Genomic DNA, 144,179 nt, shown 5'->3' with positions numbered 1-144,179 from the left:
CTCTGAATTCAGGATATATTGTGACAATTTATTAATAACGGGCTTATTCAGCCTACCATAATCTACTCACAGCCATAGAACTTTTTTGCTCTTTTTTTTTTTTTTTTAATGCACTTCCATGATGAGAAGGCACAGGGCCATGGAGCTCAGAGAATACACAGTACATCAGTATGTTTTCTGTGTGCACACAAATTATTGATTTCAAAGAGCATAATGTTTCCCTACAGAGTTAAACATCTTGCAGCGTTATTTTATGTCACTTTCTCTGAGCACATTCAAGATATGAAAAAGCCTTCTGTGACCTCTCCTTCTCAGAGTATCCTGGAAAAAAAAAAAAAAAGTTGTCTGGATTGGGGACTTTGGGGATGGTCATTTGGTGGAAACCTAGGAGAGGAGCAGGAATAGTGTCATTTTTCTTTGTTACGCTTTCACTTTCTGACATCTTCTATCCATAAAATGTAGATGGGAATGACCTCTAGTGATTCAGTACCTACAAACCGCCTGAAGTCCTTGGACAGTACTTCATAAAAGTTGGAGCACATCCTAACTATGTCTAGCATTCTCTGCATGAACCCTTTGTTTGGACATAGCAGAAGCTGACTCTTCTTAGAGCCACCGTATCTCTAAGGTGATGATAGGATTCAGTATTTGGGCTTCAAGGAAATGAGCCAATCAATAACTGACATAGGAAATGCTTTTCAGAAAATAACTTGAACATATGGTACCTGAAACCCACTCCTCATTATGGCTACATTGCCTAGTGCTTCTATGTGAAGTACTTCTTTGTTTTGGCCTCCCCAACTCCAAAGGATTAGGATCTCTGAAGCAAATTTGGCAGGTGCGTACTCAGGTGGGACCCAGTAACGGTGTATGTCTGGGGCCTCTCTGACATTTGTGACTTGCCCTGGAGAAGCTCTCCAACACTGAAATATCTCTCATATCATAGATATTTGCATTTGTGCCAGAGGACAATGACCAGCAGTGCCATTAAAAGATGTAAGCAGTATTTATACTGGAACTTAACTCAAGGGCATATAAAACAGTGCCAATATTTCCCTCCTTTCTACTTAAACTAAGCTTTCAATTGTAATCATATATATATATGATTACATATATATATACACATATACATATGTGTGTGTGTGTGTGTATATATACATATATATATATATATATATATATATATGTATTTTTTTCCCCCTGTAGTGACTATCACTATCTTGGGAAGAGCAATTATTATGGCTTCTTCAGTCTCTGAAGTGACTGTATATTCTTTCCTCTTCTTCCTTTGTTACAAAGTTCAGGATGAGGAGCAAGTTACAAATATATATATATACATATATATATACACACACACACACACACATACACACACACACACACATATATATATATATGTGTGTATATATATATATACACACACACATACATATTGCATTTAATGAACACTACAAATGAATCCCTGGCTGAAACAAAATCTCTTCACAGTATGTCTCGGGGTGGGGGGGGGGAAGGAACATAAATGTGATCTCTAAAAAGGCATTCCTCTCCATACACTTTTTAATACTTCTTTCTAAGATCATATCAGGAAGCCAAAATGCCTCTTGTACTCCTCTTTTATTCCAAAAGCAACTTGTCAAATCCTTACCTTTCTATTACGCACTGATCTATTTGTCCAAGGAGACCAGTCTTCCCAGCATTTAGTCCTGAAAGTTTATTAGGGTGAAAAAAAGCAGTGAACCAGTGTTTGTTCAGGTGAAGACTATAAGCAAGTCTTCCATCTTCAGTTCAAAATGTTCATTCTACAGTATGGCCACAGTCCCAAAACATAAGTGAAGATAGCAAAATATCGATCACCACCACATTATAATACATAATGTGGCCAACGACAATATATGATATGTTTGATGTGTTGTTTTCTATTTCCAATGCATAATACAATGCATGACGCAAAGTTGCAGTAAACTCAGTGCATCAACACTGCATTCCCGTCAATCCCTGAGTTGCCTCAGATGATTTGTGTCTCTGATTTTCACTAAATAGGTACATGCCTTAATATACCACTAAAGGGATCTAATCTGCAAAAAGTATAAATATATATACATATGTCTATACATATAATTAATAATCTATGTGTTTAGATCCTATGGCCAGGTATAAAATTAATTCTGTAAACCGCGCATTATCTTAGGCACTGGAATACAGTCAAGAATAAGACAGAGAGAGTAGCCGTCCTCATGGAGTAGATGGTCTAGATGGAATAACTTCATGGGTAATGTGCAAACAGAAGTACTGTGATATATCGGGGGTTTTAACCTAGCCTGTGAGGTTAGGGAAGACTTTCTGGTAAAATGTCATTATGCTGAGATCATAAGGAAAAATAGGCAGTATTAAAGGGAAATTACAGAATTGGGTGGATTGGCTCAAGCTAAACAGAGAATATGGCATAGGCAAAGCACTGAACTCACCTAAGAATGTGTCTTCTTTGAGGCACTGTAAAGGAGTCTAGAACATCTCAGTGTGGAGTCTGGTGACATGGCTCTGAGAAGGAAGTTAAGGCTTCATGTGGAGACCCTTATAAGCTGCATTAAGTGTTTCAGATTCTATAAGAAGAGCAGTGGGAATTCATTGGAAATTTTAAAACAAAACTAACACAACCGAATTTTAATTTGAAAATAATGTTTTGGATCAGAAAGAGTGGGTGTGGGGAAACCAATAGGAGATTATTGCAGGGGTAGGAGCAAAGATGTGGTAACTCATGCTAGCGGCAGTATGCTAAAACAGGATATGGCTTAAAAGACCTTGAAGAGGTGGAATTGTTCGAGTGGATTTGGTGATTGTTAAATGCAATGGGGCACAGAAAAAAGAATCCAAGCTATTTCCAAGATTGAGTAATTACAAGTTATTTAATGAGATAGAGAAACCTGGAGAAGGGGCACATTTGTGAGAAAAATTGATAAACCTGATTTTGGACATTTTGAGCTTGAGGTTATATGAGATGTCCTTTAAGCACATAGAGAATGGAATTAGGGAACCATCTGTTGACAGGCGGTAATTGAGCCTGTGGCCTGGATACATGCATGTGGGTATGGGTTCAAATGTGTGACTATTTGTTTTAGCCCTTCGTGTAGAAGCTGTCAAAGCATGTTTAAATGTGTTTGGGGTAGAACAAATGAAAAAAAGACTTCAGTGTAGAATTGAAAATGAGTAATTTTGTAGCTGAACAATCTTGGGGTTATTTGTAATATCCCATTCATCCTAAGGAGAGTGGTTTCTGATACATAGAAAATTCATAGCAGAGAATTCTTAATCTATTGACTACAGATTGTTATGGTCAATATGGTTGTTTTCTGCATAGCTGTGAAGGGATGAAGCAAGTACGTATTTAAAAGAAATCTGACTTACCTCACTTGCATGAAATAAAAGAGGAAGATTGAGATCTAATGGGGAACACCTGGGAGTGGGAAAAGTTGGACCAGAACGGCTGGGCTCTTTTTGTACAAAGGAGAGAATAGGGATATGATGCTGGCAAAAATCTAAAGAGGCCGAGGAATAGATAATAAGTGTTTTAAATTAGGCCTTCGAGTGAAGTTCTACTCAGTGTTTGACATAAAGCTCTCCTTAATTTCCCATAAAAATTGTTGGTTAAAAAAAATTGTTGATAAAATCATCACTTCTTACCAATACCCTAATACCATTTGATTCTTTGTATTAACTGTAAAGAACCAGCATTCTCTGTCAAAGAGGACTTTGGACCAGTCAATGCACACATCAGCATTTATTATACTAGGTCTTTTATGTGATAGCAGTGAAGACGGAAGTTAGAACACAGGTATAAGGGTGGCTCTGAGTGTAAACCATACCGTTCTATTATAATAGGTGGGGAAATGAGGATGGATCCATAGCGAAGTCACTTTTGGAAATGGTTGAGTGAGGTGAAGTTAATCCCAATTTAAGAATGATGGGGGAAAATTGAAATAATTATTAAAGATGGGCATGTGAGCTTATAGTGAGATATCAACGTAAAATTGCCAAAAACATTGAGAACAGTGAGTGCCAGTCTGCCCTCCTGTGAGATTGTTTCAAAGCCAGGACATAGTGCAGTTGGTTGAATTCCATCTGAAGACTGATGTTGTCCCATAATGATGGGGTGAAAGGACAAGGGGGCCAGGGAACTCACCTACTGATTTGACAATTTTTATTCCTAAGAGCCCAGTCCTCAGAAGAGGACAGTCTTGAGATGTTTCATCTCAAGTATGCTTTAAAATACTGTTTCCATTCTGCAGAACAGCAAATTCTTTTTTTTTTTTTAATAGTAGCTTTCTAGCTCCCATTTTATGTGAAAAAGGTCAAAACCAAACAAGTACAGATGGATCTCTATTAACTTCACATATGACTCATAAGATTTACTCCTTTTATTTTTTCCTGATTTAGTTCATCTAGAGAGGGCTCAAAACACTCCACCCTTATTTACCCAGCATTACCAGTAAAAACATTTGCTTTCCAGCTTCAATTTAAAGAAACCATTTTCCTACTTTATTTTCTGAGGTGGTGGGTGGTAGTTTTGAACTTGGAACAACAATTTGTTCAGACACACATCACTCATCTAAGGGTGTTAACCACAAGAGCTAGTCAATTCCCAAAGAAAACCACAGATTTGGAAACGCTGGCTGTGGGGGGAACCTACACATGCTGCAATATTTTAAGTATTTCTCTACAGGCCTATACAAATGTTGTTACAATAGTAATGCTAACATTTAAATAACAAAGCAAAAACCCAAGTGAACACTCTTTAGAAGAAACCAGTCCAAGAACAATTATATACTTTCTGGCTTTCCCTTTGTCTGTTTAACAGGATGAGTAACAATGTTCTGAAAGCCTGGAAGGAGCACATAAAAATATAAAGCCATCTTAGAAAACACAACCCAGACATGACCCTGCTATAATTGTAAATCCTCATAACAAAGGCAAAAGTTCCTTGTTCTGTTTCTTCCCTCCGGCACCTCACCTTTTATCAAATGACCAAATAGAAATAATGTTTCCACTGTTGCCCATTTGGAAATTGGTAATCTGAAAGTATTTTCATCCACTGCCACCACCGAAAAACAAAGTAAAATTTAAAAATAGATATTCATGGAATGAAAAGATAACATGATTTAAATGGCATTGGTTTCTATAGCCGTCATAGAAAATAACCAAGTTCGTGTTTTTATCATGTGGTCCCAGAGCTTTATTTTGGCATACATGTTCTGAAATGTCTAGCATGTCTATTGTCCTTTGAAGAATCTTTTCTTAACTTAATAACTTACTGTAACAGCAATAAGTATGGTAGTGCTGCCAAGCAGAGAGAAACACTACTGTTTATAATAAGGTTCTTAAAGCAACATCCATAATAGATAAAAATACAAAGTGATATTTAAAAATGTAAATCATCCATCTTCGCAACAGACCAATTAAATCAGAATTTCATGATAGAAGGGTCCAGATATCAGTCTTCAAAAAAAAAAAAAATACCCTAGATCATTCAAATGTGCAGACAGGTTTGAGAACCATTTACACACACCAACAATCTGACAGATACGGTTTCATTTTTGTTTGTTGTTGTTATCTTTGTTGTTATTGCTGATTGGGGTGCAGAGAACTATTGTTGCCTTTTAGACTCTTACCTTTTTTCAATACCATAAGGCCTTATTGGGTGTTTACATATAAAATATACATCATAACCAGTTCGATCAAAACCACTAAATGGCACGCATCAATGTAACTACTTAAAGTATTTAGCTACTAAGAAGTGTGCTTTACCTCATAGATGTGCTTGCCAATTCTTGAATTAGATCAGACTAAATCAAATTAAGTCAAATAAAAAAACAGTGTTATAAAAGAACCTTTATATTATCACAAGAAAAATAAGAGTCAGTTTCCTATCCCAGCTACACTAATATTTATAAAATATTGGTACTGGGGTGGCTGGACACTGGAAAACGTAAGATTTCAACTTCTAAGTTTCAGAGCAGCGATGCTATTTAATATAGAGCTTCAGAGATGAGGTAGCAAGAATGAAAATACCATGGCTTATCCTCCACACACCAACCACCAATTTCTAGCTATGTGACCACAGACATACTGAATCTATGTGACCAAAAACGTACTGAATCTCAGTATCCTCACATGAGAATGTAGTATTGTTATGAGATTAAATTATGTCAAGTATCTGGCACATGGAAAACCATTCTTTGACTTGCTCCCTACCATTTTTTACAGTGAGTGCCTTATCATCTACTGTCTAGTTTCAAAGACAATAGTATTCAAGATCGATCTTGTTTTCAGATAGCCACTGTTATTTTCTCTCTTTTTAAAAGGTTTTATTTATTTATTTGACAGAGAGAGAGAGAGAGCAAGAGAGCACAAACAGGGAGAGCAGCAGAGAGAGAGGGAGAAAAGCAAGCTCCCCTCTGGCCAGAGCTCCATGTGTGGCTAGATCCCAGGACCCTGACCCTGAAGGTGGACATTTAACTGACTGAGCCACCCAGGTGCCCCACTTATTATTTTCTTATATTAGAGGTTAGGTGGCTATGGTTGGTGTGAACATGTATCACTTCTGCATTAGTAGAACAAGAACTTTTCCAAAACAGGGCTTCATAAATAAAACTGAACTCTCCCTCCTTCCCTCCCTCCCTTTCTCTCTCTCTCTCCCTCCCTCCCTCCCTTCCTTCCTCTATCTCTCTCTCTTTTCTGTGAGAATATGGTACACAAATCTAGTAGCAATAGAGCAAACTCTGATTTAGGCTATATGTAAAGATGAAACTGTCAGTACCAAGCCAAGAAAAAACATAAAGCCTTCTGAATAGAATCAAAATGTAAAAGTGACACAGTTCTCTTCTTTTTTGAAACTTTAGTTTTTATCTTGAATATTAGCAATATTACTCATTTTCATATGTAAGAATGACAGATATAAATGTATATTTACGCCAAAGAATAAATTATAAGAGAGATGTATAGGATCCAGCAATTCCACTTCAGGTATTTTTATGAAGAGAAAAAAAAACACCAATTTGAGGAGATATATGTACACCTATTTTATTGCAGCATTATTTACAATGTCCGAGATATGGAAGCAACCTAATTGTCCTTTGATAGACTAATGGCTAAAAAAGATGTGATATATATATATATATCTCTCACATGGTTAAGTCATCATTATGTGTATGTGTGTATATATATATATATATATATATATATATATATATATATATACTGGAACATCATTTAACCATAAAAAGGTATGACATCTTGCCTTTTGTGAAAGTATGGATGGATCCAGAAAGTATTACTCTAAGCCTTACAGAGAAATACTGTTTGATTTCATATGTATGTGGAATCTAAAACAGAACAAATGAACAAACAAAACAAAACAGAGACAGACTCATAAGTATGGGAAATTGTTGGTGACTAGAGGAAGGAGAGACTGGGGGACAGGCAAAATTGGGGAAGTGTATGAAGAGGTCAAGTTTTCAATTATAGAATAAATAAGTCATGGGGGTGTAATGTACAGCACAGGAAATATAGACAGTAATATTGTAATAACTTTGTATGGGGCTAGATGATAACTAGACATCATAGGGATCATCTTGTAATGTGTAAAAACATTAAAACACTGCAATGCACATCTAAAACTAAGAGGATATTATATGTCACTTATCCTTCAATTAAAAAAAAAGGAGAGAAAGAAAGAGATGAAAAGACAAGAAACTGGAAAAGGCAAGGGAATGTAGACTCCCCTAGAGTGTTTCTTTCTGAAGGAAAGCTGCTCTTCTAATCTGGGTTTTCTTTTTACTTTTTATTTTCCTTTCTTTTTTCTTTTTTTTTTTTTTTTAAGATTTATTTATTAATTTTGTTGGGTTCCCCCCAAAATTGGGTACCCCAATAATGGGTCCGTGATTAAAGGAGCGAGACTGAATCAAAGTGAAGGTCAAGCAAAGCTTTATTTTGCCCCAAGCTTCAGGAATCAAACCGATCGTCAAAGAGACCGGTCCGGGCCGCCCCTACAGAGAGGACGACCCCTCCCTGCTTTCCAGACTAACTTTTATAGAGCAAAGGCCATGTGGTTGGGCCTGGCCATGCACAGGTGGCCAATGAGATTGTAACACACAGAAAAAGCTGCACGGTCATGTTAGGTGACCAACTGAATTACAATTTACCCTAGTAGACATTCGATTTAGCCTATCACACCTTGGTTAGGATTGGCGCCAAAAGGCTCCCAAAGGGCAGGGCCCATACTCCTTGGTAGCTAGGAGACAGTATGTGCCCCCACTGATTGAATACCTCTACCTGGCCTGACCCACCCTTGTATTTGGACTTTGTTACCTGGGACTGGTTTCCCGGACTTGCTTTTAAATAAGTTCCCCTGGAATTTATTTAAATTGGGGGGGCGAGGTCAATTTAAGTTTTACAACAAAATGGCAGTTCAGCCGGGGTGGGGCCACTCTGGCTGAATAGGCCCTTATAATTTGACGGAGAGAGACACAGAGAGAGAGGGAACACAAGCAGAGGGAGTGGGAGAGGCAGAGGCAGGCTTCCTGCAGAGCAGGGAGCCCAACCTGGGCCTTGATCCTAGGACCCTGGGATCATGGTCCAACTCAAAGGCAGACACCCAACTAACTAAGCCACACAGGTGCCCTTCACACCTGGATTTTCAAACAGCAAGACCAACTTAGGACTTCTGTCCTCTTGACTATAAGACATAAATTTGTATTGTTTTAAGCTGCCCTATTTGTGGAAATTTGTTGCAATAGCAATAGGAAAATAATACCTGAGGTAACCACATATAAAAATGAGACAGGTGCTTCACTGTAAAGACGCACACGGAATAAAAAGAACAGGTATATCAGCCACCCAACTTTAGCTCATGCCTTGGGATCCAGGAACATGACCAGCCCCCACAGCTTGAACTTAAACTATCTCAAGGACTCCTGAAGGTATTTCAAGAAGCCTCTCCACAATAGTGCGAAAGTGTTATGCTTTATCATTAAAATTGAGTCAGTTCTTTCTTTCTCAGCTTACACCCTTCCTGGAGCTACTATTAAGTCTTCACCTTTTAGTCTGCAAACCTATACTGCACTTCATGGCTTTTGCTTGGTCTTAGCTTCTGTTTACAAATCACTTACCTCACCTCCTTGTGCTTTTGACCTACATGTGTATCTCCTGGTATTTCTGTTTATCTGTCAGTTCTGCTTCTCAAAGCCTGTCCTCGTCTCCACATCTCCAGGTCAATATATGGAGGAAGAGAATAGAAGTGGCCCAGATTGTACTTGGAGCTTCCATTTGAATTCAGCTTTCATATCAAGTCTCTTTATGAATCGCGGCTGGTCAACAGTTACTGGCTTGGCTGGCACGTATGTGACTTTCACTTCACTACATGTACATTTATGCTTCGTTTCTAGAACCTGGTTACCAGAGCTTTGATGTCTAGGACCAGATACTACACTGTATTCAACCCACTACCATATAGCTTGGGGCCCAGATACCGAGGTTTTAATTATTTTGTCAATTGAGTAAGATTGAAAGTATTGCCGTCAATCCCATTAATGAGTGAGAAAATGACAAAATGCATTTCTGCCAATTCTGCTTTTTCTTCAGCGTAAGGTAGATGATGAGTATCACAAACTTCATTCTTGAATATTTTGTCACCATTTTTCATATATATATGTAACATACATAATAAACACATGCATGTGTGTACATGTTAAATATATACATGTTTATAAGTAAATAATTGAAATATACATTTATATGTGTATATAAATGAAAACAGGTTCTATGGGTTATTTATAATGCTTCAAATTGAACAAATATGTATATTTTCACTGACTTCCCAGCTAAAATATCTAATCAGTTAGTGCTTCATTAAGAATTTTAACTTAAGGGGAGCTTGGGTGGCTCAGTCAGTTAAGCATCTGCCTTCGGCTCAGATCATGATTCTGGGGTCCTGGGATCAAGCCCTGTGTTAGGCTCCCTGCTCAACTGGGAGCCTGCTTCTCCCTCTCTCTCTGCTCCCCACCCCCACTCATGCTCTCTTTCTTTCTCTGTCAAATAAATAAAATCTTTAAAAAAATTTAAAAAAGGAATTTTAACTTAAAAGTATCTATGTTATTAGAAGATATGAATTGTATGCATTTTCCTATAGTATACAAGAAATATATCCCTAATTACACATTATTTGTTGGTCATATTTCTTTTAAATTAATGATAATATGTGTAACTTCATAGAAAGTCATGTAACATGATGATATAGTATGGCCATTGATTATTTTTGCTCTATATTTTTACATTCTACTTATGTTCTATAAGGTCCCATTATATGTTGCCTTCCATGTCACTAGATAATAAATGATCATAGTTTCCTGAACAGTGAATATAGCTAGTTTAATTTAATGCTTAAATATGTCTTATTTAAAAAGGAGAAACAGACTCTAGGATAAACTAAGAATTGTACTTTTGCCATGGTAAATTTTGTGAAACACATTGGAGAAAAATAATCTGCTTTACAATAGACATATTTTACATTCATATATAATGAAGCTTAGATTTTGCCTAGCAAATTACATTTTTTGCCAGAAAAGGAGCATGAATTCACATGAAGCACCCATTAAGAATTTCTTATTATGAAGAGTTTTAAATGATAATGTGTTTCTATTATTATTTATCAGGAATGTACCTTTCCTCTTGTAGAGCTCAAATACCAGTACAGAAAAGCATATTTCATAATATTATGCACACATTTAAATTCTTTGTTGGCAGGAAATTCTTCTTGAAAGGGGTTTAAGAACCTTGTTATGCATATTTTCCTTAGTGCTATCATTTAATAAATAATTGATTAATTAGAATATAGAGCATATGAGATGCCCCATTTTTTTAAATGCGTAGAGACTGGAAATAGTTCTCCAGCTTTAAAGTGAACCAGATGGGGCAATAAAGCCCCATAATGCTTCTTTCAAATAAGTAGTAAGTACTGCAGAGAATGAAATCGATAGCATTCTCACTACTGCACACAGAGCATTATTTTTTTAAGCATGATTGGTCCTTATCATGAAGTACCTTCTATCCATTCTTTAAGTAGTAAAAATAAAAATACTATTAAAAAAATCTAAAGAGCAACAAATAGTCTGAAAATAACATATGGAGAGTCACTCTGGAGTTAGTTGTTTTCTTCAAGTCCCCTTTTTACTTCCTTTCACATACTTGACGCAAGGATGAGAAATGGAAAGTGAAAAACTGCAAATGAGTAATAAAGGAAGGCCATACACTTGTTGCAATATCCTCTTGATTACACCCTTCAGCTTCAGTGTTTGTGGAGGCTAACTCATGTTATTTTCACTCATTCTATAATATGCAGGAACCACACACCATGTAAAGTCCGTGTGCCCATGAGTTACAGTGCAGCTTTCCTTAAGGGATGTTATTTTTGTAACCTTTCAGTCACTAACATCTCAAGTGAGTCTCAGTGATATTCGTCTACCTGATGGTTACCAGAGGGTAGGGGCTGAGGGGATGGGCGAAAGGGGAGAAGAGGAGTAGAAGGTACAGACTTCCAGTTATGGAATGAATAAGTCATGGGGTAAAAGATAGAGCCTAGAGAATATAGTAAATGGTATTAGAATGGTGTTTGGTGACAGATGGTAGCCACACTTGTGGTCAGCATAGAATAATCTTTGGAGTTATTGAATCACAGTGTTGTATACCAGAAACTAATGAGACATTGTGTGTCAGCTAAATTTTTAATTTTTAAATTTAAATTTTTAATTTTCAATTAAAAAAAAAAAAGTATTGCTTGAGGTGCCTGGGTGGCTCAGTCAGTTAAGCGTCTGCCTTTGGCTCAGGTCATGATCTCAGGGTCCTGGAATCTAGCCCTACACTGGGCTCTCTACTCAATGGGGAGTCAGCTTCTCCCTGTCTCTCTCTGCTTACCCTGCCTCAAAAAAAATAAAAAATTAAAAAAAAAATTTAAATAAGTATTGTTTGTCTACTCATTCCAGATTTACTACAAAAATTAATACAAAACTAATAACTTCTTGGGCTACATGCCTTACAAAAGAAAATGTGCTGTTTAAATTTAAATGGTATTGTGTTAACTTATGGCAACAACTGGAAATAGAAGAAGAAATGTAAGTCTTTGTGAATGGCATGTTTTGTTTCTCTTGACTAGCCAACTTTCAATCAGCAATAATAATATTTATAGCTGCTAATATTTAATTAGAACTTAGGAACCATGATAGTAAACATTTACATGTATGTTGTCAAAAACTTCTTTAAGTAATTTCATAAAAGAGACCTGAGAAACTAAAGCTGGGAAAACTTTGTGTACATTTATGGCTTTTCAGTGTGATTGGAGCTAGCTGTGTAAGCAAAGACAAGGGATAGCAGAGGTAGAGATACGGTCAGAGAAGTGGCTGCTGCATTGAAAATAGATGGAAGATACAGATGTAGTGAAAAGAAGGGCCATCTGTACCCCAATGTTTATAGCAGCAATGGCCACAGTCGCCAAACTGTGGAAAGAACAAAGATGCCCTTCAGTGGACGAATGGATAAGGAAGATGTGGTCCATATACACTATGGAGTATTATGCCTCCATCAGAAAGGATGAATACCCAACTTTTGTATCAACATGGACGGGACTGGAAGAGATTATGCTGAGTGAGATAAGTCAAGCAGAGTGAGTCAATTATCATATGGTTTCACTTATTTGTGGAGTATGACAAATAACACGAGGACATGGGGAGATGGAGAGGAGAGGGAGTTGAGGGAAATTGGAGGGGGAGATGAACCATGAGAGACTGTGAACTCTGAAAAACAACCTGAGGGTTTTGAAGGGGCGGGGGGTGGGAGGTTGGGGGGAGCCAGGTGGTGGGTATTATGGAGGACACGCATTGCATGGAGCACTGGGTGTGGTGCAAAAACAATGAATTCTGTTACGCTGAAAAGAAAGAAAGAGAAAGAAAGAAAGAAAGAAAGAAAGAAAGAAAAGAAAATAGATGGAAGCAGAACAAGTATGAAAGGAGGGGATAACTGAGAAGCTCTTGCAAGAATCCACGTGAAAGATAATGAGACCTGGAACATGTGGAGTAAAAGCAGGCAGAAATGGGAAATATTTAGAGGCATCTCCTACCAATAATTACTTATAGCTTATATGGAATGTGAAAGAAGAGCCAACACTATTTGTGCTCCCAAATAATTGGATGGATAAAATCGCTTTCACAAAAAGCACAAAATTATCTTTCAGTGGTTGCTCCCTTGTTAGGTTCTAGTCACACTGACCTGCTTTCCTTTTATCCAACAGATAAATCTCTATTTCACTTTGAGGCTTTTGAACCTGCTGTTCCTTTGCCTGAAGCACTCCCCCTTTTCCTTTAGCTAGCTTTTGCACGCCCCTCAGGTGTTAACATGAATATTAACTCCCAAGAGCTATGTTCCCTGACCGCCCGATCTAAAGTAGAACATTCTGTTATCTGTTAACTTGATTACTTTGCCCTATAGTACAGGCATACATCACTTCATTGTGTTTTGCTATATTGAACTTCACAGATACTGTGTTTTTTACAATTTGAAGGTCTACGGCAACCCTGCATTCAGCACCATTTTTCCAAAAGAATTTGTCCACTTCATGTCTCTATGTCCCATTCTGGTAATTCTCATAATACATTAAAATTTTTTCTTGTTATTATATTTGATGTGGAGATCTGTCATCAGTGATCTTAGATGTTACTATTGGAATTGCTTAGGGGCACCACAAAACAGGCTGATACAAGACAGGGAACTTAATCAAGGAATGTTGTATGTGTTCTATTTCCCTATCTCTCTCTCTCTGCTCACACCTCCCTATTCCCTGACACATAATATCAGTGAAATTAGGGCAATTAGGAACCCTACAATGGCCTCTAAGTATTCAAATGAAAGGAAGAGTCTCACTGTCTCCCACTTTAAATCAAAAGCTAGGAATGACTAAGCTTAGCAAAGAAATCATGTTGAAAGCTGAAATAGGCTGAAAGCTAGGCCCTTGCACCAAGCAGTTAGTCAAGCTGTGAGTGCAAAGGAAAAGTTCTTGAAGGAAATTAAATGTTATTCCAGTGAACATACAAATGATAAGAAAGTGAAACAGCCTTATTGTTAGGATGGAGAAAGTCTGAGTGGTCTGGATAGAGGATCCAACCAGCCAGAACATTCCCTTAAGCCAAAGACTGACCCAGAGCAAGGCCCTAACTTTTTTCAACCTGTGAAGGCCGAGGCAGGTGAGGAATCTGCAAAAGAGAAGGTGGAAATTGACAGAGGTTGGCTGATGAGGTGGAAGGAAAGAAGCCATCTCCATAACAAAAAAATTCAAGGTGAAGCGCCCCCCCCGCCCCCGTACTGATGTAGAAGCTGTAACAACTTATGAAATCAGATAATTAAAGAGAGTGGCTACACTAAACCACAGATTTTCAGTGTAGACCAAACAGCCTTATATTGGAAGACAATGCCATCTAGGACTTTCATCTAGGAAGTCAATTCCTGGCTTCAAAGCTTCAAAGGACAGACTGACCCTCTTTTAGAAGCTAGTGGAGTTGACTGTTAAGTTGAAGCTAATGATCATTGACCATTTTGAAAACCCAAGGTCCTTAAGAATTATGCTAAATCTACTTTGCCTGTGCTTTATAAATGGAAAAACAACTGCTCAAAATAAAGATTTATTTCAAAATATGACTGCTTATTGACAATGGACCTGGTCTCCCAAGAGCTCTGTTGGAGATGTATAATAAGATTAATGTAGTTTTCACACCTACTAACACAATATCCTGTGGACCAAGGAATAACTTTGATTTTCAAGTCTTATTAAGAAATACATTTTGTGGGAGCCTGAGTGGCTCAGTTCATTAAGTAACTGGCTTTGGGTCAGATCATGATCCTGGGGTCCTGGGATCAAGTCCCACATTGGGCTCCCTGCTTGACAAGGAGTCTGCTTCTCCTGCTGACCTCTCTCCTCTCATGCTCTCTCTCTCTCTCTCTCTCTCTCTCTCATTTTCTCTCTCTCTTATTCAAATAATATATAAATAAAATATTTTAAAAAAATACATTTTGTAGGGTTATGGCCGCCATAGCCCTACCATAGATAAAGATTCCTCTGATGGAATCTGATAATCTGTACAAAGTCAATTACAAACCTTCTGGAAAGTATTTGCCATTCTAGATGTGATTGAGAACATTCACGATTCATGAGAAGATATCAAAATATCAACATGAACAAGAGTTTGAGAGAAGTTGATTCCAACCTTCATGGGAGACCTAAGGGGTTCGAAACTTCAGTGGAGGAAGTGACTGTAGTTCTGGTGAAGATAGCAAGAGAGCTAGAATTAGAATTGAAGCCTGAAGATGTGACTGAATACCACAATCGCATGAAACATTTTAATGGGTGAAAAGTTACTTCTTATGGATGAATATAGAATGTGGTTTTCTGAGATGGATTTACTGTTGGCAAAGATGCTGTGAGAATTATGAAAATGATAACTATTAAGAATATTAAATAAATTTAGTTGCTAGAGCAGTGACAGGGCTTGACAGGATTGACTCCAATTTTGAAAGCAGTTCTACTGTGGGTAAAATGCTATCAAATAGTTTTCTGTGCTACAGAGAGATCATTCATGAAAGGAAGAGTTAATGGATGTGGCAAACTTTATTGTTATTTTAAGAATTTCTCATAGCCACCCTAGCCTTTAGCAACCACCTGATCAGTCAGTAACCATCATCATCAAGGCAAGATCCTCTATCAGCAGAAAGATTATGACTCAACTGACTAAAAATTCAGAGGATAGATAATATTTTTAAGCAATAAAACATTTTTAAATTAAGATATGTACATTGTTCTTTTAATGTAATGCTATTGCACCCTTAGTGGACTACAGTATACTGTAAACATCACTTTTATATGCACTGGGAAATCAGAAAGTTTCATTTGATTCATTTTATTACAATATTTGCTTTATAACAGTGGTCTGGAACTGAACTGCAATATCCCCAAGATATCCCTGTATATACAGACATATGTACATACACACATATGGGAAAGTATTTGAATATATGAATATATATTATATACACGTATTATATGTATGTGATTATTTTATAAACACATTTGTTTATGATATGTTTATTTATTTGATTTTGGTGTATTCATTCAATTTTATGACCATGAGGATAGGATTTACTTCTGTATTCTTAAAATTTAGCACAGCCCTTTGACCATAGAGTATGTGTATTAATTAATTAATTCAGTTTTGGTGATATCTTGTTTTTCCTTCAGTAACCACCTTCCACTTCATTCTCTATTAAAGATTCTTTATTAAAGCTTAAACTGGTCAGCCATACCATAGTCCCACCATCCTTTTTAAGATGACTCAACAGAACTCTGCTTTGATTTAGTATATTTATAGTCTACCATTTTACTACAGGAGATAATTTTTTTAAAGAATTTATTTATTTTTTGACAGACAGAGAGAGATCACAAGTAGGCAGAGAGGCAGGCAGAGAGAGAGGAAGGGAAGCGGGCTCCCCAGTGAGCAGAGAGCCCAATGTTAAGCTTGATCCCAGAACCCTGGGATCATGACCTGAGCTAAAAAGGCAGAGGCTTTAACCTACTGAGCCACCCAGGCACCCCAAGGAGATAATTTTTTTTCAAAATTTAGATTTAGTGAAATGCCCATGCCAGTTATTAGTTAATTCTATCACCTAAATTTTAAATCTCCCTTTTTTGATGTGACTAAAAGCTTGAACACATTTTCTTCACTCTAGCAAACTGGGTATATATTGGTGAAACACTGGAATGCATAAGTACATCCACAATGCAAATACTTTAAAAGAGTTCAAAGAGCAACTGAATCTTTATTGGTAAAATTGTCTGACTCACCACTAGAGTCATAGTAATTTCTCTCTAAGGCAATCTTGCTGATTAATGCAAGATTAACAGAATCAGGAAGTTCTGTTTAGTTGATTCTCAGGTTCTGCCTCTGAATAAGGAGAAGATTACATCCAATTTCTTTTTATTAGTAACTATTTAATTCTTAATTCTTTTAAAATTGAGGATCATTTCAGATAATGACAATATTCAATGCACGAGAGCATTATTTTCTCTACCTCCTGCACTTCTTCCTACACTAGCCAACTATTGGGAAATCACTGAATTACTGTTAATAATTATGAGGTCTCTTGTGAGCCCAAAATAGGTTATGAAGGAAAGATAAGGGAAGATAAGATAGACTCTTAGTCTGACTTTTAAAACTATATCAATTATTGTATTTAGATACTAATATTAAGGATGATTTATTTCAATAAAAAGCAAAAAGTATTAAAGCGTTGAATAAAAAAGAATAAAGTGCTGAATAAATTAAATAGGACATGGGAGCAGAAAGGATGAATTATAATTAAGGTACATGGAAAACTTCTTTTTTAGCACTGATAATTTTACTTCAAGTTTCCATAGTATGTTCATTTTTTCCTGTATTCAGAGAGAACATATGTGAGAACTAATACAGAAAATTACTGGTACAAATGAGGTGAGCTCCTGCCTAAGGACCAGCACTAGAAAATTCTCTCACTTCATTTTCTTTTAATGAAAGAAAATAATTCCTGTTCTTTTCTTCTCTGGAAACATCGTGTGTTAAGACAGACTCCTTCTTTATTGTTCCAGCACTCATTGAACACATTTGTTCAATTATATCAAACCACATTCCCATCTCTGCAGATAAAAGTTAATAAAATTTATTTGTAACTTGTATTATATAAGGCTCTTAAGTTCACACTCTTGAATAGCTATTTAAGATCACACTCTGTATTGTTAAGTAGATTGGCTAAATACAAAAACAGTCTACAGTTTGGAATTAAAAATCAGTTTGTTTTATTATATTTTCCTGCACAGCTCTCTTTTAGTAAAAGAAAGAAAATTTTATTTTGCTGAAAGGTCTAGGTGTTGGGGTTTAATAGTTAACATATTAATGCTAACAGAAATATAATGTATACTTTCACAATTTTCAATTAATATGGGAAGATATTATTTATGTGTTATCAATTATTTCCATAGAGTAGAAATATAATTTGTGATCACTAATATATAAAATGTTAGCCTAATTGGGGTTTGACAAGTGCAGTAATAGAGATAAATTAATACTATTTGAGAATATGTATTTAACTTAGGATTTTACTGAATCCATCTTTGCACTTCCACAACCTTTGTCTCTGACCTCAGTTTAGAGATATGAATCCTGCTCAGATCTTCTGACTTTGGTTTGGCAACATGTTTCAGACACATAGAAACATGGTCAGGTGAGACACTGGAAGATTTACTACTTCAGCTTCTTCTCCCTTCCCATCCCACATAACCCAGAACATCAACCCTAATGCTCTATCATAAAATCTCTACTGTAAGATCCTTCATAAAAATAAAAACCTATTCAGACACTGTTTGAAATGTTCAAGAAGAAGAGAGCTGACTTCACAGTAAATGCATGACCCACAGTCTTCTGCTGGAAACATATTTTGAAACAACGTACTGCGTGTCAGCATTATCTAAGCACTGCTCTAGCAGGGGCATTCAGATGATGTCTAGACTCTACCTCTCTCTCACCCCACCCTACACTGCAGTGCTCCTCACGAGATAATCAAGGCTGAATTCTGATTGCTACAGTTCTGAGACACTCAGGAATTTCTGGGAGAGCTGTGGGGAACAGGCTTACATTTTCTTCTCCCTTCTGTGCCAGGCATAGAGCAGGTGGTGAATAAGTTATTAAGTAATTCTCACAACGTATCAGAGAGAAAAACGTGAAAAATCTTAATGCAGTCATATCCACATGAGAAAATTTTTTCTAAGTGTTTGTGTTGTTGAGACGAGTGTTTAGGACAACTATAAATAGACGCATTCTGTGATAACGGCTTGTAGAAACCACAGGTCCTGGCTCTCCCATGGTTTACCACACAGAAATGGAATACTTGTTTTCATAACCTCTCTGCTCAGGTCATTCCTGTGAAGAACAAATACAGAAAAGTACATTTTTTACTCAGAATCTACCACTGTCGAGTCTCTATGCAACAAACGTGGAAACAAAGATAACACTATGACTCTACCTTCAAAGAGCTTATAGTTCAGTAGGACTGATAAAAGATGCTCACAGCCAGCTGCAATACAGACAAGATTTCAAGAGATAATGCCTTGTGTAAAAGATACAAAGAAAATGATGATTTCCAACACTCTCTTGTGATGAAAACTATATCTCTGTGGAAATGTAGAACTATGATTATAGAGACATGTATAAGGGACACCCATTTGTAATAAGGTTTTTTTTTTCTTAATTCAAAAAAATGCTTGAAATTTGGTGACAAAAAAGTAGTAGTATTTTTTTTCTTTTATATCACTCTTCTCTATAGATCCAAAAGGAGGTGAAGAATTAATATGTCACTGATATATTCATGAACATATAACACTCAAATTCCTAAGTAATGATTCAGTCTTGACAATTATAAATTTTTAACATATGGATCATTACTGACTTCGTCTTAACTGATATGACACTTTGTTCTATACTTTGTAGCAACATTTGGCATTATGGTTTTATTCAGAATAAATAACTCAAATATCTGACAATGTAATTTGGGAATATCTGTCAGACCAAACCAGAACTGGTCATTAATTTTTCAACATGACAATATTTAGAACTTGTAGTGATGGAGTGCAATATGATTTCTGGAATAATTGAACTTTTCTGTAAATTATATGTTCATATCAAATAGAATATGCTATGTCAGCATGGACAATACTTGATAAGTCTCTTTTTTGTGTAAATATTTTAATTCACACAGTAAAATTTATTAACTATAAGTTTGTGTTGAAACAACACATTTTCCCCATCATCGAATAGCAAATAAGTTTTGATCCTCCTTTAATGAAACAAGATAAAATGGACTCTCTTCTTGGCTCATTTCTGAATATCTCATGGTTCAGTTACTACATATATGACTTTTGATTTACAAATAAATACTTTTATGAATATTGTCAGTCATACATTCTGTCATTTTTTTTTAACAAAGATTCAAAATAGCACATTATTGAAATGAGCAGCAGTAGTGGTTGACAAAAATGACATTAAGGACTCTCAGCTAAACTAGGGGTTGTATCAGGATGATCTAGGGAGATCATTTTAATTAACTAGGCCCCCCACCAACAATGTTCTTTTTTTTATAGACACGTTATTTCATCTCCTTGCTTCAGTCAGCCACTCTTACTAACAGCACATTTTATTACTTAGGTGTGTGGAAGGTCAGGCAAATATTTGAGAACCATTAGATTATAATACATTAAGAAGAATTCCATATTTAGTAAAAACAAGTTACATCTCCTAATGCCATCATATTTAGGCAATTTTCATAGATAATGGAAGTAGACACAGATTGTTTCTATCCCATTCCAAAAACTGATGTAATAGATAAAATGGTTCTCATTATTCATTTTTTGTCTTTGCAGATATGTTGGCTCCTATGAAGGCATATACACTGAAATTATGTTTTAAGAATTACTGTGAACTTGGCCAATTTCAATTATTCGCATTGGGCATATACATAAAAGAGTTTGTGTGAGGTCAAAGACCTTGCATTTTTCATTAACACTGATGCAAATGGTTCATGGCTTATATCTGGAGAAACATTGTTATGAGAGTTGAGTTCAAGGTCTTTGGAACTTGTTTAGTTCTGATTACTGGATCTGCCACTTCTCAGTTAAGCCAGCTCAGGCATTACTTAATTTAATACAGCTAAGTCTCAGTTTATTTAACCACAAACCAGTAATAATAATGGTGCCTATTTCTATGTGAGGATGCAATGAGGGGATTCATGCAAAACATTTAGCTCAGAGTCTGGCACTGGGAAGGAGCCACTAAGTTCTGCTATCGTCATCATCATCATCATCACCTAACAGGCATAGAATAGCACTTTATATTAAAGATACTTAGAAGCAGCTTCCCTTAATGCTTACTATTTCTTTTGATAGTATTTTTTCATTTAAATTTTGTTTGAGTTGTTTGAGTTTTGTTTTGTTTCTTGGTTGATCATTTTCTTAACATATAAAATCTTTAGAGCTATTTTATGAAAGCAATTTGCATTTTTATAAATATTGCAGCTTGCTAAGCCATTTTAGGGGAGCAAAAAATATCAAAATATGTCTAGCTGGAAAAATTCAGCTGAAATGTCTAGAAAGAGTAATTTGTTAATCTTCAAGAGTGAATTTATATTTCCTTCCTTTTGATGAAAACACACATTATGCTGAGTGAAATAACTCAGACAGAGAAAGCCAAATACTGTATAATATCACTTATATGTGGAATCTAAAAAGACAAACTCACAGAAACAGAAAACAGAATGGTTGCCAGAGACTGGAGGTTGTGAGAATGAGGAGAGGTTAGTCAGAGGGTACAAACTTCCAATTATAAGATGAGTAAGTTCTAGGGATCTCAAGTATAGTATGCTGGTTGTAGTTAACAATACTATATCATATACATGAAAGTTGCTAAAAGAATACATCTTAAATGTCCTGACCACACACATACACACACACACACACACACACACACACACACACACACACACACACTCACAAATGGTAGTTATGTGAGATGATAAGAATGTCTTAACTAATTCTGTGGTAAACATTTTACAATACATACTGGTATCAAATCATCACGTTGCATACCTCTTACTTATACTATCTTAATGTCAATTATTTCTCAGTAAAGCTGGGAGAGGGGAGAAATATCCCAAGAGTAATAGAAGTTCTACAGAGAGGAACCACCCACACAGATAGCTCTGTACTCACTTGTTGTGCCACATACAGCTGATAAGATGGAGAAACACTCTGTCACTTAGCTATCCTGCAGTTTGGTCTACCAACAAGGCTAAAGATCCTGTGTTGTGAAGACACAAGGAAGACTTGTGTCTTCAGAACAACAGACAGATAGTTTATTTGTGTCTAAGAGTAATGTTTCAACAAGAGATACCACTTTAGAAATACCGAAATAAGTGCCATATTGTTTTGGGGGCTTATTATTTCAATAAATGTTCTACATTTTTCACCCATTTTTTTTCCATTCAAAGCATCCACTTACACAACACAGTCTCATAAGTGACATTCTACAGGCAGAGGTAGGACATATAGTGTCCCCCCATGTGATTTGTGAGGAAGAATGCTTTTTGAACTGTTCTTAACCCTGAATAGTCTCGTATTTTCTAAATAAGCTTTTCCCACTTTTGTGTATACCCTATCCCCCTTAAAAAAAAAAAAAAAAAGATAATGTAAAAAAAATTGTATAGTGTAAAAGTTACCTCAAAGTTCCTGAAGTAATGGAAATGTTATGTATCTCATTTGAGGTGCTGGCTTTATGGGTTTGTGCATTGGTAAAAATTCACTGAACTACACAAGTAGGATCTTTGCATGTATTCCCCGTATATAAATTTTCATCGGTTAAAAAGAGAGTGATCTATGTTCATGTCTTCTGTTTGCATTTTAAGATAGACTTTTACACTGGTCATTTTTTTGTGTGACATAAATTATATGCCTACTTCTTCTAGCTCAATCAAAAGAGATGAACAATTGAAGCCTAGACTCTGTGGCAATATTCTCACCTATTAGCAGCATATTACCATTGCAAAATGAGATTTACAAGGAAAATTGCAGCGCATAGCTGCAAACAATGGAAAATCATGGCTTCTCAAGGATATCCTCTTTTAGTTATCATGGCTCCAAATATCTTTTATCTTGAGACCAATGTCAGATTTTAATCTGTGAAGATTATCTGGGGTTTGAAGAGACCTAATAAACACCCCTGACCATCCCCAACATTCCTAACACTGAGAAAAAGACAAAAAAAGACAAAATATTAGCTTTTCAAGGCTACCTTGGTGCATACAGTTTGAATGAGAGTCACAAGGACTGACCTCAGTTCAGGCTGGGAAAGGGTGAAGTCTGTAGAGCAAACACCCTAATTAGGTTGTCTGTCTGTCTTACACTGGTTTGAAATGGAGATGGCAGAGGAGATAAAATTCTCAGTGCCTATATCTTTTGATGGAGAGGTCAAACCAAAAAATTCATAATCCTACCTTTTACCCAGCAACCAGACAATTGTCTGTATGTGTGTGAGTAAAAGTAAGTGGTAGAAGAAGAAGAAATAAATGTTCAGGAAGCACTGAAATCAGGAGTGCAGAAGAGGGTCCTTCCCTGTTCCAGAAGGAGATAAAATACATAAGCAGGAAATATGTGAAATCAGGATATGAATTGTAGGCATCGCTGGCTTCAGTCTTGGACCTTATGGAACAAAGATCACTATCATTAGATTTTGGTGATGTGCAAATCCATCAAAAGTGTTCTTTGCAGACTTAGACTTTTAAAATGTTAGTATAATGCCAAATACCAACATGAAAAATTAATGAAATTATAAAGCAATTCGTCCAATAATGTTTGGTTAAAAAGGTCTTTGTCAATCCCTGTATGTTATTTTCCAAACCATTTTCAAGGACACACATGACTATCTGCTGCTGGGCGAAGACAAGGTCAGAAGACTTCTGTATATCTGATAGGATTATTATTACTTGGAGGTAGAAAGGAGTGGATACGGATATCTGTGATGCGGGAGGACACAGAAGCCTGCTTGTAGGTACAACATGGCTGTTGAAGTCTCTAGGCTTCTTGCTGCTTGTCGAAATTTTCCAATGGCTTCTCATTTCACTCCGGGTAAAAACCCAAACACAGCCTGCAGGATCCTGTGTGATAAGGCTTCCCATTACTTCAGGCCTGTCCCTCAGCTTCTTGCCCCCTCACGTCAAGACTGGTTTGGACTTTAGTCGGACTTCTTGCACTTCATCCAGATCCTTACATCACATCCAGGGTCACCTCTCCTCGTGCACAAAGGGGGAGCAATAAAGAGCAGCCTGTTTCATTTTTACATTTTTAAAATATGCAGCCCTCAGGGTACTCATTTGCCACCTACAATTTTGTACTTATAGCCATGTCTGCAATTTTAAAAATCCCAGATATAACATGCAGAACATAAGGAGGAGATGCTTTTTTTCTTTTTTCATTTTAATCATAATTTTTCTGTTCTTCAATTTTCCTCTGCTCTCTATTGAGTTATTTTATTTGCTGCTTGTCTTGAGGTCTCTCTTCCCAGACAGTATCCTTGGGGCCTATTTCCCATGGCTTGCCTCTCTGTATGTTAAATCTCAGAAGCAGGTGTGGAATGCAGGCATCTGAAACACATCATCCACCAGCAAGGTGCAGTGAATACTGAGTGGAGGCCAAGGATGAAGCTGGGGTGGGGTTGGAGCCAGGGCGAAACTGGCTTATGACGCTGAAATGTGGAATAGAAGTCCCAGAGCCAAGAAAAAGAGCCAGATATAAACTTTCCACCATACTAAGGTTTTCATTCCGGGAATAAGAGATATTTATTTTTAAGTCTTAGCGTCATCATTTGCTAGTGGTATAAGACTTGAGAGAAGATTTTACTTCAGCTGTTTTCATCTGGGACTGATAAAACCTACCACAACTGAATCCAGCTGACATCCTCTGAGGTCCCTCCACTCCCACACTATGATCCCAGCCAACTGTCGCCTGTGGTTTTGCAGAAAACTCTCCTGAGTGTGGATGGGACCAGTGACTTGCTTCTAGACAATAGAAGCTGCCAAAGATAGATGATGGATGTCACTCCTGTGGGTATGTTATATTAAATAAAACTCCATCTTGTGAGGACACTTGCTCTAGACTATCCTTGTTGGCTTCAGGTAGTTAAACAGCATGCTGGAAAAGTCAGCATGACTAGGAATTGTGGCAACCTCTAGGAACCACAACAGCCTCCAGAGGGACGACCTCCCACATTTAGCCAAAAACCTAAGTGTGTCTAAAAACAGATTCTTCCCCAGTCAAGCCTCCAGATAAGAGTGCATTTCCAGCTGACCTTCACTGCAGCCTTATGAGACCATGATATTTAGTTATTATAGCATTATGCAAATAGTTTATAACTTTTAAGCAAATAAGGTAGCTAAGCTGGACCCAGACTCCTGACCCACAGAAATTTTAAGATGACAAATTTGTTTTGTTTTAAGCCTCTATGTTTGTGGTACTTTGCTACATAGCGATACTGAATACACCGAATTTTCAAACGCTGGTGGTTTGCCCATAGTAAGACACTAAAGGATGTCATCATGTCAACAGTCCTCTGTGGTTTTTACCAAAGTAAGTCATTTTCCCTACTTTCCCAGCCACATTTTGCCATACTAGGATTGGACAGCTGCTAATTCCTAAACTAGACGATACGACTTTGGTAACCCTTCTTGAAAACTTTGGCAATTAGATTTTCTTTATATAGTTAACACTAAATGCCCTAAATGTCTCACAGATTTTTGGAGGGGTATGACATTTGAGAGCATAAGTGAATGTGTTTACTACAATATGCAATTCTGTCCACATATAAAGTATTAATACTCTATTCTCATAATTTTCAAAATAAGAGGTACCTAAATGTCAAATATAGCCTTCACAATTTATATGAATTTACATTGTGTTGCTTGAGTTGTTATTTCTATGTTAGATGTATTCTTTAAAAATCTTTGGTGATGGATACATTTATATTATTAAACACTTGCTAATAACTGATATTTAAATCAGAATCTTTTTAAAGGGAAGAAACAAAGATAGCATGGGGCCCCTGAATTTGGTGACATATAAATATTTGTTAGTGGCAAAATGAGTGTTTAAAAAGCACTGAGGATATAGAAAAATAAATTTGTAATTCTATTATGGTTAGCCTTGGTAGAAATTCAAAACCCAGTCTTCTTAATAGCAGTCATATAGTATATCTGCTTTATTTAGTGTTTTTAAAAAAACAATTGTTCAGTACTGTCAATTATAGTAGATGACAGGTGTCACTAAGAAAAAGGTGAATGAGACACAACACTTTTCATGAAGTATTTATACCTAAAATAGTAGACATTATATATCCCAAATATATTTCATTCAGCTCTTAATACAATTGTTGTAATCAAACACCACATGTTCCAACTATTACTGAGAGATATTTGAAGGATACTTTGATAGTGTGTTTTAAAACATAACATTGGATAAACATTATTTTTTTAATAAAGAAGGAAGATACATTAACAAATATAGCTGTCACAGTGAAATCTACACTTACTCTCATTAGGAGGTTGAATTCTATCTATTTAAGTTAATAAATTCCCAAAGCCCAGTCCTAAATGATTGAAAAGTTGTCTTTCATAGTTCCATACATTTTTTACTTAGTACTTTGACAACATAAACACTTTTTGTAGCGACCTAAGTGTGTTAAAATATCTGTTGAGGAGGGGCGCCTGGGTGGCTCAGTCAGTTAAGTGTCTGCCTTGCCTCAGGTCATGATCTCAGAGTCCTGGGATCAAGTCCCTCATCTGGCTCCCTACTAACTGGAGAAACTGCTTCTCCCTCTGTCTGCCACTCCCCCTGCTTGGGCTCAGCCTCTCTCTCTCTCTCTCTTTCTCTCTCTATCAAATAAATAAGTAGGATCTTTAAAAAATATATTTGTTGAGGAAATAATGATCTGCTTAAACTAGTAAATGATGTCACAGGAGATTGGCAGGATTGTAACCTGGGAACATAAAGAAAGGGGGCCAACAGAAAAAGAAGAGCAGGAAATGGTTAAATTTTGGTTTGAAGGATAGTCCCCAGTTGAAAAACAGAGAAAGGATGCCAGAAATAGACACAGAAATATAAAAGAATGGTCTATTAAGGGCTGAAATGTACCTTTAATTAAAATATGTTGTCACCTTGTCTATTTGAGAAGGTTCCTCTCAACATTTGTGAATTATGGTACAAATGTTTTACTAATATTCTTACTCTAAGAAACTAATGTCTCTTTCCTTTCACAATAGATCTAGAGTAAAGATCACATACAGATTTTATAAGCAGTGTAAAAACTTCTAGACAAAATTGTTATCTAGTACTTATATAACACCCTAAAACTAGTTATTTAACTTAAGGAGGCATCTTAGTCCAGTTAATGGAGAAGTCATGTACTTTAGACATTTTTCAAAAATATACTTTGTAATGGTAATTTCATACTGAGTTCCTTAAAGGGAGGGTATTGTGTAACAAATACTTGTGGAAGAAAATATATAAAAACCCAAAGAGTTCTCCAATCATTATTAATAAAGTATTGAAGGTGGAGCATGTACATTAATGTCATGGTTAATGTACACATTAACACATTAATGTACACATTAACCATAAAAATTCAATTTTTATGTCTCAAGTTGGTTTCATGATGATGCCTAGATATTTGGTCAAACATTATTCTGAAGGTTTTGTAAAGGAGTATTTTTGAATAGATTACATTTAAATAATTAAATTTTGAGTACAGCAGACTACTTTATAATATGGGTGAGCTTCATCCAATCAGTTGAAGGACTTAAAGGAACAAAGACTGAGCATTCCTAAGCAAGAAGGAATTCTGTCAGTGCATTGCCTTGGGATTCAGGTTGCAGTTCTGCCCTAGATCTCCAACATGCTGGCCTACCCTGGAGGTTTTAGATTTGCACCTTTATAATTATGTGAGCCAATTCCTTAAAATCTTAATATAAATTTTCTCTATGTTTCTGTTTCTCTGGAAAACCCAGACTAATACAACTGTCTCTGTCATAATGAACTTAATCACTCTGAAAAATAAATTCCCCATCCATAAAATAAAAGAACCAGTCTACATGACTTCAAAATTTCTTATAGCCAGACTTCCTATGAACAGTTTAAGGTCATAGTCTCAAAGAATTGTGAGATATGAGATCTCAGATGAGCCACATTCTATTTTCACAGCGTGCTTAGGAGTAAAAGTTATAATTACATACAAATTAAATAATTATGTGTATATACCCTGTTTCTAAGAAAATAAGTTTTGCCCATATATTACCAGTACAAATGGCAAGAGAGAGGAAAAACATCTAGATACACAGAGATTTTTCCCAAAATATTACCAATTTTTTAAATTTTTTATACTGTGTTTTTTTTCATGAATTGACCAGAACAAATAACACTTGGTTATCATTTTAGTTAAGAGTTATTGCTTTGATTGAAATTATGTTTATTTTTAATGGTTATTCCATCTTTGCAATGTTATTTGGCCTTTAAAAGCTAATGATGTATACAGACTTCACATGCATATATCATCAAGAGCATTTACATAAAGACACAAAATAATTTATTTTCTTGATAATCCATCCATGTTGGCAACTATGTTTTTTAAACAGATGGCACTATGATAAATTATCCAATATGTAGAAATCATGGAATGAATCTGGAAACTTAGCACAGATGCTTTTAATGAGATGTTCATGATCACATACCACTTGCACATTCAGAGAATGACAGAGCCTTCTGTTGTGAAAGACATTTATATGGTGAGGTTTCTTTTAGTAACGTTTAGTGATGCTGCTTTGCTTTAAGTGTGCCGTGCTCCCTAGAAAGTAAATACGTTTAGTGGTCCCAAACTTTCAGACACAACATTTCTAGCAGAAATTTTTGATAACAAAGATCAATTTAGAACTTATCCATTCTAATAAAAAGAGTTGAAAATGCTCCGGTTTAAAGGAGTTTGCAAAGTTAGCTTTCCAGATCTCAACACGGTTTTAATTTTTCAACCGTAGTGCTCTCCAGGCTGTCAGGAGAAAAACTTCAATTTGTTATAGGGAGAAAATACTGTTTCGAGTGAAGAATAAAACATTGACATGAAGATATATGAATTATGATGCTATGTTAATTCTCCTTGAAATACAGGTCACAGAATAGCAGCTTAACTGGACCACTCTGGAAAAAATCTTTTATTCCAAAGGCACAGAGGCACTCAACTTGAGTTGTAAAGGACTTTAAGATGATATTAATAGGGAACTAGTGACTTGGAATGTTGAGTGATGATTCCCAAGGAAGGCAGATAAATCACTTGACATAATATGAATACAAATAACTGGCAGAAACACGGATCATAACAATCTATTTCTTGGCCCTTTACTACTGAAATATTTAAGTCTCTAATATTCTAGTACCTGAGTCTCAACTCCAAACACAAATTCTGACTTCCTCTGATTTATATACCAAGAAAAACACATGGATCCTAGCATATTCTAGGCCCTAATTTACTTATATTTACTCTCTGTCTCTGTACCTTTCTTTCTGTGTGTCTCTCTTGTATACATACCACATGTACATACAAAATGCTTTCTAAAAATTCAGTAGAGCAGATATGGAACCATAAGGGACATGAACAAATATTACTAATTATTTTAACTTCATTTTCAACTTGATATTTCTAAATTATACATGAGAAATCCTCATATGTCCACATATTTATCACATTGGCAGTCATTATTGAGTTTTACACCTGGAAACCAATGGTGATGAATCACAAGCTAAATTAGGTGCCACCTGTCTTTCAGTTGTATATTTCTAGACTGAATTAATGACACTTTTAACCTAGGTACACTTGAGAGTTGCTTGAACAATATACAAATTTGATTGATGTACAAAAACATCTACGTCTCTTTAAAAATATATATTTAAATCTTATCGGGGACTTTCCTTGAGACAAATGGCTATAATCAGTGTTAAAACTGGAACTTACAAATTCCACAATATTTTGATCTCTCTTATGTGGATGATAAATTGTCATTTTCCAAATAAGAAGACTATAATAATCTTTTACTGAGTCAATAGAAAAATGGAGGAGCAACTTTTTAATTCCTTGAGTTTATTGTATTTTTCTACATTTTCCTCTCTTTCACTCTTTACTTTTGCTTATTTTTCTTTTGTCAAGGTATTGTGTTTAGGGGTTACAACGAAACAAGAAAACTATCAAGTAATAACCTGGTCAACATTTTCAAAATGCGGTCTGGGGATCCCTAGGTTTCTGGGAGATTTTTTCAGGTGTTCCATAATATCGAACTACATTCATAACACTGAGACTTCATTTGCCTTTTTCACACTCTTTGTCTCATGAGCGTACAGTGGAGTTTTCCAGAGCTACATGGCATGTGATGTCCTAACAGGTTGAATGTGGAAGCAGATGTGAGAATCCTACTGTCTTCTATTGAAACAGACATCAGAAAGATTTTTCAAGAAAGTTATTACTACTCTTCTGACCAAATTGTTTTGCAATCTACAAAGTAGAGTTATTTTGTTTAAAAATGTATTCAAGGGGCGCCTGGGTGACTCAGTGGGTTAAAGCCTCAGCCTTCAGCTCAGGTCATGATCCCAGGGTCCTGGGATCGAGCCCCACATCAGGCTCTCTGCTTGGCAGGGAGCCTGCTTCCTCCTCTCTCTCTGCCTGCCTCTCCGCCTACTTGTGATCTCTGTCTGTCAAATAAATAAATCTTTAAAAAAATAAAAAAATAAAAATGTATTCAAAGGAACATGCAATGGGTTTATTACTATTTTAAATAATATATATTTTAAACATTTCTCTATTTTAAATTCTAATGCTGTAAATATTAATAGATATAACCCACATAAAAAGCTACTTGATCTCTTCAATTATTTTTAGATATATAGAAGAATCTGAAATTCCAAAACTTTGAGAAACTCTACCATAAATGAATCCCCAATACCTGAGATTATTGTCATTTTCCACAAATGTAAAAAACTAAAGAGCCCAGGATGCCCTAGTATATACATCTACCTCTTCCATTAATTTATTCAATTTTTGAAAAATTGAAATTTATAATATTAAAATCGCTGTGCTAAGCACTGAGCCTAGAATGATCGATAGGACCCTATGTCTATCACAGACGGAAACTGTGTCCTGGATTATCATGTTCTTACAACTAAGAGGTATCCTCTTGTGAAATTGCAGCACACATCTGTTTTGAAGCATTATTTACTGACTACTGCTCTTTGCATTTATGTTAATTTTTATGCCTTAGCTATTCCTTATCTTGAATTATAGCAATGAATCAAGGTTACTGCTTCCTACACCTAAGGTCATGTTGCCTTAGTTACAGAAGGTCCAGACCATACCTGAGCTACGCACACTCCCTTGAGAAGCTTTATTATGGAAGGAATAGAAGAAAGAGAAATATCCTCCCATTGTAGGCTTTTGAGAGTTCATTTTAAAGTCAAAGCTTTTGATTTATAAAGGCTGGCCTTTGTTAAAAGAATAGAATATTCTTGAAAAGCAAAAGTGAAGGCACTTAACATAGCAGAATATACTTCTGTCACAACAAGAATTGAAGAGCCAAGAGAAGAAGATATATGACTTGGCCCCAGGAGGATGTAACTTATCCGGCACAGAATGGGGTTTAGGTGACACTGTTATAAAATGAGACTTAATGGAGGCCATGTACGGAGGAGCAAATACAGAATCCTAAGCCTGGCCAGCATGGGTCACACCACCATGATAGAACTACACAGGATTCACACCAATGCTTGAAGCGTATCATTTCCCACTCGAGCACATGCTTCCTGTGTGCTGGACTGAAGAGTCATGTAGGTTATACTTCTCATCAACTTCCTGCAGGTTGCTCATGAATCATCTCAGGGAAGTGATTCTCACTTATGCTGCAATATTTTCAGAGCTCCATCCAACTGACCAACACCATGTTTCAATATTTACTTCCAGACTTCTTGAAAGCCTTTTGAATAACACTAGTGGGTTTATGAAATTAGAATGATATAAAGGGAAAGACCTTAGCTACTACTGTACAATAGAGATGAAAACATTCCGGACCTGTTACTTATGGGGATTTATACTGGCACTACAGAGGCATTACTAGTTCCTGGAGGGGGAAATAGAAGCCTAGTCACTTGAACCCAAGGTCGTGACCCTTGAGGGGAAATAAGATACATGCTAAGGAAGAATCAGGTTATGGGGTGGGGAAGCAGAGGAAGAAATGACAAAGGGAAAAAAAAAAAAGGAAAAGAAAGGAAGGGGATGTGAGGACAAAGGAAGGGAGGGAAGGAGAGGGGAGAGGAGAAGAGGAGAGAGAAGGGAAGGGGAGGGGAAGGAAGGGAAGGGAAGAGAAGGGAGAAGGGGAGACTGGGTGGGTCAACTGGTTAAGCATCTGATTCTCCCAGGGCCTTGGGATCAAGCCCTGGGTGGGCTCCCCGCTCAGCTAGAATCTGCTTCTCTCTCTCCTTCTGCCTGCTACTCCCCCTCCTTGTCTTCTCTCTCTCTCTCTGTCAAATAAATAAAGAAAATCTTAAAAAGAAAAAAAGGAGGGGAAAAAAAGAAAAGAAAAGGAAGGACATAGAAAACAACCTTTAAACTTTATTCTTGGAATTTGAACTTTCAAAATACAGTACCTCTTTTCAGTTGCAGAACACAAATTTTCACAGCTCAATCCCTAGGTGTTTTGGTCTACAGAAAATTTATTCTCGGGACCAAAGAAGTTGGATTTTGTAGGGAAAGATTTGACTCTACAATCAGGCCAAAATGAAAATGTGCTGCTGGTAAGGTGGACACGAAGTCACTCTGGAGATGTCTTGGGAAGTCAGAGAAGAGTCTTGTCGTTATTTAGGATGTGAGGACACCTGCATTCCTCTTGAATCAGATGCAGTTGTGACTCACAACTGGAAAATGATGCATAACTGCTTAAGGAAAGATTTCCCTATGCTGCTGGTATGGCTACTAGTGAAGGAAATGAATATTCTTGGGCCCACTGCAGACCTACTGAATCAGAAACTTTGAGACTAGGTCCCAGGAATTTTCTTCACCAAGCCCTGCAGGTGATTCTGATGCAAATTAAAAATCACTGAAAATCACTGTTCTAGGGTAAGACTAATGTCCTCTAGTGTTCAGATGGAGAAATGGCAAGTGATGGAAAAATCAGGTTGGGCAATACTTAGCTTTCAACTTCTAGTACAAAATGGCATAAGATTAAATGTCTTTTTCAAGGAAACAGTGTTTTACTGGGATAGGATGCAATTAAGGTAATATTTTTGCAAAAAAAAGCAATAGAATTCTATTCCAAATAATCTTCCATATCCACTGATTATGCATTGTATCAGAGGAATTTAAATTCAGCCTAAATAAAGTATTTATTGGTTAATTTTGAGTTTCAAATTAGATATTGTTTTAATCTACCAGAAAATAATCGACTTTGGTGTTATTTTTTGTCTACATTTTAAGACCTCCTTTCCAAATATCAATATAAAATGTAGAGGTCTGAGCATAGCTTTTTGCCAAAACCAAAGTATAGAGAGAGATATATAATATATATATATATATATATATATATATATATAAAAATATATATATATAAAAATATATATATATAACCAGGACAGCTTTACTGTGACTCAGAAAGAAAAATAAATGTGTGTAACAGTAACAGGAATACAAGTATATAGAAGAGAAGGCTTGCCAAGATATTGAGTAGGTCTCTGATAAGGGACCAAAGCCCCCACTTGGGGGGGTGGTGAGGAAAAGATAAAATAGACACAAGATAAGACACAGAGCAAGCTGAAAGCGAAGACCTGGAACCTGGGGCACATTTTAGCCACAGAAAAATAAAAGCAGCAGCTCCACAATTCCTAGGCAGAAGGAAAGCTGGAGATGGTGCCACAGGGATCCAACTCAGAGCTTTCTTGAAGCAGGCAAAGGCTACAGAACTCTTTAGTCACTCTCTGGGCATGCGTCCTTGAGGTAACTCTGAGAACTCCTGACCAGCAAGGTGCCCAAAATCGGAATAGGGAGCAGCAGAATCCGAAACTTTGAGATGGGAGGCTGTGGAGAGCTGAGCAGTCATTGTCAGTGAGTATCATCAGCCTGATGGCCAAAAACCAGGCTAAACCAGGTAGACCTGAGGAGCCATCAGTTCAAGAGTGACTGTCAGGGCCAGGTCAGGCAAGGAGGTGTGTACAGACAATGCTTTCCGCGGAAAATAGAAAGCTTCATTTTGAACTAAGGTATCAAAACAGAAAGGGAGTGAAGAGACTTTTTGAAGGGGGAAATAGACCTGATAGTATTCTTAAACTATTTATGGATGAAATATTTAAAGGAAAGCAACTTCTTTTAAACCAGAAGAGATCAAATTATACTTAATGAGTCAATGTAAGGTCCACTCCTCTGTCAACACCATCAGCAGGAATATATGTCTAAGAGAGCAGAGCTCAGTTACAGGTAATAAAATCTTATCCTCAGAGTTAAAATGTGTAACCAAACACAGAAAGAGTCAGGATTCACGGCTCTTTCTCAATAATCTTCTTAGATCTTCCAAGTAAAGCTTTCCCTGGCTGCAAGTGAGGTATTTTGGTAACATCTCAGATAAATAGATCAATTCTATGCCCAAAGAGGTATTATATTTGCATTTTAGTAAATGCACACTCTTTATCTTGAAAAAAAAAAAAACAGTTATAGGCAATCCATGCATTTTAAAAAACAGCAATTAATTGTATTTGTTGAAGTAGAATTTTCACTATCATACTAATATCTCTTAAAGTAAGTTTAAAAAGCTGCAACGATCAAGAAGTTTCCCAGGAATATTTTTTTTGAAAAATCAATGTGGCTTTTTTATTAAAGCTAAGGTGAGAAAACTGACATGCGTTTTTCAAATATTGGCATCCATTCTAAGTCCATCAGATATAGATAATAACCAAAGTTTGAGTGGAAACAATTCAAGATATGTTTTATAAAATGATGCCAAATATGATAATAAATGCCTCCATAAAAATAAGGCTTACTTATAAAAGACAATCTTTGTGGATAGATAATTCATGCTGAAATGCTTGTGAACTCCAGAATTTTTCAGGCAATACTTCTATTGTCCCTTCTCAGTTTACGTTGTTAACTTATCATCACAAAAAGGTGACTAAGAATGCCTTTGAAGAAGACTGAATAATTTGGGACTTGCAGTCGTGACAATGAAGAGCTTTACTAGGTTATATTATCCTTCTAGATGTGTAGACAAGAGGATTAAGCACTAAAAAAAAAAAAAAAAAAGGTTCCAGGAAAACATGCATGGTTATATAATTTAGATTGTAGCCTTAACCTATAAACAAAAATTTCCAGACATCACACATTGAAAAAATGCAGCCATATATCTACTTAAAGTGCTTCTCCATTCAGGCCTGCAAACATAGCATTGTCTTTGTCGATTTGTCTGTAGTCCGTTCTGGTAGGTGACATTGTTCTTGAGTACTAATCAATTGATGTCTCCGTGCCATCTGGCATTTTGTTGCTAAGCACAGCTGCAACACTGTAAGGTGAAGTGTGAGTGGCAAGAAGCAGGGTTTGTGTTCATCACAATGTCACTGTCCAGACTATGCAGTCAATAAATCCTTGGTATGCCAGGCTTATCCTACCAAGTGAAGAAATGCCTTGGCAATGCATTGCAGAAAATATGATGAAAAGTAATCATTCCAATGAGATTTTGAAGATTTTGCTTTGTATATAGAGTGATCTCTAAGAAAGGATATTGTTCTTTACTTGGGACTGAATATTTAAAACTTATTAACATCTAGATCACTACATAAAAAGATGGTACTGAAAATTCTGAGTTCTTATTACTTAGTTCTAAGTTCTTATTACTTAATTCTAAGTTCTTACCACTTAGTTATGTTTAATATTTCTCATTGACTCCTTTTTATCTATCAGTAGGGGCCTATATTATTTGTTTTTAGGCATCTGAGAGTAAAAGAGAGCATGCAGGGAAAAAGGGCATATACCAGAAGTGTACCAGACACTCCTGTAAGGTAATACAAGTCTGCAATTCGTGGAAATGGGGTTCCATTAAATATTGTAACATTCAAATAAAAACGTCAGTTCTTATCAAAATGTTTTCAAAATAATACTAATGGCTTGTTTTCAGAACATCATAAATAATCAGCTGTTGTTAAGTTTGGGGTGGTGAAATTTTACACAAATCTTCCACAAAGCAATAATAGTAAGGTGTTGATTTCAGTGATAATTACATTGTACCTATACATTCCAGGAAGTTTCTCTTTGCAATTATGTTTCATAATACCATAATCGGCGTTCCTACCACCTCAGGAATATACCTGACTAGTTCCTGAATGTGTTGAATTTGATCTTCCAAATCTCCTATTGCATTCCTTAGACAAAAGACACCCAACTGACCTTCAAATAAATTGCTGCATTGAGTGTATCCAGCTGGAATAGAAGGTGTTCATAAAACACCTCAGGAAAGGTACTGACAAATTCCTGTAGTAGATAACCACCAGGAACAGCTGAAGGTTTCAAAGGTATCCTCCGTGCTAGGAAACATTTCTTATTAAAAAAAAAAAAAAATGTAGTTTCTCTTTCTAACAATGAAACTCTTAGAGAAATAGGCACACTGTACATTTAAACAGTTTTGAGTAAATTGTTGTATATGTTTTATACATTCATTTGTACATTCAAACAACTACCAAATTTTTATACTCTATTTACTGTATGCCCAGGAATTTGCAAGGTGCTCAGAATACAAAGATAAAATTATGTCCGTTTTATTAACTCAAATACAAGAGGGTGCCACAAGAAAATTAACTTAAGAAACTACGTAAATCCAAGCTGATTCCCTCTCCAGGTGGCCTGATCATACCCCTCTTCAGGAAAGTAGCAACTTGGAAGAAAATCTGGCATGCCTGAGGTTCCTGGGGGAGAGGGCATGTCTGTTTCCTCTGGCTGCCTACACTCTCTCCAGTACATTCTGGCTTGATTGTGTCCCCTACTTGCTCTCATGCTGACGTGTCCTCTCCCCCGACCTAGGCCGGAGGCACTGATGAGCAACAGGTTTCTTTAGTCATCAATATGACCTTCCAACCAACAGGAAAAACCATATCCACAGAATCGGCCGTGGTGGATGATTTGGCCATAAGGCTATTAACATGGTGACAGAGGAAGACAAGAGTACTCTTCAAGACATCGAGACCTTCTACAACACCTCCATTGAGGAGATGCCCCTCAGTGTCACTGACCCCATCTGAGGGGATGTTCTGCTACCTAGCCCCACCCAGGGTTCAGTCTGGGAGGCTGAAGAGGAGCAGGAGTGGGGAGGGAAGGGAGCCAAGGGATGGACATCTTGTCATTATTTTTTTTCTTTGAATAAATGTCACTTTTTTTTTTTAAAAGATTTTATTTATTTATTTGACAGACAGATCACAAGTAGGCAGAGAGGCAGGCAGAGGAGAAGGGAGGAAGCAGGCTCCCTGCTGAGCAGAGAGCCCGATGCGGGGCTCCATCCCAGGACGCTGGGATCATGACCTGAGCCGAAGGCAGCGGCTTTAACCCACTGAGCCACCCAGGCGCCCCGTGAATAAATGTCACTTTTTGAGGCAAAAGAAGGAACCTTGAACACTTTAGACCCCCTTTTCTTTGGGGCATTATCTTGCTCCAGGCACCCTCTCTTCTCCCAAAAACATTAATCCATCTTCGTAACCCAGTCAACCTCCAAATCCCCGAGGCTCTCCCCCACCCCAGCTGAACACTTCTGAGGATTCAAGGGGCCATAGTGTCACTCAACCTTATTTGCTGGACCAAATCTGGAGAATCCCTGAGTTAAGTGGCCCAGGGGATTGTCCCCAGGTGGGGGGATCAGGGGAGGAAAAATGGTAGCCATTTTTACATTGTTTTGTATAGTATTTATTGATTCAGGAAACAAAACACAAAATTCTGGAAAAAATGACTTGCAAACTGCCAAAACAAACAAACAAACAAACAAATAACAACAGAAAGAAAGAAAGAAAGAAAGAACGAACGAACGATGGTAAGGTATTTATTCTGAAAACATGCCCTCTCTTTTTTTCTCTAACCACTTACCCTGGCCTGTTCAGATATTTTAACTGAAGTAATTAATGACTACAACATTCACTTCAAAATGACTGTTTATTTGAGTGATATCAAAGGGAAAAGAAAGAGAAAGAGACTAAGTACTCATCCTTCAATTTTTACATCCTTGCTCCAAAAATAATATATTCTTGCGATATGGCCACCCCTCCTCAAGAGCATGGTAACTGCCCTTAATTGTGGTTGTGTTTGCTCCTGTATGTGGACATTGCTACTTCTGGAAATCCTCCATTGACAGGTATTATAAGAGAAGCAGGGCATTTCTCACTTTTGTAAGACCAAGTGTGAAGAGTGGCTCTAATCATTATTGGTAGTACAATTTTATTGTGTTTTGGGAAACAGAGTATGATTAGCAATAAAAATTTTCTGGTTATGTACATTTATAAACTATAAAATATAGCTATGTAACAATATGATAATTTATTACATGCTTTCCATGCATCATTTCATGTGATTTTTCCCAAAATTGAACAAAATAGATAAAACAGAAGTACATAGTCTCCACTGAGGGCTCTTTGAGCCTTTTCTATGCCTAGTGATACAGATTTACATTAACTTTTATGTCCTTAAGTTAAATAATTACTGAATAAAAATAAGTTAGGTATCTCTAATCTATTATGGAAGAATACTTTGTAGGGTTAGAAATAGGTTGCCCTTTATTTTGTTTCTTGGGGTTATGTTTCTTGGGGTTAGCGGCACTAGTTATGTTTTATATCATGTTGATTATTTAAACATGTTGATTATTTAAAAAGAGCCAGACGTTTGATGTCAGAGAAATGACTGCACAGAGAAGAACTAAAGTGCCACCTAATGGGTTTAGGGAAGAAATCAAAGGTAGAACCATTGCTTGGAAGCAGCAAATTAAGTCTTTCATGGCCAAAATAAGCTTCTCCATATTTAAGAATATACTCTGAATAAATTTTCTTTATATGGTCAAATTATTCTGTGAATGTGATCACCAGATATGAACAGACCGAAAAACAATATTAAGATCCAGATGGTACTAGGACATGGTAAGATTAATTATTATTTGTCTGATTATATTTAGTAACTGCAATAATGTCCCAGCGATCCGGCACTTCGCTAAATGTCAGGCTATCTTGGCATCCCATTCGTACTCCAGTTGCACGACAAACGTGAATCTCAGTTGTCTACATTGTGGCTTTTGCCTCTCTTTCTCCCTGCTCTCTCCAAAAATGAGATTTAAGTGCTGGTATTTGAAAAGTCATCCTGAGGTGATAAAAATAAATTTTTGTTTTGTTTTTGTTTTTGTTTCTAAAAAGTAGACAGAAGTATCTGGAAATACTGCAAAGAGGATGAAGGGAAAGAAAAGAAGACACAACAAACTTCTAAGTTGGGGGCGGGTCGGGGGGGAAGCTGAGGAGGGAAGATCCTGAGAATGAAGGCAAGATTCTGCCAGGGAAGGTGTCAGCAGTAGCTCTCTTTTAACTCTTGGTCTCAGAAGTCACTGAATGATTCCAAAATGTACTCTTATAATGATCACAATTATTTTCTATGGAGCTTATTTTTAATTTAAACATGTTACATGCAAATTGGGAACATTTTCAAATTATGGAAATGAAGAAAGCAAAAGGTTACAATTTCCCACCTCAGAAATATAGTAACATAACTGTTTTATTTTATAGACCATAAATCTCTGTCTTTTCCATCTCAGGCCTCACTCTGCATATTTTGCGGCCAGTGTTTCTCTACTACTTATACACACACACACACACACACACACACACAAACGCGCGCGCGCACACACACTCACATACACATTTGCTCCAGAATCATTGCGTAACAACATTCACACACACATTTGTTGCAGAATCATTGAAAAACAATGTTTGTCTGTACTAAAAAACTCAAGGATTCTCAGGAGCAATTCATACCTCACTATAAACATCATCCCTTCCAAAAGTCTTTCTTAGACACACAACTCCACAACATGTGTACTCTTTAAGACAGTTCCCCAAACCACCCCCCTCCTGTTAGCTCTTTCACCTTACCCATCCTAAAATCTACTAGGTCCGCTTCTTCAAACTGCAACTTCTTTTTTTTTTTCTTTTCTTTTTGTTGTCTTTAACTTATTTTGCCATGAAGTTTGTATTATTTTAATAATATCAAATGGGTGGCTTTTCCTCTTTCCAATTCTCTGAACCCGTTAACACAAGCTAAAATCTCATTAGAAAGGTTCAGGGTGGGATTTTTTTTTTTTTAAGATTTTATTTATTTATTTGTCAGAGAGAGGGAGAGCACAAGCAAGCAGAGTGGCAGGCAGAGGCTGAGAGAGAAGCAGGCTCCCTGCTGAGCAAGGAGCTGCAGGCAATGGCTTAACTGACTGAGCCACCCAGGTGTCCCAAGGTGGAATTTTTTAACTGTTATTTAGATTTGACTCTCTGTCTAGTCATATATAAATAATGATTATAGGATTATAGGAACAATAGTTTTGCATTACAGAAAACTAGAAAACAGAGAAGTAAGTATTATATATACTCACTATACAGCAACAACCATTGTTAATATCTTAATGTTTATCTTTTCAAATCTTTGTGTGTGTGTGTTATGTGTACAAACCACAGTGGCATCATATTTTCATAGTGTTCTGTGACCCACTTCTTTTAATCAAGAATTTTCACCACAATTATGTTCATCTAATGTAACACCAATAATTATTCAGATTTTCAAAACTGACCCCCAAAATATCCTTTCTAATATTCGAGAACCCATTGCTAGTCTTCACCACGCACTGCATCTCTTACGTGTTACCCAGTCTTTGTAACTGAATCTTTCTTCAGTTTTGTTGAAATGACCAGGCCCTACATGGAGCATTGGGTGTGGTGCATAAACAATGAGTCTTGGAACACTGAAAATAAATAAATAAATTAATTAATTTAAAAAAAAAAAAAAGAAAAAGAAAAAAGAAAAAAAAAATGGCCAGACCAAAGTGTCCCACTTTTGGGAGTTGCTGGTTACTTTATTGTGATATAGTTTATTTTTTAATTTATTTTCTTTGTTTCATATTAAGTATAAGTCATATCTTAAAGCTTGATGATAAAACATGCAACTTAAAATATTTTAGGTAGACTAGGTATTGTGCTACACCCAGTACTCAACTGACCCCACCATCCATGAGGCTGAATTTGACCCCCCTGCTTAAATTATGAATTTTCTGAATGTATTCTGTGTGGGTTCTCAGGAATATCAAATATCCCCAGTTCTTCATCAGTCGTATATCTAACAATTTTGACATCAATTGTAAATTTTTGCCTGACTCAGTATGTTCATCAGGGTTTGTCAAATTTTTGTTTCTAGCATATTATTCATTCTCCATCTACTGGTGGCCCTTTTTAAAATTAAAATAGTCCCTCAATAGCAGAGCTATTTAGTTGGTGTTCTATTTGTCAGACTGCTGGTCGGACTCACTCATATCTACTGCCAGAGGGTGGGTAGATTTCCATAGATCTTACAGGAGTATTTAGGAATAAAGGATTATGAAGACTGCAAATAATACTGAAATAATGCAGAAAAAAATTATAGACACATATGTGTCTATATACATATATTATTCTATACATACATATGAAGAAAGAGAATGATATTGAAAATGGGTCAAAATAGTAACATGGGAATCTGGGTAAAGGTCTCTGAGAGTTCTTTACATGGTTTTGAAACTTTTCCATATATTTGAAATTATATCTAAGTAAAAATTACATTTCAGAAAACTAATAAACACATGACAATATATAGTTGTGTGGCACCTGAGTGGCTCAGTCAGTTGAGCATCCAGCTCTTGATTTCAGCTCAGGTCATGATCTCAGAGTCCTGGGACTGAGCCCTGTGTCAGGCTCCACACTGAGCAGGGACTTCGCTCAAAGTTCTGTTCCCTCTCCCTCTACCTCTCTCCCCAGTCTCTCTCTCTCTCTCTAAAATAAATAAGTTTTAAAGAAAAGAAAATACATAGTCGATCATATCAAGTAGGCAACTGAATTAAACATACTAATATTGTTTATCATGTGAAATGGGAAAATAATAATCAATTTTCTTCTGAGCATTAGAAAAGAAACATTTTCTTAAATTGCAGTGGAAATATAAATTGATAATATTTTGTGGAGTAGCTGGTCATACAAACTTAGTCATAAAGTGTACATTACTTTTGAACAATTCTGATTTAAGTAATTATCCCATGAAAAATAAGAAATGTATAAAAATATTTATAATTGTTATGTTCATTTTTATATTACTATTCCCCCGATAAATTTAAAGAAATCCACTTTTACAACAAAAATGAATTAATAAAATAATAGTACAACCTTAGAAATGATTAAAATACAGGCAATAAAATTAAGTTGAAGAGAAATATTTGATAATATCAGTTATATGAAAGCCTACTACAAAACACTACATTTAACATTGTTTCCAAATTAGCTTAAATTTAAAGGTGTAATGGCACATGAGTAGATGGGAGGGAAAAGATAAAGGATACATATGATAGGGGGGTAACAATTTCTTGAGGAGCCCAAGCCTGAGACTCTGCCTCCTAGAGTATCTGTGAACTTGCTCAATCAGCCTCATATAGGAAGATAGTTTATTTAATTATTTTTTTAAAATTCTTTATTTAAATTCAATGTAGTTAACATATACTGTATTATTAGTTTCAGAAGTAGAATTTAGTGATTCATCAGTTGCATACAACACCCAGTGCTCATCACATCGAGTCCACTCCTTAATGCCCATCACCCAGTTGCCCACCCCAACCCAGCCATCTCCCCTCCAGCAACCCTTGGTTTGTGTCCTAGAGTTCAGCATCCCTTATGGTTTGTAGGTGGCTAGTTTAGAAGATCCCATTGAAGATCTACTAAAGTCGAAGTCCAGCATGATTTTTTTTAGGAATCAGGATTTTTAAAGAGCCCTTGGTTGATTCTGTGGCATGTTACTGTACAGTTTTTCTGAAAGTAGAACTCTAGGATTAATCAAATGTTGGGCAAGAGTAAATTTAAGCCAATTCAATAAATCAGATTCTAAACAAAGAAGGGTGCTGTTCCTTTTCTCTCTTTCTTCGTGCTTAAAACATAGATTTTTTCTTTCCTTGCTCAAGCACTGTGTGATTTAGTTTCAAAGTGTATTTCCTTATTTTGAATCTCCTGCCTTGCAATTTCCATAAAAATCAGTTTGGTACCACATAACCTTAGAAGCCATGGGTTTTTCTTGATTTTAATTATCTTCTTCAAGTCTAGGGTTCAAGATCCTAACCAGACTGTGGGTTGCATATAAACCTCTCTCCAGAACTCCTTTACACAAAATCCCTGTATGTCCCTTAAATAGCACAGGGCTACTTCAGACTCCCCATCTTTCAGTCTTCCTTAACTCCCAAAGACCTTTGTTGCATCTCTAATCACCTGTGGGCACTTCCATATGAGTTGCCATCAACTCTTTTTTTTTTTTTCTTTTAAGATTTATTTATTTATTTGACACAGAGAGAGAGAAGGTAAGAGAGGGAACACAAGTTGGGGGGAGCGGAGAGGGTAATGGGAGAGGGAGAAGCAGGGTTCCCACCAAGCAGGGAGCCAGATGTGGGGCTCCATCCCAGGACCCTGGGATCATGACCTGACCTGAAGGCAGACGCTTAATGACTAAGCCACCCAGGTACCCCAATTGTTCCCACCGACTCTTAAATAATTTTATTGTTTGCGGCACTAAGCCTACTTCTAAAATCTGTCCAGAAATCCACATTTAAACCCATCACAACATGTATGAATATATAGTCTCTTAGTTCCAGAGACTTTATCAGATTTATTGTGATTCAGAGTTCTCCTTTTTGCCCAAACTGTTGGAAACAGTCCATGGAGGATCTCAGAAGAGATTTTTTTCTTTAAAAAAAAAAAAGAAAAACAAAAAACAAACAAAGAACTAAACATGTAAATGAGTCATATTCAGTTATTCCACATCTAGGAAAATAAATTAAGAAAATAAGCAAAAGTTATTCCTCAGTAAACATGCACAAAAATGTCAATTGTAATAGTGTTTACAAAAAAATATATTAGAAAATACTTTTATTACCTGTATGATTTTGGCAAGTTACTTAAACCCTCTGTGGCTAAATTTCCTCCACTGTAAGATAAGGATAATAATTATACTTATTTAAAAGGTGGTTTTGAGGAGTGCCTGGGTGGCTCAGTGGGTTAAGCCTCTGTTGTCAGCTCAGGTCATGATCTCAAGGTCCTGGGATCAACTTCCCCATTGGGCTCTCTGCTCCGCAGGGAGTCTGCTTCCTCCTCTTTCTCTCTCTGCCTGCCTCTCCGGCTACTTATGATCTCTCTCTGTCAAATAAATAAATAACATCTTTTAAAAAAATGTTGTTTTGAGTTTTAAATGAGTTAATATATTTAAGGTGCTTAGCACAGTGTTTGCAAATAACAGTTTTGATTTAAAACTATTATCATTAAAATAATAAATGGTGCAATAAGTTATGGTATGCTCACTATAATACATCACTCAGTCTTTAAAGTACTTAATAAAAATTAATATGATGAAATGAAATAAAAGCAGGAAACAAATTTATGATACCTATTTGACTGTTGCTATATATAACTCTATAGTTGTATGCATACATTTTTAGAAGGCTAGAATGAAATACAGCAAATGATCTTTTTCATCTCTGTGATATGTAAAATGTAGAAATATACTTTTTATAATCCATATTTTCTTTAGAAAAGGTATTATTCTTGTCAAAAAAAATAACAACATACAGAGGATTAATAAAAGATTAGGGTATTTTATGACATCAATATAAACCTAAGGAAGACTAATGTATAATACAGGATTAGTATTTCCCACTCTTTCAAATCTCCTTGAATGCTGCTATCTAGAAAGAAACAGCCCATGGTAACTAAGTTACTATAAAAGCTTAGAAGCAAAAAGCCAGCCTGATAGGCTAACTGCAAATGAGCAGAGTCAAGACCATAATGGCTGTCTTGTCGGAGCTTCAGCCTATATGCTTGCAAAATCTGAGCAATGTTAATGCTTGTCAAGAGTCTTATGGTATTTTAGCAATGTCACTTTCAAGGCATAGCCGACAGCATCATGATCTTCATCATCCACGGTGTCAAGTAGCAGAATAACACTTTCCTAATCCTGAAACAAGACTCTCAGGGCATTTGACCCACATGATCCGCTGGATATATGTGTAAAAAAAAAAAAAAAATGGTGATGTCACGGAAGTAAAACAGCTGTTATATGTTGAGCCACAAAGAAAGAGACCCTCAAATAAAACAGGAGGAAAAAATTGCACTGAAATAATGCATCAGGTAATGTGACATAGTTGAGAAATCTGAGAAAACAAACTAAAGGGGCAGTCGTAGGTAAAGGTGGCCCACTGAAGCAAAAATGCTGAGTTGAGGAAAAACAGCCAGGTTTTGTAGTCAGTTGATATTGCTAGTCAGCCAATTCAAACATGTGTTAAAAATAAAAATCTGTTGGGACGTCTGGGTGGCTCAGTCGGTTAAGCGGCTGCCTTTGGCTCAGGTCCTGATCCCAGGGTAGGGTCCTGGAATCGAGTCGGACATTGGGCTCCTTGCCCAGCAGAGAGCCTGCTTCTCCCTCTGCCTCTTCCCCTGCTCATGTGCGTAGTCTCTCTCTCTCTCCCTCCTTCTCTGTCAAATAAATAAAATCTTAAAAAAAAATAAAAATCTGCTTATAGCAGATTATTTTATTGTTTAGCTTCCTATTTAATGATGAAAAGGAAATATGTGTATATACGTGATATATTTTACATGGTGGGGAGTTGGTATGAGGAAAATGGAAAATGTTCTGCCAAAATTCACAACCAAAAACATCCCTTGACAACTGCCAGATGTGAGAATAAGCCACTCCAGCACGGAAAAGAGTGCAGCAGAGCTGTGTTAGAGAGAATTTTGACAATTGCATACAAAATCACACTTATTAAACCAATTAACTCTCTTTCATGATTTTTCTTTTTTTTTTTTAAGATTTGCTTATTTTAGAGAGAGAGAACACAAGCAGGAGGGGCAGAGACGAGGGAGAGAGAATCTCAAGCAGACTCCACACCAATGAGTGCAGAACCCCAGGTGGGGTTCCATCTCACGACCCTGAGACCAAGACCTGAGCTGAAAACCAAGTCAGATGCTCAACCAACCACCATCTAGGTGCCCCAGAATGACTACATTTTAGACGAGATCAGGTGTGTTCAGGGTGGTATGGCCGTAGGACAGAATGACTACATTTTAAACAGAAATCCCATCAATTTATAATGCATTGCTTAATTGTCATTATACACCTTTTAAAAAGCCCTCCCTTCTTTAGGTAAACCGTATATTTTATAACTTTCATGTGACTAGGTTGTCTATATGAACTATATTCTAAAGGCATTACAAATCATTGTGATCGGGAGGTTTTTTAATCTCATAAATACCTCCTGAGTAGCAATTTTTGCAGAAAAGATTTTTTTAAAGACCAAAGTGGCTATAAACTTGGAAACAATTGACATGAAATGACATCAGACAGATCTAAATTAAAATTTTGATTCCAACAACTACTGGTGGTGAAATATATAACAAGTATCTTATCTTTATAAGCCTTAGCTCCTTCATCTGAAAAGCATAGTTAATGATATTTAACATATATTTTTGGAATAAAGTAAAATAATTTATGTAACTGTCAACTATAATGACTGGCACAAGATAGTATCAATAACAAATAACAGTTCTTATACTTGCATGTTTGAAATTTTAGCACAGTATTAAAAACAAAAACAGGTTTGCCTACAATTACATGCCTCCTAATTAGTCCATAGTGAGCCAAAAAGTGAGAGATTTAAAAGTGAAAGCTATCATTTGCAAGAGATAAAGAATGTAACTGTGTTGAGAAATCAAGTGTTAAAAGTATTCCTTTTTCATTTTCCCAAATATATATTTCAAGGAAGGTAAGCCTGAAATTTAAAACTACATTCCTGAGAATTCACATTCTTCCTGCTGACAGATGTATCTTTTTAAGAGTTTGAAAATTGTTCACTGTATTTTTTTCTTGACCAGAAAATTGTGGCTTCTCATCACACTTGACTGCCTGTAGGACCTCTGACAGAAAATTACCAATGCTGAGATTTATAGAACTTAAATAAGTATTGGGATACAGGGCTTGGAAGGATATACATAACAGAGACATTCATTCAATTAATGTAACTAATCTTTTGATTTGCATAGCTTTATCTACAGAGTAATTATTTTGTTTCCAATTTTCTCTTTTGCACTCCTTTATAACTACATGAAAGGCACAGGTTGAAGGTACAAAGAATTTCAGTACTAAATTTCTTTAGAACTATGTGTACATCTTTAAATCTTAAAATGAGCACCCCCCCAAAAAATGTATATTCTATAAAAAAGGGAAAAGACCTTAAAAGTTCTGGTAGTATTTAAAAAGGAAAACACATGCATTTTCTGTTCAGTTTCAGCTTCTGTTATTTAAAGAAGCTTCTGTATCTTTTTTTTTTTTTTTTCTTCACTCTGAAATGAACGGCTGCAATCGTAAAGCATGAATCTGGTAATACTTTTGTAAATGAATCACTATTGCATTCATACCATTAGCCTCTGAACAGATGTCAGAAAGTAAAGATTGGCTGCCTCTAGATCAAGTTGCTGCTGCCAACTCTCGCGAGCTTTGTCAGTAACAGTTGATTGTAATGTCAGTGCAGTCCAATTTACAGGCTGGAGCAGCAGCTGCATACTGCTTTTCCCTGAAGTATTACATGATTTCCACTCCTTGCAAACTTTATCATCTTTGTTGCAGTGAGTCAGGTAAGCTGCTCTGAATTTACATGTTCCTGTAGAGACGCAACTTACTGTGAAGCTCATTCTGTAGGAGGATTGTTATCCCTTCACTTGTTTGCTGTGCCCCTTTGGTGCTCTGTGGAAAACAGTTATTGCAAATAGGACAGATGAAGCAAGCAAGCAGACACATGCATAAGATCTGCCTATTATTCAAGGAAAGCAAACTGAGTCCATTTTAACTGCTGAGGAAATAATGAATTTATTCAACTTTGTGTAAAGGACCGTAGCACTTGTGGAATCACTGTGGTGTATGTTCTTAGTGCGCTCCCTAAGGGAAAACATTTTTATGCTGTATTTTACCCTTAAATGCACGATTCAGTGAATCTCTATCTCTCCTGAAAAGAGTAACAAAAGTGGTCTTTGACTAGTCTTACTCTATTTTCTTTTTTCTTTGTTTTTTGTTTGTTTGTTTTGTTTTGTTTTTAAGTGAAATGAAATGAATAGTTCTCTTATTGTCTGGTTTGACAGGATACTTTTCTTAATCAACATTTTGTCATCTGAAACTATCAACTGGCAAAGAATAAAGTCAAAGCTTTTTTATATCTAAAGGAAAATTCTGTTTCCTGACTTGATTTACAAACTTTCCCCCTTGGTTCTAGTTGTCCTCTTTTTTAAAAAAAAAAGTGCATTTAAATTGTAGCAAAATATTGTAAATTTTCTATTATTTCTACTATTATAGAAACAATGAGCAAATACAGATTTTTTAGTCTTGTAAATCTACCTTTACATTGATGGTATCAGTTCTTGTTTAATCAGAGAATTAAGCATTGAGTATAAAATGCATGAATGATTAAAAGTAAACAAATGCAGAATTATTTCATTGTTTATTATTTCTATTTATAATTTATTTTTTTTATTTCAAAAGTAGACCTTCCAAATTTTTATGAACATATTACATAATAATAAACTCAACTAGGAGTTACTAGTCTGTATAATGGCTTGCATAATCTAAACTATCACATACTTATGATAAGTATAATTATATTTCATTTATGTAAATAGTTACTTGTTTAAGGATGAGCATGTGTTTTTAAAGAGTTGCTTTATACTTTAAATGAAAATCTTAAGACTTCTCTGTGAATTTGAAATAACATCACCTTTGAATGACAAAATTGCTCATTGGATTTGCTAAGTTGTTTTGTTTTCCTGATTTGTTGTTGTTTTATTGTTGTTTGCTTTTAATGTCCTGCCTCTTTAACTGTAAGAAAATATTTGAGATCTATTCCACATCTATTCCAGTTTTTAAAATATGAGTTAATAATATCTTAACAAGTCACATCTTGTTTATCAATTTAGTTTCTGCTTTGACTCGTTTTTTGACAATTATTAATAACATATTTTAATTTTATGTTGTATTCATATTAATGCTTTATGCAAAATCTGCTCATTCTTATAAAAACTGAAGGACGTTAGAGAATTATAATTGAATAGATGTCAACCTAACACCAGATTCAACTTTCAAAGAAGACCCAAGATATCTCTCTAATATTAAACTTTTGAATTATTCGCCTGATGAAAAGTTTGTGAATGTTCTTCCTGATTGAGGACAGATAGAGATCTTACGTTTCTCATACCTAATATAGTGTCATCTATCTGTACACATTCTTTTAGTGACTAGTGGGTATCTGAGGGATCCCTGTGGTATAGTCTATTTATAAACAGACTTCCTTAATTCCCCACTTCAGATAGCCTGCAACAAAACAAAGCTTTTTAGGTTTGGCATAAAGGCTTAGTTGTTTAATACATTTCAGAGGAGCTTGTTCTAGATCACATTATCTAGATGACTTTTGTCCCACTATTTTAAGAAGATTTATTTTTATATAGAAATATATATTATAACTTGAAAAAAAAAGGAAAATTACACTCAGAGAAAACTGTTATCATCTTTTAAGAAGTCCTTGGGTGGCCAGTCATTTTGAAAATGTGGCTGATAATCAACTATGGCAAATATATGGCAAGTTAATAGCTCTTTCTTCCAATCATTTCATTACAGCCATGTCTTACAGCATAACATGTATTTCTTAAAATTGATACTACTTTCAAAATTAAATCAAAAATGAAAAAAAGTAATTTTTTACCTTTTTTATTTTCAATGTTATATTGTTAAAAGTTTGAAATATCTCCCAAAAATCACCAGAAGATTTTGATATCCCAGAGCACCTTACAACTTTGGAATACTATAGTCTTCATTATCTTTCAGGCATTTCCTTCTTCCCATGCCCATCATTCATTTTCTCTTGCAATTCCAAACAAAGACTCTTTGTCTTTCTTTCAGAAACTGTAGCAGTAAGTTAAGTGATCTATTTCAGATACTCAGAGGTAGTTTGTATGAAAATTTTCCCATTCTTTATCATGTATTATGTATTCTCAGAGTTTAAATTGTTTATCTAACGTGACATCAACCAACTTGCACCAAAATTTATTGAAAAAAATGTTTTATTTAATGTTTTAATTATTAGTAAAGATTTAGATATATACACTAATCACATTTTCTTAGTCTCCTTTATTCATCTTTTGATTATTTAATCCTGTGGTAACATATACAAAAAATACAGAGCAACCTGTTAGAATGGAGGATACCAGATTATGAAGAGAACAACATAATGCTTGTTTAAATCAGTACTGCAGCTAACTATAAAAATATTACCCTACACTAATAATGTGTATGTGAGCACATGCATACTTTCATATTAAAGTCTAGACTTTATAGTATAGTATATTAATGCTCCAACAGGTAGCATGATGGTGAGCTGGAATTATACTACCATTCTTTCAGTGAACACATGATTACCATGATTTTTTTTTGAATGTTATTAATTACATTATTTGTGAGATAAGGACTCATAGATCATAGTTGAGAAAGCAAGATTATTATTCACATAAATCATACTATACAACATCATCTATTCAGCACAAATATAAATAAAAACATATAAGAATATCAAGCTAGGTGACATATGAATGAGATTATAGACTTTTACATCTTATAGTAGATATGTTTTAAAATATTCAAGGAAAATTATTACATTTATTTAAATATGTACAAAAACAAAATGTTTTGGTAGTATTATACTTGCTGTGCAATAAAATTATTAAACCGTACAACAAACATTTGAAACTTAACAGAGACCAGAAGTTATTAACATTAGGTGTTTGTTTTATAAAGGTAAAATGATATTTATATAAAACCACAAACACACACACAAAAACAGATGATCTTTACCTTAGATTCAGAAGAACATTGCTTGAACTGGGCCACAGGGAGAAATGAATACAACCAGAGATTCTGCAATTAATCTGTTGAAATGCAGTTTAGAATAAACCGGCTTTGTGTTTTAATTCTTATTTTCTTTCCAAAGCAGGTTTTTAAAAAGAAAAAAAAATCCGTTGCAGCACTTTGTTCTCCAAATGTCACCTCCATCCATTTAAAAGGGCTTGGAAATTATCAGAAGGAAAAAAAAAAAATAAGACTGTGATAGGTACGCCTCTAAAACTCCTAAATTGCCAGAAATACAAAATTTCATTAATAAGTTTTAAGTCTATAAGAACCTTTACATTATTGTTACAGTATCATGGAATTATGATATGATATGATATGATTATATTATATTATATCATAATCATAATAGTATAACAAATATTATAATATTATAAATATTATATTATATATCATAATAGTATAGAAATCATAAATATCATAGTAGTATAGAAATAGTATTAAAATATTATAGAGTTCAATAATGTATTTAGTAGTCTTAACACAGATTCAATTGTATCAAAACTGATAACATAATGTCACAATTTGATTTCTTAAAATCTTATTATTTGTATACTTATTATATATAGACATATATACACACACACATATATACACACACATATATAAATACATATATGGACATTGATAGGATTAGATGTAGATATATAGATATATAGATAGAGATAGAAATACCTATAAATACACTAAACAAAATACTATACAATTGATCAGGTTATCCAGATCTTTTGGGGGGACTCAAAAAATACTTGTTGATCAATAACTGTACTATTAGCAGTGGTGAATGAGGTTGATTTAAAATGTGAGAATCCTAACCCTGAAAGAGTTTTCAGAATAATACTTTATTCTCTCTACCTTCTGAGACAATCTAAATTAAAAAAAAAAAAAAAAACACTAATACAAATTCTCAGTGCTCACAGCACTAGCTTCTTAGGCACCTTAGACACATAGACTGTATTTAGAATTACAGTATCAAAAAATAATACAGAAAAAAATTTTGTACATTTATGGACCTTTGTTATTATTGTGTGGATGAGAATCAGTGTTTGTATTTGACTGTTTTAATCAGGTTTTCTTTCAGTTATATAAAGATGTTATTTCTTTTAAATGATATGGGCATTACACTTTTGTGTTCCTCTTTGTCATGTGAAGTTTCAGAATCTGATTTTTAGGTTTTATTAATTTTAAAGAAATTCTGGTGTGCAATATGAATTTTTTTAAAGATAGATTTATTTATTTGAGGAAGAGAGAGCATGCAGAGCACAAGTGGGGAGCAGAAGTAGAAGAAGGGGGAGGGAGAGAAGCAGCCTCCCTACTGAGCTTAGAGCCTCATGCAGCTAGATCTCATGACCCATGAGATCATGACCTGAGCTGAAACCAACTCACTGAGCCACCCAGGTGCTCCACATTATGAATTTTTAAAAAACTTTGATTTCCATAAGCAATCTTTTCATGTCATCAATAAATATTATTCAATAAAATGTCAAATAGTTTTGATTTTGTAAGTCTCAAAGATTCCTTTTTCTTCTTCTCCTCTTTCCAGTAATTCCTTAGCATTAGTCCTCTTAATCTCACTTATTTTGTCCACTATCAAAATGCAAGTAATCTGACCATGTTAACACATGTAGCCTCACGAGTTACATATACTTTGATCAATTAACAAATAACAGATGTGCATTGAGTAATCCCTGCATGTAAAATTCTTTCGAAGTATCTGCTCAAACATTGTATTATCAGCTGCTGGTTCTCTCCATTAACATTGTAATTCAGCTAGAGAAGGCTTTCTTCATTACTCACTTTCAGGGAAATTGTCCGGTATATATCCACAGTTCTCTCTCCCAGTTTTTCCCGTAGTTCTTTACAGTGGCAGCAGATTTGTTAGTATTCACAATTTTTAAGATCGATGACAACAGTTGTATTTTTTTTACTTGATATTCAATGAATAGATTGTCCAAATTCTCTTCTGGATTGTGTAGAGGAAGAAACCAGGAGGCAAAAAGAACCACAGGAGGGACCATGGAAAAAGGAAAAGCCAGTAACAGAAGTCTAAGGACCCTTAAAAGTTCTCAATCTACTTCACAGTGTGTCAAGAGTCAGCTGACCATGAATAGAACTGTACACATTTCAGAGAACACATGAGCTTATATTTTCTCCTCTAACTGAGGTAGAAATGATATCTTCATGAGTTGACTACCGCTTAATGCCACTTTTGGTGGGTCTGTGTATGATTAAAAAAGTATATGTACCCGGGCAAAATTTCCCCTTTAAAGTACTAAATCTTCTTTACAGAGACTTGATAATGAATCTTCCCAAAGTGAAATAATTTGTAATTTTCCATTCCACTTATTCCTGTTCTAAATTGAAAACTGAAATATCTCCAAGCATTTTCTGTGTGTGTGTGTGTGTGTGTGTGTGTGTGTGTTTGTGTGTGTCTGTTTAACAAAACCTTTATAGTAGTAGCAGATTTATTAGTTTTCATAATTGGCAGGATGAATAAGAACTACTGTATTTCAGTTGGTTAACATAAATAAAATATAATACTTGATGCATGAAGCTTTTAAAACTTCCTAATTACCTCTCTTTCAGAAATCAATATGCAGAGCAAGCATACAATCATAAGCATCCGATTTCTCTTGCGGTTTCTTCTGTTTTGGGTGCTTATTGGGAAGTCACACACAGAAGAAGACATCATAATTACCACCAAGAATGGAAAAGTCAGAGGGATCAACTTGCCAGTTCTTGGTGGCGCGGTAACAGCCTTTCTTGGAATTCCCTATGCACAACCACCTCTTGGTAGACTTCGATTCAAAAAGCCACAGTTCTTGACCAAGTGGTCCGATACTTGGAATGCCACAAAGTATGCAAATTCTTGCTATCAGAACACAGATCAGAGTTTCCCAGGTTTCCCTGGATCAGAGATGTGGAACCCAAACACGGATCTCAGTGAGGACTGTTTATATCTGAATGTGTGGGTTCCAACACCTAAACCAAAAAATGCTACTGTAATGATCTGGATCTATGGTGGTGGTTTTCAAACCGGAACATCATCTTTGCCTGTTTATGATGGCAAATTTCTAGCTCGGATTGAAAGAGTTATTGTAGTTTCAATGAATTATAGGGTGGGTGCCCTAGGATTCTTAGCTTTACCAGGAAATCCCGAGGTACCAGGGAACATGGGCTTGTTTGATCAACAGTTGGCACTTCAGTGGGTCCAAAAAAATATAGCAGCCTTTGGTGGAAATCCTAAAAGTGTAACTCTCTTTGGAGAAAGTGCAGGAGCAGGATCAGTTAGCCTTCATTTACTTTCTCCTAGAAGTCAGCCATTGTTTACCAGAGTCATTCTGCAAAGTGGATCCTCTAATGCCCCTTGGGCAGTAATGTCTCCTGATGAAGCCAGGAACAGAACGTTGACCTTAGCTAAATATATTGGTTGCTCTAGAGAAAATGAGACAGAGATAATCAAATGCCTTAGAAACAAAGATCCCCAGGAAGTTCTACTGAATGAAGTCTTGGTTGTCCCCTCTGATCCACTTTTGTCTGTAAACTTTGGTCCAATTGTGGATGGTGATTTTCTCACTGACATGCCAGACACACTACTCCAACTTGGGCAGTTCAAAAAAGCCCAGATCTTGGTGGGTGTTAATAAAAATGAAGGGACAGCATTTTTAGTATACGGTGCTCCAGGTTTCAGCAAAGATAATGACAGTATCATAACTAGAAAAGACTTTCAAGAAGGTTTAAAGATGTATTTTCCAGGAGCGAGTGAATTTGGAAGGGAATCAATCCTTTTTTATTATGTGGACTTGTTAGATGATCAGAGAGCTGAAAAATACCGTGATGCATTGGATGATATTCTTGGGGATTATAATATCATATGCCCTGCCTTGGAGTTCACCAAAAAGTTCTCAGAATTGGGAAATAATGCCTTTTTCTACTATTTTGAACACCGATCCTCCCAACTTCCTTGGCCAGAATGGATGGGAGTGATGCATGGTTACGAAATCGAATTTGTCTTTGGTTTACCTCTGGAAAGAAGAGCTAATTACACAAAAGCTGAGGAAATTTTGAGTAGATCCATAATGAAATACTGGGCAAATTTTGCAAAATATGGGTAAGTGCTGATTTTTATGATTGTTCTTATTTGATTTTATTTGGTTTTTGCTTAGCTTTGCTTGTTGTCTGGTATAGGTGTCATTAAAGGCACATAAATGTTTTAATTATTTACTCTTTTTGGACCATAAGCTACTTTTGGTTTTTATTATATAATGAATTTCAATTTCTTACATTAGGGTGCTTAAAAGAAATCACAAAAAACTTTTATGAAAAATATTTTCTGATTTTATTTCTAAAATACTGCAAAGGACTGTAGTAATATTAGCCAAAGTTTATATGCAAATAGATGTTTACCTTGAAAGCTAAAGTTATCGTGACCATACTTTTTAACCTCAAAGTTTATAGTGTTTCGAGGTTTAGGGAAGTGTAGGAATGTACCTTCTCCTCGTGCTCGTAAGCAGAGTTAGTGGTAACTGCTAGGTGGAAAAACACATTGTCATTCAGGAAAATCAAAGGGCAAAACAGTGTTGGGTTTGGCCCTCAGATTACTTCAAATACAAATGCAGAATTTGGCATTTTATCAATTTTTCCCCTAATAGGTTTATTCAGAGCTTTCAGGTGACCTGTATTGGACAGGAGAAGCTACAAGGGTCTTCAGGTTTAGCTAAACTGCTTTTGGCTTGAGCAACCATATAGCTGACATTAGCTAGTGAGAAGTATGATAGAACATATTTTTTCCTTATATGTTGTAAATATTCTGATATTATGTCCCCAAGAGTCAGAAGAAAATAATCTGTTCAAATATATTTTCTTATTTGTGTCTCTTAAATATACAAATGTATGTGTATAGAAAATAAGGGTTTTTTTGTAACCCCCAAAAGAATTTTATACATTGGGATAATTCATATCAGAGAGAAAAACAAAAGAAATAGAAATTTGAGCATCTATTTTTAAAATACTGTGAGTACTTGCAGGAACTCACAAATTAATAGATGCATTAATCCAATCTGTCATATTATCTTTTATAATTGGGAAGAATGTTGATAGTGATGCTATTGCGTTCTAGTTTTCTCTTCCAACTTCCATCTGAAATTCATTATTTCATGTCACTAAATATATCTTCTACAAAGTTCTTGTATGGTATAATTCTTCTCAAAAATTTCTAATGCTATCCACTGTGTCTAAAGCAAAAATTCTTCTCTCTGTCATTAAAAGACATCTATAATCTTACTGCAACCCATAATCTCCAACAATACCTGGTTTCTTGGTGAGCCAGTTATCTCATGAATGACAAAGATTTCAAGCTTAATATACCTTCCAGTCTTGTTCTTGTTCTGCACCCTGTTTAGAACAGCTACCCCTCTCCTTTTTAATGACATGAGTCCTACTCTTTTTTTAAGGTCCTGAGCACCCACAAGTTTCACCTAGTGTATCTTTAATTCTTAGAGTTGTAATTGCTTCAGACCTCTTTTTCACTCTCAACAGGAGTTACTGACCGTAACTTGTCTTGGTAAGCTTTTTCATTGTATGCTGAGCCTCCCAAACTAGAGACTAGCTTCTGAAAAGAGAAACTGGTTTTACTGGAAACTCATTAAAGTACTCGTGTGAGCATGTGACATATTTATCAAATATTTGGTTGTCAAATCATTGAACAAAAACAGGTTAAGGCTAAAATGAGTAAAAAACATACATATGTTCAAGAGACGTGAGCTATTAGTTGTAGTTGTGCAATATCTTATGACTTCTCCACGTCATTTTCTGCTGAAGAGGGATCATCCATTTCTAGAGAAGCATTAGAGTTATTTACGTCTCATTCTGTTCTCACCCTAAAGGCTATATCCATATTAAATCACTTTATTATGTTTTAAATTCTTTCTTACAATTCTAGAGAGTATTTAAGGAGATATATTTCTTAAAATTATTGATGGCTGTAATTTTTAAAGAACTTTATTTTGCATTGTTGAAATCATCAAGGAATTTATACTTTCTTAAGTTACAATGGAGAATACTGAGAATCAGATGTGGTGAATATCTTGACACACAGCAACAGTTCAAAGAAGAGAATCTTCGATGCTTAATGGAATAGATTGTTGAATCCTAATCTGCTTTCATGATTAGCATAATTCATGGGAGTATGTGAAGGTTAACACATTTCAGTTATAATGATAAATTCATTTAAATGAGATTATAAACCATAAAGATTAAAGTAAACTTTTTAAGGTAGTTTGGCTATCACAAAATGTCATTTTTGTTGAGGAGTTTCTTTACAGTCCATATTTGCACAGTGAAACAGAAATAATAATACTTCATACGTGTTGAGGGTTCACTTATTGGCAAACACAATGTTAATCTCCTGGTATACATTCTTCCTTTAAAGTATACCTAGGAATAAATACAGAAGCTTAGAATGGTTAAGAAAACTCCAATAGAAACAAAGTAGGTAAATGTACAGATTGTAAATCCATCCCCACCTATCTGACTACAAAAGTCACCACAAAAGTTCTAGCTCTGTGGTTTTCAATGCAGGGAGATTAATCCCCTGGCCCCTCCTCACCTTCCCACCTCTAGAAACATTCAGTAATGTCTGGATCTGTGTTTGAGGGCCACATCTGGGAGGGGGAGTTGCAACACTTGCTGCAAAGGAAGACCAAGGATGTTGCTACACTTCCTGCAAAGCACAGAATAGCCCCACAACAAAGAATTATTCATTGCAAATGTTAGTTATCACAAGATGGAGAAACTGTACATTCCTATTTCTTCATATCCCAAAAATAACACATTAAGAAAGTAAAAAAGTAGAACTAGGAGCAGTAATAATTATTCAGAAAAATGAGTTTTCAAGTTCATGGTTCATAAAGTGCTTTAACAAATTCTCCTTCTTAAATAATGTCTAGTATAAATTATATTTTTGTTATAATCAAATTCAAAATAAGGGGTGCCTGGGTGGCTCAGTTGGTTGAGTGTCTGACTCTTGGTCTCAGCTCAGGTCTTGACCTCGGGGTCATTACTTCAAGTCCCCTGTTGGGCTCCATGCTGGGCCGACGTGGAGCCTACCTTAAAAAAAAAATTAAATTCAAAACAATTTTGGTGATTTTTTATTTTGCAAATGGGTCATTTAGTAGACTTGTTATTTAACTCCCAAGTATCTGGATAATTTTTAGATATTTTATTATTGATTTCTAGGTTAGTTCCATTCTAGTAATAGACAATACTCTGTAAGATCTTCCCCTTTGAAATATATTAAAAAAAAAAACAAAACTGCTTTATGACCCATATGATCTGGATGGGTGATTAGTTTATGTGCTCTTCCATTACTTGGTATGGTGTGTTCTGTAAATCAGTTAGTTCACGGTTGTTCAGGTCTTATATTCTCCCTAATATTTTTGCCTACTTGTTTCAAATACTGAGAAAGAGGTATTCACATCTTCAGCTGTCATTGTGGTGTTACTCATTTCTCCATTTAGGTCTGCTAATTTCTTTTAGTATTTTAAATCTATGTTATTAATTTCTGTGCATATTTAGGATGATGTAGTCCTGACTAATTGACCATTCTATCATCACAAAATGTTTCTTTTCATCCCGAAGTTGGCTTTGTCTAATATCAAGATAAAGATGTCAAGTTTTCCATACTTATGTTTCACATTTTGTTCTATCCTTTTATCCCACTTATATTTCTAAGGAAATCTTCCTTACAGTTGAGGTGGTATGATTAATCCATTTGACATTTAATGTGTTTATCGATTTTAAGTATATCATCTTCCTTCTTTTTTTTTTCATCTTCCTTCTTTTAAGTTCATTCTTCCTGTTGCTCCTTTGCAGCTTTTTTTTTTTGCATTAATTGAAAGTCTTTTTTTTCCATTTTATTTTTATATAGACATTTTAATTTGCCTTTAATATTTTTCCTCATGCTTGCTTTAGGGCTAGCAATTATTTCTTTAACTTGTGAAAGTCAATTTACAGTTAAACCAAAACATTCTGCATTTTGTAACTGACATTTCCCACTTTCTTCACAATTCACATTTCCCATTTTCTACCTCACCCTAACTACTTCACAAATGCAAGAAACTAACATTATTTCATGTATTCTCAGTGTTCCTCACCTTGCTGTCATATGTTTAGGCAATGCATAATATAAAATCTCTCTTAAAAAATTATTTGCTTTACACCATCAGTTATATTTAAGTAAATTTATAAAAGAAAAGGAAAAATGGTCTTTTATATTTACCCACAGAATTGCCATTTCTAATGTTCTTTATTCTTACCTGTGGATTCTAGTTTCATCTGGTATCATTCCCTTCATGCTGAGGAACATTCTTAAGGATTTTTCATTGTGTAGGTTGACTAGTTACAAATTCATTAGCTTTCTTTTATCTGAAAATGCCCTTATTTTACCTCCACTGAAGGATATTTTTTAAGAATATAGAGTACTGGGGTGCCTGGGTGGCTCAGTGGGTTAAAGCCTCTGCCTTCGGCTCAGGCCCTGATCTCAGAGTCCTGGGATCGAGCCCCCACATCGGGCTCTCTGCTCCGAGGAGAGCCTGCTTTCTCCTCTCTCTCTGCCTGCCTCTCTGCCTACTTGTGATCTCTGTCTTTCAAATAAATAAATAAAATCTTAAAAAAAAAAAAAGAATATAGAGTACTGAGTTGATTTTTTTTTCTTTTCCATTATCTTCTTGTATCTCTAGTTCTGATGTGAAGTGAGATTTTATTCATATGATTTTCTCCCTGTATGCAATGTCTTTTTTTTTTTTTTCCACGCCTCTGGGTTGATTTTAAAATTTTCTCTTTATCTTGGGTTTTCAATAGTTTGTCCATGATGTTTCCAAGTATAACTTTTTTTTTTTTTTTTTTTGATCTGGAATTCACCAAGACTCTTCTCGTTGATTTTAATGTCACATTTATAGTATTTTGGGTCAGCATTTCATCAAATATTCTTTCTGCCTCCTTCTCATTCTCATCTCCTTTAAAACTCCAACTATACATGTACTAGGTGGTTTAATATTTCACAGGTCACTAAATTTCTATTCCCTTTTCTTCAGTTTTGCTTCTGTTATTCAAATTAAGTATTTTTTATTGATTTCTCCACATGCTCACTGACCATTCCAACCTTCTCCAGTTTGTAGCTGAACCCATCCCATGAGTTTTTTTATTTTGTTTCAGTTTTCAGATAAAAATTTCCTTTTTTAAAAACAATTTCATTTCTTTGCGAAGAGTCCCTCCCTGTCTCCTATTTAAAAATATATTATTTTTTAAGTTCTTGAACTTATTTAAAATAGTTTTAAGGTTTTGTTTGCTCAGCCAATATCTGGTTCATGGATTCAGTTTCTATTTTTCTATTTCTTTGCATGCTTAATAATTTTCAAATTTATAGTGGACTTCATGGATTATATGCAGCAAAAACTCTATTATTTTATCCCTCTCAGAAGAAGTATGCTTGCACTGAAGAATGTTTTCCTTTTTTACCAGGTCATTCGATTAAAAGTTGTGTATACACTGAAGTTTGTATCAAATGTGTAATAGGCACGGTTTTATATTCTGTTGGAGTGGATCCAGGGGAGGTCCAAGATATTTTATAGATCCTCCAACTTGGCAGGAATTAAACTCAAAAGTCAGACTTAAACTCAAAAGTCTGTCTTTAATGAGGGTGTTGGAGGTACTTGGTTTCAGGATCTGTTTGGAAGGGGTAGACTAGGTCTCCTTGTATTCCTTGCTTGTAAGGTTTAGCTTTGCCTCCAGGTGAGTGTAAAGAGGTACTAATGTGATGTAAATGAGGGGTTGACAGCATTTTGATAGTTAGTCACTCTGCAACTTTTCCCATCCCTCTTCTGCTCTCCGCCCTGCAGCCTCTTCTCTCTCTTCTGCCTCTTAGACTCTCACCCTGTACATTATCAGCCCAGGCCTCCGCCAGAAATCTGCAGGGAATCCCTGCAGAGAATTTTAGCCTCACTCCTTCCTTTTTGGAGTTGGGCTCCACAGATCGCAGCTTCTGTATCCAGGGACTCTTATTTCTGTCCCTGACCTCAGTGAAGCTCCTCAACTGCTTAGGCTCACGCTCCCTGCATCTTGGACAAGAAATTCTTCTCATGCAAGTAACCGCAGTAAACACCGGTTCACATTGGAGTTCCCTGCTTTCAAAGAACACAGACTTGTGCTGCCTGTTATCCGGTTCCTGAAACCCCCTGCCTTGTTTTTGTTTGTTTTTGTTGTTTTTGTCCAGTATTATATTTATTTATGGTGAGAAGGTTAATCCAGTTTAAATCACTCCATCGTGGATGAATACAAAAGTCCAAACTCCCCCCATTTGTATTTTAAAGGAATCTTAACCTTTGTATTTCTCTGACTTCTTGGCAAAAATGAGAAAACATTATTCTGTGATAGCACTAAAGTGTATTCAGATGTATCTCTAGTTGTAGTGCTTTAAATTCCTTACAAAACAGAAGCCACAATATCATGTAAACCTTTGCTAATTGTAATTACCACCTATATGTACTTTGGTTGCTCCTACTTTTCCCTCAATCCCATCTTTGAAAATGAATTTAAAACATTACCCAACTCGGGCACCTGGGTGGCTCAGTGGGTTAAACCCTCTGCCTTTGGCTCAGGTCATGATCCCAGGGTTCTGGGATTGAGCCCTGCATTGGGCTCTCTGCTCAGCAGGGAGCCTGCTTCCTCCTCTCTCTCCGCCTGCCTCTCTGCCTACTTGTGATCTCTCTCTGTCAAATAAATAAATAAAATCTTAAAAAACAAAACAAAACAAAACAAAACCTTACCCAATTAGTACACAGGTCCATTGTGCATTACACCCAATACTCTATACTATTATATGTTGAAATATCAATTCACATATATATCCATCAATCATTCATCCAAGCAATAACTTTATTTTTGAGAGAAAGAGAGAGAAAGAGAAACAAAACTAACAAGGGGGGAGGAGGGTCAGAGGGAGAGGGAGAAGCAGACTCTCTGCTCAGCAGGGAGCCTGATGTGGGGCTAGATCCCAGGACCCTGGGATCACAACCTGAGCAGAAGGCAGATGAAGATGTTTAACCGACTGAGCCACCCAGGCGCCCCTAAGCAATAAACTGATGGGCAAGAAATTAAATTAAGCAGAACTTAATGGCATCCATTCAGCACTATCCCAATTATACAGGAAATTGGTGAAATCAAACTTGATTTATCAGAGAGACCAGAGCAGCTAAAGAAAGTAAATAGCCAAAATATAATTAGTAGCATAATGTAAGATAGTGGAGGATCATTATTCTAGGACCCCTCCTGTTGCTTCCCACTGTGTCAGATAATCTTTTGTTTACTGTATCCTCTCCAGGTGCTATGTTCAGAGCTCCTCCAGTGTACAACTTCAAGGGGAGCCATTCACCGCTAAGTTACACAGTCATCCCAATTGTATGTGACAGCCCTTATATATCCAGTGTTCATCTTTCTACAGATCTTATGTTTATATCACCGTAGGCAACTTACTTCAAACTCCCTACTATTTTTCCTTATCTATAAAATGGGGATATAAATAGACCTCCCTTACTGACATATGTAAATGTTACCTTATCATTTATAGAGAATTGCATTCGCCCTTCCAATTAAAAAAAAAATACATATTTTCCTCCTACCAGGCACAAACTACTTCAATCTATTCTTATCTAAGATCATATTTGCCTTCTTCCCCCAAATGTACAGTTGTTTACTTCCCAGCTCCACGGGAATTAATTAATGAAGTTTTCAAACAAATAAAGATAAACTAAAAGTTGAAGCAGCTAACTGGTTTCTGTCTTTTTGGTGATAATCCATTTATTCAGAATTTCTCTGAAGTGGTTAATGTTTCCTGACATATTTTTTTTGCCAGACATAAATGTTATGGCATACTTTTGTCCTGTTTTGATTTCATGACACCAAAAAAATTTGTTAACAAAGTATTTGTAACTTGATTATAGCATATCTGCTGCTACTCTTATGTATTTTGTTTATTTCTAATTTATTCCTTTATACTGGAAAAAACCTTATCACAGATGGAACAATTTAATAAATAGAAACAAAAATATACCACTAAACTTTCAGTCCCATGATTCACTGATCCATTAAAAAAAATAAGAACAGTTCCTGATTTCTGTACTGGGAAGTAGGGGTGATTAAATTAAATGCTAAGCCATAATTTCTTAGTGTATGAGTTTTTTTTTTTTAAATAATTGAGACAATTTAAAAATAGGCATGCTTCAATATACTAAATTGTAATTATAACGATTACAATTTAGAGATTTGTCAGACTTCTAATGCAGTGAACTTTGTTTCTGATTTAAAATATTTGGGATATATATATCTTCATATACACACATGCATTAAGGATTGGGTGCTTCAAACACATTGTTGTAACTTCACTATACTAGTAGGAACACATGCAATAATAATATATTTTGTAATATTTATAATACAAAGTAGATTTAATAATATTAATGTTTAATAGGTATGATTCTATCTCGTTTATTTACATATGACACACGAAATAAAGTGATTGAAAGAACAATTATTTCAACCCCACTTATTTATTTATTTATTTTAATATTTTATTTATTTATTTGGGAGACAGAGATCACAAGTAGGCCGAGAGGCAGGCAGAGAGAGAAAGGAGGAAGCAGGCTCCCCGCTGAGCAGAGAGCCCGATGTAGGACTCGATCCCAGGACCCTGATATCATGACCCAAACCGAAGGCAGAGGCTTTAACCTAATGAGCCACTCACGCGCCCCAACCCCACTTATTTTTTAAGTGAGTGTATTTTCTTTGTGTGTTCTTATTTTTCCTCCTCCTGCAATCATTTTATATTTTCAAAAAATAATAGAAAAACTGAGGAAAGTCAAAGAAAGTGTAAGTAGAGAACCACTGCTTTTTCATTCTAAATCTCTGTAGGAATTAGTATGTGTCCCTATTCATTATGTAAAGTTTGCACAAATCTCTTCACCAAGAAATTAATTTTCAAATTACACTTGAAATTATTTTTGTTGTATGTTTTAACTTAACAAAATAAATATCCTGGGACTTCATTACAACACATTTCTCAATAAGAGTTGCCTTAAATATAGTAAAAGGATAGCAGGTAAAGATTGTGTTAACATGAAAGATACCATTACACTGACAAGGTATAAAGTGTATGGGTTCTATTATTAGAATGAAAAAAATGCCAGAATGATGACATTATCTAACATTTCAGATGAGAAGTGTGTGGTCCATAGAAGAAAAGTGAATTGGAGCTAATAGGTGACAGAACAAAGATTAACTATGACTCTAGACTATTAACTTTCATTTCCTTGTATTATCCGTTCACCAGGCTGCCTTCACCATGATTTATTGAAAGCAGTCATTAAACAGTCTTAGGAAATGCATTTGGTTGCAAACTAATAATTTTAACATGTTAGCATGCTGATACCTGCCTGGTTAATGTTACAAGGGTAAGGGCAGAGAACAGACTAAAATTAGACATCGTGAGATGTAGAGACAAGTTTAAGTTTGTGAAAGGCTGTCATCTGGCCATCTAGTGCAATTATTATCAGGCTTATAATTAGATTTTCTGACAGATAATAGTTCATGTGGTTTCCAGAGTGAAGAAAAAAAATCCTTACCCTCTGATTCTATAATTATTTGTGGTACATTATCATAATTAACCTAACTGAAACATTTTGATGACTTTGCAAAAGGGTCAGAGTTCCAATCCCCTTGGATTTATTTTATTGCTATCATGACAGCATCAGTGTTCTATCACTTCAAATTCTGCCCCCCTCCCGAGGAATTAGATGTGAAATTACTCTGTAAGGAATAAAACAATGAATAGTAGCTGCAGTGTAAAGTACCTTAAGTTTAACAGATTTTTTGTAGGTTAAAAAAAGTATGCATGCAGGGTGCCTGGGTGGCTCAGTCGTTAAGCCTCTGCCTTTAGCTCAGGTCGTGATCCCAGGGTCCTGGGATCAAGCCCCACATCAGGCTCCCTGCTAAGCAAGAAGCCTGCTTCTTCCTCTCCCACTCCCCTTGCTTGTGTTCCTTCTCTTGCCGTGTCTCTCTCTGTCAAATAAATAAATAAAATCTTTAAAATATATATATACACATGCATTAGTGTAACTTATTTGAAAAGGAGGAATTACATTATGGGACAGTTTAATGTGTACATGGGATCACTTGCAAAACCGTTTCAGAGGGCTGCAATATTTTACCATCAGTGACAGTGGTCTGAGAAGAAAATACCAAATCCCTGCCAAGGGTTGCATCTATGAAGATAGCTATAAAACTAAAATACATTTGACTAAATGTTTTGAAATACTTTATCACAGTGAAATAGGGGAGAACTAATGCTTTTATAGTATAAGGGGGTTCATTAAAACATGGAAAATCACATTGACAGGAGCTATTTACTTGGAAATAACAATGTGATTTGTTCTATATGGTTTTCGAAATGTTTTCTGTAATTGGGAAAAAATATAGCATTCAGTGCACTTGTAAATCTGAAGTTCAGTCTGAAATTAGAATTAATCAATTATTATTTTAAAAATCAAAGTCATTATTTCAGTGACATATAAATGCAATACTTCAAAAGACCTGTAAGGTATGAAGTAATATGTCATATTTCACTAAGTAACACAATGCAGTAGCCAAAATGTGAATTTAAATATTTTACTGTATAAAATATGATTTCTCTGACTGTTTCACAATTAGATATAACTAAAATGTGTTTGGTCAGATTTATGAGTTCTAAGAAATTATTCTTGCTTCAATTTTCCTCCTAATCAATAATACTCAAGTGCTAAAAAGCATAACTCCACCCGATTTTTATTTATATGTTAATATTTTACCTAGACTCCTTCCTATTAGCATGATAGATACTATTAACCTGATAGGATAATCTGTAGATTTATTGTAAATGAAATGTCAGTATCAACTTGTCTGCAGACCTCTGTTATATAAAAGCAATTGAGTCTTTATCTTATACAAATTACATTATTTTTGGTGTATCAGTCTCTAAGGATTGCTACCAAAATAATATTTGTTTTTATGACTAGAGTTAAAATATTAGCTACAAAAATATATTTTATCTGGTAAACGATTACAAACCAACAAAATAACCCAATGGCATTACAAGCGTTAGAATTCCCTGCTTGTTTAAAAGCCATAATTCCAATCATGCTTGTACTGGTTTCATAATGTTTCTGGAGGTATGAAAATTAAACATTTTGTAAAAGTCCTTGATATGAGAATCTACATTTTTTAATAGACTATTTGTTAATCACAAGTTAAAACTTTTTGTATGGTTGGGTCATATATTATACAGGGCTGAAGAGAGGGTAAGCAATGTTTGGTAGACAGAATACATACAACTGTTGATTAAGTTCTCTGTCTTAAATGGGCAATCTTTGTGGTGACCAAAAACAGTTACAATAGTAACATCAAAGGTCACTGACCATGGATCACCATAACAAATATAATAAAAATAATGAAAAAAAATTGCCATGTAGTGAGAATTACCAATATGTGACACAAAGACACAGAGTGAGCAAATGCTGTTGGAAAAAAAAATATGCAAATAGCCTTGCTGGAGGCAGGGTTGCTGCAAACCTTCAATTGTAAAAAATGCAGTATTAGTAAAGGGCAACAAAGAGAAGCGCCATAAAACAAGGCATACCTGTACTTTGAAGAAAGATCTCATAGGATTTGCTAACAGACTGGGTGTGGGATGTGAAAGAGTAAGTGATGGCAAAGATGTCCCACAATTTTTGGTCTGAGCCACAAGAAGTGCCATTTTCTGAGATCGGGATGCCTATGTGAGGAGATGGTTGAAATTTTGTAACCCAAAGTGCTATTTCAAATGTTGTAGGTTTAAGGTGTCTATTTTATAGATACTTGGAGCAATAAAATAACAATTCTGACACTGTTGTCCAGAACTCAGGGGAAAGGTTGGGGCTAGAGATATAAATTTGGTATCTAAGGGCATGAGGATGGTATTTAAAGCCACGAGATTGATAGAGGTTGTGGACCGAGCAGATGCCTGAGCACTCCCAGCCTAGAGGTCATGAGGAAAAAGAGCAACCAGCAGAGAGAATGAGTAACCAATGAGTTGGAAAGGCAACTAGGAGAACAAGTTATTTCCCCAAGAGCAAATGAAGAAAACCTTTCAAGGATGGGGTAATTTCATTTCAAAACATATCAAGGAAGGGGTAATGAAAGTATTAAATATAATGAATGGATGTAATGAAAACTACATGAAACAGTACACAAAGGTCTTTGGGTTTGGAAATGTGGAGATTATTGGAGGCAATGACATGGGATTTTTGATGGAATGGTTGGGAACTAAAACTTTAATGGAGATTCCAAAGAGAAAAGGAGAAGAGGAACAGGAAATTTCAGTTTGAATCAATTTTTAGAAGAGGCTTACTCTGAAGTCACGTAGGGAGATCAAATCTGGGAGGCAGGGAAAAGAGAGCAGGAGCCTTTTTGATTGTGTCAACTTAAAATTAAGAGCCAGGATGAGAGGCAAATGAGTATTTATTTGGGATCAAAGAATTGCAATTCGGGTAGCACAGAATCAGGGAGAGACCCAAATAGTGTTTCACTTGCAGGTGAAACCAAGGCAGTTTTATGAGGAAAGAGAAGGGGGTAATTACATCAGTTGAAGGAAAGACAAAGTTTTTCTGTGATTGTTAGCACTGTTTCTACAGGTGTTAAGACGCAGATTACTCCGGGTTATACATTAGTGGACTGCAGATTTTATCTTCAGAAAGTCCACAAATCTCAGTCTTATGACCAGGATATCTGTTTTCCCACTGATTTCTGAAACAACTGCTTAAAGCACTTGCTTTTTTTAGCAAGTACAAAGGTTTGGCCCAGAGCAAACAAAGGCACATAAGGCAGTGTCTCTGCAGTGGCTGCTCAGGCTTTGTTTTAAAGTGGCTCTAGTGATGCAATTTTTTTCACAATTGTTCTTGCTTCCCCCCACCCCCAAGATTGATTGATTGATTGATTTTATTTATTATTTTTGACACACATGGACAAGCAGGGGGAGCAGTGGAAGGAGAGGGAGAAGCAGGTTCCCCGAGGAGCAGAGAGCCCAACGTGGGGCTCGATCCTAAGACCTTGGGATCATGTCCTGAGCCAAAGGCAGATGCTTAACTGACTGAACCACACAGACACCCTTGTTTTTGCTTTTTTGATGGGAGATATTGCAACATGTCTATGTGCTGATGGGACTAATACAGTGAGTGATTAATGTGACTATTTTGGTTTTGTATCAGCATCATAACCATCTACTTAATTGTATTTATTTACTTATTTTCTGTTTTAGAAAACAATGCATCTCCATATAATGCACATTACTTGGCTAGAAGTCAGGCTGTCGGTAACTTGGATATTGCAGAGCACAAATTAAGGGAATCAAGAGTAGGGAATCAAAGGGAAAATAAACAAAACCACCACCCAAGTAATCAGAACATCAAAAAAAAAAAAAAAAAGCTATCCTGAGATATTTCTTTGATATTTATTCCACTGAGAAGGTGGTACTTCATCATTTGGAATCTTTCGGCTTTGTAATGTGCCCCAAATTCTAAAAGAATTATTCGTTTGTTTTTTAAAATGAGAGACAAATCAGAAGCAGTAGTTTTTTGAGAGCTGAGGCAGAAAGCAAGCAAGTTTGCAACAGTCTGAGAGGTCATAGGAACAGCAAGACAAGCAATTAGGGGGAACGTAACCTCTGATACCCTAGCTATGAAGCAGGGAAGCAAGTTCTTCTCTCACAGAGTCCAAGTGTGAATCTCAAGGACAAAGGAGAGTGAGCAGAGCAGAGAGTTTTATTAAGCAAGGGTATAGGAAAAGCTCTCAGGAGTGAGAGGGGTTGACCGGGGTGCCACCTAAGGTTTTTATCTCTGGACTTTTGTTAGAATTTACCAGGAACTTGCCGATGGGTCAGGGATCTGGAACTAGACATGATGCTTATCATTGTGTGAGAGTCTTTCTGTTTTCTGTGACATCTATGATCTATAGATAGGTTTTGCTAGGTCTGGTTAATCTTTATAGTTAACTTCTTCAAGGCCTGATCATTTTTTTGTGGTTGTTTTCTATTTTCTATTTTCTATTTTCTGTAGTTACAATGTAATTATTAGAAAAATATTTGAGCCCTCACAGTTGAGACAGGGCATCTGGTTTTGTTTCCTTGTCTTTATTTTGTTCTGGCTCAGTGTCTGTACCCCTGAAATACCCTCAGAGCCTAGATGGGGTCCCTATTTCTTCCCAACTTGAAGTCCCATCCTTTTCCCATTCAGCTAGTGCCAGTGATAACGTAATACTGACCCTGAGATCAAATAACTTGCTGTGGAGTGCCTTCTAGGTATCCTTTCACACTCAAGGAAATGTTTTGCAATGCTTGTCAGGAAAATTAATTTGTTAACATAAGATGAATGTGGTTATAATTAAAATAATTAAAATAACTGAGGCCTTAAGCATTATTATAAGTAATAATAATTTGGCCTTGCTGTGTGGTCAGAATCTACTTAAGAAAGTACTGAGAAGCCTTTGGATTAACAATTTTAAGCCTAGACTATTGTTTGTATTAATAGCATCAATGAAAATACATTACCTGTTAACATGTGCTGGTGGTCTGCTCAGGACTTCACTTCCATTATGCAACTCTCTAAGGAGGTATGGTGGTCATCAACAGATGGTGTGATAGGGCACTGAAGCTTACAGAGCTCAAGCTGCCCCAGATTCCTACAGGTATTAATGAAAACCTAAGATCTCCAATTTGAATCCTGTGGTCTGATGGGAGAACACAGATACTTCTCTCTTCCCTATACTTCACTTCCTCTCTATTAGAATTTGTGTGTACCACTGGGAAAGGGAAAGAGCAAATAATTGAATCCTTTTTGTCCTTAGTTTCCTCATCTTTAATATGGGGGTGCTAATACCTATCTCCTGGGTTGGCGTGTAAATTAAAAAAAAAAACTTCATGCAAAGTAGCTGACATATTTCCAGACACATACTGCAGGTAGCATTGCCGGATAAAGTACAAGATACCTAGTTAAATGTGAATTTCAGCTAAACAACAAATGATTTTTCTTAGTGTTAAGTATGCCCCATAAATTTGCACAGGGCATACTATATTAAAAGAATTAAATTATGTATTGTTGAGCTAAGCAACAAATTCATATTTAACTGGGAGTTCCGTTTGTTGTTGTTGTCTTGTTTCATTCTTGCTAAATCTGGTAACTCTAACTGCAAGTCAGAGGGCCTACAGAAAGTGTTTTGAGTTTGAGCAGGATTTGGCAAAAGCTGAGAAAGGTCCGTAAAGGGACCATTAAGTCAGTAGGAAAAACAAGGAAATACAGAACATTGTAGTGAGAGCTGGCCCTCACAATTGTATCAGGCCAGCAGGGCCTGGAGAATGGGGCTCTTAAGGAACACCTTCCATTTCTTAAGTCCTGGCTACATTCCTCAAGATTAGCTCTAGGGCTAGACAAGGCTCAGTTTGCAAGTTTAGGATTTAAGTGTCCTGAGCTGAGGTAAGCAAAGATTAACATCAAAAGGACAAAAGTTGATCAAAATATTAACATTACAACAGAAATAAGGTTTTCTTTTCCCTCAGTAAAAATCTCCAAAGCTCTGAATATGCATTTTGAGTTTGTTTTATTGTTTATTTTTTAATCTTTTACTCTCCTTTTCCACCTAAGAAAAGATAACCTCTGGGAAATGAATGTTTCATAAAATAATTCATTTTATTTATGAAAAATTTTTTTGAAAACTTTTTTTTGAAGACTTTTGAATCATATTAATGAACCCTGAAATAAAGAATGAGGGGGAAATAACATAAACCAAAAAAACCCCACACATTATTTGCAGGATTTTCAAGCTAATTCTATTCTATTTATAACACTGGACTTGGCAATCTCAGATTTCATTTTCAAATTATTTGTTACTAAAAATAACAATTTATAATGCTCTGCTTACTTATAAATCTGAGTTATTAGAAATAAATTATTCAGACCTTGTAATTATATAAAGGATTTTATTACAAAGTAAACATTGTAGAAGTCAAAGAAACCTAACACTTATAAAAATGATTAAAATTCAAGGAAGTACAAGTCCTAATCTTGTCATCTCCATCAAATTTGGGTTCAGATATTCTATTACTTAGGCTTATTATAATAGACTATGTGTAAATTAAGACTGGCTTTTTGATCTCTACTGAAATTATTACATGGAGCCACATTGATTGTTTTATACCTTTTCTATTGAATTACATTTCTTTTCTACTATTAGTACAATAGAGATCATTTATATATAATGAATAAATAATGTAACAGTGAGAAAAATTATTACTTTTAAACATTAAATTGAACATCGTCTTTACAATTGGCCTTCCTTATGTTAAGACATTTAAAAAAATTAGCTTAAAACTCACAAATGTATATTTATTGCCAAATGACAAAAACAAAACAATTTAGTAACAAGTTTGATGTCCTTTACTGAAGGGAAAACATTCCATGAGTTGGGGAGTATGTAGTTAGTGCTATCAAACAGTGGAGCATTCTTCCCCAGGGATGTTTGAGCAAGAACAAGTTTTCTAGAACTTTAGAAGCAATGACAAGGAGATGGGACTTTCCTGGCTGGGTTTGCATATCTGACTTTATTTAGGAAGATCAAGAAACGAAAGAAATAAATATAGAGCAAAGAGTTAGCTTGGAATTTGGGGATCAGCTGACTGGATGTTTCAAATGGTCAAGTGGAGTACTTACACGGGCACAAAAATTATCCGAGTTTGTTTTGCTGACTTAGCACCCCAAGCAGAAACAACTCCCATTTGGGGCTTGGAAGTTTATTTCAACACTGTATTTTAACTTTCTTTTCTTCTTCATTTTCTGGACTAGGGTAAGATTTTGTGTAAATAAGTGAATCTAAATGGTAGATCAATTATGGTTTAAACAGAATATGCTCTCAACCAGCTTTTCAATGTGATTAAGTTAAAGATCAATTATCTTTATTTTGTAAAGCAGTATTGACTTTACCAAATATTGGTATACATATTTAAGTTCTCTTATTGTGAACCTATTCTTGATATAATCAGATATCTACAAATGGAAAATAAGATGGAAAGATCAGAATTGATCTTCGATCTTTAGTGATCAGGAACTGAAAATTATTTACTTAATAAGGAAGAAAACCAGAAGAGATAAAAGATTATTATAATAAAACGATCAACACAAATATTTGATAATTCAATACCTAAAAGAATATAAAAATTATTTCAACATCAAAAAGAATCTACCTACAAAGTATCTTTCTCTTATTTATCAACATGCTATAGAGCACTGATTGATCATAATTTTTCAGCTTGTATTGTTTAATTCACAGTAGCTTCTCTTTCTATCATTTTTTGTCCTTATTAAAAATAAAACGTTTTGAACCAAAACCCTTACAAAAATATATGCAGAGGACCCTCACTGAAGCTGAGCATGAAAGTAAACATTTTCCAGCAATTAGAGAATTGTGACAATCTCATGACATTAGGAAGGGCATCTGAACATGTTCAATAACTTGAAATGATAGATAACAGAGAAAGGGGGTTTCAACAAAATCTGAAGGAACTAATGCCAATGTTCAATGCTTTGCAGCATAGTCTGTTCATGACTGGAGTACACATCCCTGTTTAAGAAGACATACCATCTCACACTATTAGAGTGCATGCCTATTCACAGTACTCTCTTTCTTTCTATGAAATATCAGTTAAACATTTTTCATCATGGGAAAATACAACATTAAAGACAGTGTAAATAACTAGTAAACAAATACATATGGAAACATTTATGTAAAATATTTAATTTTCTTTTTATTTCTCTGGTCCTCTAGATTAGTTGAGTTATAAACATAATGCAAGGAATAAATTATAAGGAAATAAAGATATTATAATCCACAAAATTAGAAATGCCTATCCAAACACAGTTTAAAATTTGAACATGCTGTTTATTTGGAACTATAACAGTTTTATGGTTTTCCTGTATCTAGCATGTGAAATAAGTATAACTAGATTATCATGTCAACAAGAGCAAATTAATAACTAAAACTTAAACATAAAATATAAATGGTGATAAATATGTTTGTATTTTAAGATTTGTAATAGAACAACGAAAAAGGAAAGGACTTATGAGATCCAAATTTTATCCACTTACAGATTCATATCTAAGAAATCTTTGGATGAAGATATTATAGTATTTTTTTTCTTCTCAAACTATTTAACTATTCTAAAATTGTAAATTTCAGATGTGGCACCAAAGTATAAAAAATGGATAAAGACCAAAATTATTTATTTATATAAATTTCTGTTTGTTCCTGATAAATTGAGATGGTCGCTCATCTGTTCTTGAAAGTCAGTATTCACAGAGACTTCAGGAGGCAGCCTGAAAATACTCTAACTCTTGAACCAATCTACATTAAAAAAACATCAATAGAGAATGAATGAGAAGGAGAAGAAAGGAAATAAATGAAAAGAAAGGAGGTTTCTAGCTCCTGACTCAGTGCTTTCACATATTAACACACTTACTTTCTATCACAAATTTGCTAAGATGTTATTATCTCTACTGATTAAATGAAGAGGTAAGCTGAGTTAAGTTGGGCAAAGTCAAATGGCTGGACATGATTTGAAATGAGAAACTTAACAGAAGATATTCTGACACCAAAGCCCATTTCTTTCCACTAGATCACTTAACCATCTTGTCATTATAGATTTTACTATTTCAACTATTATTTTCTAATCCCCATTTTGGTCAGTACTTACTCATAATTCCAGGCTGAAACTGGAACTCCATGCACTAGGAAGGTAAAACAAGGGCACCTGGGTGGCACAGTCAGTTAAGCATCTGCCTCTTAGGTCCTGGGATCAAGTCCCAAGTCAGGCTCTACTCAGCAGGCTTCTCCCTCTCCCTCTGTGTGTTTGCTCTTTCTCTCTCACTCGCTCTCACTCTCTCACAAATAAATAAATAAAATCTTTAGGGGCCCCTGGGTGGCTCGGTGGGTTGGGCCGCTGCCTTCGGCTCAGGTTGTGGTCTCGGGGTCCTGGGATTGGGTCCCTCGTCAGGCTCTCTGCTCGGCAGGGAGCCTGCTTCCCTCTCTCTCTCTCTCTCTGCCTGCCTCTGTGCCTACTTGTGATCTCTGTCAAATAAATGAATAAAATCACTAAATAAATAAATAAAATCTTTTTAGAAAAAAAGGAAAAGTAAGGTAAAACAATGGCCATCCATGTACCCTCCCATCTTGCTGAGGAAATGATGTCTAATTTATCAGATTCAATTGTCTTTATTTCAAATATACAAATTAAAATTTTAATGCTTAAAACAGAAATCCAAAAAGGGAATTTTTAAAGAGCAAATCAAATTAATTTCTTTAGCTAGTTGAGGGTTTTTGTTTTGTTTTTGGTAGGTGCAGAGAATTCAGTTATTCCTAAAACATTACCACTGTCTGTTTATGCAAAGACTTCTCTCATGTCAGTTAAATTATTTTATTATTTTTTCACTTGCGCCACATTCTTGAATCGCCCCGTGTCAAGAGCACGCTAAGGTTCACACACAAGTTGTATCTTTCCTTCCATTTTTAAAGGAATTTAATCCATCTTGGGCCCCTGCGGACCTCCTCTAGTTCTGCTCCTCATCAGTGTTGGGGTGCCAGCTTTGTTCAATCATAAAGCCATGTTAATCACAATTGTAAGGCAGGTTCAGGATTGCAAATTCAATGACATTTCACCATGTGATAAAACTTGGCTTTTTACACAGCACACAGAGCAGGACGCAAGACAAACCACACAACCCGCAAGGTAACAGAAAGGTGCAGGAAGTTAACGAACCAAAGACAAAGTCAGTCTGTGGGCGTGCAGTTGAGATAAGGAATCGGTCTCGGTCAGAGTCAGCTCCGGGCACCTACCACTTCTTGTTCAAGCAGTGAAAGACCACAGCTCTGTTCGGGGATCAATGGGGCAGAGCCTTTTGTGGGAGTTGCCTTTTTTAAGTGGTCAGACATAGGGAGGAAAGTCTGAAGAGTCAGACAGTTTGTTGCCAAAATCCTCCGAATTTTAAAGGGATTTAATCAATCATGGGCCCCTGCAGACCTTCTCTGGTTCTGTTCCTCATCAGTTTTGGGGTGTCAGCTAATGTTGGTTCTGGTGATATCTTTTAACTGCTGTACCTTTAACTGCTTGTGTCATTGCTTGACACAGTCTCCTGCCTGACAGGAGAGACTCCATCTTGTTCTCTGCACCCCACATGCTTACACTCTGTTAGGCATGTTTGCACAAGGTGGGGCATCTGTTCATGAATATATAGGTAGATATGTCTTCACTTTTGTTTCAGATTGTTGTCCTTCGGTATTAGATAAAAATTTAGTTAAAAGAATTAGACCTCCACTTCCGTATGCAGAGTCATTTCTTTTCTTTTTTTTAAATTTTATTTATTTATTTGACAGACAGAGATCACAAGTAGGCAGAGAGAGAGAGAGGAGAGGAAGCAGGCTCCCCGCTGAGTGGAATGCCCGATGTGGGGCTTGATCCCAGGACCTGGAGATCATGACCTGAGCCGAAGGCAGAGGCTTAACCCACTGAGCCACCCAGGTGCCCCTGCAGAGTCATTTCTCATTTCACCTTTTCTGTGGGGATTGTAACTGCATATTAAATGGAGATCTAAATTTTTCAACTTTAGATTCATTTGCAGTTTGGATCTTCCACTTTTGAGCAAGATCGTTTCATTTCCTGAGTTGCTATATTCTATTAATTAACATTTAACCTTGCTGCAAAAACCAAAAAAAAAATTTTTTAAATAATGATTTATGGTATCTATTTTAGTTATCAGTTGCGTAGCTTTAGTTTATCATCTCTATGAAATAAAAATGTCAATTTAACTTATGACTCTTAAGTAAAATGTTTTGTTTTTCAAAAAAAGGGGTACTCACTCACTGCATGTTTTAATGCATTAACCCTGAGTTAAATGTTTCTTTTCTTCCAAAAGTTTCCCCTTACTTTTATCTTCTGATCTTGCCACAGTCTGTCCTTTGAGATAAGAGCTCCACACCAGTTCTTTTAATGGTATACTAAAGAACAAAACTTTTTAAAAGAGATAAAAAGAATAACAGCTTGCTTCAAATACTGTTGAAGAAACCAATACCTAACAACTTACTGTTAATTTCAAGTAGAGGAACTTGATTCTTTGACTGGCCACCCCGGCAGAGCTGATGACACCATGCACCTCTACTCCCAGTGTTTAGTGGTATTTGTCCCACTTGCACAGCCTAGCCTGGAGACTGAAAAATTGACAACAAAATAACACACCCAAGGAGAAAATGGAAACAAATGTTATAAAGCGAGAAAGTTATATAAAGTGTAGGGGGAATCCTTCAAAATACAACATTAGCACACAAATGAAGGAAGTGTAAGTACTAGGAATCTGCACTAAATATATTAAGATTTTTGAGTGGGGGCATAGTCTTCTCAAGAGGGACAATATGGAAAACTTCCGTAAACATTGGCTCTGTGAACTGGAATCAGCTGCTAGAAAATCACAACTTGAACAGAAAAATATTACCCTTAACTTATATTGACATATTAATTAAACTGTTATTATCAAGGATTTATTTTTAAAAATTCAGTATGCAATAATATAGCCTGCCTGAAACTTACTATTTTTGTCTCCAAAATAAATATCAATTTCTATAATTGATGTGAATATAGAGATTTTTTAAAAATTTTATTTATTTATTTGACAGGGAGAGAGAGAGAGCATAAGCAGGCAGAGTAGCAGGCAGAGGGAGAGGTAGAAGCAGGCTCCCTGCAGAGCAAGCGGCCCGACATGGGGCTCGATCCCAGGACCCTGGGATCATGACCTTAAGCTGAAGGCAGTTGCTTAACCAACTAAGCCACCCAGGAGTCCCTTCATAATCACCTAATACAATGCCTATCTTATAGTAAGGATGAATAAGAACAATAATTTTTAATAATATTGATAATCATAAATATAGGTACCATCCGAGGAATGTATAAAACTCTACCGACTTCTTTAAAATACCAGATGTGGACATTTTTCAATAAATTATGATAATAAAAGAATACTTAGCGTAGTAGCTAAAAGTAGGTACTTTTTATTTTAAAGATTTTATTTATTTATTTGAGAGGAAGGGAGAGAGAGAGAGAGAGAAAGGAGAGAGAGAGCAAGAGAGCAAGAGCAGGCGGAAGGAGAAGCAAACTCCGCACTGAGCAGGGAGCCTGATGTGAGGCTCGGTCTCAGGACCCTGGGATCATGACGTGAGCCAAAGGCAGATGCTTAAGCCACTGAGCCACCCAGACACCCCTACTTTTTGTTTTTAAAGCTTAACAGTTTGAGAAATTTGACTAAGGGCCATGCTATACTAGACATGCTTAAAGTCAACTTTTACTATTATGTTTGATCATCATAAAAATGATGTCACTTTTCTTAGAGAACTTGTATTAATATTAACATATTATGTGCTTTACTTTGGAGATACTGTAATATGAAATCATGCTGTGCTTGGATTATAATATACCTAACAAATATTGGCCTTATGTATCCTTGTTAAACTTATGCCAAATATGAGCATTGGGTCTAAAAAGTTATACATGTATGATTATATAGATACATAAATAATGGGAAGTAAGATATTTATTTTATATTATTTTATTTTATTTAAATTCAGTTAATTAACATATAGTGTATTATTAGTTTCAGATATTGGGGAGTAACATTTTAAAGCATTTTGAATGTCAAAAAAATCTTTAAAATCTACTAATTCGTCCTATGTTCTTATTTTATAACAATAACAACAACAACAACAACAACAACAACAAACTTGAAAAATGCCCTGCATTTAAGTTGTAGTTAGTGTGCAGCACAAGAGAGCCATGAATATTCAAATTTGGCAACAATGTGGTCTAAAACTAAAAGTTGAAAAAAAAATTCAGAGTTTTTTATTTGAAATCACATAGAAATTGGTTTAGTTATTATTTTTTTTTTTTAATTTTTTATTTATTTTCAGCGTAACAGTATTCATTGTTTTTTCACCACACCCAGTGCTCCATGCAATCTGTGCCCTCCCTAATACCCACCACCTGGTTCCCCCACCCTCCCACCCCCGCCCCTTCAAAACCCTCAGGTTGTTTTTCAGAGTCCATAGTCTCTCATGGTTCACCTCCCCTTCCAATTTCCCTCAACTCCCTTCTCCTCTCCATCTACCCTTGTCCTCTATATTATTTGTTATGCTCCACCAATAAGTGAAACCATATGATACTTGACTTTCTCTGTTTGACTTATTTCACTCAGCATAATCTCTTCCAGTCCTGTCCATGTTGCTACAAAAGTTGGGTATTCGTCCTTTCTGATGGAGGCATAATACTCCATAGTGTATATGGACCACATCTTCCTTATCCATTCATCCGTTGAAGGGCATCTTGGTTCTTTCCACAGATTGGCGACCGTGGCCATTGCTGCTATAAACATTGGGGTACAGATGGCCCTTCTTTTCACTACATCTGTATCTTTGGGGTAAATACCCAGCAGTGCAATTGCAGGGTCATAGGGAAGATCTATTTTTAATTTCCTGAGGAATCTCCACACTGTTCTCCAAAGTGGCTGCACCAGTTTGCATTCCCACCAACAGTGTAAGAGGGTTCCCCTTTCTCCACATCCTCTCCAACACACGTTGTTTCCTGTCTTGCTAATTTTGGCCATTCTAACTGGTGTAAGGTGGTATCTCAATGTGGTTTTGATTTGAATCTCCCTGATGGCTAGTGATGATGAACATTTTTTCATGTGTCTGGTAGCCATTTGTATGTCTTCATTGGAGAAGTGTCTGTTCATATCTTCTGCCCATTTTTTAATATGATTATCTGTTTTGTGTGTGTTGAGTTTGAGGAGTTCTTTATAGATCCTGGATATCAACCTTTTATCTGTACTGTCATTTGCAAATATCTTCTCCCATTCCGTGGGTTGCCTCTTTGTTTTGTTGACTGTTTCTTTTGCTGTGCAGAAGCTTTTGATCTTGATGAAGTCCCAGAAGTTCATCTTTGCCTTTGTTTCCTTCGCCTTTGGAGACATATCTTGAAAGAAGTTGCTGTGGCTGATATCAAAGAGGTTACTCCCTATGTTCTCCTCGAGGATTCTGATGGATTCCTGTCTCACATTGAGGTCTTTTATCCATTTCGAGTTTATCTTTGTGTACGGTGTAAGAGAATGGTCAAGTTTCATTCTTCTACATATAGCTGTCCAGTTTTCCCAGCACCATTTATTGAAGAGACTGTCTTTTTTCCACTGGATATTTTTTCCTGTTTTGTCAAAGATTATTTGACCATAGAGTTGAGGGTCCATATCTGGGCTCTCTACTCTGTTCCACTGGTCCATGTGTCTGTTTTTATGCCAGTACCATGCTGTCTTGGTGATCACAGCTTTGTAGTAAAGCTTGAAATCAGGTAACGTGATGCCACCAGTTTTATTTTTGTTTTTCAACATTTCCTTAGCAATTCGGGGTCTCTTCTGATTCCATACAAATTTTAGTATTATTTGCTCCAGCTCTTTGAAAAATACTGGTGGAATTTTGATTGGAATGGCATTAAAAGTATAGATTGCTCTGGGCAGTATATGGGCTTAATGTTATCCATCCACCTCCCCTAATAGCCCACGTAAAATGATAGTTGTTTCTATAAGGTTACAGTGTTCTAGTCACGCTCTTCTCTAATTTTTTGTTTTACATACTCAATCAACATAGCCATGGAAAGAACTCAGTTGGTCATTAAAACAATCAGAACAATATTTCGTCCATTTTGGCTATTATTCAGGCAGATTAAAATAAACTACATAATCATTATCGTTATGATATGATCATATCATTATTTGGGCATCTGGTTTAGTCCCTTTCTGCTTCATGCAATATTATGAACAAAAAGTTATGATTATAAAAAATCAAATATTTTAGGGATGCCTGGGTGACTCAGTTGGTTAAGCCGCTGCTTTCAGCTTAGGTCATGATCCCACAGTCCTGGGATCGAGTCCTGCATCTGGCCCCTTGCTCAGTAAGGAGCCTGCTTCTCCCTCTGCCTCTGCCTGCCACTCTGCCTGCTTGTGCCTTCTCTCTCTCTTTCTCTCTGACAAATGAATAAATAAATAAATAAATAAATAAATAAATAAATAAAATCTTTTTTAAAAAATAAGATTTTTATATTAAACTTTACCCCACATCTCTATAACATTTTATAATTTTATTCATTGAAAAAAACTATTGAGCACTAATTATAAGTCAGGCACCATGCTAAATGCAGTGGAATCAGTAGAAATACATGGTAGAAAAAAATGCAGTCCTACCATCCAGGAGGTACCACTTACTGCTAAAAGAGAGAGCAAATAGCAATTTACCATGCACAGTGAAAAAGACTACACCATGAATGAAAAATAGACCTCTGTGGAATACAGCTTAGAAGAACCTCGAGTCAGTCCTAGAGTATTATGGAAACCTTTCTCAAGGAAATAGTCCTTTGGGAAGATGAAATAGTATTTGCAAAGACCCAAAGGCGATAGAGAGGACAAGAGAAAATAAGAAAGCAAGCAGGTGTGGGAAGACATGGGTCTGGAGAAACATGCCGAAACCAGTTCATAAATGTGTCAACCCTACTAGTTTGGGATTATATCAGAAGGGTGCCATGTGGAAACATTTTGTTTTGTTGCTTCTTTGTTTAAGTCTGGGTATAATACTATTAAATTAGCATTTTAGTAAGAGCATCCTGTCTACAGGGAAAAGGATGGCCTACAGGTGAGCAAAAAAGGTGATGGGGAATATGATTTGGAGATGGGTTTTAATTGTTCAGGGCAGCAACAATAAGCCTAGAATAGAAGGGTTCTCTTGAGAATGAAAAGATCAGCCAGATGCTGGATTCGAGAGGTTCAGTGGATGTAAGTCTGAGATAGATATAAAGGATATTAGAGAAGAAGGGGAAATCAGTGAATGTTACCCAGTTTTTTGACTTGACTAGCCAGGGTCACTTCCTGAGTTAGGTATAGGTGGATGACAGGATTAAATTGTTTTCAGTCCTTCATACATTGGGTTAGTGCCTATGAAACACCCAAGGGAATAAGTTGGTAGGTACTTGGTTATAAATAGTAATTTAATCAACCAAATTGGGTGTGATTACTAAGATATTTTATGTACAATGAGAATCTAACAGGCCTATAATGCTTAACAATGACTGATGTTAGGAAGGACGAAAAGGAAAAGGAACCTAAAATTCAGAGTAGGAAGGAGTGGCTAGAAAATTAGAAGGAAAAAAAGAAAAATAAGAAATTTGTGGTGTTTCTAAAGGCAGTGGAAGTAAATTTCTTAAAAAGAAAGGTAAAAATCAGCAAAATAAGCACCAAAAAAATTACCTTTATATTTAATGATCTAGGTCATTGGTGTCATTCATCTGTGCTGTATCTTAGATTTTCCAGAATCACATGAAGAGATAAATGTCTCTACTTCTACCATACACATATATATATATGTACATATATATATATATATAGATATAGATATAGATAGATATAGATATGGATATATGAGTGTGTAACCAGTAAATTGATTATTCAAAATATGTAATAAAACATCTTATACCACTATGAAATAATCTTGTGTTTAAAATCCCTTTGGAAATGTATTTGTGTGTCTTTAAGAAGCTATACTGAAATATGAGCTAATCAAATTTCTACTCTTTCTAAGCTTCCAAAGCCCTCCTACTGTCTCTTCTGGGATTCCCAGTCTGGCAACAAAATTCATTGCAGTTTCAGTTTTTAAACACTTCCTTCATTCTTTGGTATTAACTGATATCTAACTGATCCTGAAGATTCCATTTTACCTTCAGTCCATTCAGGTGATTTCTGTCTTTATTCCAGTATTCATGTACCACAATGTTGTAGAAATATCTACCTGAGTGTTCATCACCATTTCCAAAGCATCATTCCTCCCACTTCCCTCAGAATAATTCAACTCTGAAGCAAATTCTGTGAAACACTGTCAGACTCTGCTACCCACTCCCCATTCTTGCTGTATCATCTGCTTAAATCCCAGTGAATCCTACTCATTCACTAGAGATTTCCAGCATCTAACACACTTGTCCTCTTACTACCATAACTCACATAACCATCTTTAAATATTTCGGTGTTCATAACAATAATCCATCCAATGCTTAGAGTCTTCTCAATATTTCTCACCTGCAGGAATCATAGTATTATTTATGTCTAAATATACAATTGCAACCAAAGAGTTTAATGTCAACACACACACATACACACACACACTGTGCTAATAAATTCAAGAATTTAAACTCAAGATCTTTAATATTGCCTGGTATTAAATGTCACTAGCCAATTTATTTCTCCAGCTTTTCTAGAGAATATTTATATTTTCTCACTCTTCAAAGCTTAAAAAATCTGCTTCCCATCATAATTTCAGTTATAAACTTGCATTTTACACACACACACACACACACACACACACACACAGAGAGATCTGGTCAGCTCACCAAATCAATCAACCTATCAGAATTCATGCCTATGTACCTTACCTTCCTCCTTCTGTAGTTAACATTCTGTCTCCCATCCCTACTGTGAGTGGGATTCTATAGAGTCCATCCACTCACGACAATGCAAGAACTAGCTCTTAAGATTATTTTCCTTCTCTCTTTCATCATTTATTTCTCTATATATCATTCCCATTATTTTATTAATATATATCTCTCATCTTAAAAAAAAAAGACTTCACATTGTTCAATAGCTACTTTCTCATTTTCCTATTCTCTTTGACAACAAAACTCTCTAAATGAGTTTTCTCTACCAATTGCCTACTTTTCTTCTCTCATTGTATATTTAAATTATTCCATTACCCCAGTCACCTCAAATTGCTGGTCTCATAATGGTCAGCAAATTATATAATCATTTCTCAATCTTCTTGCTTAACCTGTCACTATTGTTTGACCTTCCTACATTCTCACCTCCTGGAAGCATCTTCTCTAGTTGGGTTCTATGAACCCAGCCACGGCCAGGTTTTGTCTAACCTTTCCAAACCTACTTTCGTCCCCTTTGTTGTTTCTTCTCCTCTCACCAATGCATGTTGTAGCATTCCCAAACTTAGTCCTTGGACGTGTTCTCTTTTCCGTATATTTTCATCCCATAGGTGATCCTATCCAATTTCATCACTTTAACTACCACCAATATACCAATGACTTCTTCCAAAGTTGTATCTGCAGCCCAGACCTCTCCCTCGAACCCCTGGACCTTATATCTGTATCTGTTTGGGTATTTAGTAATATCACAGGCTTTCTCATCTCAATTAAGAACAACTCCATTCTTTCCTTTGCCTAAGCCCCAACTTTCAGTATCAGTGTTGCTGTCTCCCTTTTTATCCTTCCCTACATCCAGTTTGTTGGTAAATTCTGTCAACTTGACCTTTAAGAATATAATCACGCCAGACTTCTCTTGAAGAGTATATGTTGCTTACAATGATTAATGCTCATTGCATATCTTTAAATCTACAATAGTCATAAATAGAGCCTGGGCATTCAGTGATACTAAGAAATTATTGTTAAATTTATTAGGTATGGCAGTGTTGTTTTAGCTAAGTAAGAATATGTCCATTTCAGGGAGAGGGAGAGGCATACTAAACTGCTTAGTTGAAGAATGTAATATCTGTACTACAGCATAGAACAAATAAATGGAAGGAGTTTAGGACTCTTGACTGTTTCACTGCTATGCCTTTGGCTCAGACCACCATCATCTCTCACTTGTATTTTTTCCTCTAACTTTCTGCCTGGTGTTTGCTTTCTGTAAATGTCTCTGACATGTATAAGTTGTTCAAAAATGTAAATCTTTCCTATCTTTAATTTTTTACTTTCTTCATTCTACATCAGTGAATTTTATCGGTTCAATCTTCAAAATAGACCCTAATATACTTTAGGTCTCACTGTTTCAGATACAAGCCTGTTCTCTACCACCGACATACCTATTCTGGTTTACTACAATAGCCAGTCTCTCTGGTTCCTCCGTTGTCTCTTTATAGTTTATTCTCCTTCTTTATAGTTGCAGTTATCTTTTCAAAATGTTAGCCAGATCGTGTCACTGCCTAGATAATAGCTCTCTAGTGATTTCTTCTTTTATCTAGAATAAAATCTAAATTTCTTATCATTATCTAAAAGGGCCTATGCGACATGTTCTATGGCCATCTCTATTAAGATTCGCTTTCTGCTTACTATGCTTCAGCCAACCTTGTGGTGCTCTTGAGATCACTTATTAAAAATGTATGGATAAACAGGCTCTGAGAAGTTGAATAACATCATGCAAATTCAAGCCGTTTTTAGAAGCAGACTCCGGTTTCGAAGCTTGTGATTTCAAACCACACATTTTGCGGCCCCTCGGGGTGTTATGTGATAATGGGCATGCATTGGGGACATTAACTGAATCTAAGAACACAGAGGTTGCCATTGTGGAGGTTAAATGTGGTGTGGTTTCATAATGCTGAAAGAAAAGCGGAATGATAAATGTAGGTGTATATGCAGTGGCAGGGATTTCCCGGCTAGAGCCCAGCAAGGTGTTGTGGATGAAAGAATGTGGAGACTTGTGAGTTCATCATGTACCAGCATAGTTAAAACTGAGAATGGATATGTTTGTCAAGGGAGTGGATAGATGCAGAAAGAAAATTTGAGTCAAAATTATCCCTTGCAAGCCCAGAACCAAATAGCAGTTTGATTTTTAATTTATTGCAAACAATTGAATAACGAGGTCTTACTGGCCTCTGGAATATTGGATCACAATGACTATGACTGTAAAGACAGGGAAGAGGACATACACCTTGATCAAAATCTCTAAGTGAGCATGTGCAATTTTAAAAAGCTCTGCAAATAAATCTGAACAACCCCTAAATAGATGTGTCTCCTTATCACTACTGTTTTCTCCTCTTATTTCTCTTCCCATTAAGAATCACTGCTTTATAGCATAGGAAACAAACACACCTAAAATATTTTTTTTCAAGTTACACAGACAAAATGCAGGTTAATATAAGAGAAAATGATGATAGTAGCTAAAGAGACATAGCAAAAAAAATATGTATTTAAATTAAAAACAATGTCATGGGGGGTGCCTAGCTGGCTCAGTCAATTAAGCATCCAACTCCTGATTTAGGATGAGGTCATGATCTCAGGGTCCTGAGACTGAGACCATGCCAGGCTCCATGCTTAGCAGAGTTTGCTGGAGAGTCTTTGTCCATTCCCCTCCCCATCTCCAAGCTTGCTCTCACTGTCTGTCCCTCTCAAATAAATAAATCTTTTTTAAAAAAAGCACTGTCATGGATAACATTTGAAAGATGAAACACTATTTCATTTTCGTTACTTTTTAATTTTAAAAATATTAAAAATAAATCACATTAAAAGTTGAAAATCTAACTATGGATTTCTTGGTTTTTCTCCCCCCTTCAACAAAAAATAACCTTGTTTTGTTGTTGAACTTCCAGCTAACTATAATGGATCAGAAAGAACATGAACATGGCCATTAGAGAAAGATACAGTTGATGCTGAAGTTCATGTTTACCATATAGTTTCCACGGTGATTCATTCCACTGGGTCTCTATTTCCCTAATAAACCTACCTCACATCTTTGTTGGGAATACTTGTCCAGTGAGTCGTACAGTCATAGGTATTCTATTGTGGAAAGCCTAAAAGAAACAGCCAGAATGGTTTTGCTGTTGTAGAACAGTGCTGTTATCTTCACTGTTGCTATCTGTGTCCACTTCATCATCACCCTTGCATTTATTAAATATTTTATCAAGACCCTTGTATGACTCTAAGCATTCTGCATAGATATTTCGTGCATTCTTTATAACTAATCTATATAAAATGCATTAATATCCTTATTTTACAAATAAATTGATGATTGGAGAGTTTAGGCAAATTGCCCAAGGTCACATAGCCAATAACATTTTTCATAAACACTTTTTCTGCCTCATTTCTTGATACCAAAATTGTTTCTAAATTATGGTACCTGAAATAGCAGTTTAGAAAACTTTAAACTGTGAGGTAAATATATTGTTGTCAGGAATACTCCTTATTTTCCTTATATAGCTACTATTTCTATGTAGAAAATAAACTTTTATCCCACCTCTCAGATTAAGGACATTTTAGGATTTCTAATTTCAAATGTATATTTATTAATTCTATATATTTTACAACATATTTATTTCATATTTATATATGGACATAAAATGTTAAAAATAAATTTGATTATAGCAAGATAATTATTTCTGTAGCTCTTATCAAAAAAACAACATACAATTTAATAGAAAAAAATATTTTTAATTCTTCAGCATTACCTCAAATATTTTTGCATAAAATTCATGAAGAAGTGTCCAAGGAACACTTTCTTTTTATTCACAAGTTATTAAATCATACTAGTCAGTAGAAAATAATTATCTTTTTAGCTTTTATTATGGTACATCTTCTTTGAATATAAGAAGTAAAATCCTGTGACTGACTTGGCTGCAATTTGCAAGTCATTCAGAAATTACATTCATCATCATCACTAAGGAAAAGTCTGGAAGGAATTGCCTGAGCTGTATTTAGCTTCTATGAGAACTGCACAGTCCACTCGGTTCATCCTTCTCACATTTCCTTTCATAAGGAAAAACCAGGAAACTATAGCCAAGAAGCAATACACAAAGTAAGGTTTGCTTTCAATATCCTTCAGCTCACCTCAAACTCTTTTCTATGACTCAATAAATAGCCACTTCTGAATTAGTACATGCTTTTTTCAAAGATGTTTGGTTGTATTCCTTGTCTTTCTTCATAGACAATATTACTATCTGAATTTTTAATATCTATTGCTTTGTTTATATATTGTCTATCTCCACAGATTAAAATGGATCTCTGTGATCACAGAACTTCTTAGTCCTATTCGCTGATCTTTGTGATCACAGACCTTCTCAGTCCTACTCAATGCTATATCCACTATCCAGAGAGGAGTTCCTGGCAAAAACTGGCAAACAAATTCAAAATAAATAATAATCAGCTTCCTGAAAATAAAATTAGGTTGATATTTTATTGTGGATTTAAAAAATTCAGTAAAATCCTATCATGTGATACATCTACAATTAAGAATAACCTTATTGTCTCACAAGTGAAGAGGTTGTGTTTAGTCTGGAGGACATATAAAAAAGGTGTTCGTTGAGGGAGTCAGTGTATGTGGCTTCAAGTAAAACAAAAAAGTGTCATAAAAGAGAGTTTAGATTATTCTATGTGGGCACAAAGCAGAGAACCTTTGGGTAAAATTCATTCAGAGACCATTTTTAACTTAGTATTAAAAAAAGAAAAAACATATTTCTCTTTGAGAAAGAGTAAAAAACAACCCCAGTGCCTGGAATTCTAGTAGAGGCTAAATACAGGTATGTTCTATCAAGTAGAGTTAGTAGTAGAGTTGTCAGGGGTTAAAATGACCTTCTCCAGAATGTGAGGCACATCCCATTATAGAAAGCGCTCTATTCATTTTAGAGAAAATGAAATACTGCATAGTAGATAAGACAACAGTATTTCAAGAAACCTTTAACTTTATTTATCTTTGAGTAAAAAATTAAAAATTATTTAAGTAATAGAAAAGTTAGAAAAAATACCCCCAAAACAGTTAAATTAAAAATAGAAAATCATTGATTATAACACAGTCCAACTCTACACTAATAAATAATAAAATATAATACATTAATGAGAAATAGTTGAAGGCTGAATGGGTCATCATGAAAGTTTTAAATAATGGCAAAAAGTGGATAGGATAATTTTGAATTTACTAATTATTGGTCAAATAATTAACAGAAAACTATTAAAAAATAACATCATATTTTATATAGTAGGTGGCAAACAGGTATTTACTGTTATCTCTGATAAATTATCATTTATATCTGATAAATTTACTATCATTTAGATCAAAGGTTTTCACCTTTCATTAAAATGAAATAAGATTATTTTGTATACATAACAATTTTAATGATTAGAAATTCAATATGCTTGAGTGCCTACTTTGGAAAATTCATTAAGCACCATTTGAAGCTCTGTATATGTGCATATTGCAATAAAACATAGTTAAATTATTTGTTGTACTGACAGTTTTCTTCAAAAATAATATTAATCGCTGTCCATGTACCTTAATATAGCACATTTGTTTCTTTTAATTTTTCCTAGAAACAATGCTCCATAAATATGTAACTAAAATCACATATACATAGATTATTTTCAATTTTATTTTGCAATGTATTCATCATATTAGCTAATTTCTTTCTTTGCACATCAAAAAATTATATTTATATATCTGTACAAAAATTACACTAAGTTCCAATACAATCAATGTAATGGTTTACTTAAGCAAGTTCTGATAAGTAACATCTTTACCAAGTAGCTTTACTGAGCACTGACTATATTAGGCTACAGGAATGAACAGTCATGTTCTCTGCTCTCATGGAGCTTTTCAGTCTAATGGAGGTGATTACTCAAATATAGGGACCTCTAGTGAATAGTGATATAAAGAAAATAACTTTGAATTCAAGAAGAATTATTTGATATGCTCAAACTACCCATTAAGGAAAAAAAATTGCAATAATTACGATTTTGTATAATTTTCTTAGAGCATTTGATTTCCCAAGTCCCTTCTAATGTTTAAGTGTTCCCTTAAAATCAAGCTATTTTAAGACTTATGTATGCTACTACAAAACTAACTTTTCAGGACTTTTTCTTGGCATTTCCTAGGCTTATTCCTGAAACTGTGGGATTGCTGCCATTAACTTTATGGCAGAGACTAGAGCAAACCAACATGAAGAAGAGCAAACTGGTAGAACTTGGAACACTCAAAAGAGAAGCCAATTTGCTTCAAATTTGAGATTATTTTCTATCCATAATTAATGCTAAGTCTGCCCTTTATTAAAATAAGTGCTCTAGTGCCATTATGTGAAAGTGCCTTTGAACTTTCTACAGACCCTTGGACTACAGCCTCTCTGGGAAATCATGTGAGTTATCCAAATGATAGTGGTTGCCCTAGTGTCACTAGAAAACAAAAAATAGGTACAAATATAGTTCATTTTGACCTTGGAAATTAGGCAAGATATCTGGGTGCACTTGCCAAGCTAATAAAAGAGAAAAGAAGAATAAAAAGAAGGAAAGGGGGGAGGAAGGGAGGAAAAAAAACATTTCTTCTTCTCTCTAAACTTCTGCACAGTGGAGGAAACAATCAACAAAACTAAAAGGCAATGTACGGAATGGGAGAAGATATTTGCAAATGTTGTATCTGATAAAGGGTTACTATCTAAAATACACAAGGAACTTATAAAACTCAACACCCAAACATGAATAATCCAATTAAAAATGGGCAGAAGACATGAACAGATGCCTAACAGACACGTGAAAAGATATTCAATATCAATGATTATCAAGGAAATACAAATCAAAACCACCATGAGATATCACCTCACTCCTGTCGGAATGGCTAAAATCAACAACACACTAAACAACAGGTGTTGGTGAGTATGCGGAGAAAAGGGAATCATTGTATGCTGTTGGTGGAAATGCAAACTGGAGCAGCTACTCCAGAAAACAGTATAGAGGTTCCTCAAAAAATTAAAAAGAGAACTACCCTATGACCCAGCAATTCCACTAGTAGGTATTTACCCAAAGGTTATAAAAATAGTGATTCAAAGGGGCACATGCACCCTGATGTTTATAGCAGCATGATCAACAGCAGCCAAATTATGGAAAGAGGCCAAATGTCCACCGACCAATGAATAGATAAAGGAGAGGCAGTGTATCCATATAATGGAATATTACTCAGCCATAAAGAAATAATGACCTCTTGTCATTTGCAACAACATGAGTGGAGCTAGAAATTATTATGCTAAGGAATAAGGCAGACAGAGAAAGACAAATAACATATGATTTCACTCATATATGGAATTTAAGAAACAAAAGGGAAAAAAAAGAGAGAGGGAGGTAAACCAAGAAACAGACTCCTAATCATAGAGAACAAACTGATGGCTATTAGAGGGGAAGAGGGCTGGGGGATGGGTAAACAGGTGATGCAGATTAAGGAGAACACTTGCTGTTATGAGCACCAGGTGATGTAGGCAAGTGTTGAATCACCGTATTGTACAACTGATATGAATATTACCTGTATCTTAACTAACTGGAATTTAAATAAAAACTTTAAAAAATGCTAAGTAAACAAATAATTCAGTCTAAGATTCAGCCCAGTTCCTCCAGCTGGAGAGCTGGAGGAAGCTAAACATTACCTGGTATTCCTCTTTAACTCTCCAGGTAATTAAGCAATTCCTTCTGTCCAAACAATGCAGAGGACAAAAAAAAGAATAACCTTCCAGCCCATGAAATCTTTGTCCATCCATCACACCATACTTAGATGGGATAGTGAAGATCTTAGAGATCTTCTGTTTAGCAACCTTTTGCCCTTTCAGCTGATGAAAACTGAAGATGAGCAGCGCAACCCAATAAATGGCAACTGGGCATTGGGAACCAATTCATTTGCATGACTCTATCCAACTATTTCAGTGAAGTATTGAAGAGAGTGGGTTAAGTCCAATAGCCACTTTGAAATACTAATTGAAATGTAAAAGTTCTTACAAAGCAGATGTGTTTTAAAGTGGGTATCTTCTTCCTAGTTATAAATTTAGGAAAAGAGTACTACACTTCAGGAAATGTTAAAATGTGGAGGATTTTGGATTAAAAGGAGAAACATGTTTGAGTTTGAGACATGTTTGAGGCATTTTTTATGTCCTCCTGCTCTTTTTTCTTAAATATGATTGATTCCAACAGCACTGATAACCAGTGCCGGCTTCTTCGTTAGGGGCTATTAAAAAAAAAAAAAAAAAAAAGTTTAGACAAGGTTCCTGACACCAGGGAGCACTGAAGAAGTCTCCCTTTACATGCAATATTCAGCAGCTTGACTTTTTAGGATCATGCTTTAGACTGGATGTTTCTTTCCTATTGGCCGGGCATCCACTTTCATAGCACATATCTAGCTGTATTAGGTCATAATTGGTCTTTGCTTATTGCCAGTGCTGAAACCTCAGGCCATCTTCTGCATACCTTCAGTTACAACAGTTGCTAATTATTCTCAAAGTTAGAAGATGACCTGCAACTAAGCATACCTCATTTCCCTAATGATATTTATTTAACCGAAATGTAATCTGTTCCTTTTTATTAATGCTGAGTGAAAATAAATCTTTATCCCTTTTTTCTTCCATTGGAGGTTTAGCCCATTGATATGTTTTTGCCTTTTGAGTAGATTGGGTCGCAGGATCCTACAGTTTACATATTTCCTTTAAGATTCTCCTTTCTTCCCTTCCCTTCCTGTCTCTTCCCCTTCTTCTGGTCTCTCTTTCTCTCATAAAGGTCTGTACTCCTGTTTCTCTGTGAGGTTGAGAATATATCCCAATCCACTACTTAGGAATCATGAAATAATAAAAATTTAATAACCAACTTGACCATGGACTCTACCCACGCAACAGATTGAGATGCAAGAAGTCATTGTCAGAGCATTTCTGAATTACCAACAACTTCTGTGGTGTACTAATACAGTACCCCTCTGGGTACCCAGATTCCTGCCTAGAAAAACAAACCTGTTGAAGTAAGGAAGAAACTTAAACCAATGAATCTAGGGAATTGTTCTTCAATAATTACTTCTCTCATCTCCATGGTTTACAATGGAAATGTCAGGAGATGGAAGGAAGCAAATAACAAAAGTGAACTAGATTTAGATATTTGCATTAAATATAATTTAAATTGCAAATAATCCTCTTTAAAAAACTCTCTATGCACAACTACATTATTATACACTGCATATTGCTTTAATAACTAATATTTTTGCCCTTATTGCCTACAGAGGGAAAACAATACAATCATAAAAACCTTTCTAAAAAACTATAGTGAGGCTAGATGAGGGGCTGAATGGCCCTTGGAAAAGAGTTGAATTTCAGTCTGTGAACAAGGCTTAGGAGAAACTCATGCATGTTGTAACTCCCCCTCAGCTGATGTAGGACTTTGACATCAAATGCATTATTACATTAAGCACTTGAAGAATCAACAAGTTTTCAAGTTTTCAATCTGAGAAGAGTATTATTTACAAGACTTTTTGTCATCTTAACACAGGAGAATAAAGTTAATTCCTCTCTTCTAACACTGTGAAAATTAGTATTCTATAACTGATACTGAATTAATCCAAAGCATTTCCAAAATTCTGAAGACTGTTCATTTAGTTATTTTAGCAAGCATTTATTGAGCATATACTTTCTGTGCAGGCTTATGATAGATGCTGAATATGCAAAAGTGAGTAATATGTGATTTGCTCTAAAGCTCAAAATGTAGTTATTACATATACAATTTGGCACTTTTATAGTGAGTTTCAATAGGATGATATAAATTAATTTGTATGTGAGTGATATTTGTTCAATTGTTTTGGTACCCCTAATATTCAAGTTGCAGAATACACACACACACACACACACACACACTCACAATGTTGAGATTCAGATACACAGAAATAAGCATGATTGTGTATTTATGCGTCTATATCTGCAAAGGAAAATTATTTAAATGATTCCATTTGTCTTTAAAGATTCATCTTAGAAGCTTCTAGGAAACCATAAACTTCAGTATAAGTTTTTTTTTCTACTGTAGTATTTATGGCATTTTACTATAGATATTTTTCTTTTGTTTATTTTTTTATTATGTTCAGTTAACCAGCATATTGTACATCATTAGTTTTTGATGTATTGTTCAACAATTCATTAGTTGCATATAACACCCAGTGCTCACCACAACATGTGCCCTCCATAATACCCATCACCCAGTTACCTCACTCCCCTCCACCCCCCTGCCCCGTAAACTTCAGTTTGTTTCCCGGAATCCAGTGTCTCTCTGATTTCTTCCCATTTTATAAAACTAATCAATCAACCTAGGATATAGTCTTATAGGTTAAAATAGAGCCAGTATGATTGCATTTTTGGGAATGCATTCATGAATTAATAACTAAGTTGCTTTTTTGAATTCAGTCGCCATTTCATTGGTTATATAATTAAGAATAAATGTATAATTAATTAATTTAATTTAAGAAAGCTATCTTTGGGTAGGTTTTAAAGATTGAACAGATTTTATGCACTTAATTAAATGAAACCAACGGTGGTACTTGGTCAAATTTATAAATATATTTGTCACAGAAAATTCCTCTAGAGGGAATCCAAAAGTACTTCAAAATATATTTGATGTCTATGTTTATCCTAAGGAGTTTCCTGTATACAAAATGAAGCAGTGACTATGATCTTGAGAGAAACAGTATTTTATTTATTCTTTGCTATTTACTAGCATCACTACTTTACCTGTGTCTTCATATTTTTCTGAGATAGGTTATATTATGAATTCATGTTCATCATCACATTTAAATATAGAGAAAATTTGTTTACTATATGAAAATTGCTTTGTCTCTTCTTTATATAAATATATCAAAATAATAGAAGCAACTTGTGAAATTTTCACTGCTGTTATCCCTACTAATCATGATACAAAATAAGTATCTCCTTTTTATTTTTTGCTCAATTTTGCTCAATTGGTTTCTAATTTTCTTCTAAGAATAGTAAATCTGCACATCTCCCTTTTTAAATGTCAATCTTCTAAGCACAAGTTCATGCTATCTTATCTGTTATTTTATTTAAATGTTAAACTATTATGGTGAAAAATAATTTACATGTAAGGCACAGGTTAAAACTATCCCACAGTCTCTTACAGCTTTATTAAAATTTATTTGAAGAGGAATAGTAAATCTGCACATCTCCCTTTTTAAATGTCAATCTTCTAAGCACAAGTTTATGCTATCTTATCTGTTATTTTATTTAAATGTTAAACTATTATGGTGAAAAATAATTTACATGTAAGGCACAGGTTAAAACTATCCCACAGTCTCTTACAGCTTTATTAAAATGTATTTGAAGAGGAATTTCATATTATTTGGCTCCAAATACTAATTTTACCAAAATTGGAGAAAAGGTCATCTTTGAAATATAATTCTCCATGTGGTGGTAGTTTTTAAATGTGAATATTTACTATAGTTAAAGGAAAATTAGATAACTTGAACTATCATTTGTAATGTTTTTTATTTTTCTATTCATATTTCTTGCCTAAATACTATGAGTCAGGCACAATTTCAGGTTGTAAACAAAGCAACCAGATAATGGTTTGCATGGAGCTTATGCTCTTAGTCCGTTCTGGCTGCTATAACAAAATACTACAGATGTGGTACTTTATAAACAACAGAAATTCATTGCTCACAATTCTGTGGACTATAGTATGATCAACTTCTGGTGTGGACCCTCTTCCTAATTGATAGCTCCTTCTCACTGTGTCTTCACATGCTAGAAGGGACAAAGGATCTCTCTAAATCCTCTTTGATAAAGGCTCCAATCTCATTCATGAGGGCCTGCCCTTATGGCTGAAGTGTCTCCCAAAGTTTCTGGCTCCTAATACCATCACCTTATTGGGGAGCACACAATCCTTCAAGTCATAGCACTCAGTAATGAGGAAAGAGAAAAATTTACAGTTAAAGTCAATTTTTAATATTACTCAGCCATAAAAAATAATTAAATCTCGCCATTGACAGCAACATGGATGGAGCTAGAAATTATTATGCTATGTAAAATAAGTCAGACAGAGCAAAGCAAATACCACATGATTTCATTCATATGTGGAATTTAAGAAACAAACTTATAAACAAAGGGGGGAAAAGAGAGAGAGAGGGTAGCAAACCAAGAAATAGACTCTTAACTCTAGAGAACAAACTGCTGGCTTCCAGAGGTAAGGTGGGTGGGGGATGGGTGAAATAGATGATGGGGATTAAGGAACGCACTTGCTCTGATGAGCACCAGGTGATGAATGCAAGTGTTGAATCACTATATTGTATCCTTGAAATTAATATTACCCTGTATTTTTAACTAATTGGAATTTAAATGAAAACTTAAAAAAAATGTAAATATGAGGAAATCAGGACTGGCTATTTTAATGGAGTCATCAAGGCAGACCTGTCTGAAGAGATGGTAGGATGAACATAGAACAAAGAGCTACAATCTGGGAAGGTACAGGTGCTGTGTATCCTATGAATTAATTTATTGCAATGTGTGTATTTTTAAATGTCATTTCTGTATTGAAATTTGGAAACTGAGTCACAATTTTGGTGTTCCTGTGGAATACTGCATTAGAAAGCTTATGAATCCATTTGGAAGGCAGAGATTCCCTCAGGAAAATAATGGTTAACTACTAAATTCCAACTGTCTACTTCCAATCTGTATTTGGATCTCCAATTTCATATGTGAAGAACTGAATTCTCAATATTTTACTTCAAACATGCTCTTGCAGCAGTTTCTATCTCAGTAATGGCAACTCCATTCATCCTTCCAATTTCTCAGGCCAGAATCCTTAGTGTCATCCTTGCCTTCTCTCTATTTTTACTCCATTGACTAATTGCTAGGGCACTGCCTACCTTCAAAATACATTCAAGATCTGACCATTTCTTTCAATTTCTACTACTTCCTCCCTGGTTCAAACAACCATCATCTCTCACCTAAATTATTCCCATAGTATCTGTAGACTATTCCCAGAATTCCAGCCAGATGATCTTTTGAAAAATATTAAGTGAGATCTTATCCTTTCTTTGTGCAAACCCTCCAATTACTTCTTCTCTTACTGAGAGTAGACATAAAAATCTTACAGTGATCTACAGGTCACTAAATAATGTGGCATCTCTTACCGCTCCAACCTTGCCTCAGACTATCCCCTCCCTGGCTAGCTCCACTCTAGCCACACTCTCTCACTCACTTTTCATAGAAAACTCCAGATGCTCATCTGTCCTGTAGCCTTTGCTGTCTATTCCTTCTGTTCAAATGCTCTTCCTCCAAAACACTGTTTAGCTCATTGCTCTCTTCCTTCAAGTCTCCACTTAAAAGTTTCTTGTTTGTTTGTTTGTTTTCCATTCAAATATTGCAGAGTTTCCCTACCCAGAGGTAACCAAAATCAAGGTTAAGGGCTCAGGCTTTCAGACTTCAAAGTTGGCTCAAGATTCCTTTTTTTTTTTTTTTTTTTTTTAAGATTTTATTTATTCATGAGAGAGACAGAAAGTGGGAAAGAGAGAGAGCAGGAGGAAGAGTAGAGGAAGAGAGACAAGCAGACTCCACACTGAGTGTGGAGCTGAATGTGGAGCTTGATCTCAGAACCCCGAGATCATGACCTGAGCCAAAACCAAGAGTTGGATGCTGAACTGACTGAGCCACCCAGGTTCCCTGAAGTTGGTTCAAGATTTCTAATACCAGTTGCAGATTCAATGTTACCAGGGCCACCTCACTTCAGACTAGCTGGCTACAAATTTTGAGATCTCTAAGGACTTTCTCAGATTTAATCATGCCCTAGAATGATTCACAGAACTCAGGAGGGTTCTATAAATACAATTGGAATTCTTATATAATAAAAGGATATATTAGAACCATGAGAGACTGTGGACTCAGAAACAAACTGAGGGTTTTGGAGGGGAGGGAGTGGGGGGGATGGGTGAGCCTGGTGGTGGGTATTAACGAGGAAGTACCTGGCGTGGTGCATAAACAATGAATCTTGGAACACTGAAAAAATAAAATTTAAAAAGGAAAAAAAGAACCTGTCTGGGCACCTGAGTAGCTCAGTTGGTTAAACATCTGCCTTTGGTTCAAGTCGTGATCCCAGGGTCCTGGGATTGAGTCCCACATCAGGCTCCTTCCTCATCAGGGAAATTGTTTCTCCCTAATGCCCTCCCCACACTTGTGCTCTCTCTCTCTCTCTTTCTCTCAGTCTCTCTCACAAAATTAAATAAATAAAATCTTAAAAAAAAAAAAAAAAAAAAAAGAACCCATCCAAAGAAGAGATACATAAACAAGATCTGGTACTCACAGGATTCCAAAGGTAAAGCTTCTGTAACCTCAGAGATGCATTACCTTCAGGGCATTAATTGTGACAATGTGCAAATGGAGTATTGCTAGCCTAGGGAAGCTCACCTGAGCTTGAGGTCCAGAGTGTTATTGTAGTTTTATTACATAGGCATAATCAGTTAATTTATTAGCCATTGTGATTAAACTCAATCTTCAGCCTCCTCCCCTTCCAGGAGGTCATGTTGATATCACCTGACTCAAAGTCCCACCCTTCGAATCGCATGGTTGGTCTTTCTGGTATGGCTATTCCTTCCCTGAGATTATCAGTGTGAGCAGGCTCACCCTGAATCATACCTTTAGTAAAAGCCATCAGGTGCCCACCATGAGTCATCTTGTTAGCATAAGCAACTAGGTACAGTGCAAAATTCCAAAGATTTATGGGCAAAGGCCAATGAAATTCATGATTACACACTCCTTAACCACTGTCCCATCTCTAGCAACTCTTACTAACATATTATGTATTTTCCTTATTTGTCTTATTTATTGTCTATCTTCTTCAAAGAAAGAAAACTGCAACAGGCAAGAATTTCTATTTTTATCTTTGATGATTTTCTGTGACTTAAATAAGCCTGACATAGTATGCACTCAATTAATATCTGTTGAATGAATAGACGAATTTTGTTTTGACAAATTCAGATTCTCTTACAGCCCCTCTATTCCTTAAATTAAAATATAATTTTATTTAAGTGTGACCTGAAATAGAATAGGAATCTATGAATATTTGTATATTTAAGAAATTATCCAGGGCGCCTGGGTGGCTCAGTGTGTTAAAGGCTCTGCTTTCAGCTGGAGTCATGATCCCAGGATCCTGGGATCAAGCCCCGCATCGGGCTCTCTGCTCAGCGGGGAGACTGCTTCCCCTCCTCTCTCTGCCTGCCTCTCTGCCTACTTGTGATCTCTGTCTGTCAAGTAAATAAATAAAATCTTAAAAAAAAAAAAGAAAGAAATTATCCAATATAATCTGTATTCCTTTAGCCCTCTCAGGATGGTAGAATATTTCATCTGGCCTTTCAATGTACAACTACAAATTATGGCTTTATTTTATTAGATTGTAAGGTACACTGAAATATATTCACTTAAAATCATTGTATACCTTCTTAGACATCACTGTCTCTGAATTCCCATCAAAAAAATCTTATTCCTATGTTAGGATTGATGGGAATCCTGGGGTTTATAATCCCGAGAAAACTTGACGCATGGAGCTGAATGTATACTACTTAATATAAGGCATCCTGAGTCAATTAATGTCTTTTTTATAAATCTGTTCATAAAATAAGATATCAATTCTATGCTCAAATATCAATGACAAGCAAGTAATTTCCTGAAATAGAGATGTTAGGAAAATACTCTGCCTTTTGGTTAAATAAGCTATGTCAAAACTTTTCAAACTTACATAAGAAGAAGAGTATAATGGATGATCTTTAGACCACTTTTGTATACCACAAAGTAGAACAAAAATCTCATAGTAAAAATAGAGCAGAGATTTTTCTGTTTCATGGAAAATTTTAGGTATTACTGCTTCAAACTCTTTATTTTGTGACTAGAACAGGAAATACTTTTGATAAATAACAGAGCCAAGATGTTTAAATATACCTTATAATTTTGAGATTAAAATTATATAGTGTTTCAGAATTGTGTATCTGGAAAATGTGTTGTATTTCACAGTCTTTAATTGATACAGATAGAAAGAGAATTATATCTCTTGTTAAGTTTTAAAGTCTTTGAAGATTTCTTCAAATTACACAGTAAAATGTTCCATCACTTCAATAACTATTTCAATCACTTTTTGAAAACGATATCTGCATCCATAGGCAAAGGAATTTTACTATCTCTGAATTGCATTTTGGAATGTCATGAGATATTTCATAGAACAAAGTTTGTCAAATGAACAGGGGCAGTGCCAGTAGTGGTTTGCTCTTGAACTCAAGTACGAGTCAGCTTTGTTCAAGACACCATTTGCAGAAGCCAGAAAAGAATGAGCAGTTAAAATGGTGCCATAAGTTAATTAGAGTGGAATTAGAAGGAAAGTGGGCAATTTAGGAACATAAGAATCGCTGTACCGAATCAGACCAATGGTTCTCCTGGTTTAATATCCAGCCTCCAGCAGCTGTACTTGTTAGTTTCTAAAAGAAAGGGAAAAGACTACATAATTCACCTAGACAAGTGTGCCATCTGTGATCTGGAGAAATTTTCTTCATGACCTCTCTCAAATAATACCCTAAAGCAGGAGGTTTCAATCCTCTTATGATATTGGTTTAGCTTGAATAACTTGGTTATTAATAATTCTTTTTTAATCATCTAATTCCTACATAAAATCAACTAGTCCATCAAGAAGCTATTTATCTCCAAAGCTCCTGCATTCACGTCTGCTTCTATGATGAAATATAAATTTGTGGTTCTTATATGATACAAGTTCTTGGTGGCAAAATTTGTTCTAGATAACTGTGCTCAATAAATGCCTATTTCTCCTTCCAAACCCATCTCCTTCCAAACCCACTGGGTTTACAGGCTTGTGGCCAAAAGAAATCTTATATCTGCTGTCACTACTACCAACTTTCTATCTGTTACCAATCTACAAAGATATTTGAATAAAGAAGGAATTTGTGTGCTGAACTTTTAGAAAAGTTCAACTGGAGTTTTTCTTACGTGATTTTACTTAAGGTAGAATGAATCTAAGAGAGAGAGGAATTAATTACTTATCCTTATAACTTTAGTCTTCTGTTTATGATAGAAGTACATGTAACTACTTTTTAAGTTTCTTGGTTATTCTGGATAACCTCCAGGTCAGTATTTCTAAAATGTTATGTTCAAAATCAGCCATTTAGTCAAAAATCCCTCAAGTATGTAAAAGCCTACAGTTAGAGTCTACACCATTTTCCTAGGCTGTCAGATCTTAATGTGATAACACTAATATCCTAAAGCTGTAACTCTAACAGGATCTCCTCTATCCTATATTCCAAGAAAACTTGTTTTTTCATTTTGTTTTGACCTAAGATGAGCACTCATTAATTGGAACAATGTAATTCTCTTCCCTTTCTCTAGCTTTCCCGTCTCTTTCTTCTTTCTCGTTCAGTTCCTCATTTACTCTCCTTACTTCAGCTTAAAGCTCTTTCCTTCAGGTAATTTCTTTTCAAACTTAGTGATTATTCCCTCTTCTGACAATTTGTGTCCCTTTGTTTATGTTTGCTTTAGGCTACCATATATTGGTTCTTTGTTTTCATGAATGTTCTTCCTTGTAAATTTTAAGGGGGAAAACTATGTTTCCCATGTTTATTTGTATTTCCAGATCCTAGAGCAGTGTTTAACTCATAATCATAACATAAAAATATATTAAAGGTAAATCAGTAGAATTGCCAATGATTAACTACTTGGAGCCACTTGCAAAAGGTTTACTCTTTGAGTTTGTGCTGGTGTGACCTAGGTAACACCATATTATTGAGTGCTACAGAGGTGTAAACAAACCCCAAACTACACATTTCTAAAAAAATAGAATCAAGTGTTTTTGATGTAAAAACCACAATAAAAGATATGGGGAATATCAGCACAAAAAGAGAATATGAGAAAGAGAATCTGAATTGACCTAGCCCATGCCCTTGGGAAATGAAGGAATCCCAAGCTTGATAGCTGGGGCAAAGTCGAGGGAGTGAAATAGAGGAGGGAATTTCTAAGTAACTGTCCCTAATTCCTGTTGGTTGACTCTTGCAAAGACTATCTGAGAGTAAGCTTGAAAATATGAGTGGCATCATGTGTGTTAAGTTTATTTGAACCCATTGGGGAATTATTGAAGCATTTTTCATCAGTGAGCAGATCTATAAGAATGTAAGATCAACTTAAAAGTGAGACTGAAGGGAGTTTTCTATTGTAGGACACGTAATCAGTCACAAACTCGGGCAGTAATGACAAGGGCAAATAGAATGACATGGATGCAAGATATTAGTAGAGAAGATTGGGTCTGAGGTAAAGGAAGGAAGAAAAGGAGACAAAAGGAACACTGCCCCTTCAAGCATGTTTAAGTGTAAAGAAAACATTAGCATTCTTGAAATAGAAAATATTTTTTTCTCCCTGTTTGTTAAGCAGAAATGCATGTAAAAGTTATTCTTTAAATTTTTAAGTCTTACACTTTTAATTTAGTGCTTCAAGTTGCTAAAAACATTCCACCCAGTTCATTTTTACTTGACATCATCAAAACAAATCCACATTATTTTCTGACTTTTTTAAAGCTGTTGTTGGTTTTTGAGAACAATATTCTTTCTCTCTAACAATGATTTCAGTAGAACTATAATATCTTTCTTTAATTTTTTAGAAATCCCGATGGAACCCAGAACAGTAGCACAAGATGGCCTGCCTTCAAAAACACTGACCAGAAATATTTAACCTTGAATACAGAGTCACCAAGGGTATACACTAAACTACGTGCTCAACAATGCCGATTCTGGACACTATATTTTCCCAAAGTCTTGGAAATGACAGGTGTGTGTTTTTTTAGTATTTGGTCAAATAATTGGTTGTTGATTATGTAAAAGGGAGAAAAGGTAGAGTATCCAAGGGACAGTGATGGTGTTAATCTGTGAATTTACAACTACTTGATTCTTTCACAACTTTCTTCTAGCAAGTTTAGATCTATTTAAGGGCTTACTATATGGCCAGCACTTTAGTAGTAAAATAAAGAAAACTAAGGTAGAGATTTTCCCCTAGAGGAACATAAAACCTAGTAGTGGAACTAAAATAGGGCACTACTTGCTATTCAGCTCATCTTTGTGGAAATAATTAAGGGAAAAATGAATAAATAAAAAAAAAATAAGCAATGTATAGAACTAAAAATATAATTTAAAAAATATAGAATGAATGTAATTTATACTCAAAGAGAGGTAAAAACAAATTTGTTGATAAATAGAACTCTTGATTTCTAAGGGGGGGGACCTCCAGAATTTAAATATTTAAAAACACAATCTGAATATTTCTAAATATTCTGAGTTTTGAGATATTTATCATGAACACACACATATATTACACAATACAATAAACAGTAATTTAGTTAACTAATCTTAAGGAAGGGATTCCGTAAGCTTATATAAAGAAATACTAGGAAAATTGGTTCCGATTATAGTGTTATTTCAAAATTCATTAGTAAGAAAATATTTAAATTAACTTGAAGATCAGCTTGAGTGAGCGCCTCTTCTGTGAGGAAAATGACATACATATCTCATTCACTTGCCAGTTTTAAAATGCCCAGCTGTTTCTAACCCATGTGACTCCTCAGGCCTTGACTTTTCAAGTAAAAGTAATTGACTTTCAGCCATCAGACATATTGCTGCCCAGTTTCCTTAGACTTTACCACTCTGTTCATCATAATACTCTGTAATTTGGGGGCCATGTTAGATATTACAATAGAGTAGATGCTGTAGTTTCCTGTTTAGAGAGGTTGGGGGTTAGTTTCAGGCAAACATGGGCATCTCAGAGCTGTATTTGATTGTTTAATATGCTTTTTAATTATCAGACATTACTCACCAAAATTATAATTATGTACTCCATCTGTTTGGGAGATGTTTCTGATATACCAGTGCTCTGTGTATTACCAAATGTTCTGTGACATAATATATATCCAGAGATGGGTTTCTGCATCCCTTGGCAAAGCTACAGTGCTGTCCTTGTGTTCTCTGGGTGTGAATAACAATGAGGTAACCTGCTTAATCTGCCAAGAGACCAAAAGAGGTACCATTTAACATAACCCAGAATACATGTTCTTAATCTTTACTTAAAATATCTTTAAATGAGAAGGTCATAACTGAGGGGCAATGAAAAGGGGTGGGGAGGATTTTAAATGACCAATTTATTACAAGCCAAACTGCTTGTTCTGGTTCGAGCTGCTGTGGTCTGTTGCAATTTATTTGCGAATAGATTAAAATTTAAGTATCAGCAATTTTTGAAGATGTACTTCAAAATCCCTACCTCTAAATACTCAGCCGCCATAAAGCAGGCTGAACAAACAAGCTCCCAAGTGTTTGGCTAGCTGCCACTCCTTCTAGGCAGTGCCGAACTCCTTTCTAGCTTGAGCAACGCTGAACTGTATGGAAATAGCAGGCCTTGCTCTGGATTAATACCGTGCTCTGGGATTGTTCCAAAGTACCTTAAAAACATAATTTTAGCCTTCAGCATTTTTTCAAATAACTCACCCCAAAAAGGTTATGTTAAGTATATTTTATAAACTGTAAAGTAAATGCACGATAGAATTATTGTAACATCAACACATCCTCATTAATAATAAAAAATGTTCTACATTTAAACAGAACCAGTTTGGGCACTTGAGTGGCTCAGCTGGTTTAAGTGCCTGACTTAGGCTCAGGTCATGACCCTAGGGTCCTGGGATCAAGTCCCACATCAGGATCCCAGCTCAGTGGGGAGTCTGCCTCACCCTCTGCCTCTGTCTCTCTCTCACTGTCTCTCACAAATAAATAAATAAAATCTCTATTACCAAAAATAAATAAATAAATAAATAAACAGAACCAGTTTGAAGTAATTTTTTTTTTAGGTTTTACAAATGAATTATGTAGGGTGATTAAAAAGATTAAGAACACATGTTCTTAGCATATTTTGTGTATTTCAAGGTATAAAACCTCACACATTTCAGTATTGGATATTTTGGGAATTGGGGTTATTCACATGACCTGGGCTGAAGTTCCTATGGAAATATTACATTTTTAAAAAAGCAGTTCTATGTGTAAAGGAAAATTTCAGAGGAAAACTATTGACAGGGTTTCTTAAAGGTGGGAATGTTTACCTCACTCAAGATGGAAACCCAATGAGATTTATAAGTACCACTTGAGAAGTAGTTTACATTTAAGCAATAAATGTTCTCAAATAAAATAAAGTCAAATAAAATTAAGACTTGTTTAAACACAGGAATTCTAGCACTTAAAGTTCAGACTACACTTCAGCATATGCCTGTGCTATTCGGGTGTGCACCGGCAAGAAATAAAATGTGCAATATTTGTTTTAAATGTTATCACAGGGGCGCCTGGGTGGCTCAGTGGGTTAAAGCCTCTGCCTTCGGCTCAGGTCATGATCCCAGGGTCCTGGGATGGAGTCCCACATCGGGCTCTCTGCTCAGCGGTGAGCCTGCTTCCCTTCCTCTCTCTCTGCCTGCCTCTCTGCCTACCTGTGATCTCTGTCTGTCAAATTAAATAAAATCTTAAAAAAAAAATAAATAAATAAATAAATGTTATCACATTCAAAATTTTCACTAGAAAATGTAACTGCACAATATTTCACAATAGTTTGAAAAAGAAAGAGAAAGAAATAGAGAAATGACCCATTCAATGTCAATAAGATATCAGTATTTCTCACTAAAAGTGAAAGAATAAATTAACTTAAAGGAAAAAACCACTTTGACCTTCAACTCCTCCCAATACAGAAAAATATTAGATCCAGTGGTTTTTCATTTGTTTCATTTTAAAAACAAGCATACATCAAAGATATTGCAGCTTGGTTCCAGACCACCACAATAAAGCAAATATTGCAATATAGTGAGTCAATGAATTTTTTACTTGCCCAATCTATACAAAAGTTTTATTTACTATGTTTCACTAAAAAAAAAAAAAAAAGAGTTATTTATATGATGCTGTAGTCCATTATGTATGTAGCAGTATTATGCCTAAAAAAATAAGGAACACACTTAATTTAAAGATACCTTATTGCTAAAATGCTAACCATCATCTGAGCTTTCAGTGAGTCATAGTATTTTTATTGGTGGAGGGTCTTGCCTGGATGTTCATGGCTGCCTACTGATCAGGGCTAATGGTTGCTGAAGGCTGAGGTGGCTGTGGCAATTTCTTCAAATAAGACAATAATGAAGTTCACACATCGAGTGACTCTTCCTTTCACGAATGATTTTGCTGTACCCTGTGATACTGTTTCATAGCATTTGACCCACAGTAGAACTTCTTCAAAACTGGGGTCAATCCTTTTAAAGCCCACTGCCGTGTTATCAACAGAATTTATATAATATTCTAAATTCTCTGTTGTCGTATCAACAGTCTTCACAGCATCTTCACAAGGAGTAGATTCCAGCTCAAGAAACCACTTTCTTTGTTCATTCAAAGGAAGCAACTCCTCATCCTTTAAAGTTTTATCATGAGGTTGCAGCAATTCAAATATGATAACGATGAAAAGATTGAAATATTGCAAGAATTACCAAAATGTGACACAGAGACATGACGTGAGCAAACGCTGTCGTAAAAATTGTGTGGATAGGACCTACTTGATGCAGGGTGGCCACCAACTTTCAATTTATTAAAAATGCAGTATTTGGGATGCCTGGGTGGCTCAGTGGGTTAAGCCTCTGCCTTCGGCTCAGGTCATGACCCCAGGGTCCTGGGATTGAGCCCCACCCTGCATCGGGCTTTCTGCTCAGCAGGCAACCTGCTTCCCCCTCTCTCTTTGCCTGCCTCTCTGCCTGCTTGTGATCTCTGTCTGTCAAATAAATAAATAAAACCTTTGAAAAAAAATGCAGTATTTGCAAAGCACAATACAGTGAAGTGCCATGGAATGGGTATGCCTGTATGCGAAGTGTTCACCAAACCTCGCCTGAGTTTAGAGCAGTTCATTCTGCAGTAACAGTCGTGGTTCACTCTCATCCCACACTCAGGATCATAACAGGACAACTAATGCGTTTCTGATCTGCAACGTCAAGAATTATGTATTCCTCGGTAACTTTATTAATTGGGTAACAAATGGGAAAATAAGCAAGTAATGGGAGCAAAAGAGATTTTCAGTAAAATCTCAAAGTACTTGAATTTTTTATTATAATGATTAGCACAATTCAAAATCCAATTAATTTTTTCTTCTAACTTTACCTCCATGAATAATTTTGAGTTGACTCACCTCTCCTTTATTCTTTCTTAATGTCTCAGACTTGATTACTTGATTACATAGACTCTGTTCTGGTGAAATACTGCTTTCACTCTTTTTTCATCGACAAGACAAAAAGTAACCTTATTAGTATTATTCTTTCTGTTGGGGAGAAAGCTTGACTTTTTCTTTTTTCCAAATAAGCCAACAATGTGGACAAATCAAGAATCACAAAAGTCCTGAAAAAGTTGTGTCAGTATGTTTGTGAACTACTGGTATTGATCTAGCTGTAGATGGATTCAATAAGGAGCAAAGTTAAGAATAAATTTTTGCAAGACAGCAATAAATTCATTAGCGGAGCTCCCAATAGGTGTATAGAGCTCAATTTCATAATGTACATACCAGCCATAGTGTCACTGCAAAATAGTGATCACCCGCCCCATTTACCATTGGAAACCTAGTTTCAAAAGTTACAAATTTTTTTCTATGTCACTAATATAGTAAGTGATCAGGCTGGAATTTAACCCATGTCACTCCATAGACTATATAATGTCCCTTCTTTCACAGTGTAGTACCTTGTAAACTATAAAACAAATAGTTGTACGTCTCACAGATAATAAATCTATAGTCACTTAAGTAGTATTACAGTTTGGAGGAAGAGAAGTAGGGGGAAGGAAAAAAACTAAGTTTGGTTTTGATTTATGTCATGGGACTCAAAATTTTTATTATCTTTTCACTATGGTGTATTCAGTTCTGAATTGTATTAGAAAATAATCAAATGTTTCATGTTTTATTGTCTCAACCAATGTTCAGTATTATTAAATAAAATACTCAGGTCTACAAAGCATTTGTACACTAAAAAGCAAAGTATTTTAATTCACTAAATTGTATAGTGTTAGATTATGATACACAAGGAAATATATTTACATTTATATGAGTCAATGAATTTGCTATTCTATGCACAAGAAAAGAAAATCGAATCTAAGACCTTTTCTCTGAGTATTAAAATTCATGGAGTAAGTGGTAGATTACTATCACTTATTTGTTATACCAAAAAGTTTGTTCTTTCTGAACTTTAGAGCCTTATTTGGCATAACATTTAAAAAAGCATTTAATTATAAAAAATACCATATGAGTAGATCATTTGGTGTGATATTTACTGTCTTTCACATCTAATGTTTTTTAGAAAAGTTCTATTATTTACAAAATAATTACAGTCATTGACCTTCTAAAAGCCATTTTTTAAATAGGACATTTTTGTATATATTCCCAAATATTTATCCAAAGTCCAAGCAGTAGTAACACTTCAAACTTACATATATCCTAAATTACAGGGGATATTTTAATAGCTGTATAAATGTTTTAAATATTTTGATTTTCATATATACAAAAATAAACCACTAATGTGCTCCATTGTTACTAGTATAAAGACACATTTTCATGTATAATGTAGTGAGATCACATGAACTGCCTTCTCCAAATTAATATCTTACAGAGTTGTAATTAATTTTAAAAATGCCCAACTGTAAAGAATATATTTAAAAATTGTCAAGTCTTCATTTTCAGAATAGCTGAAATCACGTAAGATCTTGTTTTTTAATTCAGTGACTAGAGCACAGCATCCTAAAAGTTTAAGAAGTAAGAGAACTACAAATGTGTAAAATACTAATAGATTTAGTACATAGACCATTTTTGGTTAACTGCTTCACATATTTCTGACATAAACACTCCCCTACTCTGACACATGCATACACTTTGCAAACTACTGGAAAGCAGAGATTGTCTTAGTCATCTTTCTAATTTACAAAGCAATTAATAAATTGTTTTCATGTACTAGTTTCCATAAACTGCTTTCAATGACTATGCATTGTTTGGAATTAAAATATATGATACAGAGTGAGAGTAAAATCTACATGCAGTGTCAGTTACAGAGTTACCCCTTAGTCATTAATAAATATATATAAATATTTTCATCAGAAATAAGTCTGCTATATAATTATATATGTAGATGAGATGCATTTAATGGGATTTCTGTTATGCATTGGAGTTCAAGAAAAGATAATAATATCTATATATCTTCTTAGAAATGAAAGTAAATATATGTTATATAATATAATTAGATGTGATATATCAATTCATTTTCATATTTTTATGCTATATGCAATTTATACATACATATAATTTGCATTTTCATATAATGTATAAAATTTTATTAAAAGCTTTCTAGGTAGTGAAAGAAGCTGATAATAAATAATGAAATATTAAAAATTGTTGTGCAGGGGCGCCTGGGTGGCTCAGTGGTTTGGGCCTCTGCCTTCGGCTCAGGTCATGGTCTCAGGGTCCTGGGATCGAGCCCCGCATCGGGCTCTCTGCTCAGCAGGAGCCTGCTTCCCCCTCTCTCTGTCTGCCTCTCTGCCTAGCTCTGATTTCTCTCTGTCAAATAAATAAAAAAAAAAAAAAAAAAAATTAAAAATTGTTGTGCAGTGTACTTGGAGAAAATGGCATCTATAATCAAAATTATTTTCAATTAATGTAAACAGATTAAAATTTAGATTAATACAACTTATTCCATGTTTTACAGGAAACATTGATGAAGCAGAACGAGAATGGAGAGCAGGATTCTATCGCTGGAACAATTACATGATGGACTGGAAAAATCAATTTAACGATTATACTAGCAAGAAAGAAAGCTGTGCAGGTCTCTAATTAATAGATTTACCCTTTATAGAATGTTCATTTTCCTGTAGATCAAGGTAAAAATATCAGTAGCTCTCTTACATACCTAGTAAGAAAGCTATTATACAGCTGCAACAAAAATGCCAGAAGGATAATATCGATTCTTCACATCTTCCACTTAGTATTGTACCTAGCATTTCAAAACCCAAATGGCTAGAACACGTTTAATTAAATTTTACAATATAAAGTTTGACAATTAATTATATGCATATTAAAATGATTTACAGCTTCAAACTCTCTTTCCTGAGTAACTTTATAGATTTTTTTCCTTAAAAATACCTGTATTCTACTTTTAGTTGTGTATTTTCATTACCACTCATAAAAAGGTATCTTTTTAAAAGGCGCTAGGTCTTGAAACATTGGAGACTAATTTATAATACTATTTCCCTTAAGAATTTATGAATTTAATGTCAACATGGGATATTAAACCAAGCATAGGAAATAATTGGTTCCCTTTTTTTATTTGAAGGCAAGAGAGAACCTTAAAGAAAAAGGCTTGCTCACTTTGAAACACCTAATGACTAAAACAAAATGTTGCTCCCAAGAGACAAAACATAAACGAATATAATTATTTCTGTTTTTATTTTTTAAAATACATATGCTCTGAGTCCTCAAATTCTATTCTATTCTTCATTCTTTCAACTCTGGCCCTTCCTCACCTTCCCACTCCCAAAGTCTCTCCCAAAGGTGTACATCTGTAAATTACCTCTTCCTGTAACTGAAAAATAAAACATGCGGATGAGCAGAAGTTTAAAGTCAGAACTCATATACGATCTGGGGTGGGGAATTCTTGTCTTGGACCCAGAAATATTAGGATTTTAATAGAGAAATTATTTAATTCCAAGGAAGAAATTTTATACTTTCTTCAGATAAATGATATTATTTTTATAATTTAAAAAAATTACAAAGCTGCATTTACTAATAGACATGGCAACCAAACACATCTGTTGAATAAATTAAACAGGTAGTTCATTAACAGGAAGAAGTCAGAGATTTTAAGTTTCAGAAAAGGGTAGTGAATGTTGATTATGTTAATTAAGTACTGAAATCCTGCACTAAAGGTAGGACAAAGTATTTAGTATATAGGTCTGTACACCATTGGTTAAAGCATGTCCCATTGTTCATTGGTCATAAGGATGTTCATAGTTAGATCCAGGATGGTCTGTTGTGCTCACTCAAAGTTTCGGGCCATTTTATCAGCTTCAGCTGATTAGAGAGAGAATTTATTATACAAACCAAATCACTTCAGTGCTGCTGTAAATGGAAATCTTTGCTTTAGAGTTCTTCCCTCAGCCTATGATGAACAGAAAAACAAACACACAAAAAAAACAAAAACAAACAAACAAACAAAAACAAATGATAGGCAAATGAGGAGACATTCCATTCTACACCACCATCTTTGTTTCAGTGCCATTGTTCCAGGATCCATTATGTTTTCCTGAATCATTTGAGCCTGTTTGATGTAGAACCCTCTGAAATATAAAACAACAGGATGATGCCTCTTCAACAGCATTAAAGACCCTTTAAAGACACTCTTGATGAGACCAACAATTAGGAAAACATAATTATGTTTACAGAACACCTGTAACCTGCCTTAAATGACAGGTTCTGGTCATTGGAAAAGATCCCATAGGTCATTTTGTCCCACCTTGGACAACCAGTTGGTTTGTTCTTGAATTTTACTGTGACAACACTTGACTTCCTCTGAAGCTTATATCCAAATGCAACGAGAACTGTCAGCCAGCACATAAACCCCTCTGCATTTGCTCTGTAAGTAAATTATTATGAATCCACTGTGTCCAGCACCATTGCATGAAGATAGATTAAGTTTTTTCAAGGAAATACTGTACAACAGAGTCTATACAGTTTCTTTTACTATGATTTCCATTTAAAAGGCAGTTTCAGTGCAGGATTTTAATTCAGGGTCCCCAAGCCAAGGGAGAAACTTATGCATAAAGTGATGGAAATAAGTATCTCGAAACACTTGGAGATTTGCCTTTCAGCAGGCTCATAGATGAAAGAACTTCTGGTTGTTTGAAATACTAACAGTACAGAAGCATTAAAACCTAAAATGGCATAAAACCCTTCCCAGAAAGCAGAGTATAGGGAGATATTAGCATACATACACAAAACCATGGAGGCCATCACCTAATTCTGGTAAAAATTTAAGGGATGTCTCTTGAAAGTATGAGGGAAAATTATGTCTAAGTTTGCAATAGAACAAATGGAATTAGTCCAACCAGTATCACAACACTTAGCTTGATCAATTATTTAAGCGAAAGCATTATTTCTTTCAGTGTGTCACTCTCCATAAAACTTTGCGTTATAGGGTTTATTGAAAATTGATTATCATTTGCAGTTTGGTATCCATGTACTATGCAGAAGGATTAAAGTAACAAGTCACATACCTTCAAAAAAAATACCATTATAACTTGTTTTATTTTTCAAATAAATTAGCTGCTAAATATTATCAGCATGAAGGTAAGGTAAGTAATTTCTGGCCAATCAGAACTTAAATTTCATGGATAAATCTTAACATAATTACAGCTGTGTCATTTTTAGCGGAATATTCAAATAAATGGAGTGCCTCTGACATTGCTGAAGAAGGATGACAAACTCAACAGCTCGTAAAATTTTCTGTTGTGTCTGTAACCTTACTGATTGCAACAAAGGTGTTCTCTTTACAGTTTGTTTTAAAATTAGGATGGTAAGGAAAATAAGACATATATATATTTTAACTAAATGTACTTAATGTCAGTGTAAACCAACAGTGCGGTTTATCAATTCGACCTTGGTGGAAACTTCAGATTATTGAAGAATAAAATAAACACCAGATTTTAAAATATACACACTCAGATGCATGCATACATACATACACTTATACATACAGGACTACTCTATTCATGTCCAGCAGATGTTCACACTGAAGAATTCATTAAATAGGCCCAAGACAGGGGAATAACAGGGGCTTGGAGTATAGACAATCCCTGATTTACAATGGTTTGATTTAGGATTTTTTTGACTTTACAATAGTGTGAAAGCAATAGGAATTTAGTAGAAACCATACCTCAGGTTTTAAATTTTAATCTTTTCCCAGGCTAGTGCTATGTAGTATGATGCTCTCATGATGCTGGGCAGTGACAGCGACCCACAGCTCCCAGTCAGCCCTGCAATCATGAGGATAAACAACCTACCCATTTACAGCCATTGTGTACCCTTACAGCCATTCTTTCACTTTCAGTACAATATTCAATAAATTACATGAGACATTCAATACTTTATTATAAAGTGGACTTTCTGTTCGACAATTATACCCAACTGTAAGCTAATGTAAGTGTTCTGAGCACATTTCAGATAGGCTAGGCTTGACTACGAAGTTCAGTAAATTAAGTGTGTTAATGCATTTTTGACCTATAATATTTTCAACTTACAATGGGTTTACTGGGGTGTAACCCCACTCATGGCAAGTCATGGAAGATCAGTATTAGAACAGGAAAGTGCATGATGGTCATATGATGGTCATCTAATCATGCATGAAACACTAATGTGAAATATAAACTATATTTTATAAATATATATTATTAGGTATTAATATATAATTATTAAAAATTACTAAATCATATAATATATAATATAGATTGTATTAAGGTCAATTTTGATAAAACACAAGTCACTTTGACATGTCATTGACAAAAGCTTCTGTAACTAGAAAATGTTTTACTTATAAATTGATTGAAAAGACACATAACAGACCAACTACTGAGTGAGGTATGTTGTCAGTCAAAATGCAGGAAAGGCATTATAGGTTATAGCGGACAGAAAAGGTAAAACCTTTATATAGTCAAGCTAGAAGTCTAATACTTTATCCAAATGTGACGAACATCTAAAATTTCAATTTTCCTGATAAAAAGAAAAGAAAATTAAGGTAGGAAGGAAGGGAGGGAGGGAGGAAGGAAGGAAGGAAAGAAGAGAGAGAGAGAAAGAAAGGGAAAGAAAGATGCAAATTCCTTCCTTAGGCCCTAGTTTCCATGAGTTCAGCTTACCTTGTTCTGTGTTATCCTCGGTCTAAAATCTCACTATTAGAGTTACCAGTTGATGAGGCAATAAGGCATTAAGAAGTGGCACAGTGACTTTAGAGGTGAATTATAACACAGGTAGCCATACACACATAACACAAAATTCATTCATCTCAGTAAAAAAGTCTGGTTTTTCTCTAGGCATAGTTCATTTTCATAGCTTAGTTTAATCCTTTATGATTATCCTAAAAGGTGAAAAAAATCTGAATTTCCAAGGCAATTAACTGCCAATGTCTTGATAATTATGAGATTCATCTGTGTGTGGATTCCCAGCTAGGAACTGTATGCACAATGCTGCCATACTCTATCTGGTGCTTGTTGACTGAGTGGATAAATGAGAAGATAACAGCACAGTTGAGTTCCATTACATAGGAGCAAAACTGAAGTAAGAATCTCGAGGGAGCCATAAGGAAGCATGAAAAAAGAAAAATGGATGACGAGAAGGAGCAGCAGGAGAAGGAGAAAGCTTCCACTTAGAACTGAATTTATCCAAATGATCTGTCTGCATACTTGAGAGTTTCAAGGCAGAAGAGATGATGAGAAAAGAAATTGCAGATAGATGGATAGAGAGATAGATAGACAGAATTTATTAAATAATTTTATACTGATATATAGGGTACTTAATTCAGTGATTTTCAACCTTCATCCTCAGCTACACATTAGAATCCCTGGCAATAACTATGGCCTGCACACACCAGACCAGGTGGACTAGAATGTGAGAGTAGAGTCTAGACATCAATATTTTTTAGTTTCTCAGGTGATCCTGATTTTATTGGGTTGAAATACACTGATTTATTTTTCTATGGTAGCACTGTTTGTCTTGACAGATTTAAAGACAATGCTTTCTCTAGAGAAAAAGAACAATCATAGGTCCTAGGTCAATAATTCCCAAATTCCATTATGTGTTAGATTCACCTCAGAAGTTATTAAAAAAAACATCCCAATATCCATGATATCCATGTCCCACCCAATACCAATTAAATCACAATGTGAGGGTGGGAGCTAGGCACCAATATTTCTTTTTCTTTTCTTTTCTTTTCTCTTCTTTTCTTCTCTTTTCTTTTTTCCACAGATTTTTTCCCTTTCCCTCTCTCTCTCTTTCTTTCTTTCTTTCCTTCCTTCTTTCAAGATTTACTCATTTATTTTGGGAGGGGGAGAGAGCACACATGGCAGGGGTAGAGGGAGAGGGAGAGAGAAACCCAAGCAGACTGAGTATAGAGCCCCATGCGAGGCTCAATCTCTTGACCCTGAGATCAAGACCTGAGCTAAAACCAGGAGTTGGACTTCCAATGGAATATACCAGCCAGCTGTCCCTGATAATGATTCCTGACCAGTCGCAATATACAACAATAGCTGGGAACCAATGGCCCATTCCAGATGGTTAATTTAAACAACAGGGAAGATATTCATATTCTTTTAGTACTGAGAAACAGACAACTGTAAAACTTATAATTTTATGTGACAAAGGAATGTACCTATTACTGATATCTGAGAAACAAATAGTTTTTCTCTAAACAAGGAACTGTAACAGAGATTACTGGATTTATGGAAAACATTTGGGATGCATGTTTTCTTCCTCTGTACCAGACATCATTTTTAACAAAAAAATGTAGGATGTGGGGAGAGCTATGTTTGAAAAATAACATGAGTAAATGAAGTATATATAATATTTTATAGTGGTGCGCATAATAGTGGTTACTATAGAAGATAATTGTTTGCACTGAGGTAACCCAAATTGGCTCATTTAATAATAACTAATGACCAGTAATTTAGATTCAAGATAAGGAATCCAAACTTTGATTCTCATTTTCTAGTGTACTTTTCATGTAAGAAGTGTTTTGATGGTCTTCTGAACTCTCAAAAATGCAAGTAAGTTTTTGTTCTTGCCAGACTCATAAAGAAATGTCGTCAGGATTAATTACTTAATGATTATTAAACTAAGCAGGTGAGTACTAAGAGTTGTTTTTCATCTCAGAAGAATCAGCAGAAGCTTTTTGCTGGAGGCAATTACTGTATTACCTTGTTTTTCTGAAGTGAGACCTCCCATTCTAATTGTTTTGATTTCCTTTAATGGGTTAGGGAGAAGAAGAAGAAAAAAAAAAAACTTATTAACAATATCTCTGGAGAATAAACTATGAAAATGTATTTAATAATGTTAAGCATTCTAAAATCCTTGAAAATAAATATGCCAAGAAAATGATCTCTATCATCTATCTATCATCATTGGTATATCATCCCCATCTAAAATCACCACTCCCAATTTTAGCAAATGTGGGTAGTGGTGACTAGAGGAATGTGACTCCTATATCTCATCTAATTTGAAATATAAATTCAAAGTCACTGTTTAGAGCAAGATGTACTTAATGTTCCCCTCGCCTTGACTAAACTCTAGACAGATTTCTTCCTGACTGCAGGCTTCTGACCTCCTGTTTCTTAGAGCATTTACATGAAAAATCTTGCAGTTGTAAATTCATTCTCTGCCCTTTTGAAATATATGCAAATTGCCCTGCCTCTTGCCAGTTTTGCTTCTTAGAAAATGCCTTTTTGAAGGACCGGGAAATTAGTACTTTAAAATTCAGCAGTAAAAGACATAGTGCCTCCATTTCCCAGTCTCTCCAACTTCAGTGAGAGCCAAGTGCCAAATACAGATGCCCCAACCACAGATAAAAACATTTGCAAACTCAAGAATAATTCAGTGTGTTCAATGCTTCCCATGGGTCCACCCTCCTCAAATGTCCCCCTGTAATTTTCTGCCAGCTCACCTCAGCACTTAACAATCCTTTTCCTTTTGTTTCAGCAGAGTTCAATCTCTCTCCACTATTGCAGTAGTCTTGAATAAGGTCTTGCTTGCCTGTTATATTTTGTCCAGTACATTTTTCTCTTTAATAGTCTAAACCAAAATCCAACACTTTTTTTTTTTTTTAAGTACCTGGGTCACACTCACATTTCTACCAATTTTCTATGACCACATCAGGAAAACACAAATATTTTCTTATAGCTGATATCTTTCAGAAAGACTGATACCCCTGACAACCTAATGAAGAGGGTAGCAAAACTCGATTTCATGAGGTGTTGAACACCTACTTTTTGGTGATTTTCTCCTCTAGACCTTAGGCAGATAATAATTTGCATTCCTGTGTTAATGTCAAGTTTTTGGCATATTTCTTAATTTTCTGTTATTTTTCTTTCCTTTTACGTCAAATTTAAGTTTTCATGGTCATACTGTTTTTCTCTTAGGATGGCCATAAACAAATGGATTCTCCTATTTTGCATATAGGATTTCTCTTCTTTTCCTTTTTTTTCTTCTCTCCTTTCCTCTTTTCTTTTCCTTCATGAAAGTAAAAGAATAACTAAGAATCTTTGTGCTGTGGTCTAGAAGTCACTAGTGATATAAAGGATTACATTCATATCTGTAATGTCAATTTCCATTACACTCATAGGCTTTTGGGAACAGATAACAACATTTTCATAGAGAAAGACATATCATGAAGCTAATATAACATAAACTTCAGGAATCTTCCCTTGCAAGGACTCCTTTAAAGGCACTACATGTAATTTTGTATTGTAAGCTCATATTATTTTTTTTTAAGTGTTGCCAGAAAGATACGAGTTTTGAGAGGAACAAAATTTGGTTTAGCTTTTGTTTTTCACCATCAACAGAAATGAGACTTCAGTCTATAGTCCCAGGCACAAAACAACATTTTTAGTCCAAAAGGAGTCTTCTTCTCCCACTGTTCTTAAAGATATTTCCTTGGTTTTCTTTAGCTGAAATGTGTTATCTTTGTTTTACAACATTGTAATATGCTAATTTTGAAGTTACTATCTTTGTACAAGGTAATAAGTGAGTGAAAAACTCAAATGCTAACATCTGCTGTGGCATTTCAATTTTAAACCAAATGTGTGTATAATATTCTCTTTGGTTAAGTGAATTAACATTTTCACATAACCATGAAAGATAAAATTTTAATAATCTCCCTTGGAGTTGTCCCTTTGAAGTCATGTGCAAAATATTAAGTTAGAATTCAAATAGGACACCACTCCTTCTTCAAGATTTCTGAAGCTTTCAAAGGCAGAGAATGGCTACCATGTCTTCTCTATGTTTACCTGGTATTGCAGTCAGTTGCAGAGGCAAAAATTTATTTACGTTAGAGTAGATTGAAGGTTACCAAGGAATGCATCAAATTCCAGAACACCAAAGCTTCTCGATCATTGGTTGGCACGGCTATATGAAATTCCACTATTCTATATACATTTTTCATTACTTGAAAAATATTCTTTTTCTCTGATGTCTTTTAATCATCTTTTAACCCTTTTACACTATCTCTTGAAAGAACAAAGTTTTAATTATTACATATTAATGTCCACATGCAAAGTATTTGATTTATCACATTACCATCATCATTGCCAATTTAAGTGAGTCTGGCTTGGATTCAAGTAAAGAAATTTCATGGAGGAATGTTTTGGGACATTTTCCCCTTTAAGGTACTCCTACTAAACAAATTTTAAAGGTAGCTTCAGAGGAGGACTCTTTGCCATATAAAAAGGCAGGTATTTTCATCTTCAAAACAGTTTAATGATTGCATATCCATACCTCAATTAATTATCCTCTCTTTTTCTATCTTATTCATCTGTAAAAAAATGTTAATCATGTAAGTCCTGATTTTAAAAATATATGTTATTGAAAAAAAATCTTAGAACATATGAAAGAGTAAAAAAGAAAAGCTATAATCATACTGACCAAAGATAATCTTTTTTTCTTTTGGTATAACTTCATATGCACATATTCATGAATATTTATATATTACATATATAAAAAACATATATATGATTACATGACACACATATTTTTTAAAGGTGTCTCAGGATATACCGGGATAAATTTTTACTCACTTTTTATTCATTGAATGTGTTTATTCAAAACTATTAACAGCTATTATTATTACCTGTCAGGTATACTTTCAGGCCTGGGGGATAAAGCAATGATCAAAACAGAAAAGCCCTCTGCTTTCATGAAGCCCACATTAAGTGGTGTGAAATACATGGTGAAAAAATAAATAGCAACTGCATAATGTCAGAACCAGGAATAAAATACAGCTGGGTAAGGAAATAGAGATTGATGGTGGGGCCAGGACAACAGGGGATGTGTGAGGCAACCCTGAAGGAGGTGAAACACACAGCCACGCAAGTATTGGGGGAAGAACAATTCAGAGGGCATAATGACAAGGCTCTGGGTGGACTTCCTCCTAAATTCTGTGTTGAGACAGCAGCCAGGAAGCCTAAGCTGCTGGAGGAAATGAGAGGGCTGTAGGAGATAAGTCAGGTAATGAGAGGGGCAGATTGGAAGCCATTGCAGAGCTCTGAGCAGATGAATAACATAGTCATGATCATACTTTCATTTAGAAGATCACTCTGGTTCCTTGGAGGCTAGACTATGAGAAGGCAAGAGTGGGTGCAGACCAGACTGTTGATCTACTTCAAGGCACGAGAGGAGAATAGCTCCGGCTTTGTCGAACTGTAGAGGAATGAGAGGTGTCGCGGTTCTTAGAGCTCTAGGCAATTGCCAAAAGGATTTGCAGGAAGACAGGGAGGAATAAGCAACAAATACAAGATTTTCTGGCTAAATAATTGGTTAAATGGATTTCATATTCTGAGACAAGGAAAGCTATAGGCTCAGCAGATATAAACAGAGAAAGAAGAGTTTGGTTCAGGTTGCGTTAACTTTCAGCTGCCTATCAGGTATCTAAGAAAGAGAGAAAACATTGTTAAGTGAGAGGAGACTTGAGGGGATGTGCCTAGATTAGAAATATAAATCAGGTGGTCTCCACCATGCAGATGGTATGCAAAGTCACAGGGCTGAAGGAGGCTACCCAGAGACGCAGTGTAAATCTGGCCCGAGCGAGCAGCACTCCAGCATGGAGACTATAATTTGATGTTTATGTCTCTGTTAAGCTATAGTGCTTACTGCCAGACTTTTATAAAAAACTTCCCTCTTTTTAACTTTCTAACCTTGAGTCATCTCCCATCCATCTGTAATTCAACAAAAATGTTCTTCAAGAAAACTAAACCGAGACTTTCTATAACTGAGAAAATCTTTTGGCTGCCTTTGCAAATAAATGAATATTTGGTTGAATTTGTAACAGGACCATTCAAATAATTTTTTTTCTCAACTCCATAGCATTCTTTACAGAATAATAGTCTAAGGACAATTAAAATTTTGTTTCCATGCATGTAATCTGTATCTTGTGCTTGGATGCTTGCAAGATTTATATATACATGCATACATGCATACATACATATAAATCACAGGCTGAGTAATATCCCCCCAAAATACATCCCCTTCTTAACCCCTGGAATTTATAAATGTTGCCTTATATTGCATGAAGGAATTTTGTAAAAATAATTAAGTTGAAGATCTGGAGGGGGAGAGAGAATGGGCAATCCAGGAGGGCACTAAATGCAATCACATGTATCCTTGTAAGAGAGAGGTAGAGGGAAAGTTGACACAAAAAAGGAGAAGGGGGGCACCTGGGTGGTTCAGTCAGTTAAGCCTCTGCCTTCAGCTCAGGTCATGATCTCAGGCTCTCTACTCAGTAGGGAGTCTGCTTTTCCCTCTCACTCTCCCCCTGCACGCTCTTTCTCTCCCTCTCTCTCTCTCTCTCTCTAATAAATAAATAAAATCTTAAAAAAAGAGAGAGAGAAAGAAAGAAAGAAAGAAAAAGAGGAGAAGGCAGTGTGGCCACAGAGGCAGAGACTGGAGTGATTCAGCCACAAACCAAAAAAATGCCAACACTCACCAGAAGCTAGAAGGGACAAAGAATGAGTTCTTCCCTGGAGCTTACGGAGGAAAAGGTGGCCCTGCTGTCACCTTGGTTTCAACAAAGTCAAACTGATCTCAAATTTTCTATTTCTTGAACTATAAGAGAATACATTTCCATCATTTAAGCCATCAGATCAGTGTTAACGGGATACAGCAGCCATAGGAAACAAATACATACACATAAAATTTCACCATGGTATATCTAAATACTATTTATCTAACGTAATTTCCCCTAGGTTTTCAAAAGGTATTTCAATCTGCTAGTTGAAATCTATCTTTATCGGGTACCAGACACAAGTCTTTGTGATTTGTACTCTGTGCACTCTGGCCTCTCCTCCATAGTGTGTTATACATGAATCTGATTATCTGATCTGCCCCACCGTAGACTCACGTTCATTTTTCTTGATTCCTCTCCTCAGAAATAAACTCTGATTCAGGACATTTTCATCCAGTGTTTGTTCCTTCTCCTAGATTTGTGTTCTGTAGCTAATCCATTATTTTTATTACCACCATTATTTTTATTAAATTTTATAACTTTTGTTTTGTATCCCATATAGTTTTTATTTCTTCATGATTTATTGTTATAATTTAATAAATGCAAAAAAAAATCCCTTTAGTCTTTTAAAAACAGATTCTTTTTTATTCATAAATATTCTAAAATTTCTTATTTCTTTACTAACAGAATTTCAAAAGCAGGTTATTTTTGGATGTAGACATCTTTAGATGAATTATTTTTCCATAAGTTTATGCCAACACAGTATTAGGTGATATAAATGCTGAGATAAATTTTGGCAGAAATAGGTAGGTATTCCTGGTTTAACCCTTCAGACACAGACAAAGGAAGAAGAGTCATATTATATTTAATATAACTTTAACTTACCAGTCTGGAAATCTGACATCTGATAGGGCCCAAGGAATTCTAGTGGAGAGCCCTACTGCAAAAGGGATATTTATCTGGATTCCAGAGAGTTTATTCTCCAAAATAGGTGTGATAGACAGAAAATTGCTTTAGTAATGTCCCATTCCAATTTATTTTCCATTTTACTTGTTTGTTTTGTTTGCATTATTTTAGCCTTCCATGGCTCGGGATCTGCCAAGATTTTCCTTCAGAGGTCTGTTAATTTCTTTGCCTGGTTCAGTTTTGAGTATTTGAAACATGATTAGTTTAAATGATAGAGTCCAAATGGTGCTGACCTAGAGTGGTAAAGATTTTTAAAATCCTGAAAGTGTAAAGGTTTATGTTGGAATTCTGTGTGACACCAGTGCAGAATTTCCTATGCTGGAAAGAGAAGAGAAAAGATACATCCTCAAAAACTACAGGGAGATGAGTGTGTCCAAACCTTTCATCACAATCTCAAGGAGACATATAGCTCGAGAAAAGTTAAGTAATGTGCATATAGTGATTATCAGCTGGTGATCAAAATATTTATTAATTGTTCTACTAAAAAAGGAATATCAACACCATCAGATAAGAATATAAAATTATTTTTACTGAATCACAACACTGCAATTTTCAGTTTGAGCAGCACTTCTACTAATGATTTTATTTCTTTGTGATAGGCTCCATAGTTCTCAGAATACAATACATAATATACTTATGTGTTCAGTAGCATTTAAAGATTCCCCAGTATTTTTCACTGAGGTGTCTTTTTCAATTAAGAGTCAAGAAGCTTGGTGCTGCTAACCTAGAGTTAGAATAAATCAACTCTTGTTGGCCAAACATCTTAAATTCATCCAATGCTGCTGCTTTTCAATATTTTATGAAAATATTTGTTGATAAAAGCCAAGATGAACATGGGAGGCCCATTAAGCCAAGAGATTTTAAATGTCATCATTAAATATAAAAATTCATTTGGAATATAGTAATTTATTTCAATGATTAAGGAAATATTGCTCCTATATAATGTCCTAAGAAGAACTCCTGCCTCAGATAAAATTTCTGTAAATTGTTAGTCCCAGAACTGAACTCACTGAAGAAACCAGCACAACATTTACAGAAAAATGTTATAATAAGAGGGAAGAACGTGGGAAAATGAACAACAACAACAAAATTAAAACGCACTAGGGAATAAAAAGATTTCATGGAGCTGACAAAAATTGTGATAAAATATATTGCTGTTAAGTTAAAAAAATCTTAATAATGAAGCAAAAAATGACATGATCTATAGTTCAAAGCAGCAATATAAGAATCCAGGACAGATGTGTAGATAATAGAGAAAGATAGCATATAAGCTAGCAAAGCACAGGAAAGAAGAGGAAAAAATAAAATCTCAGGTATAAAGCCCATATTAGAAGCAACACAGAAAAGAATTATCCCAGCTGAAAACACAAAGAAAACATGATAGGAATGAAAAGTAAGTGAAATAAAAGTAAATAAGAGTTTTAAAAAACAGACAAAGGTTGGTAGGAAAAATTTATAAAGGAGATCTAACACAATCATCGTGCTAAGCTTGAGAGCTGAAGTAGAAGAAAAAAGAAAATTAATGTAATTCAAGAAGAAGTTTGTTAAATACAACCTTTGTGTGTAAATTGAGAAAGGACACTATTTCTCAGGAGAAGAAGAAGAGTAGTACACATATGCTAGGAATTCTACAAGACTTTAAAAAAATTATTTCTTATTAGATGGATAAGAACACAACTTAAATATCCAATAACAAGAAAGTATGGAAGCTAATTTGGTTTATCCATAAGGTGGAATACCATGAAGCAGTCAGAGATGTAACTTTTTATTTGTGAATATGAAAAAAATCTCCATTTTTTTTTTTTTTTTTTTTTAGGATTTTATTTGTTTATTTGAGAGAGAGAGCACAAGTAGGGGTGAGGAGCAGAGGGAGAGAGAGAAGCAGACGCCCTGCTGAGCTGGGAGCCCAAGGCTCAATCCCAGGATCCCTGAATCACTACTCAAACCAAAGGCAGACACCCAAATGACTGAGCCACACCGTGCCCCTCGAAGATATTTTTAATTGAAAGAAATCAAGGTGCACAATATTATAGATGAATTATGATTTCTGTTTAAGGCCAATATGCATGGGATGTCTACCTGTATGTACATTGGGTTATCTCTGGGAACACATCTAGGCAATGTTACAGTTAATGCCTCTGAGTAAGGAACTAGCTGGCTGTGATAAAAATGTGGGACTGAGAATTAGTTTGTATGTTCTATCTTTGAATGTCTTTTATACCTTGCAGCATGTGCATATATTATCTACTCAAAGCAAATAATAACATGTACTTTTAAAAAGATAGCCTAATCTGCCATTTAATTATTGTCAAGGAAGAAAATGCAACCACAATTAAATACCCATACTGTTGCTTTTGGCAGGCATTATTCAACAATATAACAGAAGGTGTTAAATAATCCCATCCGACCTGTTAATACCGTCAACTACTTAGAGCGTTGTTTTGCTGCAGACTAATCCTGGAGGACCCTTGAAAGTAGTGTTATTCAAAATTCTACATTTGGGGGCACCTGGGTGGCTCAGTCGTTAAGTGTCTGCGTTCGGCTGAGGTCATGACCCCAGGGTCCTGGGACTGAAGCCCACGTTGGGCTCCCTGCTCGGCAGGAAGCCTGCTTCTCCCTCTCCTACTCCCCCTGCTTGTGTTCCATCTCTCGCTGTGTCTCTCTCTGTCAAATAAATAAATAGGGTCTTTAAAAAAAAAATCCACATTTGGCAAGAGATTTACTAAAGTTCCTCAATATCTACGAATACCCAGTAACAACTACCTTTAACATTTCCATGCCAGAATGGCTCTTCCATGATTTGTGGCACAGAACACAAGAATCTCAACCAAGGTATTGATTCTTTTACAGGAAAAAAAAAAAAAAAAAAGCCAATAAACTTCTTAAATAAAAATACAATTTATAGTTTTTAATTTCCATAATGGAATGTTTAAATGGGCACTTACAGTTTCCTTCAATCAATATCAGAATGTATCTACATCCTATGCTGTTAGAATAGATAAAATGGTTGGGAAGACCTGTCTGCCCCAAGCAGTTTCCCGTTTCTCTCACAAGGTAAAGAAAAAGTAGCACCAACATTTTGGTATCATAAGCTCACCCAGACAGAACTTCTTTGATATTTGCGTTATGCATATACACTCCCTTCCTCCTGTTTTCTGCTCATAAGAAATAAAAGGGTATCAAAGGAAAAAAGTCAGAATACATGCCCAGACAGGTTCTTTTCCAGCCCATCATTTTTTTTTCTTTTTTTTAAGAAAGAGAGAGAGCAGAGGGAGAGAATCTTAAGCAGGCTTCACATCCAGCACAGAATCTGATCTTACAACACTGAAATCATGACCTGCGATTAAATTAAGGGTCCATTCCTTAACCAACGGAGCCACCCAGGCACACCCCCATGGGGTCTGTTTTCTTTTTTTTTTTTTTTTTTTTTTTTTTTTAAAGATTTTATTTATTTGACAGACAGAGATCACAAGTAGGCGGAGAGGCAGGCAGGGAGAGGAGAAAGCAGGCTTCCTGCTGAGCAGAGAGCCCGATGCGGGGCTCGATCCCAGGACCCTGGGATCATGACCTGAGCCGAAAGCAGAGGCCTTAACCCACTGAGCCACCCAGGCACCCCTATGGGGTCTGTTTTCTGATCAAGATAAAGCTACTTCTTCTTAGAATTTCTACCATACTGGCTGTAGTTGCTGAACCAAAGCAAGTAATACTTTTACACACAAAATATAAAGGAGGGATAACTTTTATGACTGAATGTGGAATTAGTCAAAAAAATCTAATTGACATTTTTTTGTTACACAACTTTCTTGATAAAGAAAGAAGTACATTGGGGCGCCTGGGTGGCTCAGTGGGTTAAAGCCTCTGCCTTCAGCTCAGGTCATGATCCCAGGGTCCTGGGATCGAGCCCCGCATTGGGCTCTCTATTCAGCAGGGAGCCTGCTTCCTCCTCTCTCTCTGCCTGCCTCTCTGCCTACTTGTGATCTCTATCTGTCAAATAAATAAATAAAATCTTTAAAAAAAAAAAAAAAAAGAGATTAAAAAAAAAAAAAAAAAAGAAAGAAGTACATTGTTTTACATCTTGTTGCAGTTTCTTTATTCTCATTTCCAAACACTCAGAAGGTTTTACATAGAAGAGCACTGATGAGGAACATCTGGAGGATGACTTAGGTTGCATGGTCAAAATGGTCCCCTGAGTTGGTGATACCTAAATCTGAAATGAAAATAGCTGAGAAATACCTGAGAAAGAACATTCTAGGCTAGTGCTAAAACCCCAAGGCAAAAATAAGCTTATTGTGTTTGATAAAAGATAGTGAGTTTTAAAAAGAGAGCACAAGTCACAGGAGATCAAATTGAACCACGTAGGGTTTCCTAAGAGCATTAGGACTTTGCATTTTATTCTAAATTCTATCATGGGGAGCTATTAGGGGAGTAATAAGAAGAATGATGGGATCTGATTTAGATTTTAAAAGATCATTCTGTTGTGTGACAAATGGATTTCCAGGAAAGGTAGAGCAGACAGAAGCAGGAAGACCAATATGGAGGCTATTATAATAGTCCCGACAGGAAATGACTGTGGCTTGAAAGTGAAAAATAAGGGTGAAGGTTCAGATAAGAAGATGGAACATGCTTTGAAAGTGAAATCAAAACTTTGTAATGTTTTGATACATGGGGTGTAAAGGAATAGAAAGACTTCAGAATGACTCTAAGATTTTGGCTAGATTCACTCAATGTACCGTGGTGCAGTGAGATGGGCAGCTCAGGAAATGGAACAAGTTTATTAGCAGAATGTGTAATTCAAGTGTTCTATTCTGGACATGCTTATCATTTGCATGGCCTGTGTTTAAGTAAACCCCTTATTCCTTAGGATAAACCACTAGATCATGCCTGATCTAAGACTCTCTGTCCAACTACATCTTTAGTTATTTCCAACATACAGAAATCCATTTTCCAAAACAAATCTTCTCCTCCATTTCCCTTTGTTCGAACTACCTATATCTGCAAACTTTCCTAATGAAGTGCTACATACCCTATAAGCCCTAAGTGTACATCAGTATCTTTCTATTACTTTCCTTGACCCATTCAGGCCCAACTGCCTCTCCCCCAGCAATATTACTTCACTTTATTCATACTTTTTAGTGAAAGGTGTCACACTGACATTCTCATCAACTCCACCATGAGTTCCTCAAGGGTGAGTCTATCTCCAACTCATATTAAGATTCCTGGAAACCAGCCCAGTGCATAAATTCTCACTAAAGACAAATTTTCATATGCACTCATGCTGAAAAATGGCTCACAAACACTATTTTCATACTCACCCACATACATATAAATAGTCACTCTGTCTAGATACATCTTCAAGTTTGAAGGTCAAAGGTATGATTGGAAACTCAAAGGTTAAACTTGAAATTTAATAGCAAATACATGGCTTTAATTAAAGAAAATCTGTTTTTAAGTGTATTTTTTAAGTTTGTTGTAAAAATGTTTCATTTTGGATTGGGAAGAAAATATACTGTCTTCGAGTGTCATAGTTTCTACTTTTGTTGGTAGCAAAGATTGCATGAAGGAACACATTATTTCACTACTTAATTTGTACATTTGTAATTAAATCAAAATGGTTTCTTTGCAAGTTGCAGAGAGGGGTTAAGAATCTGACAGTGATTCAGAGATGAAGAAGCAATGATATCCGTGAGTCTGGCTCAACTATAGGGCCCATTGCAGAGAAGGATGAGAGCCAGCCGAATGAGTATGTGCTCTCTCTTTGCTTCTTTTTACAACCGTGGGGGTCTGCCAAAAATTTGTGAATTGCTGGCCGGCAGGCAAAGCCAATCCAAGCACCTGTGTTACAAAATGCAGCAATTGTGTGATTGTCATTACTGATCCATCTGTGAGACTAGTACTTGCCACATGTCAGTTGACTCACATAAGGTGGATTGGAAGAGAAATTCCATTAGATAAGGAAGGCAGGAAAATTAATATGCCGTTTGTTCTTTGTGAATGAAAAAATATAGCAAGCACTGATGGAAAGTGAGAATTTTATAAATGATTTGAACAGATTAGTAATGGCTATTACATGACAAATGGGAAAGATCCTTAATTCAAAAAGAAAAAAAATTACATAATTTTAGGAACAAAGCCTTTTCTCTCTGTAATGACTCATTACACACAAATGGAGTACCAGAGTCACTAGTCCAGAATAGCAGTAAAAGAATGATGTCTTACCAAAGACTATAAAACACCAGGTGAGGTTCATTATCTTAGATTCTTAAATAAGAAAATCTCACTTACCAAAGCTCAAAAAATGTAGACTTTGCAGTGTCAGAACTTGTCTAAGTTAATGATAGGATGGCATTGTCAATGAAAAAAGCATAACAAAAATGTTTATAATGTGAAAAATATTTGCGGGAAAATGTTGAAACTTCTTTTGAGTATAAATGATTTTTGTATATTTTACTCTTATCAATAGGCTGACAGTATACAAATCAAAAGTAATATACTGATAGAAATGATTACTTACGCTTACTGAGCTCCTGACATGTACTAGATGAGGTGTACAAGCATGTTATATGACTTCTTTTACAGCTGTTAAGGTTCAAGAAGTAAGGCTCAGAGAAGTTACCTATCCTGAGCATTCGACAAAATGATCTGTTTAATATTTCTTAAAATGAGTTTTATTTCCTTTAGGCTATTTTTGTGGCATTCACGGTGGTGCCTATTAGGCTGTATTTGATAAACATCTCAGTCCCTAAGCTATTGAGATAGTACAATCCAATAATATTGTATTATGAAATACATGTACAATATTGTACTAGCTGAGAAAATCAATAGAACATAAAATACCCAAGGAATAGGTCAATGAGAAATCTGAAGGATAAAAACAAATATTTGTCATGATAAGGTGCAGGTGGGAAATGATAAATTTGGATTTTAAGAAGCTGGGTTTCTGGCCAGATCTATTAAATGACAAAGATAATACATGCTTCCCATATATTTGCTTTAGTGTCTCCAACTTTTTAAAGGGCATTTATTAAAGCAAATTCTAGAAGAATGTACACCAAATATCTCTGAGTGGTGAGTACACAGACAATTTACGTTTTCAGATTTTGATCATATGTATTTCTCAAACACATAATTATTCATTGTGGAGGTAAAAAACTTGAAAGGAATAATTAATATGATCCATTATGAACAGTAAGCCTGTTACACATTGAACTTAGAAACTTCAAAGGTAAGTGAGTTTAAAGAAATGTAAAATACTATCATGGAAATAGTAGGAATAGAGATTCTCCTAGATTCTCAAATGCATAGAAATATTAATTGAGAATGAATTTTTTATATTATGAGCTGTCAATTCACTATTTTTTTCAAACATTTCATTAGGAAAACTTTAAAAATACAGAAAAATTGAAAGAATTTCACAGTAAAGATTCATATATACATGATGTCAGTGTTGAAATTAGCATTGTACTATATTTGCTTTATCACATATTGATTCATCCATATTCATATACACACTCCCATGACCACTGATTCATCTAATTTCTTGAAGCATTTCAAAGTTATGGAATCGGTATATTCCTACAAAAACTTCAATATGTATATCATTAATTAGAGTTCAATATTTGGTTTTAGTGCTTTTTTGTTCTTGTTGTTTTTGAGGTGAAACTGATTTATGATGAAATGCATAAATCCTTAGTGCCTTTTCAATGAAACCTGAAAAGTACATCTAGATGTCAATCTTAAAAGGACATAGACTCATGGTAAGCTCATCTTCTTGTTGTTATTTTCTCAATAACATTCTAAGTTGGTGGCTTGAGGGCTACAAATGGAAATCAAACATTCAGTATTAATGAGTTGTATTTTATGAGTTCTTTCCCTATTGATGAGAGCTTTAAGTTACAAGCAAGAGAAAGCAACTCAGGTAGATCTAGATCTTTCGTGTTTAAGTAGAAAAGAAATTTATTGAAAATCTATTGCTTTTATATATTTCAATTAAGAGCAGAGAAAAAAGTACTAGCAGGCTGGAAGAGCCAGGCTTTGAAACTAAAGGACACATGAGTCAAAGTAACAAGTAGGATCATCAAACCCTGCCAGTGTTCTGTCATGGCCCAACACAAAATCCTACTCATGGCAATCACACATCGCACCATGTGCAGTCCCTGGTGAATGCCCCTGTGTAGCTCACGTGGATCCCATGTTCATGCCTGATGTTCATGTTCATCCATGTTAAGGAAACTCAGGATATGAGAATCCAGCACATTTAGCTTCTATAGTGTGTGTAGGAGCTTAGTTTCCAACAAGAGCCACAAAGAAAGCAATTCTTTAAATATAGTGAAGAAGCTCATAGGATTGATGGCCCCCAAACTGCAAATATTACTAACATACATCATTTCATTTTTCTCCTCAAAAATTCTATAAAGTCTTAACCAGGGCAAGGAAAGCATCCTTGTTTTAAGGGTGAGACCATTCTTTAGACAACTGATATATTACTTATTTCTGCCTTATTACTATATTTTCTGGTTTGACTAGTGAGCACTGGTCAAACTAGAACAAAGACCTCTTTCTCTGAATGCAGTCGTAGGGCCACAGGACCTGCTGTACTCAGACTAGGAGTGGTATCTTACTAACATCAACTGGGCCAAAAAGTTCCTTAGCAAGAAATGTAGACATTTACTATCTATTATGGCACCCCTCTTCAAAAGAAGATTCTAAACTTAAGAGCTAAGGGCAGCCATTTTCAGCTACAAGAGAAGGTTGGTCAGTAGCACAACTGAACAAGGAAATAGCCCAAAATGAAAACTGAGAGAGAGCCCTAACAGTGATCATTTGGTGGTTCCAGTTTCTTTTATAAGGCTTGGACACAGGAGGCCATTATGAACTGTGAATTACCCTGAAATTCCATCCCACTGAAACATTTTCCTTTTTGATAAGCAATTCTCATCAGGTTTGTTATTTGTAGTAAGAATTATAATCATTGTGTTAATTATAGGCTGATGATCCTGATCTGAAACTTCCTTTCACCCATGTTGCAGAGATGTACCACAATTAAACGTGGGCCTCAGCATTTTCTAACTGTAATCTTCCATGTTATGAATACTGAATCTATTCTCTCCTTAATGAGTAGTGCCATAGAACAATGAGTTTTTCTTAAAACAAGGAATGCCTGCTTGTACTTAGAAATAGCTGAAATCACACCACTGGGTATTTGCCCTAAAGATACAAGTGTACTGATCTGAAGGGGCACGTGCTCCCAAATGTTTATAGCAACAATGTCCACAATAGCCAAACTATGGAAAAAACCTAAATGTCCATCATAGATGAATGGATAAAGAAGATGTGGCACACACACAAACACACACACACACACACACACACACACACACACACACAATGGAATACTATGGAGCCATCCAAAAACTGAAATCTTGCCATTTGTAATGATATGGATGGAACTAGAGGGTATTATGCTAATCGGAAATAAGTCGATCAGAGAAAGGCAATTATCATATGATCTCTCTGATATGAGGAATTTGAGAGGTAGGGCAGAGGGTCGTGGGGGATTGGAAGGAAAAAAATGAAATAAGATGGGACCATGGAGGGAAACAAACCATAAGAGACTCTTAATCTCACAAAACAAACTGAGAGTTACTGGAGGGTGGGGAGGTAGGGATAGGGTGGCTGGGTTATGGACATTGGGGAGGGTATGTGCTATGGTGAGTGCTGTGAATTGTCTAAGACTAACGATTCACAGACCTGCAGCCCTGAAGCAAATAATACATTACATGTTAATTTAAAAAGAAAGAAAGAAAGAAAGAAAGAAATAGCTGAAAGACCAGAAAAGGACCAAAAAGTCTTGAAGCCCCATCTCATCTTCATTTAAATTATTATCCATTTTATCTTCTCCACCTCATTTCTATAAAACATTAATAAGGTTGTAAGTCTTAGCTCTTATGTCATTGTAACTCTGTGTAGCTTTTGGACTCTACAAGAGATTGACTCCAAATATGGTATTTTCTTGCTACAAGTAATGTGCATATGAGAGGCAATAACTCATCTCTGCAAGGTCTAATTCCATAATAATTTATTCCAAGGCCTTGGCAGCTAATGCTTCACTCACTATTAATAGAAAACTGTGCTAGTGGTGTAGGTGGTACTTTCAGTTTAGTGATGCTGTAGTTAATTTCTTTAATTTATAAAGTATTTATAAATCTCATCTTTGCAAAGCTGCTGAAACTGTGTAGGCAGAAACCAGTTATCTCCTTATCTCACAGCCTCCAAATTGTATCCACTCCTATAGCCTACATAATCATTTATACTCCTCTTACTAAATCTGTTGCATGACCCCATCTGTCACTTTGTATCTTGTGAAACAGCTGATTATTTGCATGGCTCATGAATATGAAATATTTGTTATTGCAATTACTCTACAACAGGTTTTGTTATGGAGGGTCTGCAGGTTCACTGTCCTCCAGACTCCTGGACTCTTGCTCAGCAGTGCCTGCAATACTTTCAGCTTTTACCTTTTTGAATTCTCCTTGTTCATATCTGGCAAAAACCCTCACCGTGAAGCCTACTTTCTCAGATACTAGGAAAAGCCTATCAGCTTTACCATGCATGATGTATCTTTTCTCATCCTTTTACTTTGCTGTGTTATAATAAAACTTTATGGTTTCTGAAGTTTGATTTTTATGTAATTTTTCACTCGTCACACAAATTTTCTTCTTTTTATGTTTTCCCTATCATTTACCATGTAAAAACCATTCTCAGCTTGTGGACCATACAAAACAAGTGGTGACCCAAATGTAGCCTATGGGGAGTCCTTTGTCAACCCCTTCTCGACAACACACAATCAAGTTAATCCTCTGGAAAATGTTGGATTTGATATCTATAGTTCATTTTTATTTGTTCTATTGATACTGATTGATTATCTGAATTGGGCAAAGTATTGCAAAATTGCAAAAGTCAACAAATAACTCAAGCAGGACTCTAATTCTAATAGGGAAAAAAATACATATAAATATATAGAAAATCCAATATTGGGGCGCCTGGGTGGCTCAGTGGGTTAAAGCCTCTGTCTTCAGCTCAGGTCATTATCCCAGGGTCCTAGGCTCTCTGCATCAGGCTCTCTGCTCAGCAGGGAGCCTGCTTCCTCCTCTCTCTCTGCCTCTCTCTGCCTACTTGTGATCTCTATCTGTCAAGTAAATAAATAAAATCTTAAAAAAAAAAAAAAAACAATATTAAATGTGGTGAGTGGCAAAAGGGCATTAGGTAGAATACCAGGCACTGTTTTGAGGTCTTGTTGAGGTAGAATTTAAAAACAATAAAGTACACAGATTTAAGTATATAGCTAAAGGAGTTTAGCAAATGTGTACTTCTGTAAAACTACCATCCCAATAGAGAAAATAAGTATTTTTATCATCCTGAGAAAATACCTCTTGCTCTTTACAGTCAAACTCCCAAGAAAAGCAAACATTATTGATAATTTTCTCTGATTAGTTTAGTATTTCATGTTCTCGAACTGTATGTAAATAAGATCATGCAACATGTCCAACAATAATGATGGATTTCTCTAGCTTTCCCTTTTGTCCGGAAAGTTAGTACCTCATATTTTGTGGAGATCTGTTAGCAGGTACGTACGAGTTTAATATTTTAAATCCTCTTGTTAAATTAACCCTTTTACCATAATGAATATTTCTTATTCCTGATAATACCCCATGTCCAGAAGTCTCCTTTATCTGATATTAATATAGTCACACCAGCTGTTTTATGCTCTGTGTTCACATTGCGTATCTTTTCTGTTATGTTTACTTTCAATTTTCCTGTGTTTAAAATTAATCTCTTGGAAACTGCATATACATGAGTCTTGCTTCTTTGTCTAGTTTGACAATCTCCGACTCTTCATTGGAACATTTGGTCCACATATATTTAACATAATTATTGATATATTTGTATTCTGGCTATTTGTCTTGTATTTTTCATCATATGTTCTTTGTCCCATTATTCCTACTGACTTCTTTTAATTTTCTCTTTATTTTTTAGGAACCCACTTTGTTACTTTTCAAAGTTCAGCTCAGCATCATTTGCAAAATTCGACAAGGAAAAGGGCCACTAAATGCCATGTCCTGGGAATCCCTGAGATATAGCCATCCTGTGGACGGTAAATGGGAGTGTGTGAGGGGGCAGACTTCACAAGCCAGCATTTCTTCTTGCTTTCCTACAACACAATCCTGAGAGAGAGAAGCCTGAGTGGATTGAAGGTTTGGAATGAACCAGGTTTATCTGTGATGAAAGCACCTGGTTAGGGATGGGAGGTCCCGGATACAGAACATGGGGCTCCTCTGGATTGGGGATTCAGGTAGGTGAACCCCCAGCAGAGGCAGCCTGTGGACTGAACCAGCCCCAGCACCAATCTGTGGAAGGTCTGTGGGTCCCAATATTTCCATCTCCTGAAAAGTGACCCATGAACCTTTTAGTGGAAAAGCTCTCTTTAAATGTATTCTGGATGAGGGCCTCGAGGTTCCTTCCAGTTTCACAAAGAACTTGCCAAAAGTGGAAGGTCATGCGACAGTTGCTCCCATCCCCTTAAGTCAAAGTCTGGGTGAGGGCCTGGGTGGACACTTTTATTAAAAGATTTTCAGAGAAATAAATTGCAGCTCTGTTTCTTATTAATTTTCCAGGCTTTTACCTGATCCCTGAGAAACTGAGGTAAATAATGCCTTTGGGAAGCTCAACCACGTCTAATACAAAAAAGGATCTTTTAGCGAAATTTGGCATCCCAGGTTAGGGTCTCCAAAGGAGACATCCCATTTAGAATTGCCTTTAATATCCCATTTAGAATTGCAATGAAAGTACCCCCTCTTAGGAAGTTCAATTTCTGCAATGTAGCTAAGACAGTAGTTGATTGCCTCACCTAGCTGATCTTGAATATTCTGTTTACACAGAGGTTCCCATCTTTATATGCTACAAAGCCATTTTCTGGAAAATGAAAAAAGAATAATAATCCTATTCTTCAACCCTCTCATTTCACAGTTGCTCTTGCGCTTTCTCTAAGTCCTACCTGCCCAGCATTCCAATTTTCATCTTCTTCCTCAATTTTTGTAAAAAGCCTCCTACTTCTTCCTATTCACCTGTTTTCTTCTGTGGGGTTGGCAGAATCCGGTTCACCTTAAAAAAGCAAAGCACTGAGCTGGGAGCCCCCAAATCTCCAGTTTCCATCCCCCTGCTGCTTTCCTTTAAAATCACTGTCTTTAGTATTCCATTTTATCTCCTATATGGAATTTTATTGTTAATTCTTTTAATTCGTTTCATGGTGCTTATTTTAAGGAGTACAATATGCTTCCCTAACTTTTCATCCACCTTGAATTAATATCATACTTCTTTACATATAATCCAAGAATTATTTCCACTCAATTCTCCTCAGGCTGATTTACTTCCCACAGTGGCTGTTACAGTGATGCTCAGTTAGCAAACTATTCTCTTGAGTTTTGTTCATCTGAACATGTCTTTACTTTGCCTTCCTTTTTGAAAGATACTTTCATTATCTGTAAAATTCTAGGTAAACGTGTGTTTTTTAAAGCACTTTTAAGATGTCATTTTATTGCCTTCTGTCCTCCATTATTCCTGCTGATAAATTAATTGTCCTGTTTATTGTGTCTCCATTGTACATGTTGCTCTCTCTCTTTCTTTTCTTTTCTTTACTTTTTTTTTTTTTTTTAAAGCTGGTTGCTTTTAAGATATTTCTTTATATCTTAGATTAACTAGTTGGCCTATGTTGTGATCTGGGATGGTTTTCACTGTGTTTATCCACCTTGGGGTTTTCATTCTTCTTGGCTGTGTGAGTTGATGTTTTAAACAGTTTTTTGCGGATGGCACTAATATCTTCCCCCACCACTTTCCCTCCTCCTTCTAGGATACCAATTGCATATATTTTAGACTGCCTGTTATTATACCCTAGGTCATTGTGGCTCTGTTTATTTCTTTCAACCTTTTTTCTGTCTATGTTTCATATTAGATAATTTATGCTTCAGATTAGTTTCTATTTGCTGGTCTTCACATATAATGATTCTTTTCTCTGCAGTGTTCTATCTGCCATCAGTTCCATTCAATAATTTTATTAAAAGTATTACACCTTTCTAGTTCTGAACTTTTATGTATGCTTTGGAGATTTCCAATCTCTCTGAAATCCCCTATCTCTTTACCATTCTATTAATCATTTGCTGTAAATTATTTAACATACGTCTAGTAGTTATCTTGAAGTCCTTGTCTGCCAAATCCAACAAATCCACTATCTGAATATTCGTTTACTTCACTTGTTTTCTCTTCTGATTATGGATCACATTTTCCTGCTTCTTCACATGCCTATTAAGTTTTAATTATATATGAAACACTATAAATGAAGAGTTGTAGGGAATCTTGATTTTGTTATCTTCATTAAAAGTGTTGAATTTTTCTACATGACAGTTAAATTGTTGGTGGATCATCGTTATCCTGTGAAAGAATTATTTTGTTTTTTGTTGGGATGTATCTGTATTTATTCTATTATTCCTATAATGTAGCTCTTTATTTTTAGGAAGACCCTTTCTCCTACAACATTGGCCCATCTGTGCTTCATTAGAACTCCTGAAGTGTTCACCAACTGTCCATATGAGCTGTCGAGGCACCTATACAAATGTAACATACCTTCACCAGTTCTGTAGCAATTTTTTTACTTCTCATGTAACAAGAATTTCCAGGGTCTTCCTTTTACTTTCTTTGTCCCATATTTTTTAAAGATTTTATTTATTCATTTGACAGAGAGAGAGAGAGATCACAAGTAGGCAGAGAGGCAGGCAGAGAGAGAGGAAGAAGCAGGCTCAATCCCAGGACGTTGTAACCATGACCTGAGCCAAAGGCAGAGGCTTAACCCACTGAGACACTCAGGCACCCCACTTTTTCCCATATTTAAAATAAAATTAAAATTCTGGTTCATTTTGATGATTAATTGTATTTTAAAATAAAGATCTAGGTACCAGATATCCTTATGTCTATGATATATCATTATTTCTGGACACTTTTAGTGAAAAGAGATAGGAATTTTTTTTTTTTTTTTCTGTAGCTTCAAGGGCATTTCCACTTCTACCAATAATGCACTGCCTTGAGAATGACCCTGGGTATATCTATACATGTATATATAACAACAGGTTTCATACATTAGACAACAGCCAACAAAGGACTATCATCCCTGAGAGAAAGGAAACAAATAAACCAACATGATGATTAAAGGAGGTTATTTTCTGAAGGCAGTTTCCGGGCTGTCATCCAGGGAAAGAGAAACCAAAGAAAGCCAAGCAATCTCAATAAGATGAAAAGCCAGAAGTCAGAGTTAAAGGAGGCGAAGAAGGCTCAACTGTGCTGGGAAGAATACTGGAGAGGAGTCAACAGCTCAGAGAGGTCTCCTGAAATATTTATCTTATTATCCGTCTGTGAGTGAAAAGGGTTAAATTCCGTGTGGGCAGAGTAACACCGATATAAACAAATCCTTGAGTTCAAAAAAATGTCAAAAGTAGAAATACATTTAAATTTATGGGGCCTTGGGAATAGTTTACATATGGGGTATCGCTTTAGAAGTTGAGCCATATTAGCTGTAGATTACTGCTTTGAACCCACCCTCGTCATGCATAATCGCTGCCCCCAAAGGATCAAATTGACGACGAGTAACTGTATGCTGCATAAATGTCCAAACCTCTTGAGTGAAATAAGACAAAATGCATCACACAACAATGTAAAAGGTAAAGGGTCCAGGTCCAGTACAAAATTATTAGGTATGCAAAAATATGGTCTATTAGCAGCAGAAAAATGAATCAAATGAAAGGGATACAGAAATGACAGAAATAAGGGAATTACCAAACAAGTGTCTTAAAATAGCTACAATATATATGCCCCAAATACCTAAGACTATAAACAATAATACGGATATAATGAGAAATGGGCTTGAAAATAGCAATGGGACAAAACTTGTAAAAAAAAAAAAATTGAGACCATAGAATTTTTAGAGGTATGAAGCAATATTTCAAACAAACCATACAGTGGATGGTATTAACAGCAGGTTAGATACTGCAAAAGAAAAGATCAGTGTGCTTGAAGACATGGTAACAGAATGAAGCACAAAGAGCATGTGGTTTGAAAGGGGAAGAAAAAATATTTGAAGGCATAATGGCCAAGGAATACCCTACTTTGATGAAAACTATGAACCTACAGATAAAAGTTCAATAAGTCCAACCAGAATATAGAAAAGCATGCCAATGCACATCACAGTCAGATCTTGACAATCACTGAAAAAGAAAAAAACAAATCATCTTGAATCTTCCATATTCAGTATTAATAAAGATTTAGTGAAAACTCTTAAATGTAGATTGATTATGTTGAATCTTTACTAGGTCAGTTTGTTTGCCAGAAAATAACAAAGGGTCTGAGGTGTAAAACAAGAATTACCAGATCAAAGGATAAGAAGTGAAGCACTAAAAATAAAGAGATGATAACAGACAACTGATAAGGAGTTATTGACCAGTAATTGTACTGCCTAAGGCAGTATCTGTTTTGCTCACACTATTATCTATATTAATGAGCTTTTTAATACCTTCATCTTTTACTTGTGAGTACCTAGACCTTAGATAACTCTGTGTACATCTATAATTTAATGACATACTATTTTTAGCATCTCCTGGAGATGCAGCAAAATTAATAATGCCACATATATGATATAAGGAGTCTTGTCACTTTGAATTTGCTGCTCGAGCAACTTTGCTTTTAAAAAGTATATAAATTACACAGAGGTATTTAATGAGTTGAGCAATGATATCAACCCCCAAAAAACATTTATTCGGAAAAAGGGATTTTCTAAATGAATTTTAAATCTTCCTTAGAACAACCATTTTTTTTTTTTTTAAATCTGAATACATAGCTCTGTAACTACCTAACCACCTACACATGCATCAATCCATTATTTTCCTTTCTGAGGAAGCTACATCACTTATGAAACCTAATTACTGTGAAATTATGGAAACTATTCAGAATTAACTGAGAAAATATAAACATTAATATTTCATTTAAGAGCAATCTAACAATAATTGTGTCACATTTACGTTATGTTTTGTAGTTTATTAAGTGCATTTATACCTATTATCTCATTAGAATTTCACAGCCCTTTGAGAGGAGACAAGAGCCAGTGTGACACCCCTTTGAAATAAGAGAAGCATAGCATGCAGAGGAAACAACAGAACAGATTTGCTCGCTGTCACGTGGCTAGCATTGGACTTGAAGTCAGCTGCTTTGGTTGCTGTTCCCATGCTTTCTCTATTGTAACACAAAACCTCTTTAGAAACTGATACAAATTGCATACCGCCCTTATATTGATTATGTTTCCACTAATCATAAATACAGTGTCATTATTATAATTCTTTAAATTAAGCATACAATTAAATTTATTTAATTAAATGTATCATTTTTCTATGTGGGTAAATCTCTTAATGTTGAAGTGTAGTTTTAGTAACTGAAGCCACAATAGTAATGAACATTGACTCAGTGTGTTAGAGTTCTATCACTGCACAACAAATTAGAAATATAGCAGCTTATGACTACATTCATTTGTTACTCGACAGTGTTGGTAGGCCAAAAGTCGGGCATGGCATAGGTGGGTTCTCTGCTCAGTATATCACGAGGCTGAAATTAGAGTGTCAGCAGGTCTGCAATTCAATCTAGGGCTTCGGGTCCTTTTCCAAGATGACTAGCTATTGGCAGACTTCATTTCCTTATGCTTTCCACATGGTCCTCTCCATATTCAAGCCAGCAACAGCAGATGGAGGCCTTCTATGCTTCAAATCTCCCTGATTTATCCTTTATTTGCATCCCTCTGACTTCCTCTTCTGCTTTGAAGGTCTCATGTGATTGTACTGTGCCTACCTAGATAATCCAAGACCATCTTTTTATCTTAAAGTCAACTGATTAGTAACCTTCATTACATCTGCAAAGTCTCTTTTGCCATATAATGTAACATAGTGTTAGTATGACACTAGGGGCGAAGGTGATGGGCACTAAATTCTACTATTATAGATAGTGATATTTTTTGTTAAGAAAGATATCTAATAAATTTTTGTCTGGGAAAAAGTTTTATCTACTTAAAATTAATCTTTAAGTATTAAAAAGCAAACAAATTAAAATTCATTGAAAAAGTATTCATTTGGTGCATAGTAACAGACAGTCAAGAAATGTATACTTAGCATGTGCTATAGATCAGAACTACTAGAATCAAGACAAAACTATATTTTAATATCTTTTTGTCCCTGGTATATTGCATAGTATCTGACAAAAAATATGTTGGATATACATTTCATAAATAATCATAGGATAAAAATGTTATCACCTCTGACTACAGACAATTAACAGTATATAAAGAATAATTGGCATGCAATTCTAGTAAAAGAGAAAAACCAGAGGATGCCTGGGTGGCTCGGTTGGTTAAGCGACTGCCTTCGACTCAGGTCAAGATCCTGGAGTCCAGGGATCGAGTCCCATATCAGGCTCCCTGCTCTGCAGGGAATCTGCTTTTCCCTCTGACCCTCCCACTTCTCATGCTCATTCTCTCTCTCACTCTCTCTCTCTCAAATAAATAAATAAAATCTTTTTTTTTTTAAAGATTTTATTTATTTGACAGACAGAGATCACAAGTAGGCAGAGAGGCAGGCAGAGTGAGAGGAGAAAGCAGGCTCTCCACGGAGCAGAGAGCCCGATGCGGGCCTTGATCCCAGGATCCTGGGATCATGACCAGAGCTGAAGGCAGAGGCTTTAACCCACTGAGCCACCCAGCCGCCCCAAATAAATAAAATCTTAAAAAAAGAAACAAAAACCAGTATCTCAGTAGGTAGAGGCTTTGTTGTATAAGGGATAAAAGGGCAGAGGATAAGCCTGGAAAACAAGATCAGATCTTTAAAAGAAGGGTTTGAAAAACTTACTTTAAAAAGTGACCATGAAAAAATAGTCTAAAGGCTTTTTTTATAGTCTTTTTGCTCTTTTGTGCAAGTTCAGAACAATGTATTGTCTCTTCTAAGCCATACTGGGATAGAGGACCAGAGAAATGGAAGCTGTCATTAATATGCGTGTCCTGTTACATACCTTATAGATATTGATAAATAAATGAAGTAATGTACTTTAGGTAAGGAGTTTCTATTTGTCTGTACATTATATAATCTAGATCATCACCCGTTCGATCTACATATAACACAAATCTCACGATTCATTATCAAATTCATGAGCAAGTACGTGTTTTCTCTGTGTCCCATGATTGGACACCAAAAGTGTTCTCTAAGATTGCAAATCGAGGACATCATCATAATCAAACATATTTCATAATTAGACACATCTGTCCATTTCTTCCTGCTGCTCAAAATCTCCAATGCCATCCTTCTGTACTTAATGTCAACTACCTCCTCAATAAGCCCAGAGGACTTCACCTTTTCCAACCTCTGTACTTTTCCTTTTTACCTTTTTTTCATATCGATTATCTACCTTTACCGTCTTTCCTACATGAACACTGTTCTTATTTAAAGTACACTATAGTACATTCTTCTGTTCACCTCAGAACCTTTTAACATTCTATTCTTCCACACATTCAGCCTAATTAGCTCATAAGAATTATGCCAATTGTAAATCAATGGTTTCCTTTTTTTTTTCTTTTCAGTTATGGTTAGGTGTATGTGGGTCTTTTTTTTTTTTAAAGATTTTATTTGTTTATTTGACAGAGATCACAAGCAGGCAGAGAGTGGGTGGGGGGGGGAAGCAGGCTCCCCACTGAGCAGAGAGCCAGATATGGGGCTCAATCCCAGGACCCTGGTATCATGACCTGAGCTGAAGGCAGAGGCTTTAAACCACCGAGCCACCCAGGCGCCCCCATATGTGGGTTTTTTAAATAAATATATTCAAAATATATTTCTTTCATTTTCTACATTGTGAAACATTTTAAATAGCATCAGATGTTACTATTTTAAAAGTTTGATAAAATTCCCATTCTTTAGGCTGGGGATTTGGGAGAGAAGAAAGGCAATATTCTTGTATAATTCATTAAACAATGACTTCTTTTTTGTTTTCTATGTTCCTGCCTTCTGTAAATTGGATATTGGACATTCTGGGTCAATGCTTTAATTTTTCTAACTTTCTACTTGACATCTTTTTTTTTGTCGCTGCTCTACTTTCCAGAAACTTTGCTCAAATTATTTTCCCTACGTTACCTTGAATTTTCTATTTCTCCATAATATTTTAACTCCTAAGATCTCTTTCTTATTCTCTACAGGTTCTTTTTTTATTGTGATTTATTGTAATATTATGATCTTTGTTTTTAATTGCAATATTTATGTTCCCTTTGAGAATATAAACTATAATTTTTGAAAAAAAAATCACCCTCTCATTCTCTCTCTCTCTCTCATCTTTATCTTTCGTATTGGAGCATTTCCTTCATGTATATTTTGAGGTTTTGGAGTGAGTAAAAGTCAGTGCAAAATTTAATTTTCTAGGTGTAATTACCATGTCTACTAAAACCAAAACCAAATGTGAGGGATTCTAATCCTCTAAAGCAGCTATTATCTCTTAATTTTACAGTTATGTTTTTATCAGGGCAATTTCTACAGTGGCTTCTAATTCTGGAGAGAAATGACATTTACAGTGTAATTTCCTAAATTGTATGTGTGATCCTTAAATTTTATGTAAAGAAAATGTACTCCACAGGTGATCAGTTTTATTATCTTCATTAGTAAAGTAACCAACAAAAAGATATTAAATCGAAGATCCTGAGGATCCTCATGTGACCTCTACTGAGGTATAATGAATAAATGGCCCCAAATCTTCACCCTTGTATAGAAGATGTGCTGGATGGCTGGTTTGTACAAACACACCCTGAACTTCCTAGTTAATCACTATATTGAGAATATACAGATCCTGTCTTCCCTCTATATTCCCATCAAGAAGGATATGTAGAGAAACATGTTGTTCAGTGTTCAAGGTCAGGGACTTTGGGGGTCGCCAACCCAGAGCATCTCCTTTGTAATGAATGATGTCCAGATGGCAGGCCTTGATCTCCTTGGAACACCTGTTGTGAAAGGAGGGAAAAGGCTACAGAGAGTTATTAGACTAGATGCTACACTACAACGGCTTGCTGCAGATAGACCAGAGCAGCAGATGCTTTGTCTGTTCTGCCGCTCCTGGACTGACTGTATGGAAGTTCTTCCAATAAACCTAAGTCTTGATTGCTATCTTCAGGTCATTTCTTCTGTCTCACTGGGCCAGCAGCCACCCTTGGCTTATAGTTTACAGAAGTGTGCAAGTGCGCTAGCACCTTGCCATGACCACATAATGAGCATGGTGTCCTTTCCTCCCCTGCTGATTTCAAGCTTAGACATGTGATTGGCCTGGCTATAAGATCCAGATGAGAGTAGCAGAGAGCCAGTTCTGAGTTTAGACATTAAGAAAATGTGTGTTTTCTTGAGAAGAGAGTCCCCAAGTATATTATAAGAGGTCTCCACAGAAACAGAACCGATAGGAGGGATACACACGCGCGCACACACACACACATATGAATATATATATTCATATATATATATGTATATATATGAATATATATATATTCATATATTTCCTGTACACACACACACACACACACACACACACACACACACAAGTATATATAGGCTTATATGATTCTGAAGGCTGAGAAATTCCGAAATCTGCAATCTTCAAACCTGCAGCCTCAAGACTCAAGTAGATCCAATGTTTCAGTTAGAGTCCAAAAACAGAAAAAGATCCAAGTCCCAGCTCAAGGCAGTCAAGGAGAGGAGTTTCTTCTGACCTACCAGGGAGCTTTTTGTTCAGACTTCCAGCTGATTGGATAAAAACCACTCACATTAGGGAAGACAGTCTACTTTACCCAGTCAATTCAAACATTAATCTTATCTGAAAACATCCTTACAGACACCCAGAATAATACTGACCAATACTTGGGTACCCTGTGGCCCAGTCAAGCTTACCTAAAATTAACCAACACACCTGGGAATTATTACCTCTATAACCTAGTCCCCAAGATGAATTCACCTAAAATAGAGCTATCTTGGCTAAGGTTAACCAGGTCCACAGTTTCAAGCAAAGCATAATCTATATCTACTAACTCTGAGAAGCCACAAAGGCATGAGAATAAGTAATTTTTCTGTTAAGCCATTGAGTTTGGGATAGTTGGATGGATAGCCATAATTAACTTACATCTCTAGCATTTCCTTGTTAGATAATTGGATGGCCAAACATATTTATGAGAAGAACAAAGCACAAAGTCATCCTAATATATTAATTTGAAGATTACACTGATATCTGTATACACTTTATTTTGAATCATTACCACATTTTATGAATTGGAAACAAATGCATGGTTTTAGGTAGGAAACTAGTCTAAACATAAATGTCAATGTCTGTCCCACAAATGATCGAAAGCTGTGTTTTAAAATGAATAACCAAAATAAATTATTGAAGCCATACAGAAGAAATTTTACTTTTTATTTTGAGTGGGGCATGTCTTTGTGACCATTTATTCTCTGTACTTGGTTTTCTGACATAGGTGCCCCTATAATTTATGTTAAACTAACCAATTTTCTGTTCCTGTACTTGTCATCACGTAATGCCTTTCCGGTAAGTGTGTTATGACAACCACTTTCTAGTCTTCGGGAATCTGATCTGTCACTAGTTCACTTCTAAAAACATCATTTGCAACTTCCCTAATTTCTGCTGCATTTATTATGCAGTCTATGGATGTATATGTCATGTATTTCCAACATAGAGCATTTTATTTTCCTAAAAAAACATTTGATGATACCTGAATGCTACTAGAAGATAATTTGTAAAATGAAATAAATTTTCTCTTATTTAAATTATTCCCAGCCCCCATTACAGATAGCTCAATTTCTTCTTGAGATAAAGACAAATCTGATAACGATGAAATCATATGTAAAACCAGAGAGACACTTGGATTTGAATGCTGTGTCCATGACTTAGTAGCCACAGAATACCAAATATACGCCTTTTGTCTCCAGCCATGGTTTCCTCAGCTTACTGCCTAGCTTACAAGTATCTTATAATGATTATATAAGTATACATGAAGCAGGTAATTTAGAAGTGGTAAGTAGTTCAGCAGTGGTATTTCTTTTATTTACAGAAGATCGTGTTTATGTGAGGAGAGGTTACTTCATTTTAGTCTGTGACTTGCTTTAAAAAAAATTTTTGATACTGAAAATGTCAAGTGGCAACAAATTTGTAATAATAATTGTAATTAAAATAATAAAAGGAAACTAGCAGAGTCATGAGACCATAATGGATATATATGGAAAAATACAAAAGAAATGCTTCTAATAGGTAAACAATAATTTTGTTATTTGTAACAAGAATTCCAGTCCAACTGAGAAATTGCTACTAATTTGTTGACAAGTACAGTATTACTATTCTCTTATCCCTCAGAGAAAGATTTACAAAAGAAATATGTATTAAAGTTGGTTGTGTTATTCTCTTCTGCTAAGTGCTAGGAATCATGGTTTTCTGAATTCAAGATGTATCAGAGAGTAAATACAGAGATAAAAAAGAGATCC

At 35.5% G+C, this 144,179-nt stretch overlaps 1 protein-coding gene across 1 annotated transcript; it reads left to right on the top strand.

Annotated features, from left to right (window-relative positions):
- Positions 1-47,551: 47,551 nt before the first annotated feature.
- On the top strand, positions 47,552-133,174 carry BCHE (butyrylcholinesterase). The gene is made up of 5 exons (XM_080821972.1): positions 47,552-47,677; positions 53,574-55,098; positions 101,407-101,573; positions 108,532-108,648; positions 132,574-133,174. The coding sequence occupies exons 1-5, from the start codon at positions 47,563-47,565 to the stop codon at positions 132,675-132,677; spliced, it is 2,028 nt and encodes a 675-aa protein (XP_080678098.1). The 5' UTR covers positions 47,552-47,562; the 3' UTR covers positions 132,678-133,174.
- The last annotated feature ends 11,005 nt before the right edge of the window (positions 133,175-144,179 follow it).

Source organism: Martes martes (genome assembly GCF_963455335.1).
Source record: "Martes martes genome assembly, chromosome: 1".
In the NCBI taxonomy this organism is placed as follows: Eukaryota; Metazoa; Chordata; class Mammalia; order Carnivora; family Mustelidae; genus Martes; species Martes martes.
Note: the sequence above shows the minus strand (reverse complement) of the source record. Positions and strands in the feature narration are given on the sequence as shown.

Bases quoted from the DNA above. Each gene is read 5' to 3' on its own strand.
- BCHE (XM_080821972.1), top strand. From the start codon at position 47,563: ATGTCAGTGCAGTCCAATTTACAGGCTGGAGCAGCAGCTGCATACTGC. The intron at 55,099-101,406 runs GTAAGTGCTGAT...TTAATTTTTTAG, and splicing joins GCAAATTTTGCAAAATATGG to AAATCCCGATGGAACCCAGA. The intron at 108,649-132,573 runs GTCTCTAATTAA...TTTATTTTTTAG, and splicing joins CAAGAAAGAAAGCTGTGCAG to GAACCCACTTTGTTACTTTT.